The sequence below is a fragment of the Xyrauchen texanus genome, chromosome 25, assembly GCF_025860055.1.
Source record: "Xyrauchen texanus isolate HMW12.3.18 chromosome 25, RBS_HiC_50CHRs, whole genome shotgun sequence".
NCBI classification, from domain to species: Eukaryota; Metazoa; Chordata; class Actinopteri; order Cypriniformes; family Catostomidae; genus Xyrauchen; species Xyrauchen texanus.
The window spans coordinates 20376372-20520550 of record NC_068300.1 but is presented as its reverse complement, the minus strand read 5'-3'; the positions used below and the strand labels follow the sequence as shown (position 1 = coordinate 20520550).

The window sequence follows — 144179 nt, the reverse complement described above, 5'->3', positions numbered from 1 at the left end:
GTCCGGTGCTCGTGCACTGTGAGCGTCACCGCTCGCTGACAAGTGACACGAGAAACATGTGTGTCGAGGCTGTTCTTCACTACAGGCTGTTCAATGCGAACAGATTTCTTAAAGATGCATGCTACGATGCAATCCATATCCCATTGTGTTTTGCTTTTATTATTGTTGTTCTTAATTATTATTCTTTTTTTTATCGTTTATTTGTGCACGAAATACATTTATTTTTAATATTTGTATTATTCATGGCTGGACTGGTAATCTGGCATACCGGGCATTTTCCCGGTGGGCCGACACACTTTGTAGCCGATCAGGGGCGGACTGACCATCGGGAGAACCGAGCGGGCGGATTGGTCAGCAAACGCGGATAAGCTAAAATGAGCGGCGCTTTATCCAGAACGGACCACAAAACGGCACATAAATATGCAGAAAAGGCCTGCAAAACAAAGTTGTAAAATTAAATATAATGTTTTTGTTACAAAACTGTGACCAAGATTTTTGCTTTTTTTTTTTTTTTTAAAGAAAAGGAGGGACGAATTGTTTTTGTGGTAAACAACATTATGCTACTAATGCTGCTTAACTGGAACCCAGAATGTTCCTTTAACATGGTGTGCTCAGTGACTTGTGGTTTACTCATTATGTGTATTCCTCTGCTCTTTTAAAATTAACGTTCTCACCCATTTCCAAACAGTATTATTCAAAGTGCTCATTTGCGGTCTAGATTTTGACATCTGGCTACCATGAGGCTGGCAGGTCAGTGCATTTTCCACCATTATCATGCTTTTATTCCTCTTGAGCGAAGATCCACCTCACAATGGCATCCAACTGCTATTTTCTTCCTATGTATTTCTAAGTGGCCCTGCGTACAGTTGCTTTGGTTCTTTTCCTGGGCTTCACATGGCTTCTAGCCAGTTCTATGCTAGGAGGGGATGGTAACTCGGTAATACGGAAGATCTTTAATGGTAAGGATATTGCAGTGCATATTACACTGAATTTGCATGGAAAGATATAATTTTCATCTCAGTCCCTTAAAGTTCATTCATGATATTTTATCTTTCATAGGTGGACAAGAAGAGCCCACTACAGGTAAAATTATATTGGAAAATATAATTAACTGAAAATCGTATTCCACACATTTCTTGTTTACTCACACTCATGCAGCATGCTGTTCTTAACTTGTGTAACCAGTGCTCAACAATAAGAATGGCCTACTGGCCCGGGAACAATGTGATAGAGTTTTGGTCCACTGGCCCAGGGGCAGGGTGAGAGAGGTTTGGTCCACTGGCCTTAGGGCAGTGTAAGAGAGGGTCAGGCCACTGGCACGGGGGCAGTTTGAGAGAGCTTCGGGCCACTGGCCCGGGGGCAGTTTGAGAGAGTTTCGGGCCACTGGCCCGGGGGCAGTGTGAGAAAGTTTCGGGCCACTGGTCCATGGGCAGTGTAAGAGATTTTCAGGCCACTGGCCCTGGGGCAGTGTGAGAGAGTTTCAGGCAAGTTGAAAGAACAGTCACTTGACCTATCAGACCAATGCTGCACTGTCACTACATTTGTTTACTCTTGAACTTGTGTTTTTATGCCTTAATATCTAAAATTTTAGTTTTGGGTGAATTCTGTTGATTTACGCTATTAAGCTGGTTAACATACTTGAGGTTTTGTCGAAATCATTCTTGCGATCCCATTGTATGGAAAAATATGCAATGAACGTGAATGGGGACTGATGCTTACATTCTGCCTAACATCTTTTATTTTCGGTAGTGAGTAAATTATTTCATAATTTTCATTTTGGTTGAACTATTCCTTTTAATTGAATGCAATAATTCGCTCTCTTGTAGAACCAAGACCACGCAAGTTCAGCTGTGGCCTGTCAGCCCCATGCCCTCCCAAACATCTCGCATTCCGGCTGGTCTCTGGTGCTGCCAATGTCATTGGCCCCAAAATATGTCTGGAGGATAAAATGCAAGTCACCTGAAATTTTCTCTGCTGCACTGAGCTCTGCATGCAACCCCCTATTTCTTGTTCTAACTCCTCTGGGACCATAATATCCTCTCTTTTGTCTCATGGCCATCACTACCAGACTCATTATCTTTTTGGGGGAACATGATGCAAGTAGGCTGTGGTCTCTTTTTTTTTTCATTGCCCGTGTTTTGTTTGTATTCAACATTCCATTTCCTGTTCCTCCCTTCTACAAATACTTTAGCACCCTATCTCAAATGAGTTCTATAATAGCTCTCTTCAAAAATGCTATTTTGTGTTTTTTATTGACTTTTACTTATTTGGTCTTACAGTCTTGTCAGCAGTGCCAAAAACAATGTTGGCAGAGGCCTCAATATTGCTTTAGTAAATGGTAAATAGCTTGAATTATCCAATAATTATATATTTATGCATGTGTTTTAAAAAAAAAAAAAAAACAATTATGCTGATGCCAAGTCTTTATTCAATTGCCATTTCTCAGGGCTTAATGGAGAAGTTTTGGAAATAAAAGCATTTGATATGTGGGCAGGAGGTAAGCTGAACTTTAGAATTATATGATTGTATTATTTTCTCATAAATGGAGGTACCCTTTAGATCTTCATACAAGCACACTGTATCTCCTCCAAAGAGGTTTCAGAGCTGCTGAAGTTTCTTCGGCCTCTCCATGAGGGAACACTGGTATTTGTCGCTTCGTTCGATGACCCAGCCTCCAAGTAAGAGTCTATATATTTCTGCACTTCTCATTTAATTCCAGGCTCTTTTATTTCCTTCAGTCTTTTTGAATGGATTTATTTATTAATTTCCTCAAGGCTAAATGAGAGTGCTAAATCCTACAGGTTGAATGATGAAGCTCGACGGCTGTTTGATGAGCTGGGGAGCACAGCAGCAAAGGAATTGGCTTTCAGGGACAGCTGGGTGTTTGTTGGAGCCAAAGGAATAGAGAATAAGAGCCCATTTGAACAGGTAATAATTATGGAAAGACTAGGCATTATATTGGTGCGCTCAGGATTGAAGACCCTCTAAAAAAGTTTAAGAGTTGTTTTTTGTATTGATAGACCGTTATATCAGTCAAGCCTTTAAATCAGTTGATATTGGAGTGGACTAATTTGATATTCTTGATTGTGTCAGTTCCAATGTTCTGCACCAACAGCCTAATCAATGGATAATGCAAAGTTACTGTTTCCAAATATTTGACTGAATTTCAAGTAAATATTGAGTGAAATTACACTTGCTGTCATTTAATTGTATAAGCCTATATCACATATATATCAGTTTTTTATCAGCCATTTCCCATCCCGCTCTGTGGTTATCGGTATCGGCCATTCAGTTTTGTTTTTTTTGTTTTTAATAAATTTTTATTATCATTAAGATGGTTGTATTTTTATTCAGTAAGTTATACATCTGTATAGTTTAGTCTTAACAAGAGGGTACTAGAAAATACATTGTGCTAATTTCATGATCGATGCTATTGCATTCAAAACCTTTTGAAACAAATGCCTGTGTACAAAACACACTGCAATAAACCACGAGAGGCCATGCTGTATAGTCATTTTACAGTACCATGAGTAAGTTTGTGTTCTTAGGCACAACACAGAAAATAAATTCTACCGCCAAGTAATATACTACTATAAGTAATTTAAAGCGTTTGGGGTTGCCAAATAATGTAGCAACTTGGTGCAATAATATTTACCTTTTTCCTGTGACGTCACTGTATGGCTGTGCTGCCATGTTTGTGACCAAAATTCCATAAACTTCAGTGTGGTTTTGGTTTCTATTTATAAATCTTGAAAAAGGGATACTGCTGTTTACTTACGAGAGCCAAAATGTATTGTTTTGGGTTTCCTTTTTTTAAATTTTTTTTTTATATATAAAATTATATCTTTCAAGTGACACAACTTAATTTTGCCAAAGTCAAGTAGCGATCAGGGGGGAGAGCACGGATTAAAAAAAACTTGTTGGTTTTTGCTCATTTATTCAGACATTTCAGTTATCTGTACGTGTATCAATTATATTTATAACATAATCAAGATTCAGATACAATTAAATTGAAAATGTACATAGGATGATGTTAAATTCATAACACCCAGACTGTATACAGGTAAGTCATTATTGTATTGTCAATATGTCCTATATAGTTAATGTGTATACACTAATGATAGTCAATAAACAACACATCATAAAATTATGAAGCACAGAATGTATTCACACCACCAGGCTACAATGTAAACATATTAGTCATGTACACTAAAATCCCTTGGTTGCTTTCTGTGTATTCTGTGAGTTAAAAGCAGCTCTTACATTCATACAGGTGGGATCATCACAGATGTTTTATGATGGCTTTTATGGATAGAGGCCTATGACTCCCATCTATGGTTCGGGTTAGGGGTGGGCTTTAGGGATAGGAACCAATCAGGTTGCGAGTAGAACTAATCTGGCTTGGAGACCTGTTTAAACTTTTCCTAGGACTAGTCCACAATGAGAATTTAGATATTAATATCATCTTGGATTACTTCATGAATAATATAATTTTTTGAAATAGTTGTGAATCCATAAACAAGTACTCCATGAAGTGATATATACAGTGAGGAAAATAAGTATTTGAACACCCTGCTATTTTGCAAGTTCTCCCACTTGGAAATCATGGAGGGTCTGAAATTGTCATCGTAGGTGCATGTCCACTGTGAGAGACATAATCTAAAAAAAAATCCAGAAATCACAATGTATGATTTTTTAACTATTTATTTGTATGATACAGCTGCAAATAAGTATTTGAACACCTGTCTATCAGCTAGAATTCTGACCCTCAAAGACCTGTTAGTCTGCCTTTAAAATGTCCACCTCCACTCCATTTATTATCCTAAATTAGATGCACCTGTTTGAGGTTGTTAGCTGCATAAAGACACCTGTCCACCCCATACAATCAGTAAGAATCCAACTACTAACATGGCCAAGACCAAAGAGCTGTCCAAAGACACTAGAGACAAAATTGTACACCTCCACAAGGCTGGAAAGGGCTACGGGAAATTGCCAAGCAGCTTGGTGAAAAAAGGTCCACTGTTGGAGCAATCATTAGAAAATGGAAGAAGCTAAACATGACTGTCAATCTCCCTCGGACTGGGGCTCCATGCAAGATCTCACCTCGTGGGGTCTCAATGATCCTAAGAAAGGTGAGAAATCAGCCCAGAACTACACGGGAGGAGCTGGTCAATGACCTGAAAAGAGCTGGGACCACCGTTTCCAAGGTTACTGTTGGTATTACACCAAGACGTCATGGTTTGAAATCATGCATGGCACGGAAAGGTTCCCCTGCTTAAACCAGCACATGTCAAGGCCCGTCTTAAGTTTGCCAATGACCATTTGGATGATCCAGAGGAGTCATGGGAGAAAGTCATGTGGTCAGATGAGACCAAAATAGAACTTTTTGGTCATAATTCCACTAACCGTGTTTGGAGGAAGAAGAATGATGAGTACCATCCCAAGAACACCATCCCTACTGTGAAGCATGGGGGTGGTAGCATCATGCTTTGGGGGTGTTTTTCTGCACATGGGACAGGGCTGACTGCACTGTATTAAGGAGAGGATGACCGGGGCCATGTATTGTGAGATTTTGGGGAACAACCTCCTTCCCTCAGTTAGAGCATTGAAGATGGGTCGAGGCTGGGTCTTCCAACATGACAGTGACCCGAAGCACACAGCCAGGATAACCAAGGAGTGGCTCTGTAAGAAGCATATCAAGGTTCTGGCGTGGCCTAGCCAGTCTCCAGACCTAAACCCAATAGAGAATCTTTGGAGGGAGCTCAAACTCCGTGTTTCTCAGCGACATCCCAGAAACCTGACTGATCTAGAGAAGATCTGTGTGGAGGAGTGGGCCAAAATCCCTCCTGCAGTGTGTGCAAACCTGGTGAAAAACTACAGGAAACGTTTGACCTCTGTAATTGCAATATTAACATTGATTTTCTCAGGTGTTCAAATACTTATTTGCAGCTGTATCATACCAATAAATATTTAAAAAATCATACATTGTGATTTCTGGATTTTCTTTTTTAGATTATGTCTCTCACAGTGGACATGCACCTACGATGACAATTTCAGACCCCTCCATGATTTCTAAGTGGGAGAACTTGCAAAATAGCAGGGTGTTCAAATACTTATTTTCCTCACTGTATACGTAGGTATATGTTTTTGGACTCAAGTGTGAACTTTGCCCCTTGTTTTCTGATAAATTGAGATCTTATCTTCTCTCTCTCTCTCTCTCTCTCTCTCTTAGCGAATGAAGAACAGTAAAAGCAGTAATAAGTATGAAGGCTGGCCTGAGTCTCTGGAGATGGATGGCTGTGTTCCTTTGCGTGCTCCTTTAGAGAATTAAGTTCTCACTAGGACTTTGAACTAGAAATACCTCCAGCACATAGAACAAAGAGCTCTACATTCAAAAATTTGCTTCATTTCAGAAACTGAATAATCATGGATTACTTTGCTACTTAAGAATTTGACTCATTAGAAGGTTCAAGGTGGATTGCTCTGTGAGGTGTTTGTGCAAGGTGAATGAAGAAACCGTAATGACAATATAACTGGTAGAAGTCATCTGGTTCATTTGATTAGAACTGTTGTGATTGATAAAGGAAGAACAGTTTATATAGAAAAAATACTGGCATGTGATATATTTTTAATTGTAACAATATTTAAATAGTATATTTAAGGTATATACAGTTTAAAATATGATACACAGTGTGTACAAAAGATGTATCTAGATGTTGCTAAGTCAAAGTCAGCTTTATTGTCATTTTTCCATTGCAGGGATGAGAGAAATATGAAATATGGTTTCCCAGGAAACCTTGCAGCATACACAGAACATACAAACAGTCACAGTAGCACCATATTACAAGTTGACAATTATACACATGAAGGACAATAGAGACCATAGACCTATAAATACAAGCATTAGACAAGTGCTGCAAAACAGTGCACTATATAAATATGAACAATAGATAAAGTTGAAGAAAAACCATATACATTTACATCAAGAGACACTGGGGATTGTATGGACTCATGATAATATTTGTGTCATACTTTAATTTTTTTAATTGAGACAGTTTTCAAACGGGTGTATTTTTTGTTCTATTTGAAATAAATTTCCTCTTGGATGAAATGTTGATGTATTGATTAAGGGTTTAAAGGTCTTGTTCACCCAAAAATGAAAATTATTTCATTTTCTTCTGCACGCAAATTAAGATGATAAATTCTCCTCCCTGCCTAGTAGGTGGCAATATGCACAAAGAATGTGAATTGTCAAAAACAGAAGAATGTGAAAGTGGAGAGTTGTCATTAAAGAAAAAAGAACTTAAATATTGATCTGTTTCTAACCCACACTTATCATTTCACTTCTGAAGATATTTATTTAACCACTGGAGTCATATGGACCTTCAAGTGCTTGCCACATTTCACATACATTGTGTGGACCTATAGAGCTTAAATATTCTTCTAAAAATCTTCGTTTGTATTCAACAGAAGAAGGAAATTCATACACATCTGGGATGGCATGAGGGTGAGTGAATGATGAGAGAATTTTCATTTTTGAGTGAACTATTACTTTAAGAGCCATTTTGCTTGACTATTAGTTTCGATGCAATGTATTTGGCTAAAATGTTTTCAATGTTCATCACGGTTATTTATTTGATACAGTTTAGGACAGCTTTTGGAGGGATACAAATTTGTCTTAAAATAAACTCAAAGATATTTGTTTTGCCTGTGTTCGATCGCAATAGGCTGTTTGAAATGTGATGCCCTATTTATTTCCAATCACTGAAACACAATGTGGTCGTCTTGCGTGACGTGTCGTTTAGTTTTTGAACATGCTTTGGTCGGTTGCGTTTCACGTGCAGTAACTAAAGTCCCACTCCCATCTGTTAGAGTTAGACTACGAGAGCATGCAAACAAGCACCATGGACAGCGGTGTTACCTGATTTTATACACTAGGGGACAGCAAAGAAGCAAGGATTTGTAATGGCAGTTTGGACCGAATTGTCATAGAATTTGTATAATTTCATTAAAGTCTTCTAACGTATTTTGTAAAGCTAATAGACCATCAGGGCAACGCCATATATTTTTTTTACGGGAATGAAAAGGCTGTGAGGGATAGACTTACAGTCTGTTCAATGGCATAGGTCCCAGATCGCATATGAATTTCACAACTCCTATTTGTTTTATCTAAATGTTTTTGGAAAGAAGTGTTATCAATGTTTTGTCAGCTGAACGATCAACCCCACTTTAACCAACAACCATTGACAATACTATCCCTTGCAGCCTTGTTTTCATTCCTGTCAAAATTAAACTTGTTGCTACTCTGAATAAGGTCCGTAACAGAATGTTAAATCACAAAAAGGAGATAAAGTCAGCATAAAAGTAATCCATAAGACTCCAGTGGTTTAATCCATGTCGTCTGAACTGGTCTACTTGGGTTTGGGTGAAAAAATTATGTAACTTTTTTTTTTCACTTAAAATTTCTTCTAAATCTTCTAAAAATCTATGTGTTTTGCAGAAGAAAGACATACACATCTGTGATGGCATGAGGGTGAGTAACATTTAATTTTTTTGTGAACTAGCCCTTTAAAAAAGCAAATTGTTCACTTTAATGGTCATCCGGGTTTGGATTATAGCTCACATTAATTGTCGGTTATTAAACAATTGCAGGAATCATAAAGCAATACACAATTGCTATTAACCAGTGCACAAAATTAAGTAACAAACACATTCAAATGAATGTTTAGAACAGCTATCAAATCGTTTTATCAGATGTTAATTGGGACAATGCGCGACCTCGCGTGGTCAGAAAGAGGCGGCGGCGCGCATAGTTGGAGCTCACGGAACGAGCGGTTGAGCGCGCGCGTCTCTATCGTCAACCAAAAAAGGATAAATGATTGTACTCAGACTGACCTATCACGAACGCTGCAACGATGGACGTTGCTCTGTAAATTGTGTAAAATAAATCTACTTATATATATATATATCACGCTGTATACCTGTGAATACGTTGCTGTTACATTCACTGGAAGAAGGGTGTGCTGAAAATCTCTCGAAAAGGAAAAGCAATATGTTTAGTTTAACAAATTATGTGTCCAGGAGGATTTGCAGAATTTAACGACGCCGCTCAAACACGGGAATCAACCGCTCGTGTAAGAAAAGGAGTAAATACCAGCCAAAACACACGACTAATCACGTTAATATCATAACGAGATGCCTACGAACGATTGAATCGTTGATAGATTCTTTGGATATAGCGCTGAAGACCTTTCTGCCAGCTGCTTTAGGTAAAATAACGACAGAGGATGCAGCACACCGGTGAGTATCATTAACCATTTTGGTAAATAATCACCACCTTCTGATATTTAGAGGATTTGCATTTACAGATATAAACTACAAAACCAAAATGCATCCTAGCTGTATTGTGTCTTTCAAACACTCAGGAATCCTGAGGACACATAGCTTAGCTGCTAACACAAAGAGGTGGTGCTGAAATTGATATTGGCAATGGACGGAGCGAGCAAAAAATACTGCTTGAACGTTCAAATTAAGGGGTTTGCACGTTTGAATGTAACCAGGTAGCAAACGTTTGTACTGTATATTTATGGCTGCCATGTCTTCTGTTGCTATGTGTGATTCAACACTGCCGGCCACTATCCTGACTAAAAGATGGTGCCAATTGGGTAGTTTTATCACCTTTACTTGATATTTTTTTGTTTATACAGCATCGTAGGATGTAATAACATACATGTAACTTAAGTATCTCAAAAATACTGTTGTATTTCTATACTATTCATATTCTAAGGATAGGCACTGATAGCGTAAACGTGTTGAAATCCCTCAAATTCAGTGGTAATCTGCGCCATATTTAACGGAAGGATAAAAAAAAAGAAGCAAATTTTAAGCATAAACCTCAGATGCACAATAGTAAGCCACTTATTCTATGTGTTATCCACATTCATCATTGCAAGCTTCAATTAAACTGTCTCACCTGGATTATATAATAGATTATGCAAAGGAAGTGGGACTTTACTGAATAAAAAAGGTAGAATTAGGCAGTATCTCTCTTTCTTTTCTGGGTCAGTGTCTACCCTACCCTCTTTGACCATAGTGACACTCATTTTCACATGCTTGACTAGACTAAAGTATTTGTTGTGTTTTTTCTTGTTCTTACTTAATGGGATGAGGACAAACTTTATGCCTTCAAGTGTAATCTACACCATGGAACATTACAAGCACCAATTTTCAAAATGTTTTCAACATTTACCATTCACTGTCTAGGCTGGCTCCACTCATATCAGTGTCTTTTTTGGGTTTGGTTTGAACGTTCAGAACATTAATGGTCACAACCTCAATTTTGCTAAACCAATCTCACTCTCCTAGGAATAGTCTTGGGATAGAATGTGGTCTAGGAATGAGTATAGATGTGATTGGTCAAAAAGCAATCAATTGTGACAGCAAATTATCCAGCCCACTTACCACCAGTGCCTAAAGCAAGCGCACAGATCCACAAACTGAAATTATGGAGTTTGAAAATGTTGTTGTGGTTTGACCTCTGTATCATTCAGAATTAAATGAAAAAGAACATACAGTATGACCACAGTCTGACCTTTCTTGCTCCAGATGATCAGTTTAGGTCCTTGTCTAAGCCAAGAGAATCTACATCCACCAAACTGACCTTTTCACCACAGGACAAACTGGCACCAAACTCAGTTGCGAAGTAAGCTGTAAATTATGTAGATACATCAGTAATCCTAGACAGACACAGCATGTCTAAGGGTCCAGTTTAAAGTGGCTTTGTTTTGTTCTAGTTGTACCAACCAAGAACCTTTCCTATAATCACTCACAGACACTTAGCCATTGAAAACTTTTCTAGAGCCTGTGTATCGTCAACAAAAAGCATTTCATTTACTATGCACAGTTTATTAGCAACTTTAATAAATGTTCTGGGTGAGATCAGCTCATCTGCTGTATTTGTGACATGATGTTGATTATGGTACTTGAAAAAATTATTTCCCTCGTTCATGAAAAAAAAAGTGGTTACAGTAAGCCACTTACACAGTGGAATTTTGTAAAGTGAATGGAGCTAGTCCATATGCTAAAATGCACATGGTTTCAAAAGTGTAGCCATAAGATGTAAGCATTATACATGTTAACATGATTTTATTGTAATAAAATATTTTACTTTATCTGTTTAAAGTTATAGGCTTTCCAATACTGGGATTATGGGGATTCATTGTCATGAAAATTAAGTTGTAGTATTGGATAAAACTATACACGGATGTGGTTAGTAAGGAATTTTATCACACTAAAATCATGTTAACATGTATAATGTTATATCTTGTGGCTATGCTTTGGAAACTACACTTACTGAGCACTTTATAAGGAACATCTATACACCTACTTATTTATGCGATTATCTAATCAGACAATCGTGTGGTTCGGGAGCTTCAGTTAATGTTCACATCAACCATCATAATGGGGATAAAATGTGATCTCAGTGATTTGGACAGTGGCATGATTGTTGGTGCCAGACGGGCTGGTTTGAGTATTTCTCTGCTGATCTCCTGGGATTTTCACACACAGCAGTCAGAGTTCGTACAGATCTTTGAAAGTTTGGAAAATGCTTGATTTTCACAGTTAGGTTTTCAAGGTTGATATTAGAGGTCGACCGATATTGGTTTTTTCAGACCGATGCCGATCTTTTGAAATCCGGGTCGGTCGATGGCCGATTAATGCTGCCTATTTATTTTGGCCGATATGTGCTTGTTTTTAACCTCTTATTTGAACCTTTTATTTGAAAGATAAAATGTAACACAAATAATTACTTAAGATAGACAAAATTTCTCAACAAATACATTTATTGAACACTTGACCAATCTGCACTTGTACACTTAAATTAAAAATGTATAATGTAAAAACATATTGTATAAATAATGCACAACAAATATATTAAATAAACAAAGCAGGTGTTACAAACTGCTCCGAGACACGAAGGTTGAGATCCAAATGCAGTTTTAATTAAGGGGCAATCCAGACACGTAATCCAATATTCAGAGCATCCAAGAGAAGCACAGGCATAACTAGGGATGGGTATCGTTAAGGTTTTAATGGTATTACTATCTTACCGATACTGCTTATCGTTCCGGTACTTTAACTGTGTTCTTAACGGTTCTTTTTGTTTTATTTATTTATATATATATAAACGTTATATAGGCACAGTGATTTAATTTCAGGAAGGTCTACTAACATTACTGTTCAGGTGTGGTCTAAGAAGAAATCTAATGAAGTTATCAATTGTAAAATAACACTGCATAGTTTCTCATAGATAGATTAATGCTTATTAATGCAGAAGTTATTCATTCAAGAGCTGTAAGTGATTTTCTCTTTGCCTTTTGTTGTTTGATTCGCAGTAATGGCTCAATCGTCACATGTTTAATAGACTGCTTCCCCTTTAAGACCGAGTTCAGATCTAATAGGCTCCTGATGCAGCATATTTTCTCCCCAACTATTTCCATAGCACTACGTCCATTTAAGACATAAACTGTGTTTAAGTGAACCTCCAAGCCGGTCGTTTTGACATATTTTTGTGTATATTTGATCGTTTAGACGCGCACATGAAACCCAAAGTAGCCTATACTTTGCTTGTCTCGTTGTGGTCTGTATCGGAGCGCGTGCCGCCTTGGGAACGGTATCTCTTGTGCTCTTTTTATTATTAAACGCGTCCCGCAATTTAGCAACAGTAGCATTTTACAACAATCACCGATCGTGCTGATTCTGACGTTAAGTTTGAGTTTTAGGGAGAAATGTCAGTGCACCGCTGTGAAGGGAAGGAAGTTGTGATGGACAGAATGCGGCTTATGTATAAATATTATTTTTATAATCTTTGGAAGGCGAAATCTAAAATAAAATCAGACTAATATCACAGATCTAAACCAAGCTACGTTTGAATGTTTAGTTCTGTCCTCTGTCGTCACTCATGAATCAGGGCTCATGTTGTGCTCGCTGCGCACGAGATCTCTCGCTCTCTCTCTCTCTCTCTCTCTCTCTCTCTCTCTCTGACTGTGAATAGTTAAATTGCATCACAGACAAATGGTTTCATAGAATTATTATACATAGAAATGGCTGGCGAGATAAAATAACTTTCTCTTTATAGCAATAATAAATGTATTTTCTTAATTTCTCCAGTACCGACAGCAGAACCGGTAACGTCCAAGCTTACCAAAGCCAGTCCTTCACTAGCCTATAGTGCGTTGGTATCTTTTTTTATTACTTATTTCTCTGCATTGAGTGACAACCCTCTCAAATATAAGACACACAAACAGAACAAATAATAGTCTCAGATTCACTGTCTGTAATTGCAAAATTCTTGCTTACTTATTGTGACATGATAGCAACCCTTCTGCTGTGATAATGCAACTTCAACTACGCTATCAATATCCAAAGTAGCCGAACGTCATGTCACGTTTTTTCTCGAAGTTGGCAGTAACATATCAAAAGTCTTTAATTAAATATAAAGGAGTTATACAAATTGAATCCTTACTGTTTTCTCCAAGGAACTTAGCTCCTTCCTTAGGCACTGGATGAGGTCTGTTCACTCTGCTGGAAAATGACTCTAGGGGCAGCGTGCGTCGAACACGTGTTCCACAACAACACTAGGCTGCCCACAGATGCACCTGCCTAATAATCGGCTTGATATACTTGGATATTGGCCGATGCCGATTATGTAAAAAATGCTAAAAATCGGCCGATTAATCGGTCAACCTCTAGTTGATATATGCTTGAATTTTGAATATGTTTCTTGAAAATTCTTGATTTTATTTCCCGAGGTTGTTGACTGTTGTAAACAATCTGAATTAATTTCAAATTTGAAATAGGTATTATAAAGTTATGTTTATGGTGTCTGGTGAGCACGCATGCACCACTCCGCATCTTTGTCTTACTTTGATGTGGCGCGCTGCATGGAGAACTGGACGTCTCCACTGTGGTGGATTGGTGCCATAGAAATTATACCTGCATCTTCTGCTTCCATCAACATGCCGGAGTGTAGTTGCAATGACAGCTGGATGGAAGAGGATAAATAAAATATCTCTTTACGGAGGAGCTATCAACAAAAAGGAAAACATACGGCTAAGTGTGCTACAAAAATAAGACATCAGTGGAAGTTTGCACTTATCAACACTAAGCCAAAGATTTAGTTAAAACCTTAATTTACTTTGGGATAATTTACAATTAATATGTAATATTGCATGAATACTTAAAAGTACAGCAGAAAGTCATTGTATATAAAATGTCAAATGTAGGGCGGAGTTAATAAAAATCAAATTGCGATATATCTCCTTACGATTTATTAAACCCCCAAAAGGCTGCAATTTCATTAAATAAATAACATGGTCCAAGCACGGCCACTGTGTTTTCAACTGTCTCAGCGGCTCGCAAACTGTGAACAGCCCAAACAAACACCATCCGTCTCGGGAGTGTTCTGAGTTTGGTTTGCTATCAGTGCATGGTGACAGTGAAAGCATGACTTGATTATTTGAAAATTGCTGAAACTGGTTTGATAAGCAGTGTTACATGTTCTAAGGTCTTGTTGAATATGTGCCACATCCTGGGTGTATACATTTATTCTTTACATATTTTAGCTGTCAAAACTTTCATTTTTATAGAATGCGTAATGTTTGAAATCACAGAGGATATTTTTTATCATTGCATTTTTGTAAAGTAATATTTAGAATTGTATAATATTTAAAGCTTCGATTTGCTTGAAAAAGATGATTAAGGTACCTTGACAATGCTTGAGAAGTTCTTGAATTTCATTCTTAAAAAGCTATACGAATCCTGAACAGTCTCTAGAGTTTACTCAGAATGGTGCCAAAAACATCCAGTGAGCGGCAGTTCTGTGGACAGAAATGCCTTGATGATGAGCGAGGTCAATGGAGAATGGCCAGGGTTTGAGTTGATAGAAAGTCTATGGTAAATCAGATAACCACTCTGTACAATTTGTAGTGAGAAAAGTAGTATTACAGAATGCACAACATATTAAAACTTGAGGTAGATGGTCTTCAACAACAGAAGACCACATTGGGTTCCAATTCTGTCAGCCAAGAGTAGAAAGCTGAAGCTGTAGTGGGCACAGGCTCACCAAAACTGGACAGTTAAAGAATGGAAAGACATAGCCTGGTCTGATGAATCTCGATTTCTGCTGAGTTACACAGATGGTACGCCGACCGCAGCCTCCGCTTTCTGTTTTTTCTGTTAGTAATAATGATGATGATAATAATTGGAATTAAATATATTTTAGGTTCAAGTTGAACTTGTTTAGGTTGTGTACTGTATATGCTATAATGTGAACCAGCAGAGTTGTGTTCACAATGCAAGTTAAGCACAAATTGCTCCTTGGAAATAAAGCAAACTCAACTGTGAGCACCTCCTGAGTTGGTCTGAGGTAATTTGCCACATTCTTATAAACGACTGTTCTTGCAAACAAATTTGTTCCTCGAGACACGTTCCCGCGGCTCGCCTCTGAACAAACAGCACATCAAAGATGTGCATCGACGGCTTTTCTTTCATCTGTTCTTCAAAATTTTGTAAAGTGTTTCTTCAAGCATGTTTCTTTGTGTCTAACCGCATTTCCTGTCATGTGTCACTCCGAGACGTCCTAACAGTTAGCCCGCCATAGTGTCATGTCAAGTCATTTTCATTTGTATAACGCTTTTCACAACACATTGTTTAAAAGCAGCTTTACAGAAAATCATGCATTAACAGAAAATGAAACTGTAATATCTATAAAGTCTTAGAATCATCATTGTGTTGTTTGATGATTGTAAATTGTGTATAAAATAATAATAGTGACGTGTAGATGAGCAAAATTACCCGCCATGCGCATGATATAAGCTACCCACATTTGGCGGGTGCTAATTTCATCCCCTGGTCTACTATTTAATATATTTGGGGACTTCCCAGCTCCACGGTTTTGTAAGTTCCCGATATTCCCGACTTTTTCAGCTTCACCATTGCTCAACCCCCCAACCCTTCTGTCTGCCCCCTCCCTAAACACACACACACACTACGTTTTCTGGCTCCCTCTTTGTCTGCCTCAGTAAATCAGCAGAGCCTGCTCAGTTCCAGGGGATTAATGTGTGTATGCCAGTGAAGAGCGAAATGAAAAAGTGGGAGAGGCAGAAAGGGTTAGATTTTTTTTTTTATTGCCTGTTGTGTTTCAGAGGTCTGTGGGGATGTACGACATAGTCAGTGTGTGTGAGAGAGAGTGCTTTAACAACACAGTACACTGATTAACTCAGGCATGGCACAATCAAATGATATCATTGGAACTTTTAAGAAGATCCTCTCAAGTGTGAGCTGGAGTTGAAGAACTTGCGTTTTTGCCTACCAGACTTTTAAAACCTTCCTAGAGGAAGTCTCAAAATGAAAAGTGATGCACATTTCAAAAAGGATTAAACCAAGAGTCTAGCATATTCAAATAAGTGATACATCTGGGAGAGGTTGAATACCGCACGCATGTCAAGATTAGTCCCACATGCTCCACTGACAGATGAGAATGTAGAATAACTGAGCTGATATATCTAGCTAAACACCCTCATTGAGATAACTGGGCTTGTCATATCCAGGGGGTTGCAGCACATGAGATAGGATGGTTCTTCTGGTAACTAGTAAGCATAACAACAGTGCCTTTTCTTACAATTTTGGCACCCTATGCCAGATTGTTGTTGTGGACAGAGGGTGTATTAGAGACTTGCGCGGCTATCTTGTTATTGCTGCTCCCGTTTGCCATAGCGATCTCATTATTGGTGGTGGTGTGTGTATTTGTGTGTCCTCCACCTTATAAATGCAAAGATGCTTTCAGTAAGTCTTCCCATTTTATCTTTAACATCTGTAGGCGAAGCTAATTTTCTTTTCCTCTGTACACGTCTGCTATATATGTTCATATTCCCCCCTGCTGACTACAGCTTACTACAAGTAGCCATGCACCAAACTCACACTGATGGTTGTGCTAGAAAGGGATGGGTGGAGCTGAGTGGGCCGCTTAAAATATAAACATCACTGTTTTGCTAGTGCCTGGGAGGCTCAGTGTTTATACATTTGGCAGAGGTTAACCTACGAATGGCTTACTTTATAATTGTCAATGAACAATAAACTGAGATAGTAGAATGTATTTTGACATAAAACAAAATTATACATAAATTATACTTTGCCTTTAAATGTTGGTTCACACTACAATTTTAATTCTCCTATTTTACTTACGCCTTATTTTTGCAAACCAGAATGTTTGGAACACAATAGTAGATGTAATGCAGAATATTAGGGACTGACAGCCACCAACCATTCACTTTCATCGAAAATAAATTTTTGCATTTTGTGTTCTATGGAAGAAAGAAATTGTTGTATTTTAAGACTGTCAAATTACTCATAGTTTCATATTAATGTATTTACTTTAATGCTTGCATTGCAAAGTCATCAAATTATTTGTATTGCTGTAGCCTGCACAGTCCTTCAGAGTCCTGTAATATACTACAGTTCTGTACTATACTATATATTACATTTACATTTTTACTTAATACATTTTAATGTGGAATGGACAATGAAACTGCAAAATTTAAGCTGCATAACTTTAGCTTTGGTTGAAATAATTTAATATTGATCAAATAATAATTGGCAGACCCCCTATATAATAATTGCTGCCTAAAAGCCATACTAAAATATGCCAGCTCTGATCCATCTCAGGTGACTTTGATTTTTCATTCATCAATTCATGTTCATTCATGAATTTGTGCAGCATTAAAACAGCTTCCATGCTGTCTTTGTAGTGTAAAAACGGCACAACTGTGATAATCTGGTGCAGTTTTACATAAAAGTGAATGCCCTCTGGAATGCTTTTGATTACACTTTTAGGGAAATCTGAAGATTTTTTCCCATTTGGTTGCAGTGAAAGAACATCTGACGCTCATGAATCTTGTGTTTCAGAAATAAGTTTGCAGAAGACCATGAGAGAGAGTGATTGATGTGCTTATTGTATGTGTTTGACATTCTGTAATGACACTGAACGGTGTCTGAACTGTTTGTTGTTTTCACAGTAACTCCTTTCCCTGAGGATAAAGGAAAATAAACTTGTTTCAAAGCAGAACTTCCTCCTCTCTTGGTTTGTTGTCTTTGCTTCATGTCCTCTTCCATTCCAACTGTCAGCTCTCATCCTTAATCTGTAATAATTCTGGACTGTTGCTACCCCCCCCCTTTTTTTTTTCTTCTTCTTTTTTTACAAATATCATATACCATCTGCAAATATGCGCATATCTCGTTTAAACAGATGTAATAACCCAACCTCACACAACTTGTGCAGATCCAGCATCCTGTGGAGCGCTTATTTACCTCTAAAGCACGTATTCTATCAGCCTCTCCTGTCAGTTCCCCGTCACCTTTAAATTTCTTTTCTAATGATAAAAGGCAAATATCAATAAAACTTCTATTATATACCATTTGAAAATATGCAGATATCTGTTTTAAAAAGATGTAATTTACGAACCTCACGAAAATCCAGCGTTTTCTTCCTGTCAAGCACTCATCTAATATCTTCCTCTGAAGCGCATGTTCTATCAGCCAGAATCCAAGCTTCAGGATCAAAAGTACCTCTCATACACAAATCATGATGGTCACTCTGTAACAATCCAAGCAGACAATCCAGGCCGTTTAAACTGTGAGGAGATTGAAGCTCGCGCTGGATCCACACAAGCACGTAAATGCAACTTCAATGCTGCGTCCAAAACCAGGAAAATGCTGCCTCTGGAGGTTGTATATGGAGGTACGATGAAAATAAGGTGATTTTCTAACTGTTCGGAGACCAGTTTCCTTAAGAGTTCCATTCAGTCAAAACAGATGTCAGTTAAGCCATTACACTTCACAATCTGAGTGCTGGGTGCTCATGCACTCTTTGGCTGAGCCCGCATCGGTGCAAGCTCCACAGTGGACTTCTACCCAACAGTCCCCACTGCTGATCCTCTCCACCAATCACAGCGGACTGTAGTTTCCTTGACAGAGGAAAAATATGGTGGACGAGGGCTTAGGGTGCCATTTGCGACAGGGCCTTGGTCATTAATAAAGCACGTTTTCCAGTGCTCCGTTATTTTGTGTCATGTCATTACTGTCAAGCTCCATTATGACATTAAAGAAGCATAAAAGCACCATTAGTCCACATGACTTGTGCATTATATTCAAAGTCTTTTGAAGCTATACAAAGGTGTTGTTAAATACAAAGTATGCATATAAAAAGTAAAGATATCATCTGCATGTGCAGTGCGCTTCAGCAAATGAGCGCTACCTTGTTGTTAACGCCTACACATAGCACGCACAGGGCTAATGATGGGCTCATTGAGAATGCGTGGCTTCCTGGAGTGTTCTGCCAAAATAATGCGCTGGCCGTGCACCTTCACACTCCTGCCCCGCCTGAGTCAGACCAGGGCGTTTCCCCACCAGAGACCTACCCCCGTCCCTGGGGGTCTCTGGTGGGGTAACGCTGAATTGCTGGTGGGCCACCCCGCCTCCTGGGAATCTGGAGGAGAGATGAGGGAGAGGGGACAGGGAAAGGGCAAGCAGGAGACACAGTTAAAGAGAGAGAGAAAAACTTGCTCGCCGGTCCCTGCACACACATTCGCCTGGTCTTCAACCACTCCTCCGCCCTCTGACGGACAACAGTCGCTCCTCTCCAGGCAGACAGCAGCCAGTCCTCCGATCCCTGGTGGATGAAACAGCTCCTCCCCTTCCTGGCAGATGACAGCAGTTCCTCCAACTCCCGGCGGCCAGCAGCGACTCTTCTGTCCCCTGGCGGACGGCAGCGGCGAGGACTGCACAACAGCACATCCCTCCCCCTTCCTGGGTTTCGTCATCAATGTAACAGAGTAATGGATGTGCAAGGAGGAGGCAGGAACCAGCAGAACGGTCAACATAAACTTTAATGTCAAAATTTAAGACAACATAAAACATAAGACACACACACACACAGCGACTGCTTGCGTCTCTCTCTCTCGAACTGGCATCTCTGGCACCCCTTTATCTCGATCTCCCACTGATCAGCTGACTTGGTGCCGGCTGTGCACCGTCACGGCCTGGCCACACCCTCCTCCTCATCACAACTCTATTTTATATTGAAATGTGTACAGAAAAAGTGGTCACAGTGCATCCTTAACATTAACAACATTTAGAATTGTAATTATTCCAAACAAAGTTTAATTTTAAATTGATAATTTTCGGTTTTCATTTTCGAACCAGTTTGTCCAGAATTTTCATTTTGGTGCATCACTAATATTCATATATAAATGTTAACTTAAGTATTAATTAAAATAAATGTCAGTGGACATTGTGTGGTTATGTGTCAACTACCCAATGATGTGCTCCAATCAGAAATGGCCTACAATCTTTTGCCTACAGATTGTAAAACAGAAATGTAAACCTAGTTACTAATTAGATGTAATATCCTGCTATGTTACCCTAACTACCATGATACCGGAAATGTTTAATCTTTATTTTCTCATCTGAGAGTGAGCAACATATTTTTTTCACATCTTAATCAGTTAGGCAGTAACATTTTATTATGTTGTTTCACAAACTAACCTGACTGGTATGGGCTGCCAGTAAGGAAGAAGACCAATGGACTTGACGAGGAGAGCTATGTCAACAAAGAGACCTCCTCATTGTTGTGTGTTGGGAGAGCAGCATTAGGGCTGGTGACTTGAACAGACTCAACAAACTGATAAGAAAAGCCAGCTCTGTTTTGGGGATCAGTCTTGACCCCCTAGAGGTGTTGATGGAGAGAAGAATGCTACCTTAGCTCTCAGCCATTATATTCAACACCTCTCATGCATAACACAGCATTGTTGTTGCACAGAAGAGCACATTTAGTAGGAGATTGATTCCTCCTCAATGTAAGAAAGAACACTACTTTATGTCCTTTTATATCTGCAGCAATTAGGATGTAAAACAGTACACTGAAATGAAGAATGCACAGTAGATTATGCACATATTAAGAACACCGTTTTAATTGTGAATATACTGTATAAATTGTGAATTTATGAAAAAAAAATTTTTTTTATATATTGGGTTGTAAGCAGTGATTAGCACTATTATGAGCAGCAAGGTTGGTGGATACATGTGTGAGTGAGTGATTTACAAGCACTGTGATTTTTACAGAAATTAACACTGTCCACCTTGCTTACATAACATATCCGCAAGTAAAATTTTTACATTTCTGTTATTACTACTGCAGTAGTGATGGTTATTGATTATTTACTGTAAATTCTGTACTTTTTTCATATTTTTTATTTGATTATGTTGCATTTACTGTATTGGTATTGTTTTGTATCTATGTCTTTGCTGCTGTAACGCCTCTACTTCCCTCCGGGGATGTATAAAGTAGTATCGTAATGTATCTTAAAATGAGGGAGATTGAGATATGAGACAGAAGAAAGTTTTATGGGTCACAAGTAGCTTTGAATCTTTCAAGTGTTGCAGTATTTAAATACACATGGCAACAGTTAAACCGATAAAACGAAACTAAAATTTCTTAATAATCTCACAATAATAGTAATAGAGTAATTATGAGACTTCTTTGTACTGTAAATCTCAGTAGCATTACAGAAAATTAGGCCGAGGTGCATTGCCACCACTGGCCCCCCGCTGAGCCACCTCAGCGGTTAAGGCTCTGGGTTACTGAACGAAAGGTTGGGGGTTCAAGCCCCAGCTCTGCCACGATACCACTGTTGGGCCCTTGAGCAAGGCGCTTGACCCTATCTGCTCCAGGGGCGCTGTTTCATGGATGACCCTGCGCTCTGACCTCAGCTTAGTTGGGATATGCGAACAACTGCATTTCATTGGCTCTGTACCTGTACTCTGCACAATGACAGTAAAGTTGAATCTTAATCTTAATTTTCCAGTGTGTGCTACAGCAGATTGGGGCGGATTCCAATCACAAGTGACCCTCCCTATGTCCTACTGAAGTGCTGAGCCCATGAAGTGTGTACTCAGAAGGGAACATAGCATTCACTAGTAGTTTTGTGGAAGGGACCATCAAGAAAGGTTAAATTTCTCAACTTCATTTGGAAGGAGCTTTCGAGTCCTTTCTGCAGCAGTTCTCTTAAAATCAGCAGTTTGAAATAAATAGGCCAAGAATAATACTCGATTAGTACCGCATTTCTGACGTCGCTTTCAGTGTACATTGAAATTCTATACATCTTTTGTAGAATACTGTCATAAACTGAAGAAACCTGTCTGATTTTGCAAAAGACGGTTTGTAATAATCTATTAGAATAATCACTTTCAAAAAAGTACCATGGTATTACCATTTTTTTGGACATATACGCTACATTCGTAAACATTCAGATCCATGGTAGACTATCTTGACGCCATCATTGTACCATGGATTTGTCACATTATTGGTGTAAATTCCTAAATATTAATTACAGAATATTGTAAAATAACTTACTATATGAACATAGTTAATATGAAAAAAAGTACTCTAGAAAGTGTTAGTTATATAAAGAGTATGATGAGGTAAGAGTGGAAGCAGCAGAGATGATGGGATGTGTGATGAGAGAAGAAAAACATTAGAGCCCTAAAAAAAGGCACTGTGCTGTTACCAGGGTAACACCATGGTACTGAATGATTATTACAGTACACTAATAATTCATGATATTTTCATGGTACACCAAGGTACTTCAAAAAAATAGTACCATGTTTTTACTATGGCACATGAATTTGTAATATATATAGTATCTCACAAAAGTGAGTACACCCCTCACATTTTTGTAAATATTTGATTATGTCTTTTCATGTGACAACACTGAAGAAATTACACTTTGCTACAATGTAAAGCTGTGAGTGTACAGCATGTATAACAGTGTAAATTTGCTGTCCCCTCAAAATAACTCAACACACAGCCATTAATGTCTAAACCACTGGCAACAAAAGTGAGTACACCCCTAAGTGAAAATGTCCAAATTGGGCCCAATTAGCCATTTTCCCTCCCCGGTGTCATGTGACTCGTTTGTGTTACAAGGTCTCAGGTGTGGATGGGGAGCAGGTGTGTTTAATGTGGTGTCATCGCTCTCACACTCCCTCATACTGGTCACTGGAAGTTCAACATGGCACCTCATGGCAAATCCTCATGAGGATCTGAAAAAAAGAATTGTTGCTCTACATAAAGATGGCCTAGGCTATAAGAAGATTGCTAAGATCCTGACACTGAGCTGCAGCACGGTGGCCAAGACCATACAGCGGTTTAACAGGACAGATTCCACTCAGAACAGGCCTAACCATGGTCGACCAAAGAAGTTGAATGCACGTGCTCAGCGTCATATCCAGAGGTTGTGTTTGGGAAATAGAGGCATGAGTGCTGCCAGCATTGCTGCAGAGGTTAAAGGGGTGGGGCGTCAGCGCTCAGACCATACACCGCACACTGCATCAAATTGGTCTGCATGGCTGTCGTCCCAGAAGGAAGCCTCTTCTAAAGATGATGCGCAAGAAAGCCGCAAACAGTTTGATGAAGACAAGCAGACTAAGGACATGGATTACTGGAACCATGTCCTGTGGTCTGATGAGACCAAGATAAACTTATTTGGTTCAGATGGTGTCAAGCGTGTGTGGCAGAAACCAGGTTAGGAGTACAAAGACAAGTGTGTCTTGCCTACAGTCAAGCATGGTGGTGGGAGTGTCATGGTCTGGGGCTGCATGAGTGTTGCTGGCACTGGGGAGCTATAGTTCATTGAGGGAACCAAGAATGCCAACATGTACTGTGACATACTGAAGCAGAGCATGATCCTCTCCCTTCGGATACTGGGCCGCAGGGCAGTATTCCAGCATGATAACGACCCCAAACACACCTCCAAGACAACCACTGCCTTGCTAAAGAAGCTGAGGGTGAAGGTGATGGACTGGCCAAGCATGTCTCCAGACCTAAACCCTATTGAGCATCTGTGGGGCATCCTCAAACGGAAGATAGAGGAGCACAAGTTATCTAACATCCACCAGTTCCGTGATGTCGTCATGGAGGAGTGGAAGAGGACTCCAGTGGCAACCTGGGAAGCTCTGGTGAACTCCATGCCCAAGAGGGTTAAAGCAGTGCACAAAATATTGACACTTTGGGCCCAATTTGGACATTTTCACTTAGGGGTGTACTCACTTTTGTTGCCAGCGGTTTAGACATTAATGGCTGTGTGTTGAGTTATTTTGAGGGGACAGCAAATTTACACTGTTATACATGCTGTACACTCACTACTTTACATTGAAGCAAAGTGTAATTTCTTCAGTGTTGTTACATGAAAAGATATAATCAAATATTTACAAAAATGTGAGGGGTGTATTCACTTTTGTGAGATACTGTGTGTGTGTGTATATATATATGTGTATATATATATATATATCCGCTCCTGTCCCTGTGCACGCCACTGCCAGGCAACACTCGTTTAGAGAACTCTACTAGAGAAACAATGAAAATCCACTTACTGTAAACATGAGAAGCTCTAATGCTCCCCATCTAGGGGCCAATACTGCTGACTACAATTAATATTCTTATTTTAGTGCATATGTTCCCTTAGCTGTGATTTATCGTGGTCACTCATGTTCAATTCTGCATCCACTCCACCTCTGAATTATTCAGCTCTAAAGGGCCTTTATGCCATCATTCATTATTAATGCACAGTAATTGCAAAAATAAAATAAAAGTTATATCATTATTCAGTCCCTCCAGGATTCTACGATCAGATAATTAAATGCAAAATCAACCAATCATCGCATATTATGCGAGTGCTCGCAATTTTGACCAATATCCGCACTTTTAGCACATAAAAGGTTACAATCAAAACACACGTCAAAAAACGTTTTTCCCCTGGTCTGTCAGCGCATTCATGTACGAAGATGATGACTGATTGATGGTGGCTGACCTGCAATAAAATTAACCGAAATAAATCACATTTGCCAACAAAAGTAACAGCTAAAGACTGTGAGAAACAATTTACAAATGTTTTACATGAAAGTGGGGGGAAATTGTTTTGCAGTCTGTGCAACTGTGTGAGAAAGTCGACAATCGACAGCCACTTCGAATCAGCAAAGTATATGAGAATGTCAGAACCGTTACCACAGCAGTGGCAGATCACCATGACCTTCATGGTAGCAGTGAAGACTATGGTAAGCTTTGAAAGAATTAAGATAAGTGGTGTTTTACTCTAACTTTTGCTCCGCTAACCTTGGCTTTAGTAGGGTGGTCGGCACTCTTTTCAACCCCAGTCTGTATATGGATATGTATATGCTCAAAGCACTGAGTGCAATTTTTCAGCTTTGCAGTTTTAAACTCTCTGTAAAACTTAATACGGATCACGAAAGCACAAACTTGCAGAAATGGAAATACTGTTTTAAAAGTATATATCAACCACAATACTATTTTTATTTCTATATATTTTATCTAATGATCAAATGTTATTTTTAAGATTTGTGAAGATTGGGTACGCACTTACACAGCAGTCAACATGCCCCTTTCCAAAAGTGATCACCCCTCAATGAGGCAGTTTCTGAAGAAGAGAGTCATCAATGGAGGTGCCATCCCTGGATACCACCAGCTACAGGAAAAGTACTTGGGAGATGTCTACCTGAAGTTGAAGGAGGAACTCAAGCAACATCTTGCAGGGAAACCAGTGGCAGTCATCTTTGATGAAACTACAGATGTTGAAGGAAGATTTGCAATAAACATCCTCATCACACCACTTGAAAAGGATACCTCAGGGAGAATTCTTGCCTACCTCGCAGAGACTGTATTTCTGGAGCAGTGCAACCATTCAACAGTTTCCATGGTGGTGGTAAAATGTCTACAAGACTACAATATCTCCAATGATGACGTCATTGTCTTTGACACAGACAATGATGCATACATGAAGAAAGCCTACAAAGCTGCACTTCAGTCATTGTTCTCCAACTCCCTGCACTTAACATGCATGGCTCACATCATGAATCTGATAGGTAGTGCTTTCCGTAAAACTTTTTGATCAGCTGAACGCATTCATGCTAAGTTTTTCGCAGGTGTTTTACCAGGCAGGGGCCCGCAAAAGAAGATACCTCACCTTCCTCACCACCAAACTGGCAGGATGGAAGAGAGCAACTATGGCTCCCAATCCATGTGCAACATGCTTGAATTCATGGTTCTCAGCAGTGCAGTACAACTCAGAGCAGTTTGGAGTTCATAGAGATTGAAATAGAGGTATCATTTAAATCTACATGCATTCTACAATTGTTTAAGTCATTGTCATTTATGTCATTGTAATTATGAAAAAAAAATTGGCCTACATTTTTTGTAAGCCGTGATGGCATTTCACAGTGAGTAGAAGTAATATTTCTTATGTTCCTCTTTTTTTAATTTCTTGTTATTCATAGGTGTGTGGCCAAAGTGCACCACAGTCTATAGAGAAACTCCATGAGATGCTACAAAATCAAGAGCTGGTTCAGTCGCTGCAGATTCAGCTGAACTTCATGGCAGACAAATGCAAAGTCATCCTGCAGCTTCTCAACATCTTCCAGACCAGACGCCCCGTGTCAACAAAGCTCTTTAGAGGACTTGCAGATGAATGTTGAAGCCAACAAAGGGCTACAGTACGAGGCTTATTCACACTAATTTGATGTAGTTGATGACTTGCCTTTTGCTGTGAAAACAAAAATCTTGAGCATTGTTGAAGAGGCATACAGCAATGCAGAGGAAAAACTTACAAAGTACATGTCAGACGGACAGACTGCTATGGAGTTCCTTCAAGAAGTTAGGGTGTTTGATCCATGTCACATTGCATTTATGATTGACAGAATGTCCAGCTACAAGGCTATTCCAGGCTTCAGTAAGGTATCAAGAGATGAAATGGATGCCTAGTTGACTAATGTTGGACCAGCAGCACTGAGAGTCACAGTGAGTGGGGTGGTGGATTTGGATACCTTCTGGGATGGACTTCAAGAGAGACTTCCTGTGCTGAGCACCCTGGCCAAATGCTACAAAGATTCAGTCTCAAACTCAGCTGATGCTGAGTGAAGCAACATTATCTACAAGCTTGTGTTGTCCAGCCGTAGGCTTTCAACCTCTAACAACAACCTACGAGCCTTGATATTCATGTACCACAACCAACGACTCTGCAGTGGATATAGATATGGAGGAGGATGAAATGGCTGATTACACTGAGATATAGGCCTAGATGAGCTAGGCCCTTGGTCACCCCCACCTCTCATTATGTTCAGAAAAAGAGCTGTGTTTGTTAAAAAAGAAAAAGAAACACAAAACCCAAAAGAGCACTTTATCTCTAATTGTTTTCATGCAGATTAACTTGAAATATAATATGTTTTAATTGTAGATTGTACCCCAGGTGTTTATTTTGTCCTAGTTTAATATTTTTTTGTACCTACAGATTATGGGGGCATGGATTTTTTTTTTATTAGAACTCTGAGCTAGCTTCCACCCATTTTTTGTTCAGAAAAAGAGCTGTTTGTTAAAAATAAAATAAACAAAATTGAGCACTTTAAATGTTTCTACTTGGGTTTTTTTATGTATTCTGCTTAAAATCAAATCCTTAAACCCTGCACATATGACTTTTTATTGCTTTATATGAAATTAACGTGAATAAAAAAAAATCGCAAAATGTATTGTGAAATCCTGGAGGGACTGATTATTTACTCACCCTCATGTCATTACAAACCCAAATTGCTTCCTTCAATAGAACTCAATTGAAATAATTAACTGAATGTTCTGTTGAATGAATTTAGTTCATTGGAGTACATAGAGATTTGCTTAATAAAGCTCCTAAAAGTGTCAGAAAAGTCGAACATGTGACTAATTGGATTACTTTACCATAATATACTGTCTTCTGAAGGCATACAATCACTGTGTGATGAACATACCTTAATTTAAGTAGTCCTTCACTCTGTTGGCCTAATTATAAATGAAGACTATAAATTAAATTACGTATAAAAGAATGTTACATTGTTTTGGGGTTGGTTTTAATCAAGATCATCAGCTGTAAGGGAAGTCATGCCGTTTCCTATTTTCTGTTTGTTTTATGAAGCAATAAATGAAAACGTGAGAAACTTGTGTGTTACTTAGGGGCAATCTATTTTGTGTATTACTTCACAAAACATAAACAGAATAAGGAAAATAGCATATCTTTACTTGCAGCAAACGATTGCGATTTAAAACAAGCCCAGACACAACATAACACAGTGAGGATTATTTCAAGATCTATGCACCGAGTGACATGAGATCGCTCAAAAGAATAGTTTGAGAGTGAAACAAATGTGCTTGTATTTAACAAGTTGAGACATTCCTAATTTATGACTGTTTAATCTGTATGATGCTATTATGATTATTGTGATCAAATGTCAGTTTTACAAGTTTTAAAATGGAACTGTAAAATTTTCACAGATGAGCACTGTAGTATAAAGGAGATGCATGCATGACCACTGCTGCACTTGCAGTCTGGCTGCTAGCATAAATATTACACAATGTATACAGAGATTAGGTTTTGTATTGTGTGTTTTGTTGTTTAATGTTCATTAAATGCATTTAATTTATCACCTCATCTTGGTTTAATGGATTATTACTTCTGACTTCTGTCAACTAGTCGGTGTTTAGGATAATAACCTATAATTAATCTCTGTTAATTTCATGTGACCACGTTTAGATACGTTTCAGTGGGATATTTGGGCGCTAAGTGCAGCACTTCATTATGATAACTAACAGATATTCAACAAATAAATAGGCTAAATAATTAGGCCAATCAAAGAATAGTAAAAAATTAGAAGGTTTCCATCACAGAGTGGCACAAAACCACTTTTCGCATCCTGAACGCAGAATGATGCACTTCAATGTACTTGAAGCAAGTACATAAGGGTGATCCTTGCGGGTACTCATCTAGTTTACAACATCAATCAGTCTAAAAAAAAATGTATGCAACCATTTATTTAAGAAGTGTCAGATAGACTTTAATCTCTCAACAGCACTTCACAAATACAGGAACTTAACTCGCAACAGAGGATTTGATGTCTGACAGTGATCACCTTAAAATGTAATGTTTATGCGGCTCTTTGCTGTAACAACAGTGCATAAAAAGACCAAACCTTAAGCATTAAAGTGACTAAACATCTTGAAGAGGGTTTTACTCTTATTCACTGTTATGCACAGCAAGCTTTCTTCACGCAAAAACGCTCTTTCAGAAGTAGCGTCTTTCAATTAATATGAGAATTGCGTCCTCCAATAAAACCACCGCCACTAAAATTATTAACGTTAGTAGTGGACCTCACTAATCGACTAGTCAATTGTTGGATGACTAGTCATTTAGTCGGCCACACTGGCAAATCCCTATTATCGATATTGGCCCAGAAACTCCATATTTGTTCATTCATTCTATAATTGCTGTTACTTGAGCCGAATACTGAATAATGAGGCCCTATGTTTTTCTTCCATAGGGTACACCTGAAAATCCCCCTCGTTCGCTGAAGGAGGTAATTTTCCTCTAAATCTTTCACCTCTGAACAAGCCAGAAGAAACTGTAGGAAGGAAATGGAGATAAGGAAATTACATTGTAAGAACTAATAGAATCAAACTGTAAGGATATACTAAGAGAACAAGCACCCTCTGATACTTCTGTGAACTCAAGACAACGTGGAAGATAAGAGCAAAGGGAAAGACGGTCTAATTTGTGGAGCTGAAAACTGGCAACACTGGATGGACGGCTGAGGAACTTCATAACAGTGTGAGAGGGCGATCACAGAGAAAGAGAGACGGGGACTGACAGAGAGTCAGAGCACAGGAGGGGCAGGCGGCGAAGGAGGAGGAGGAGTGGGAAAGGTCAATCGCCATGGCGACAGACCCAGGAGAGCCCACTGCCACCGAGGAGTCCCCTGGAGAGAAACCTGATGGAGAAAGGGAGGAGGAGAGTGACCAGGGGAACAAGGCCATCTGCAAGAGAGAGGGAATGCACAGCACTCCTTCTGATTTTGCTTCCTCACAGACTCAGGAAAGGAGGGCATGGGGAGCATGTGGAGGTGGAGGAGGAGTGGAGGACAGTAAAGAAACTGAAGTGCCCATTAGACCTCTGACCTTTTTCATGCCCTCCTTCCCGGCAAACCACGAGCCTTGCCGGAGACGCGAGAACAAGCGCTTCTTTAGAAAGAGTGTGGAGATATGCGAAGAAGATGACGAGGTGGAAGAAACCCCCGATACTCCTCACAGTGCCCCTCACCTCAAGTTTTGTTCCTCGGACTCTGTTTTCAACAGCGGAGCCCAGCAGCTACCCCCCAGCACCTCGACCGCCTTGGGTGAAGATGGCACTCATAGTACCCAGGACCCTGATAAGAGCGCACTTTCAGCTTCCACTCTAAAGGGGAAGGAGAGAGATCGGGAGCAAGAGGAGGAGGCCGAGATGAAGGCTGTTGCCACTTCACCTAGTGGACGATTTCTCAAGTTTGACATAGAGCTTGGAAGAGGAGCATTCAAAACAGTTTACAAAGGTCTGGATACAGAAACCTGGGTGGAAGTCGCCTGGTGTGAACTACAGGTGAGCCATGTGTACAAACTAACTTGAGGTTACCTTCTTAATATGCCCAACATACTTTAGTAGCAAATATTTGTATGTATATTTTCTTCGCTGATACACAGGAATTTTAGTTGTATCATGTTTTACAGTCTAAGTGCTTCAGCCCTGCTGGTTTGAATTAGGATGCTGTTACTCGGTGTTTTCTGAGCTTGTCGGTGAAATCTTAGCCTCTTGTGTTTCTCTTGAAACTGTTACAGTTGAGTCCACTGAGAACAAGAGAAAAAAAGTGTTTTCAAAATCTGAGCTCAATAGCTCTATAGATTACACAGAGAGAGTATCCGTGGGAGACAAGGGTCAAGCCTACTCACAGTGCAATGAACTAGAAAAACAACAAGGCTCAAAGAGGCTGTCTTGTTTTGATGTGGAATTTTTTGCCTTTTTCCACTATGCTGAACCTATTGTTGCCCACTGTGGATTGTATTTTCCTGGAAAGCTCGCAAAATGCGACATTGAATTATTGGTTTTGTGTCAGGGACCTAACTGACTCACGATGCCTTTGTCAACACAGGGGTGCACATAAGTAGAAGCTGGCTCTGGGGCTGCACTGACTGCATATCACAACAACATACAATAGCTTAGCCAGCATGCAATCAGAAATGTTTTCGTTCCACATGTCTTTTTAATCCTCTCATGAATCAAAGTCATTCAGAGCATGCAAAATGCCCCACTCAGAGGAAACCCTGCTGTATTTCACCACTAAAATGACACTTTGCACAATAAATAGCCAATAAGATCAATTTGCAGAGGTTAACATCAGCTACATAAAAGGCTTTCTGTCTCAGATTATTGATTAAAAGGTTGAAGTTGCATGCAGTTCATGGCTCTGATCAAGTGAGACTGTTCCAAAAAACAATAGAAAAACAGGTTATAAATATAGCTGCAAGCAGCGATGATGGGCCCAAGCACAACTGGTCCAACCCGGTGGCTTTCGGAAAACAATGCAAGGTGGGCACATGAATTTGACATTATTCTAAACTATTTTGAACCAATGTGGGTCAATATAAGAGGACTACTTTAAAGTCTGTTGTAAGAGCCACATTTCCTGCTGCCAGGTGGTGGTGCTATGACCATGATCCAAAATAGTCAAATCCATGTGATTAGCCCCCAAGACAAAACATGCATCTTAATTTTGATCTAAATCACACATTGCAAACAGAAGATTTGAGACATTTCCTGTTTCCCAATTTTCGCCATTAATTTAATTCTTCACCATGGCAACACCATTCGATCTATCAAAATTTGTTTGCAATTTAGCATCTTCATTGTCTTGGCATAATGTTGTCTAAATGTGGTGACAGTCTCATGAATCACCTAGGAGGAGTTTTTTAAAAGTTCAGAGACTGCAATATTTAAAAAATCAAAAACGGCTGACTTCCTGTTGGGCGGACCTAATGACTATAATTATGAAGGTTGTCTGGCTTGATGAGAACTATATGTACTTTTTGGTGACTGTTGGTGAAAATGGGCGTGCTACAGAGACTTGGAAAATGGGTCTTATATCCCCATTTTAAACCAGTTAACTGTCACTGGCCAACAGGTGGGCTGTTTGAATGTGGCTAAAACAAAATTCAGAAATTTCATTAGTGTTCACTTAGTATCAAATTAAATTTAATAATGTTCTGCAGTCTATTTTGCAATTAGAACATTACAGTGAAAACATATTTTAAATTGTTTCAAGAGTGCATTTTTAAAACATGCAACATGTGAGCGACAGTAGGCTACTTATGTTTCACATTCTCTGCTTATGATCCAATCCAATGATTGAAGAAAAAACAGCATGCATTTCATTAGCCTCATTTGAGATGGGCAAGCTCTGTGCAGAACCGATCACCGGTGATCACCGACAGGAGCATGCCGGTTAGAAATCTGTATGACTTGCTGCAATATCATGACCATGTATGTCAAAAATACTCCTGCGAAAGCGAGGCAGCCGCAGTTGTAGCAGGCAAGTGGCACAGAAATATGATACCGATCACATTTCCCATGCAGAGATTGTCAGTGTTGTGAATATTCACATAGAATTTATACACATAAAAACATGATATTATAGATAAAAAATTTTAACATTTTGGAAGATAACAAAACATCATGGTTGTTTAAGCCAATGAGCATTAAGCTTTGTTGCCAGCCAGTCATTTCCCATCGTGCTTGCAGTTCGTGCAACTCGGAAAAAGCAACTGCGCTGCCTGCCTGCTTAAACTGCGGCCACCTTGCTTTTTTGACATACGTCTTCATGACACCACAGCAAGTCAGACAGATTTTTAACTGGCATGCACCTACCGGTGATCACCGGTGATCGGTTCTGCACAGAACTTGCTTATCTCGAACAAGCCTTTTCACCACATAATACTCAAACACATCTCTCTGTCAGGAAATATCAGATTTGGTGTGGTATTTAAACCAGGGATGCAAACTACTCACCTTTCAGCTAAAGTCACTTTTTCTGAAGCTAATTTGACCAAATTGTTAGGTAAAATTTCTAAATTGTCCTTCATTTTAAATGGTTACTTTAAGCTTTATAATGTAAAATAAATATTGAAACTCAGTTCTACAGCAATAGAAAAACATAGCAAGACACAGTACAAATCAAATAAAAATAGTAAAAGTTAGTAAATAAAATTAATATCAAGAACTTATAAAATATATATAGCCTACACAACCAGTCCAAAGAACACTAACTAAGTTTGTTTCTCTTAAAACCTTTTGATCTAAATAAAGAGCTTATGGTCAAACGCTTGGGATTATTTCTGTACCGTACTCAAAAATAAATTGTGCCTAATTATAGATACAAACCTTTTACTTATTTGTTAAGTTGTTTTTAACAAAAAGTAGCCAACAAGTGTCCAGCTATGAAATCATTCAATACAGTTTAAAAAGCATCCCAGGATGCACCTGAAGTTGATTGAGAAAATGAACTGAATAGCTGGAATAGACAAAAGGCTACACTGAAGAAGTTGAAATAGAAGAATTTTCTGATTTAATTTGTTTTGGTCACTGCATAATTTCCATACTTTTGTGTTACTTCTTAGATTTGATGATGTGCAGTAACAAATAATAAAGAATAGGCAAGTGTGATCAAACGTTTCTAAAGAGTTTTAGGGGGCTTTCACACTAGCACTTTTGGTGCGCACACGGGTTCGAATGACATCAGAGTTCGGTTCGTTTGGATGATGTGAACGCTGTCTTCCGAACTCGGGTGCGCACCCGCGAACCATACTCGGGTCCGCTTAAAAAGGTGGTCTGGGGTACGGTTCATGTGAACTCCAGTACGGTTCGCTGCTGATATGAACGCAATCGAACCAAACCGCGGAAGTGAACCGCTATTGATGACGTATAATCAGTCTCACATGCGTCACTTTCAAAATGAGCGGAAAGGGTTTACTTTGGTCTTCCGATGAAATTGAAACCTTGTTAGCTAGTGAAAACTAAACACAAGTAAACATCAAAACAGTTCCTAAAAAAGTTCCTATCCTAACACTTAACTCTACAAAATATTTGATAAACGTTAGCTCTTTCGTGCGTGTGTGTGTGTGTGTGTGTGTGTGTGTGTGTGTGTGTATACACTTACCTTGACGAAAAGCGGGATTGCCGCACACGCACTGCAAGCAGAGAGATGATTTCTGCTTGCCTTCGCAAAAATTGTCTTCGGCGGACAGCCCGCTGTCTTTTGAACGATTTCAGTATTTTTGCGGCAGACAGACGCAAGTGTGTTTCTGTATCTTGATGTTGAAAACAAAACCAAAGGTTAAAAAAAAGAAGAACAAATGTGAACCGAGCAAGTCTATTCATTTTGACGCCTTTTCATTTTGCGGTTATCAAGCAACACGATTACGCACCAGCTGCAGCTTGATGACGCAAGCGTACCGCGGTTCGGATACAAATATATAATGTGAACACAGTCCATCGGGGGCAGGGGGGAGGGGGGAGCAATCGAACTCGGGTTCGGAACAGGCAATCGAACCAAGTGTGAAAGCCCCCTTAGTCTTACACTGAGGGGCCGTTCACATTGAGTGCATTTTTGTGTCCGTCTGCACTGTTTTATAACTGTTCTAGATAGACGTCTTTGATGGCTTCTTCGTGTTTTATAAATAAATGTATATATATATATATATATACACACACATACATTGTGTTTTTGTACATTGCTTTCTATAATCCAGTGCTTATTATTCAGGGAACGTGCAATAAGTGAGATTATATGTATTATTGCATGGATGTTCTCAAATGTTGACTGGCCGAGTCACATGGGAGTTCTCAGGCTTTACTTTGAATAACCTATTCATGTTAATTGAGGTGTGAGGCCTGGATTGCTTTCACATTTGTTTCTGATTTTGTATCAAATTCTTCCTTGTTTCTTACATTCATTTTATTCAGTAGATTTGAAAGAAAGAATCTAGCCGGTAAAATGCATGTTAGATGGAGTAAATGTCAGAGAATAAAGGAAGGCATGGGTTATTACAAAATTCATAATGCTGTTCTCCACAAAATCACTGTGCCAGTAAAAGTTAGAAGACTCCTTTTGTTATTTCGGTGGTTAAGTTTTCTGTATAAATGGCTTGAATCCTGATAAAAACAGAAAAGAGCATAACCCTGTAATGTGAATTTGGCTATTTTTGCAACTAAATATGCTGAGCAGAGATGGCTAAACACATATTCAGCCACAGCATCCAGGTTGTCTGTTAAATATGGTTCCGCCTGGCCTGCATGCCTTTTAATGACGCCTTTCCTTTAAAAGCTTCAAAATCTGTTACTAACATCAGTGCAGTATGAAATGTGAGCAGTGCTTATATTGCTTAGTTTATATGTTGATTGTTTTACCATTTATGTGCAATTTATTTTCATTAATCTGATATGGATTGATTAGCTATTCAAGGCCTTTAAAATAAACCTTATATGTGTGAGAGAGTGTGTCCATACACACACACACACACACACACACACACATCTACAGTAAGTACATGTACACAAAGGAGAGGGACTGCAGAGATAGGGATTAGCTGTGCTAATACACTTGAAAGAGTGGGAAATAGATGTTCAGCCACTGTCAGTCCCTCCCTTTTTTCTCTTCTGTATGAAGCTCAGAAAGCCTAGCACATAACACACTAACACACAGACCAGGGCTCTTCAATCACTTTTTTGTGGGGGCATTATCCAGAGGCTAAACTTATCGACAACGTCAATAATTAAAAATTGTTGACAGAAATTGTCATTTTTTTTAATAGTTGTTTGATCTCTTTTAACGTTACATGAGATCACATTAAACTCTAATGATGATGCACAAGAGCAGCACTGCAGTTCGTGCCTGATTGAGGAAAGGAAGAAAACACAGCTCACAGTCCAGATGCACTCTAAATTTTCACAGCTTCAGGTGATGTAGATCGCAAAGTATGAGGGAATTATAATGCAGTAAGAGTAAGCAGGAGTAAGTGGAGCTGGAGCAAAACTTGCGTGTCGAGCATCTTTGAAGTAAACACCCCGGCATTATATCTTTAATGCAGTTTAATGCATTTTAGCTTTATTCAAGTTCAGATTCAATATGGAAGCAGATCATGTAAATAACTACAAACTCCGAAACTGACATTTCTCTGTACGGTCAGCACCTCTTCTATGAGTTGCGCGAATGTCCCAATTTAAGAGGGGAAGATTGAAATTGCACCACGGCTAAAGGCACACTCTGTCACGGGGACGCTCATACATTGAGCACACACTTAATGCAGCTAGATTTTAATGTGATGGCTCACGACTTATTGAATCATAATGTATGTGTTTGTTTCTTATCGTGAAGAAAATTGTCAATATGCAGCTTTATTAATCAGAGAGAGGTTGTTTTTGTCAGTTAAAAGAAAGGTGAGAGAGGGTAGTCTTCACCCCATTATTCAACAAAATACGTTTTTGATTTGTTTTGGCTTATTTTCCAATATAAATATCTAAAACTCCTATAAAAACAATGTATATTTTCTTTAGCAGCTATACTGCAGAAGAAAAAAAATATTACCTGAGAATGTTGAATAAAATATAAAAAATTTAAATCCTTTAAAAAAGATGCATTCACCTAAGAGGCAGCTTATAAGATATTTAGACTTGCTTTTAGAGAATAGATCTTGAATATAAGTATATTTTGTATTTACTGCTCTCGCAGAATTATAACCAAGTGAAAAAATACACTTATATACAAAATACACTTATATTTAAGAGACATTCTCTTAAAGCAAATCTAAATACCTTATATGTTGCTTCTCAAGTAAATGTATCTTGTTTTAAGGATTTTTAGACCATTTTAAATGGAAAACAAGACAAAAACATTTAATAACAATAGGATTTTATAGGATCATTTAGAGGTATTTTTAAAAGATTTTTTTCTTTATTGTTAGTAAGCATGTTTAACACAACCTTTTAAGTCAGGGCACAAGCTGAATAATCAGTTAACAGCTAACGATTAATCATTGCAATAATAGCAACATTTTACTAATTGTTAGATTAATCGATTATCTAAATAATCGTAAGTTGCAGCGCTAGAAACACAACAGACACCACGGTCACCCGAACAATTAACAATATCCCATGAATTATTCCATTGGAATACATTTGGAATATCTCCCATCAAATCCACACTTGCTTGCGTCTCCACCCCGTTTTTTAATCACTATATGTTGTACAACACTCACGTGAAACCAGGCTTCCCTTGTGTGTTTCAAATGAGAAGCATATTTAGAACGTGAGACGAATATTATTAAATTAGATTTGGTGATCCGAAATGTAGTTTTGGCAACCGGCAAAAAGTTTTCAAAGGAAAAACCCTAAATGTCAAAATGATGGAAAGCATTTTAATTATCCATCAATGTGTTTAATATTCTCAAAAAAACAGAGAATTTTCAGTTACAGACTTTGACATTTTCAGATTGGATGGGAAACTATAAATAGATCTCTTTCCAATCACAGTGGAGACACATTTGACTGCAAGATGTAAATGCAGTGCAGCAAGTATATTAAGAGACTAGCCGAATACGAAACACACATAATGCAAGGTGTAAAAGGGGCCTAAGATCTGCTAAAATCTGTAACTTTGATAATATCAACTTGCATAAGAAAACATATATTATGTGTGTATATATATTATTAAACTGTCAGTTCTTAAAAATGACAGTTCTTAGCATTTCCTTGTCCTGCAAATATTGTGTATTTGTGGTGTGTTGTGAATAACAAACTGATTTGATGATGTTCGCAATTGTGAATGCTGACACACATCTGTAAATAGAACGAATCGGTTACCTTACGTAACCTCGGTTCTCTCTAGAAGAGGGAACGAGTATTGCATAAGCTAGCTTACGCTACGGGAAAGATTAATCTTTTCTGAGATATTGAAGCCAAAAAATTATCCTTAATTTTGTATCCATTGTCAACGCAGTGCAGCAACTGCATACCTTGAGCGGGCTAGCTAGCGAGCTCATAGGTTGCTCTGCGGCAACTGCTGCAGCCTATAGACGAACTTGAGTGAACTTGCGTCCAATGACAGGCGCCCACGCTGTCACTGCATCAAAGCCCGCCAAAATGGCCGTGGCTAGAGTGCATATAAGCATAAGTTCGTAGGCTGGAACCCTGGTTTTCATTGAATGAAGCAAAAATCGCTCGTGGCGCGAGCACGGCCGGCTACGCAATACTCGTTCCCTCTTCTAGACAGAACCGAGGTTACGTAAGGTAACCGATTCGTTCTCTTACGAGAGGTTCTCTCGTATTGCGTAAGCTAGCTTACGCTACGGGAACCCATTGTCAACGCCGTGCGCGCCAAGCATCCACTGCATGAGCCCCGGGGGTGGGGGGACCCGGGGGAGCCCTTGTGAGTGGGGGAATAATATTTGTCTAGGCTTTAAAATGACCTTGGAGTCACTTGGTCCAAACTCAAGACACGCAGCGCTGACAGACAGCGCGTGAAGGTCTCCCACACGTTTAACTGATGACAGGGCAGTCAGAAAAACGGTTTTGAGTGAAAGGTATTTCAAATCCACGGATTGAAGCAGTTCGAAAGGGGGGGCTTTCATAGCTTCGAGAACTACGGAAAGATCCCAGATAGGAACCGATGGGGGGCGCGGGGGGTTCATCCTTCTAGCTCCCCTGAGGAAGCGGATGACCAGCTCATTTTTTCCCAGTGACTGGCCGTGCAGGGGTTCAGCGAACGCCGCGATGGCCGCCACGTACACTTTGAGCGTGGATGGGGATCTGCCCTTATCCAGCAGCTCTTGTAAAAACACGAGCAGCGACGACACCCCACATGTCCGTGGGTCCAGGTCTCTGTCGGTGCACCATTTTGAAAACACCAGACCATTTGGACGCATAGAGCCTTCTCGTGGAAGGGGCTCTAGCGTGTATGATAGTGTTTATTACTCCTTCTGGCAAAGCGACGGGTAGTCGTTGATCACCCACGCGTGCAGCGCCCAGCGCTCTGGGTGGGGATGCCAGATCGTGCCGCGAGCTTGAGAGAGGAGATCTGCTCTCACTGGAATGGGCCACGGGGCTGTCAGTGACAGCTGCGTAAGCTCCGGGAACCATGTCTGATTCTCCCAGCGCGGGGCTATGAGGAGCACCGAGTGACGTGTTTCCCTGATCCTCTGCATTACCTGTGGCAATAGCAAGACGGGAGGGAAGGCGTAAAGCGGGCGGTTGGGCCAGTCCTGGGCCAGCGCGTCCTCGCTTTTCGAGAAAAATACTGGCCAGTGAGAATTCTCTTCTGACGCAAAGAGGTCTATCTCTGCTCTGCCGAATATACTCCATAACTTCTGGACTGTTTGAGCGTGCAGGGACCATTCCCCTGGGGAAATATTGTTTCTGTGACTATTGACTCGCTCAGAGAAGGTGGCACTCTCTCTATGGCCCTTTTGCACAGAAGGTTTGCTATTTCTGAAGGAAGCATGCAGGCTGCTTCCGTGTTCACAGTAGTTTCAAGCCGCGCTCTGAAGCGGGGAGGGCGGCGATCGAACTGTAGCAAATAGCCCTGTTTTATTGTGCTTAACACCCATTTGGAAATCCCTGGGATAGCTTTCCACGCTTTGAAGCGTAACGCTAGAGGGTGAATGGCCAAGTCGCCCTGATTGCCGCACACAGCGAGCTGAACAGAATGTGTGAGCCGCTTACTCTGCTTATGCATGACTGCTCGCAGACAGCAGGGACAGGCTGTTCTGTGAGTGACTTCCCGATTGAGGTGAATGGGGAAAGAGTCACATCTGTGAAGTGATGCGCGAGCATAGTCACGGGCATGGGACTTATATACAGAGAGGTGTTTGCTGGCCGTGTGACAGAGCGGGCAGAGAAGGGGCGCGCGCACGGATTCGTGGGCGCGTTTATTGACTCTAACACTCGAGCTGGCTGTGCCTGCTTTATGTGAGTGGGCTCTGATAGGGACACGGGAAGTGTAATGCTTGTGTGTAGGGGTGAACACTGGATTGTGGGCACATTTTCTACACATAAGGCATGTTTGCTTTTCCCAAAATTTCTTTTGTTCGCCGTGAAAACGGCATTTGAGTGCAGGCAAGCGGGTAGTATCACCGGCTTGTTGGCTGCTGAATCCACCACTGCAGTAGCCTGAGAGAAGGGGACTGACAGGGGGCGAAGCTTTGACGGTGGTCCGGCCGCGGCGGGACTGAGCCGTCGTTTCCTTAACAAAGCTAGGAGGACTTCGGTTGCTCAGGTTTCAGCGCAATCTTAGGCCGAGGCCCGCAGGGGGGCGGCTGTCTGAGTGCGTTCTAGGGCGGCCGCCCTGTCGCCGCTGAGAAGTCTGGCTTTGCTGAGCTGGGCGCTGAGAAGAGGCTTGTGCAGGAGGCTGGTCACGTGGGCGGCCGGCAGGAAGAGATTCATGGCTTGGGTGGCTTTCTGGACTAATGAAAAACGGTCAACAATGCCACTCACCGTGGAACCGAAGAGACCGGACGGAGAGAGCGGCGCGTTGAGGAACGTGGAGCGCTCAGCTTCTCCCATATCGGCTAGTGTTAGCCATAGGTGTCTCTCGGTCACAGTCAGCGTGGCCATGCACTTCCCTAGGGCTTGAGCTGCAGCTTTGGTAGCGCGAAGGGCGAGATCCGTCGCGCTCCTTAGATCTGAAACAGCCTCTGGGTGCCTGCCTTTCTCATCCCATTCTCGGAGAAGGTCCGTTTGGAGGATCTGTAAAACGGCCATGGAATGCAGAGCAGATGCGGCTTGGCCGGCGGCGGCATAGGCGTGGCCAACACAGGCGGAAGTAGTTCTGCAGGCCTTAGACGGGAGCACAGGCTTAGACCGCCATCTCGCGGAGGGCGGGCAAAGGTGTGCTGCTACCGAATCCTCGACCGGGGGGATGGAAGAGTAGCCCCTCTCGGTGGCGCCATCCACCAGAGCAAGAGAGGTGGAGACGTGGGATCGGTTCCTGGCCGAGAGAGGCGCGTTCCACAATTTAGAGAGGTCGGCATGGAGTTCCGGCAGGAAGGGCGCGGCCCGGGCCGCGGGCGCCGTGCGGCAACGGCTCTGAAGAAAGCAGCCGTCAAGTCTGTTGGGAGCCTGCTCAGAGGGCGGTGACCACTTGAGCCCGAGGCGGTCGACGGCCTGTGTGAGGAGGCGTGTTAGATCTTCCTCGACTCCGGCGCGGGTCCTGCTGGATTCCTGGGCCGAGGAGGAGGCTTGGGTGCCTGACCACTCCTCGCTGTCCGAAGCCATGATGGAACAGCAGCCCTTATCCTCCGCCTCGTCATCTAAGATGGCAACAGTGCGGCCGCTCGGCGGCAACTGCGCGTCCCGGGAGGGCGGGGAGGGTGAAAGCGAGGCTCGAGGGAGAGGCTCCGGCGAGGTAGTCGCTTCTAACACCGGTTCCGGCAGCCTTTGGGAGCGGCGCTTCTTTCTGCGTGGCGAAACGAAAGGCGGCGCGGCGGCTTCGGTTTTGAGTGCTTCCAGTCGAGCCCGCAGGGTCGACATCGGAAGCTCCTCGCAGAGGTCGCATCCGCTGTCAGCGAGGGCGAGCTCTGCATGTTCCAATCCCAGGCAGAGAGCACAGATGAGGTGGCGGTCTCCGGCGCTGAGAGGGGCGCGGCATGAGGCGCAAGTGGTGCAAGGCATCTTAAAAAAGACGCTTGTTGCTCTTTTGTGAAGTTTGCTGAGGAACTTGCTTGCTCTAAAAAGGATACATCGCCGGATGGCGTAGCTCGCAGGATGGCTGAAGGTGGCGAAGACGGCCGGCTTCTTCAAGCGCTGTCCAAGCTTGCTAGATGCCCCTCGAACGGCGGCTACTGAACGCGGCTACTGCAGTTCAGAGATGCGAAGAGCTTCGCTGAATAGATGAAAATCAGGGTTCCAGCCTACGAACTTACGCTTATATGCACTCTAGCCACGCCCATTTTGGCGGGCTTTGATGCATTGACGGTGCGGGCACCTGTCATTGGACGCAAGTTCACTCAAGTTCGTCTATAGGCTGCAGCAGTTGCCGCATAGCAACCTATGAGCTCGCTAGCTAGCCCGCTCAAGGTATGCAGTTGCTGCACTGCGTTGACAATGGATACAAAATTAAGGATAATTTTTTGGCTTCAATATCTCAGAAAAGATTAATCTTTCCCGTAGCGTAAGCTAGCTTACGCAATACGAGAGAACCTCTCGTAAGAGAACCAAATATAGTCAGGATATACTGAATGCATGAAGGTTCAGCGGTGCTTCACGTTATCACTTTTTTTTTACTAGCTCTAGACCCTAAATAGATACAGCTTTTAACACCATTTAACACTTGAAACATAGAAGAGTTTGTGCAAAATACTTTTATCCTCTGTGTATTTTCTTTGAAGATTTGATTTTCATATTCAATTTATCTTTTGTTGAAAAAGGTTGTGCATATGAGCTTTATGTCATTAAAGCACATTTTTTAACCATTCCACAGATTTAATATTAGCAAACTATAGTTTTGGCAAGTCATTTAGGATATGTATGACACAAGTATTTTTTCCAACAATTGTTTAGTGACAGATTGTTTCACATTTAATTCACTATATCACAATTCCAGTGGGTCAGAAGTTTACATACACTAAGTTGACTGTGCCTTTTAACATTTACATTTATGCATTTGGCAGATGCCCTTCTTACAGGGACAATTCCCCCAGAGCAACCTGGAGTTAAGTGTCTTACTCATGGACACAATGGTGGTGGCTGTGGGGCTCGAACCAACAACCTTCTGATTACCAGTTTAACAGTACTGTGGTTTAGACCACTACACCACCACCACTCCAGCTTGGAAAATTACAGATAATTAGACAGTGAATTAGCTTCTGATAGGAGGTGCACTGAATTGGAGGTGTACCTGTTTCAAGGCCTACCTTCAAACTCAGTGCCTCTTTGCTTGACATGGGAAAATCAAAAGAAATCAGCCAAGACCTCAGAAAAAAAAATTGTGGACCTCGCCAAGTCTGGTTCATTCTTTGGAGCAATTTCCAAATGCCTGAAGGTACCATCTGTACAAACAATGTTATGCAAGTATAAACACCATGGGACCACATAGCCATCATACAACTCAGGAAGGAGTCACATTTTGTCTCCTAGAGATGAACATAGTTTGTTGCGAAAAGTGCAAATCAATCCTTGAACAACAACAAAGGACCTTGAGAAGATGCTGGAGGAAACCGGTAGACAAGTATCTATATCCACAGTAAAACGAGTCCTATATCGACATAACCTGAAAGGCTGCTGAGCAAGGAAGTAGCCAATGTTCCAAAAACCACCATATATTTTATGAAACAACTTTCTTTCAGCTAACCAAGCATACCTCCAAAGTTGTGGTAAAATGGCTTAAGGACAACAATGTCAAGCTATTGGAGTGGCCATCACAAATCCCTGACCTCAATCTGATAGAAACTTTGGGGGCAGAACTGAAAAAGCATGTGCGGGCAAAGAGGCCTACAAACCTGACTCAGTTACACCAGTTCTGTCTGGAAGAATGGGCCAAAATTCCAGCAACTTATTGTGAGAAGCTTGTAGAAGGCTACCCAAAAAGTTTGACCCAAGTTAAACAATTTAAATGCAATGCTGCCAAATACTAACTAAGTGTATGTAAACTTCTGACCCACTGGGAATGTGATGAAAGTAATAAAAGCTGAAATAAATCATTCTCTTTACTATTATTCTTACATTTAAAATAAAGTTGTGATCCTAAGTAACCTAATACCAGGAATGCCAGGAAATATTAAAAACTGAGTTTATATGCATTTGGTAAGGTGTATGTAAACTTCTGTCTTCAATTGTATATTTTTAAGTTTGTAGATTTGACTGAACCCAGCAGCTAAACTCACCACTCGGATGTTTCAGAATGCTACGTGATTTTTTCAAAATCAGTCTGTGGGCCGGATTTGTTGCCCTTTACGTAGTGTCTTTCCTAATTTATTACATTGTATGTGTCAAGATTGATTGTGCACCCTATTCCTTGCAGCTCTATTCTGGCAAGTGAACTGCAATGTTGTGTGCCTTTGTGATGCATGTGTATGTATGGGGCGTACAGTATTATGAGGGTGTTCTCCCTGTCCCTGTGATTGAGTAAACAGGGTGATCCAGGGAGTTAATTAAAGAGGGTGCCTGTCAGACTAGAACAAAAAGCCTGCACACACAGCACAACTCGCACAGAAACACAACTGGCTGAATGTAAGCAGCCCAAACCAGACCAGTCTGCCCAGGCTCAGCTCCTGCCACAACAAAACACATGCCAGACAAGGGTTTTCACAATACCTAAATTTCAGTATTGATACCAATACTAGTAAATTTCACAATTCTATATAACCAGTTTCAACACCACAGCAAAACTAATATGCTATTGAACACATTATTGTTTGTTTATCAAGTTAAATATAAAAATAACTATTATCAAATTAAATTAAAACTGCCTTTTAAAGTATTTTTGCTCATTTAAATAAACATTTCTTCAAGTTTTTAAAGCAATTATTCAAGTAATAATGAACAATTAAATTAAGTTCAGTGAGTAGTTTTCTCTTTTTATTGTGAATAGTGTTGATTGATTAGTATTAAGTTAATATTAAGGCATGGCATTCATACTGCCAGGTCTAATGTACAGATTAAATATTTTGACTCGCATTTGTTGTTTGTGTCACCCCATTTCTGTTAATATTCATTTAAGACATAACATGTTTATATGAATACCTTGCCAAGACAGGCTTTTTGACTAAAAGGTGTATTTGATTGTTTAGCACATTACAATGACGTGTGAATGCTCTTCACAAAGGAGCCACAAGCCAACTGTTATAAACAGCACACGGATACTAATATCTTTATTTTTTTATTTTTGGTATCGATTTGATACTTTTGACTAACCTGACTTGAATGTAAAAGACTTGAATATAAAAATCCTTATATTTACCCTCAGAAAAAGTAAAAATAAACTGCCCCTTTGATGCTCTTTTTTTAATAAATAAAGCATCGGCAATAAAAAAGAAAAAACATCATTACTGTACTCTACTGTCACTTTCTCCCACTCTAAACAAATTTAATCCACTGTAATGTGCCATGAGTGCTGCAGAACTTTTCACCCCATCAGTTGTGGCTGGGTTTGTACAGTGATGGTTGCTGTGAGAAATGTAGAGTGACATAATGTGGCTCTGAGTAAAAGAGAAACTGAGGCACTGGCTCAGTGTTAACATCGTCCTCCTCCTGATGGCAGTGCTCTGAGCCCTCTGTTACACACCCCGGGCAATCAGCTAACTTTCTGCCCCAGCTGTAGTGCAAAAGGACACAGCTTTAGTGTCCTTGCCATGCAATAAGATCAAATTCAGGGAATTTTAGACCTAAATTGTGATTTAGGGTAGGGTTTGACCAATAAGGTTTTTAAAGCATATTAATGTGTTTGTTTAATTTTGACAATTTGTGTCAGTATGGATCATTTTCCAAAAAACACATTTCTAGACACTGCTTTTTAATCAAACTTGTTAAAAATCGATGGCTGAAGATGAATATGATGACTAAAAAATTGCATCAAGCATGTTCATTTATTTATTAAATGTTCTTCTTTACAAGTAGGTAAATGTATTTGTTTCTGTTCTAGCTATTAGGCTAATTCTTGTAAAAGTTAATACATTTAGTTGCTCATTAAAAACCATTCATTTATTAGTTTCAGAGTATGACTCAAACAAACTAGCCATCTATATGTGTCTTGTCACTATTAAATGCTACTAAAAGTGGATTGATAAAGTGCAAACAAACAAACTAATCAATCCACAAGTTCAGTTACATTACTTCCAGAAATGTAGGTTAATTTTACCCCATTCAGCTGCAGTATTAGTCAAAGCTCTCGTAGCCTACTGACTACTGTACCATCACAACAGTAGGGTTTGGAAGTAATAATTAATTTCATTTTCTCCATTGAGAAATTTATTTTTAATAGTTACCACACTCTCAAACTACTTGCATAGTTGTATATAATTGAATATTGTGCAGTACAATTTAAATATATTGTTTTTCAACTTCTCACCAATATCTGTAAGTCATCAGTTTTATATTGCACTGTCATTTATTTGATTACATCATCTGCAATGGGATGAGTAGTTAATTCCTTCGTTAAAGTATTTAAAGGAATAGTTCTCTCATAATTTACCCTCATGCCATTCCAGATGTGTATGACTGTCTTTCTTCTGCAGAACACAAACATTTTTTTGAAGAATATCTTAGCTTTGTAGGTCCATACAGTAAAAGTGATTTTAAATTTTAAACTCCAAAAAGCAAATAAAGTCAGCATAAAAGCAATCCAGAAGATACCTGTTGTTTAATCCATGTCTTCTGAATTTATGTAATCGATTTTGGATGAGAACATATAAAAATATACCTGCCTTTTCTCTGTGTACGGTCTCTATGCACAGTCATGATTTCAAGCTTGATTACACTTCCTAGTACTTGAGTGCACGTGTAATTGAGTTTGAAATCATGATCACCAAGATATAAAGTGAAAAATTAGTAACATTTTGGTCTGTTCTCACCCAAAACTGATTGGATTGCTTCAGAAGACATGGATTTAACCACTGGAGTCTTATGAATTACTTTTATGTGTTTTTTGAAGCTTCAACATTTTGGTCACCATTTATTTGCATTTTATGGACCTACAAAGCTGTGATATTCTTCAAAAAATCTTAATTTATGTTCTGCAGAAGAAAGTCATACACATCTGGGATGGCATGAGGTTTAATAAATTATGAGAGAATTATAATTTTTTGGGTGAATTCTTTTAACTGCGCAGTCTTGTCCCTTTTGTGTTTTTCATGATTTTTAATTTCATGATTTTAGTGAAGTATATTTTTGTTTAATATCAATGTTTGTAATGTTGTGATTCATCTCAGAGCTTGTGATTTAGTTCATGGCTTAGAACTCTATATTGAACTATTAATTTTTTAAATCCCTATGGACAAAATGAATAGGAACAAATCTTCCGGAACCAAAGCAGCTGACAATGTGAGTTGTCACTGTTTGGCTCTGTTCCCAGTTGCTTAAATACTTGTTTGTTTTTTCTAACTGTGCACACACACACACACACACACACACACACACACACAGTACAAGCATAGGTGCTGATATACACATACACACATGACAGCAAATCAGTTCATTAGGACTAGTGCATTAAACTAAGGGGTATTATGTTGTTTTTACTATGCCGCTGTATTACAGTGAATGCGTTTGTAATATGAGCTGACCATTCACCCTCCCTTACTTCTTCATTGCAGTTAAAACCCAAAGACATGTAGCTCAATAATAAAAAGACTATAGGCATGATCACTTTACACATCCATAGGGATCAGAGTATTCAGTTAGGTGAAGGAGAATGGCAGAGCTAAACTCAATTTAAAAGCCAAACTATATACGCAACATGGAATAATGTACACTTCTTAAGTTTCATCTGCACTCAAGTAAGCAGTCATGCGGGATGTTTTTGTGGGACCACCTAACTGAATTCTAGACAAGATGACCGATCCTGAAATGTTTCTGTTTGTGGAAAGAGTCTGGCTGGCTTAGGCATTACTTTGTTTATGGTATTACCTGACAATTGAATAAACGCACTGCCAAACTGTGCAGCCAGATCTTTAATATGTTATGTATGCACAACTTGTGTAATGTTTACAGTGATGTTCAAAGGACTGGTGAAATGCAGACAGACAGAGACGCCCACTCAAGACAGTCTCAGACACTAGCAGAGAGTTCAACAGCAGGGCTGTGTGCAGATGCAGAGATGAAATATTCAAACACACACATACACTCAGAAACCCTATGTTAATGTCTCAGCTACAAAACACAGAGCTCAGCATGATATTTCAATGCACCACAAAGCAGGAAGCATCTGTCAACACAGAAAAATTTGTTTTAGTGCCGGAAATAGACGGTCAGAGTTCAAGAAATGTGTTGTTTGTGGATGTTATAAGCTTCATGTTGATATGCCGTTCTTGATAATTTGGGAAAGGGAAACCTCGTTACCACATCCCTACGCCCAAGGCTATAACCACAATAGATATATAGTACTGTGCAAAAGTCTTAGGCACATAAGATGCTTCACAAAAACATTTCTCTTAAGATTGTTATTTATATCTTCAGCTTAAGTGTGTCAATAGGAAATATGCATTTTAGACTCCCAAGCATTCGTTTTGCAAATAGAATAGATAGAAGATCATGTAGACCTGCAACAGATGGCATGGACCCCACAGAGTCCCCCATTGAACATAAAGTCAGTCTGGGACTACATGAAGAGACAGAAGCAATTGAGACAGTCTAAACAGATAAAAGAACTGTGGAAAATTCTCCAAGAAGCTTGGAACATCATATCTGACAACAACCAAGAAAAACTGAATCCAGGTGTACCTAGGATAATTGCTGCTGTTTTGAAGGCAAATGTGGTCACACCAAATATTGATTTAGCTTTTTTATGTTTACTAGATTTAGTATGACATTAATTGATAACTGAAAATTATTTATGCCATTATTTTTGAAGACATCCTCACTATGCAACATAAGTGCCTAAAACCTTTGCACTGTACTGTATATGTCAATGTTCAGATTATCGGTTGATCAGAATGTGTTTTTCAATGGTAGATTCTTAATCTTTGGCATGTGGTCTCTCCCAATCTTGAATATTAGGTTAAAACCTAGACTAGGCCCATACTGAATATTTAAACTTCTTTTAACATTTTCTGCACTAATTGAAGGGGGATATCTGCAAAATTCAGTGGGATTGATTTAAATATGCTAATAATAAGCATATTATCAGAGCTATAAGAAAGTATTTGTAGCAGGAAAACTTTATCAAAAGAATTAAAAAATAACCCATATCTAATTTGACTTTAAGCAATATTTATTCAGAACTCTTTCTATTTGCAATTCTAATGATTTAAGGCAAATTAAAGAAAATGCAAGGGCTGAGGTATGTACAAAAATTTTGAATAACAGATGTTTGAATTCTGCAGTAATCTGCATCACTTTTGTTGGGGTTAATAATAATAATATGTTTAATTTATATAGTGCCTTTCCAGAGCTCAAGGATGCTTTACAATAGTAACATAATAATACACAAAGAAAAAACAGTCACAAAAAAACAGTTCAGATAGTGAATACATAACACATTAAGATAAATAACACTGAGAAAACCAAAAAGTTTTAAGTTGAGGTTTAAATTCTGAGATAGAAGGGATGCTGCGAAGAGTCAGGGGGAGTGAATGCCATATATTGTAATACACTGAATGACCTGCCACTCATAGTAGAGAGGCGAGATCTAGAGACAGAAAGGAGTCCGGACACAGAAGTCTTAAGCGAGCAGATCGGGTTGTAGGGGAGATGCAATTCACTAAGATAGTGAGGTGCCAGACCATTAAGTGATTTAAATAAGCAGAATTAGTTTATATTTGATGCAAAACAAAACTGGTAACTAGCGAAGTTCAAACAGGAATGGAGTAATATGAGCTGAGCACTTTGTATGTGTAAGAATTCTAGCAGCAGAATTTTGAATATATTGCAACCTAGCAATAGAGTTAGCAGGTAAACCAATGAAGAGGGCATTGCAATAGTCAAGATGTGAGGATATAAATGCATGAACCATTGTTTCAGCGTCTTTGAGACTGATAAAGGGATGAAGGCGAGCAATGCGGCGAAGGTGAAACAAGGCAATTTTAGATACAGATTTAATATGAGCTTCAAAAGTGAGGAAGGAATCACATTTTTTACAGTATTGGATGGTTTAATGAAAGTGTTATCAGTATCACAATTAAAGTCAGAAGGATTTTTTTGTGTTGGTGTTCCAATAATAATTATCTCTTGTATCCATGTTCAATTTTAGAAAGTTGGAATTAAGCCTTTTTTTTTATTCATTTACACATGTTGATAGTGGACCGGTCTGGAGAGTGGGAGCAGATCTACAAGCTGTAAATATTTTAATGTCATCAGCATAACAGTGGTAACTGAAACCGTGGCAGCAAATGTGTTGACCCAAAGGAAGTATATATATATATATATATAATGAATATTAGAGGTCCAAGAACCGATCCCTGAGGGACACCTAATTTCAGGGAAACAGTAGGTGACTGATAATTCTGCATTGAAATATAAAACTGTCTATCCGTGAAGTATGAAGAAAGCCAGGAGAGAGCAACACCAGTGACACCAACATCTGAGAGGTGGGAGAGAAGTAATTCATGGCAAATAGTATCAAAAGCAGATCTATGATCAAGTAATAGAAGAATGGATAGAGAACCAGAGTCACCAGTGAGTAGTAGGTTATTGACAACCCTTACAAGGGTGGTTTCAATACAGTGAAGTGGGTGAAAGCCAGACTGAAAGGGGTCAAAAGATAATTTTGAACAAGGAAAGATTGTAACTGGGAGGCAACAACTCTTTCCATTTTGGAAATGAATAGTAAGTTAGAGAGGGCGAAAATGAGAAAGAACAGTAGGGTCCAAGTTAGGTTTTTTTAAGTGCTGGAGTTACTGCCACAGTGGTAAAGGGAGAGTAGCAGAAGCTAGAGATCTGCTTATGAAATGTGAGATAGGTGCAGAAATGACAGAGTTTGAGGAGGGATGTGGGAGCAGGATCATGTCGGCAAGATTAAGAATTGGACATCAGTATTATGTCACTGATAGAGGAGGGGTTTGTAGGAGTAAAACTAGACAAATATTGACAAGAGTGGTCTGGCAAAAAAAATTAATCTGAAGCCTCCTCTATAAAGCACTGGCGGACAGCATTCAACTTTTCCTGGAAATAATTCAGGAAAGAACAACAAAGCTCATCAGATGCATGGACATCATGAGCTGGAGGTTGGGTGAGCTTATTTATTGTGTCAAACAAAACCATGGGCCTATTGTTTGCTTTATTGGTAATTGTAGAGACATAGTTTGACCGTGCAGAGTTCAGAGCAATTTTGTATATGTTGAGGTGTTCAATGAGAGCTAGATGTTGAACAGTAAGACCTGTTTCCTGTAAAGCCTCTCAAGCCGTCTACCAGTGACTTTTAAGGCCCGGATCTCAGGTGTATACCAGGGGGAAATGTGGGAGGAGGGAACAGACCTAGTCTTAATAAGAACATGCTCATGCAAAATTTCAGAAATAACAGAGTGGTACTTAGAAAGTATCAATGAAGGACAGGAGACATCAAAGACATCAGATATTGCAGAGGAAGTGGTTGAAGCAGAAAATAATGTGACATCAACAGATTTAAGGTCACAATAAAATATTATTTTCTGTACGGATTGCGTGTGGGCCTACACATAACTAACTTGCACTGGAGGAGGAAGAGAGAGCAAGAAACCACAGAAGACTCCTCAAAGATACATCTAGTTTGTTGATGGATTAAGGAACAGTGTAGAGAGAGGAGGTCAGAGAAAAAATACATGATTTACACATGGAGGTTTAACAAGAGAGAAACCTCATTACATGGCAAATCAGATTGTACACCACAAAACATCTTTCAGAAACCAGCCCTGTTTGCATAGACAGCAGGCCATTGCTAAGTTGTTGAAGTAAATTAAAGTAAGATCTATAAATCTTATGCAGTGAGTTTGTGAAACACAAAGCACAGTTTCTTTAAGTAAACTGTTTATTTCACTGTTATCATTGCCTTATTTCTTTTGTGTTGGTCATTCAAGCTAACACCGAAAGTCTTCAGATGTTGGAAGGAACAAGGAATCTGAATACTTTATTTTGTATTCAGCTAAATTACATGTGCTAAATTACCTGTGAGAACTTAATATACAGGTGATTTTACCAGTTACAGTGACTAAATGTTTTGTTGAACTTTCAACTTGCAATATATGAAATCAGAGACGATTTTCTCACAGATTTAAGATTACAAGCTTTACAAGCTTGGTATCACTCAAGGCCACTGAAGTCCTCACAAGAAAATGACCGTGATACAAAGAGCCCAAAATTACTTTATTGCTGTGCCTATTAAGGCATTAAACAAAACCTTGATGCATTAAAGGTATTTTATTACAGTAACAGTTTTCTTGAGGTGAGCATATTGCTGAACATCAGTGCTAATCATCACTGTTTTGTATGACAGGATAAGTGTGTCTTGTGTTTGCCAGTAGAGCGACTATGTGCCAGCAAAGGGATTTAATCAGCATCCGCCACACTGGGGCAATCTGGCCATGGTGGCTGCTGTGTCTGAAATGAGATAATAGGCAAAACTGCTGGGTGTTGTCTCCCTGTCAAGAATCTCCTCTGTGTCAGCGCCACCTGGCGGTCATTAATAGGTAATAGTGGTGCTGTTGTGTGAGGAGGAATTATTCTGTGTATGTGTCCATGCTAAACCAAACATTTTGCTGTGATCAGCCATCAGCATACACCTCCAAATATCTCTCCCTCTACCCCACCTGCCAGAGCGATAAATTGAAGCAACCAAAAGATGGCAGATTCGCTGATGTCCAACATATCATTGCATATTTGGGAGGGTTACATTCTTGCAGTAAAACTGAATGGGTACAAAGCTTTGAACATTCCTCTCTCGCAGCACATTTTTTAAAGGGGAACTCATTTGTCTCCCGAGCAAATCTGTGGAAGTGTTCAGTGCTATCATGGAATGCGGAGATTCATAATTAATGAGGCGATACAATGTAATTTATGAGTACTTTGCCGTTATAATTTAAATCACATTTATATGAAATCACAGAATAGTTGGTAATATTTATGAATTGGTCATTACCATGATTAATTGGATGGTTGAGAGCCCTCTTGGAAATAGAAGTCAGAAGCAATAGCAATTCTATTTCTTGTGTTAGGTTGGCTGAAAAGTGCAATAATAACTGTGCAAAAACAATAGCTTTTCATTCAAACTCTGTACATCTATTGTCACTAGTGTTTTTGGTTGCAAAGTGTATGTACATTTATTTCATGGCTGTGTTTTAAAAATGATCTTGTACTACTCGATGTCCTCACCTTCTATGTGCATGTGATGCACAGAAGGCATGCTATATTTACTCAAAATTGTGGTAAACACCCTCACAAGCTCAGGTACTGTTTCACACATTGAAACGTGCTCTAATCTAATGTTGTGTTTTCTTTAAAAATGTACTAGGTTATTGTTCGTCAGTAAAATTCAAATTGACCTACACTACTTCACTTTAAAACAAATTGTTGCATACCCTTTAACGCCATACAATGTACAGATATACAACACATGAATATGTTATTTTACAATTCATTACCATGCAGTATACAGATATACTAGACAGTATTCTACACATGAATATGCTATTCTAATTTCTAATCATGGCTGTGCTAATTCCCTTCGTATTCCAAGTGAAGTCTACAGCAGTGAAATTCAAGAGTTAAACTAATTTTGTTGAGCAATTTTTTCATTCCACTTATTAAAGAAAATTTTCACCCAAAAATTTAAATTCTCTCATCATTTATTCACCCTTATGCCATCCCAGATATGCATGACTTTCGTTCTTCTGCAGAACACAAACATTGAGTTCTAGAAGAATATTTCAGCTCTGCAGGTCCATACAATTAATGGGTACCAACATTTTGAAGCTCCAAAAGCACTTAAAGGCATTATAGAAGTAATCCATATGACTCCAGTGGTTAAATCCATGTCTTCTGAAGCGATTTGACAACTGTGGAATAGAAACAGATCAATATTTAAGTCCTTTTTTACTAGCAAACTACACTTTCACATTCTTTTTTTGTTTTTGGCTATTCAGATTCTTCGTGCATATCCCCACCAACTAGGCAGTATGTAAAAAAATATATACTTAAATATTGATCTGTTTCTCACCCACACCTTTAATATTTCTTCTGAAGATATGGAAACACTGGAGTCTTATGGATTACTTTTATACTTCCTTCATATGCTTTATGGAGCTTCAAAATTTTCACTTGCAATGTGAGGACCTGCAGAGCTGAAATATTCTTCTAAAAATCTTTGTTTTTGTTCAGCAGAAGAAAGAAAGTCAAACAAATCGGGGATGGCATGAGGGTGAGTAAATTATGAGAGAATTTAAATTTTTATGTGAACTATCCCTTAAAGGTTTTTATTAGCATTACATTGTTTATTAGCATTCCAGTCCAACTTTTCAATATTTTTCAATGTTATTTGTTCATCACTTAATATCCTTGTTTGGAGTAGAGCCTTTTACAAATATTTTATGCATTGTTTAATGTTTTGTATGTGTTTGTTGATGTATCAGGATCGAAAGCTAACCAAGGCAGAGCAGCAGCGGTTTAAAGAGGAGGCTGAGATGCTAAAGGGTCTACAGCACCCCAACATTGTGCGTTTCTACGATTCCTGGGAGTCTGTTCTTAGAGGAAAGAAGTGCATTGTCCTAGTGACAGAGCTCATGACCTCTGGAACACTCAAAACGTGCGTATCATTATATTTTAATGTTTGTCTCTTTTTTTACTGAATGCGATCTTATAGAATGGACTTTATAGTTACAATTCCTTTAATATTTACATTAAACTAGTGGTTCTCAACAGTTGGGTCTTGACCTAAAAATGGGATGAAGGTCTGTTATGATACAGTAGGTTTGCAGAGAGTAATATATATATGAAAAGCAAAGTAAATAAGCTTGTCATCTTTTAAAGGGGAAAATTAAATCCTTTCCATACCTTTTGTTGTTGACGTCAAAGGCTGTGCATCCAACTCTGTATTTTGGCACATATTTATTTTTCACTTTGTAGAAGCTTGCGAAATTAGACCGATACCAACATGGAAAGGTTGCCTGAAATGCCATGATCTATGAACTATGCAAGTTAAAAAGAATTACCCAGACTGAATTAAATTAACTTTAAATGTAAATCTTGCATCAAAACCAATGCATTTAACTTTCCAGTTTAAGTCTGTTTAGAGTAATTCACTAATAACATTACTTGCACTGGGATATCTCAATGCTCTGTTCTTCTGCTACAGGTACCTTAAGCGATTTAAAGTGATGAAGCCCAAGGTTCTACGGAGCTGGTGCAGGCAAATCCTTAAGGGTCTACAGTTCCTACACACCCGTACGCCACCAATTATGCATCGTGATCTCAAGTGTGACAATATCTTCATCACGGGCCCCACCGGCTCAGTAAAGATTGGTGACTTGGGTCTTGCCACCCTCATGCGGACATCTTTTGCCAAGAGTGTCATAGGTTTGTGCCTTTCATGCAGTTTCCTATATGTAGTTAAAGGTCAGTTCACCCAAAAATAATTTATTCACCTTTATGTGAAACCCCTATGACTTTTTCTTCCATGGAGCATTAAAGGAGATGTTAGGCAGTATGTCAGTCTCAGTCATCATTCACTTTCATTGCATCTTTTTTCTATACAATAAAAGTGGATGGTGACTGAGGGTTTCATTTTGCCTCAACATCTCCTTTTGTGTTCTCCAGCAAAAAGAAAGTCATACAGGTTGGAATAACATGAGGGTGAGTAAATAATAACTGAATTGTATTTTTTTGGGGTAACTATCCCTTTAAGCTCTCTTAACTCATATTGTCTTTGTTGCCTTGGAACTCAGTAAAGAGCACTGCTTGCAGTTCAACGTTATTGACAGTAGTATGTTCACACATAAAAATGTCAATGCCTATTGATTTTTTTTTTTTCTGTTTAAATATTGGCTGAGAGGAAAGCATGCCAGATATATATTAGTGCAAACATAAAAAGTAGCAGAATTTCCTTTTATAACACTGTTGCTTTTAACAACATAACTCAATTCTCCCAGAAGCAGCATACTTGCTCACAGTGACAGAAATCCTTTATTTGAATCTTAGTAATTCCAAGCTCAAGCCAGAAACAAGGAGCAAAATTGGCTGAAACAATCATGGAAAAAAAACAGCCTTAATGAACACAAAGATGATGTGCCTGTGATTCACAGATGAATCTTAGGGAAATGGCTTGGACTTTTGATCATAATATATTCCCTTGTGTGATACAGTAGGTTAAAAAAAGTGATAACACTAAGTCATCGAACTTGAAGATTGTGATAATTAAGCATTTACATGGTGATAATTGGCTGGAAAAAAGCTGAAATAACCAAGTAGTCTTTCATAGATCAACATATTATGAAAATATATTAGTTTCACCGATTTTTGCTTGTTATCATAGCATAGAAGATAAATATGATAAAGTTGCAGAAAGAGATCATGACATCATCGAATGTTGTATTAATTTCTCAGGGACTCCAGAGTTCATGGCCCCAGAGATGTATGAGGAGCACTATGATGAATCGGTGGATGTTTATGCCTTTGGCATGTGCATGCTGGAGATGGCTACCTCAGAGTACCCATATTCAGAATGCCAAAATGCTGCACAGATCTACCGCAAAGTCACAAGTGTAAGCCTCTATATGACTCATGATTTGCCTTGTGCATTACAATAATTGTTCATTCACCAACATATATGAATCTTGATTATTCTTAATAATTATGTCTTTTATTAGTTTTTAAATGCACACTTTGTGTATGTCCTATTCGGTATGGATATTGCTAGCTGACACATACCATATCTATGGTGCTTATTTTATCAACATGAAAATGTAAGGTTAAATTGTAAATGAATGCTCCTTTTTCCTTCTAGTTATTTTTAAATGGTGCTATGGTGTGGCATAACTTTTTCAGTTTAGTCTCTCAATTAATATGAGGTCAGAGTTATATAGTTATTATATAAAACTGCTTGTATAATTACTCTCAAAGCAAAATACTTTATAAATTATTTTAACTTGAGTATGGAGTGTTGTGTACATGTTGATACATGTCCTTTTTCTCATAAGGAGGATTGCTAACACATTACACACTAATATTTTTCCTATATAGGGTATCAAACCTGCCAGTTTTGAGAAAGTACATGACCCAGAGGTAAAAGAGATCATTGAGGGCTGTATTCGCCAAAACCGATTAGAACGGTAAGCATAACCAGCATAAATGTATTTGAAGTTAAGCAAAATTGAGAAGCACTCTTAATTTCTGTCTTTTCACCCTCAGGCTCTCCGTAAAAGACCTTCTTAATCATGCCTTCTTTGCGGAGGACACTGGTGTGCGTGTGGAGCTTGCAGAGGAAGATACAGGCTGCAAAGACTGCCTCGCCCTGCGCATCTGGGTTGAGGAGCCAAAGAAGCTAAAAGGCAAACACAAAGACAATGAAGCCATAGAGTTCAGCTACGATCTGGAGAATGATAGTGCAGAGGAGGTTGCATTGGAGATGGTGAGAATGGATGAGGACACAGAATGCATGGAGAATGCACTATAAAACTATATATGGAAAGAATGGACTGTGACTTATGTTATTTATCTGCCTTTAAAGGAATAATTTACCCAAAAATGAAAATTCTGTTATAATTTACTCACCCTTATGCCATTCCAAACCTATATGAAATTCTTTCATATGTGGAAAACATTAGGAGAAATTTTATTTAATAGTCTTTTCCCTCCTTTCTATACAATGTGAATTGATATTGACTCACTTTCATGCTTAATAAAGCACCTAAGACCGGATTTAGGGGGGCTGCTGGGGTGGGCTTTGCCCCTCCAAAATATACATATGGCGCTAACCCTAAAACATTAGATGGAACTGAAATTACACATGCAAGAAATACAAGAAGGTCCTACAGTTTGGCAAGACATGAGGGTAAGAAAATGACAACAGAGTTTTTTTGGGTCAACTACTCCTTTAAGACAAACTGTAGGCCTATATTGTTCCTTTCTCTTTTGTTCTGTCCATTTCTCCTTCTCACTTTATATCTCTACCATTTCTGTTTTTGATGTATGCCCTTATTATACTCCTTGTTTTTTAGGTGAAGTCTGGCTTTTTCCATGAAAGTGATGCTAAGGTGGTGGGGAAATCTATCAGAGACAGGGTGACTCTAATTAAGAAGTCCAGAGAAAGGCGGCAACAGCAGGTCCTCCAACAGCAGCAAAGTCTGGATGAGCGTCGTGACTCAACAGTCCTCAACTCCTCCTTTGCCTCTGTTCATCCCTCCTGCCCCTCCTCACTGGGTCCAGTTGCTGCTTTAGGTGATGGGGTTCATGGGGAGACAGAAGAGCTGCCAGAAGTGGACCAACATGTGCAACAGCAAGGCACTGCATTGGGCCACAAAGGTGCACAATTAGTGTACAATCAGAATGTACAGATTTTGACTCTTGTAGATATTAAAAGATGGGAATATACACTACATGACCGAAATATGTGGATACCCAAACACCACACACATGTGCTTGCTGAAAATGTAAATATAAAAACTATGTGTATTAATATGGAGTTGGTCTTTCCTTTGCTGCTATTACATAGCTGCTTCAACTTTTCTGGGAAGGCTTACCACTAGCTGTTGGCACATGGCTACGGGAATTTGCTCACATTTAGACATGATCATCAGTGAGGTCAGGTGCTGATGTTTGACTGATTGGACCTGGCTTTCAGTCAGCATTCCTATTCATACCAAAGGTGTTCAATGGAGCTCAGGTCTGGGATTTGTGCAGGCTAGTGTAGTTCTTCCACACCAGACTCTGTAAACCACTTCTTTATGTACCTTTTTTATGCACAGAGGCATTCTCATGCTGGAAAATAAAAGAGATGCCCCATTCTACTGAAAATGTTTGTCTAAGAAGATTGCATGGCAGTATACTTGATTGTATTCATTTGCTAGTAATGGATGAATCTGAATTAGCCAAACATGTTCATTTGAAGGGGTATCCAAATAATTTTGGCCATGCAATGTATCTTACTATCCACACTGTTTCTAATTAAAAACATTATTCCCAATTAAGTGTATAAATGTTGGCATTTCATTTTTCTATCTTCAAAAGTTGAGAGCCTTCCTGTTGTCAGTGGAGATCCTCTCTCAAGTGAACAAAGCCAAGCTTTCTCTCTACCTGAGTCAGGGAACCCATGTGCTCATGCTCAAACCAGCTACCCCTCTGGCACTTCTGTAAGTACTGCTTTGTCAGAAACAAATGTATACGTTGTATGTTCAACCGTTTATTTCTTTTTAGTGCCGTATTACATATAACTGCTCAGACATCACCATTCTTGCTCAATTAATTCGAAAATCTTTTATTTGAAGTACAAAAAGTAATTGTTGTACGAATGTACACTTTGGTGGGATAAGGATTGTTTCCTTTATTTAGGGAGTGAAATGTGCTGGGGTTGTGTCTCACCCCCAGCTGCTCCCTACTGGTCAGAGTGGAGGGGTTCCAAATATACCTGTTGGCCAGAATGGTGGGATATCTGGCATTTCCATTATTCAAAGTAGTGGTGGGGCTCCTACCATTCCTGTGGCACAGACTTTTATCCAGCCGGTCAATATAGCATCACAGGTCCCATTAAGTGTGCCTCAACAATATTCTCAGGTGATTGTCTCCCTTGTGTCCAGCTTCTCTTAGTACTGTGTTTTTCCATTTTCTCTGTCCACTTTTTCTCTGGACACAGTATTCCATATATATAATAAATCAATCCAGGGGGACTTATTTCACTATATCAGTTAAACTGTCCAAATATAAGTGTCAAATGTTCAATTATTTAAGTTGAATATGTTGAGTCATCACTGGGGTATTTTACCCCTCATGTGCAATGCTGTTCATCTCTTGTCCGTTTTAAAATATAGGCATGGCACGCCGTTACTAAAATTCCCACTCAGATAGCTCTCTAGGCAGACTGTAACTTTGATCTAGGTCATTTGCTGAGTTGCATGATGTTCACTGACCTATATTTTTAATGTTGGGTACAGAGAACAGATTTGTTTTTTTAATTTCACAGTGAAATTATTTGAGGTGATTTCCAAGCCAAACCTTATGAGTTGCTCATTTGAAAGAACAAATTATTACTAATTAGCTGTTTTTACTATAAAAAAAAGCAACTAATATCCAAATGTTTTTTATGGCTATAAACCAAATTTTAAATGTACTGCCATTTATGATATATTTGGAACTTGTTTGAATTTAATCCAGAGTTCTGAGTTTAAAGACATTAAAGCATTGATCATGAATAAATTATACATATATGAGTGGTAGAAGCGTTTAAGCAAACATCCCTTCTCCTTCCCGGGTTTCGGCACCAATGTAAGGAGGTTAATGGGAAAGGAGGAGGCGAGAACCGGCTTGGCAATATAAATAAAAGTTGAATCATAAACTGAATCAAAAACACACCAACATAAACACACCAAGCAGCTGCTTGTATTTCTCTCTCTCTCTCTCTCTCGAACTGTCGTCACCGGCTGCCTTTATCCCTCGCGCGCCCTCATCAGGCTGAATGGGGACTGGGTGTGCGTTGTTCCAGCCCGGCTCCACCCTCCTCCGCTCTACAGCAAGTTATTAAGAATGCATGTTTTAGAGGGTGAACAAAAATAAATCAAACAAATTTAAATTAGGGTTAGGTTACCTTTTTTTTTTTACTACTTTCCTGAAGCAATGATTTAGAAAATGTTCTGAATTAACACCTATTCACACCAAGAAATAACAAAGTGAAGTCAATCAGTGACAATAATATGTGAATATGCCTTGAACTAATAATGATTGATGATGCTGACATCGAAAGACATTCATTCTGGAAATTTAGCTCCTCCTGATCTGATGAGGCATAGAAATAGGCACAGAAGACATCATGGTCTGAACACCATGTAGAAATAACCTAATAACTGCATACACAGTATCTTCATGTCCTATTTCCCTTGGATGATTAATGAACTGCACTAATGCTTACTCTCGTTTCTCTTTTTCTCCCTCCCACCACTTGCCATCATACTCCATGATCTTACCTATCCACCCTTCCCACATAATTTTCAAATATGTTGTTGCCACCAGCCCCTCCCACCATTCTCAACAGATGTTACACCTTCTCAAATCTTACACCCTCGGCCTGATGATTCCACCACTCCCCAGAGTTCTCTTGTGCAGTCACAGTCATACATCCCCCCGATATCACTTCAGGCACCCATGGCCCATGTCCTCACTGCCAATGTTGGAGAGCCCATGGCATTAGCTGGCAACATTATGCCACCCATGCAGACCCAACCTAGTATTGCTCCTGTACAAACCACTGATGTTTTACAACAGCAGGTGTACATACAACAGCCCCAACAACAAGCTGCAATACAGCAGCAAGTGTCAGTACAACAACCCCCAGTGGAACAATATCAACAACACCAGACACAACAACAACAGACACAGCAAGTTTATTTGCCACAAATGGCTAAAACACAAGAGCAGAACATGGTAAAGACAATGGTACAACAGCCACAAGTGCTTCAAACAGTCCAGCAACCATTACAATTGGCAGAGCAACAACAAATACTTCTGATAAGTCAACAAATGGAGCAGCAACAGAAAGCTGTTTTTCAAAATCAGTTGGAGCAACAACGTCAACAGCAGGTTTATATTCAACCACCTCAGCATCAGCCACAAGTTGAGCAACAACAAATTCTTCTGCAGCAACAGCAAAACATGGCAGTGCAGCAGCACATGGAGCAACAGCAGCATGCGGTAAAACAACAGCAACAAATAGAGCAGCAACAACAGACAATTTTACAACAACAGGTGGAGCAACAAAGACAACAGCAACAGGTTCTTTTTCAGCAACAGCAGCTGGAACAGCAGCAGGTAATATTGCAGCAGCAACAACGTGAACAACAACAGGCTCTTTTACAGCAGCAACAGTTAGAACAGCAAGCCTTGCTACAACAGCAGCAACAACTACAGTTAAAACAGCAACAAGCTCTTTTACATCAGCAACAGTTAGAGCAGCAACAGCAGGCATTGTTTAAACGGCATCAACAACAGCAGTTAGAGCAACAGCAATCTCTTTTACAGCAACAGCAGCAAGCACTCCTTCAACAGCTGCAACAGCAGCAACACACTGAACAGCAACAAGCTTTATTACGACAGCAACAGCCTCAGCAGGCTGTACAGCAACAGCCTCAGCAGGCTGTACAGCAACAGCCTCAATTACAGAAGCCTACAGAAGAACTACAGCAGCAAATATTTCAACAACAGCCTGATCATCAACAACAGGCATTATTACAACAGAGAGAGTCGCATTTGCAGCAACAAGTTCTAATGCAACATATAGAGTTACAACAACAGGCACTAAATGCTGAGAAACTACAACAAGTTTTATTGCAGCAGCAGCAACAACCACCACTTTTGGAGCAACAAACAGCTCTTACAGATCCTGGGCAACTGCACACAACTATGAAAACACAGCCTACAGAGGCTGTCCGGCAAATCAATCAGCTACCACACTCTCAGCAAATAATTTCCCCACAACCTCAATCTCATTCAAGGCTTGCTCAACAACAAACAGAGCAGGAACAGGTCTTGATTCAGCATCAACAAGCTATCCTCCCCCAGCCATCACATAGACCTTCCCTGGTGCCAACCATGGTTCAAGCAGTACAACAGATGTTTACCACTCAAATAACTAGTCATGTTCCAGCCCCAATACACATTCAGCAACAGATGTCAGCTCAACCTTCAGCGGAAGTGCAAATCCAAGGGGAGCCAGCATTTTGTGGTCCGATTTCACTGCAGACCCAAAGTCTTTCTACAGCACAGTCAATGGGAGGGAATATTCAAGCAAGCCAGTTGCAAGTTTCACAACCAACCAAACAAATCACATCTCCAACACAGCCACCAGTTCCAACACCACAACCTATAAACTCTTGTGTCCCAACTCAGATGCAAATTGTCTCACAAGGGCATTGCCTTCCTTCACAATCTCAAATGGTACCAACTCAAGCTGCAGATTCTCTCCTCTGTCAGGCTCCAATAGTGGCACCAACACCTGGCCCTCTAGTGCATGCCCAAATACAGGCTGCTGCTACACTTTTGCCCACACAATATGCTCAAGCACCTGTCGCTCAGCAAACCATCCAGTCAGTTCAACTAGATCTCGCACATACTGTAAAACAACAAGAGCCTCCTCTGCAGCAATATCAGCAAGCAGTACTGTCTCCAGCACCACTAACACCTACCATTGACCCAATGGCTTCTTCATCAACACAGTGCTACATGCAACATACAAACCAACCACAAATGCAGGGCCAGGCTCCACCACAGCCAGTCATACCAGCTCAGCAACAACCAGTCAGTGTGGTCTCTATGCAGACAGTCTTACAGCCCATGCCTAAGGCTACCCAACAGTATGAGCAGCAGCAGCAGCAACAACAACCTCTTCACCATCAGCATCAAGCCCAAACTTTGCAACATCAACAACCCCTCCATCTTCAACATCAAGCCCAAACTGTGCAGCAGCTTCTGCCACCAAATGCTGTACTACCCCAAGATCTTCAGCAACAGTCCGGTCAGCCTCAACCTGTGCTCCAACATATTCTTCCTACGCACAATCCACCCAGTCAGGTACCTCAGACCCAAGCAAGGACGGGACCTCTTTATAGTCAGGTAGTCTCGGGTCCACCACCCTCCCCCCAAAACAGGCAGAAACCAACCCTTCTTGATCAAACGTTCACACAAATTTGCATGCAAACACAAGCAAATGCAAACACCCAGGCACATGTTCAAACACATCCCCTGCCACACATGCAGACCCACGTAGAGACTATTGGGAATTTCGAGCAGCCTCCTTACTCCCAAACTGCCTTTATGGGTCCAAAAATCCATCCAAGTCCATCTCATTCTTCACTACAACCCTCTGCCATTCTCCCAACCCAACAGCCAGCTCTCCCAGTTTCAGATGTTCCTATCTCAATGGAGGCAAGGCCAGCTGACATGATTCCTGCCTCCCCTCCTCCTGTCAATCCTTCACAGTTCCATGACTTTCATGGCTCTGTTTTGCCCTCCGCCTCGCTGGCAGACAGTGATGCTGCATTGTTGGGCATTGCTCAGGTACAAAAGCACTTTAATTATATAAATAAAAGCTATTGTACAAAGTAATATTTTTCATCAGCAATTTTGCATGGTTAATATATTTATATGATTCCTCAGAATGGAATTAAGATCCATAAAATCCACTGAATTTAGAAGACATACAAACATCCATCTCTTCTGACTCAATTTACTTGACATGTAAAACCCTTTATGCTTTCATGAGCTCACCTAGCTTCTTAACACCTGCAAACCCAAAGTGAAACTTAACAAAATCAAACTTACAATTTTATCTCATTATTTTAAAGACAGTTATTTTATTTTTGGTTATTTTTTGGTTGTTTAGGGGTATTGGGTAATTCTTTGTCTGTCTTTTTAATTTGGAAGTAATTGTATTATTTGTTTATTGATTTGCAGTCATTATATTACTGATGGTTTGTGTTGTTTTGTTTTTCTGTTGGTATGTGGTGGTTCCTGTGTGTTTGTTTGTTTGTTTGTTTGTCTTATTCTGTGGGTTAACAGGAGAGCCTAAATCAATCTGCCAACAGGAGCTCTTTATTATGGTAGGTTTGATGTGTCTCTGTACTTTATTTGACAATGTGTGTGTACATTTCTTCATGAGCACAAGCAAAACATTTAATATTTTATAAATCCAGTTCTGTTCCTGCCAACGGAGATGAGTCTCAGTTGCTGTGGGCTAGTGGAAAATCAGAAAAGGTGAAATCTCAGAGGAGAACTTCATGTCAGAAGACTGAAAAAACTCATTTTCAACTGAGCATGTTGCAGGTATGTACATAATTCACAATAATATCTGCAAGTCACTGTTAATTTAACATTTAAATAATTAATTGAATTATATTCTAAAGCTTTTTTCCATGTTGAAGGTCTCTTGCACTGGGGACAACATGGTAGAGTGTCAGCTGGAGACTCACAGCAACAAGATGGTCACGTTCAAGTTTGACATTGAGGGAGATGCACCAGAGGACATTGCGGATTACATGGTGAAAAATTCAGCAGCTTTAGTAATGACTTTGTTTTTTGAGAAACGGCATATAAAGAGACTTTGACTTTTGTGTTTGAAGTGTCTTCACTAGTAAATTACTTGTGTATTGTCCAGGTGGAGGAGGATTTTGTCCTTGAGTCTGAAAAAGAGAAATTTGTTGAGGAGCTGAGGGCTATAGTGAAGAAAGCTCAAGTAATTCTAAGCACTCAGTCACAGGTCTGTCATTCCTAATTTTATTAAACTTTACAAACTCACTATTAAGTGGCTGTTAAGCGTTTCTTTAACTAACTAGTATTGTTTTTAAATGAGCGTGTTTGGTTTATTTTTAATTTAATGTCTTTATTCTGTCTCAGACTGGGTCCATGGAGCAGCTACATTTAAGCAACCCATCCAGTGCAACAAGTGAGTGTCTGGTCACAGACTAGTATATTCACAAAAAAGCTGACAAATAAAGTTCACGTTAAAGTTAAAATCTTACTTACTGTCATGGACAAATGTTAGAATTAATTCTAAAATAACTATTCTGTGCTATTGTCTTTATGTGCTAAAGTGGATTCAGCCACTCAGTCTTCCCCAGTGGGTCGCTGGCGATTTTTCATCAATCAGACAATTCGCCATCGTGACTCTCATTCCAACCAGGGAGCTTCCACTCCCCCTCCAGTGGGAGAGGGCAGAGTTCCCAAGTCCACAGAAGCAGAGAAAGGTACTTTTAATTGAATTCACTGTTGAGACAAACTCCATAATGCTTTTTATCTTGAGTTAAATTTGAAATTACCTATCTAAGCAAACTAGTATGTATTAGATGAAAGTGCAGAACTATGTTTCTACTGTTCAGAACTTTCTATTAATAAAGCACTAATGATACAAAATAAGACTATTAATAATGTTTCCATGACCACTGAAGAGTATGTATTTTCTATTATCAGACCATGAAAGCCCTCACCGCTCGGAGTCTTTTGCTGGGATTGCATCATCCTTAAGTTCTTCAGTGTCTGCTGCTTCTCCTCCTGTCTCTACTGTATCTGCCCCTGCATCCATGTCATCCTCGGCCATTGGTGCTCAGAAAGACATCACACCTGCTGCCTTACCAACAGTAAAGCAAGTCTCCTCTGCTACCATGACCACAGGCCCAATCCTTGTCATGGCCTCTAGCCCTTCTGCTCCTCTTTTCCCTGCAAATGTGGCCTTCGTGGGCTCCAACATGGATTCAGGCGATACTGTTGTAAAAGTGCTGAGCATATCTGAGAGTGAACAGCCTCTTTCTACATTGTCATCTTATGGGACCCCTCCAGCATCACTGGTGAGCCACACTGATCCTTCACAGCAGTTGATAGCTCAAACCAAAATAGCAACCTTACAGAAGCCTGAGATACTTCAACAAACCATGGCACCCTTCCAACTCAAAGACACCCAGATGCTACAGTCAACAATAGGCACCACAGAACAGATGCAGGCTCAACAGCAGATTACACCTCCGCTGCAGCAGCAGGTGCTGCAGGCTGGACATCAGGTCGCTCCACTGCAACCACAACTCCAAACAACGCCAACCAAATCGAAAACACTACCACAGACAATGCCAATGGAGACAGTGCCCCAGCCTTTTCAGACAAGTCTTCCAGCAGTCCAGCAGCTACAGTTGCACCATGTTTTGCCATCTGTGCTGCCGCAGGTTCCACAACAACAAGTACCTGTTGAATCTCAAGAACCACCAATGCCGCAGACCACATTCTTGCAGCAACACGGCCTCCAGCAAACAACCAGTCCTGAACAGCACACAATAATACCACAACAGACAGTTCCTATAGACCAGTATGTGTCTCAAGAAACAGTGCAGGCCCCAACAATGCTGTCCATGCAGCCACAGCATGGCTTCCAGACACAAGATCCCCTACAGCTTCGAGCACAGTTTCAGCCTGTGATCCCACAGCAGCTCTCGAGTGAGCAAACACATGTTGTGCAGCCACAGACATTACTTCAGCAGGTACCTCATGATATGCTGCACTCTCAACCAATGGCACAAACCGCAGTGCCTCAAGCTGTGCAGAAGCAAGAATCTCTCCAGCACTCTGAGTCGGAGCTGTCCATGTGTAAGGCCAGCATTGAGGACACCATCAGCCACTCTGCCCTGCCCCATCCCTCTTTAGACACCTCTCTACCACCCCTCCCTCTCACCGAGACAGCGCTGCCACCCCTCTCTTACACATTTACCCCCTCTCCAGCCCAGCCTTCCTCAGTAGCTGAGTCAGACAGTGAAGGCCCCCCAAAAATTGAGTTTGTGGACAACCGTATAAAGACTTTGGATGAGAAGCTTAGAACTTTGCTGTATCAGGAGCACAGTGGGACAACATTGGGAAGTGGCACCACTGGTGCCCCCAATTCCACCTCTGCATCTGTTGCAGCTTTCACCTCAGTGGGAGGCGACGAATCTTCAGAGCCCCACTATACATTCTCCCCACCTCCTGCCACCTCTTCAGACACTTCCCCTAACTCCACTTCTTCTACCACCTCCTCCACCACCCCTCGCTCTTCCTCAACCTCTCCTGATGGAGAGAAGGAGAGAGCAGGTGAGGAGATGGCCCAATCTGCTGCTGTGCAACGCCAGCCTGCCTCATTCTCCTCTACTTCCCCACCCTGCTCTCTCCTCTGTCCCATACAGGAGCCCGGACCTCCGCCTGTGCCTGGTGAACCCTCAGTAAGCGTAAGTGGTGTATGAATATTTCACATATAAATTATATTGCCAAGTTGCTCTACTGCTCATTATCTCGAACAACGACCTTTAAATGTAACTACATTTAAAACTAGGAATATAAATGAATGATTGATGACTGATGCGTTTTTCAATAGATGAACATTATGTTTACTGCATAACCGTGATAGTGTGTTAAAGTACATGACAGCAACCACCGTTGATCCGGACCTTTCTCCCCCACCGTCACCTGAAGTGGAGGAGGGTGAATTGTCTGTGGACACAGGGCCGGAGCCATATCAATTCGAGCCGCTGGCTCAAACTGCGGTTTTAACTCCCTGTTGAGCATCCGAGTACGCATTCACCTTCACTCGCGTGCAGGAAAAACAAACGAAACGCTGTTCAGTGATGTTTATCCTTTTAGCAGGATTTTTATTTAGCAAGCTTCACTTGAACATAACATCATTTAGCTGTTCTCTCAACTTAGAAGAATGTGACGTAAAGCGTAACGTCATCATGTACAAAACCGTATACCTCCAAGTAAAACTATACAGGTAGTCAATACCGTAATACAATGTATAAGGGTGCAATACGTTTAACACTCCCGCATCGCGAACGGGCGTTTGTCGGCCCCAGAGGATTAACTTTAGCCTAACCATAAATTGTGATTCAAATATATATGATCACTCACCTCAAGACGCCGCTGAGGTGGTGGAGTCCATGCAGGAGAAGCAGCGTTTGGCACTGCGTTGCTTTTCAGCGCGAGCTGTTTGGAGAAGCCCATTTCCACCTCCATTGCGTTGGAGAAGCAATCCCGCGTAAAATGCAGTTTGCACACACCTCCAGCTCTAGGCGGGAACTCACGGTCTTCCAGAACAAGGACGTGCAACCCCTGGTGCCTAATTTCCAAGTCTATATGGAAAGCAATACAGTCCAGCAGTGCTGTTGCAACCAGCAACATTACACCTACGTACCATCCTGACCACTGTACTAAATACAGATAATCTACGCTAACTTGAAGCTATCCTAACTGACGCAATACTATGCTACTAACTAACTATGCTTCTAACAATACTACACTAACAAATATGCTAATTAACTACCTAGGCTACACGAAATAATCTAAATAACTATATAAATGCTATGCTAAATAGATGCTAAAATGCTCTATCCTGATCGTTTTCAATACTCGCAATTCCAACTCCTGACTCGCTACAGTGGTTTTGACGAAACGAGATGGTTTTTATACTGCCATGGGCGTGGTAGCTCGTACCAAGGGCGTGGTGAGCTGGAACCTGCTTACGTCAGCTGTCACCGCTTACCTCACGAAGTACCGCAAACAGCCAATAGGAAAATTCAACTGCAGTAGCCACCGTTCAACCTGAAGAGGGCAGCACTCAGACGTTTTTACACCATATATTGTAGAATTAAAACACTTTATACACAAATGTCAAAACAATTACTTAAATCAATGACCAGTACTAATAAAGCCCCATTCTTACAGATCATTAACTAAAAAAAGTTGGTTTAGGGTTTAGTTACCCTTTAAAAAAAGGGTGCAGCATCATAAAAAATTATGCTTTTTACATTTTCCAAACAAAGCCATCCAAAGTATAAAGAAATGCTCTAAAATAATACCAGTTCAATTACATTAAAAATGTTGCTAATTCTAAGCGGGAGTTTGATTAATTGAAAGAACTAGTCAACCCATAGGTTACATATTCATTGCAATGTGCATTAAATCTCTTAAACTCTCATCCTCCACAATATTAATCAGCCTGCAGACTGTGACTATCCGCTTTGCTACAGCAATCATGAAGCTGCATTAACGATTTGCGCCAGGGGATCAGTGCAGGTGTCAAGCGCCGCTTTGAACTCCACATAAAAAGCACTTCCAAACAACGTATCAATTTATATTTTCGTGATAGTTAAGACTAGATGTGCCTCTGTAGTAATTAAATTGTGCATTATAGAAACTGCAAAGTACTCCATTTCTGTCACAAGTCCCATATGGATTTTTTGTACAACAAATAGCGTTAAGAGGTCCTTTTTTCCGATCATTTGACCACTGACACAGCTGTTGTGTGTGTTTGTGGTTTGTGCATCAGTGTAATGACTGGGCGGACAGAGTCATAACACTTTTTTTCCTTAACAGTAAATGCGTTAATCGTGATTATGAAAAATTTTCTAATAGGGCTTGGGTAGCGAATCTGTGTGACTCCAGCCAGGTCTCCTAAGCTACCAAATTGGCCCGGTTGCTAGGGAGGGTAGAGTCACATGGGGTAACCTCCTCATGGTCGCTATAATGTGTGGTTCTCCCTCTCTGTGGTGCATGTGGTGAGCACAGATTGACGGTCTCAGATGCGGAGGCAACTGAGATGTGTCCTTCGCAATCCGCATTGAGGTGAGTCACCGCTCTAAGACCACCACGAGGTCTTAGAGCGCACTAGGAATTGGGCATTCCAAATTCGGGAGATAAGGTGAGAAAATAAAATAAATTTAAAAAATGATTGATTCATTAATCTTTTTTAATTAATCGCATGCATTAATGCGTTAACTTTGACAGCTCTTAAAAAAGATGATGGAAATTTTAATTAAAACATTATTTTATCAAGTTAATTATTTAAAGTGACAGTTCACCTTAAAATGAATGCTGTCATTCTGCCTAACATCTGCTTGTGTTAAAAAAAAGAAGGTTATACAGGTTTGGAACAACATGAGGGTAAGTAAATGACAATTAAAATTTTTTGGGTGAACTATCCCTTTAAGTTTCTATAGAAAATTAAATCCCTGACATAACAGTATGTTACTATATTACAAAAATAACAATCTGCTATGGGTGCTGCTCAGTGATATGATAAACAAGTGTTTTGCTTTATAGCTGTTACAATATTGGGAATTTTATAACAGCAGGAACACTATACTGACCAATCAGCATCCAGGACTGGTACTATCTGTGTAGTAACTACATTTACTGTATTTAAATTTTAAACTCTGTAATGACACTTACGTTATTAGCTTTATTCCTATCTACTGTCTGCTGTTTTTTCAGTGTTTTTCTTATGTTTGTTCCTCTCCTCTTGTTCACATATGGTTTCCAGGCTGCCCCCTCCGTTTCTGAAACCTTCACCTCTGGAGATGTTCAGTTGCCTTCCTCTTCTCAGCAGCCCATCCCTCCATGGCCTGGACAGCAGCAGCACAATGAAGGAGGTGGATATTTTGGCCTAAACCTGACATGTCCTAGTATCAGAAATCCTGTTAGCAAGAAATCCTGGACTCGCAAATTCAAAAGCTGGGCATGCAAACTGCGCCACTCCGCCAGCTTGTTCAAGAAGCCCAAAGTCCAGCAAGGTAGTGTTCGTAGGGAGCGCGCGAGAGAGAAAGAGCGAGTGAGGGGTGTGGTTGGGCACTGTCCTAAAACAAATGTTTAGATTTAAAATAATATAGCCAACTTAACATAGCTAACTCTTACCTTGATAGATAGGTATTTCTTAATGTCTAAAAATACTGTAAGAATTAATAATTAGTTATTAATCCTAATAGTTCTCCTGTGGTGATGTGGTTGTTGCTGTGCTTAGTCTGTACTGATATTGTTGCATCACCTAGCAATACATTTTGCTTGCTTGAATTTGTTTTGTACTGAATTGCTCTGCTGGACATTAACTTTTATTTTGTAGCCTATTTTTCATTTTGTCTGCATGGGTTACCCAGGGGTAAGAACAGAGGAATGTAGAAAAGGGAGAGAATCTAGGAAGAGTGAAGACCTTGGTGTGCCACACCTGGATCTGAGTCTCCAGTCCTACCGTATACAGTGCAGTAATGCAGTGCCCCGGCCCCTCACCTTCCTCACCCAGCCTCACAACCAAACCTCCTGCAATCAGAGAATAGAATGCGTATTTACAAACTACATGGGCCAAGCACACTGAAGTTTGCGTTAGTTTGTTTTTGATTTGTGTAGAAATTATAGAGGCATGAAACTAGATGCATTCACACACATTTTCCATCATACCCACTTTACGTTTTTGTCCATTATAATTATAAAATAATATTTGCAAACTTGTTTTTTAAACAGAGAAATGAATATGGTCCAAATTACACTTTTTAATTTAGATTTTATGCACCATTGATACTGTCTGCATACATAAATTAACTTTCTGAAATCTTTGCAAGTAAGTTATAGCAAAGCAAACAAACTGTCAGCAAAGTTTTTCTCAGAGTTTTAGATAATATCCTGTTCTTTCCTACCTGGGTAGACTTTTGAAAGGTTTAATTTTTATATAATTTCTGCATGTCTAAGGCTATGTTTGGAATTAAATTCTACCATATTAATAATAGTAAGTTAAGTACACAATATGCAATGCTAAACGTTTCAAACATTGTTGTCACATGACATAATTACAGTGCATTTTAATTTTAGTGAGTGGCATCCCGTTACATCCATTACCATGTTCATTTGTCACATTGAAAATTAAGTGCATTGCATTTTGGCATACAGAATTCCACATAGTGTGCTCTGGTTGTATACTGCACATTTTGGCAAATGTACTGGATCATACAGCTATTCCATGAATACTGTTTTCATTACATACTGTGCACAGTATACATAAAGAAATATGGGTAGGATGGTGGTGTGCAATTCCCAGCATAGCATCAATTAAATGTCAAATAACATCAGGCCAAAGTAATAGTTAAATTGTTATTTTAGGTATTTAGATGAACATGCATATGTGTGTATACTCTATATGTTTGTGTATCATAAATCATCTTAGGGCCTCATCATCAGCTAGAAATAGTCACTGGAATGATACATTGCATCTGTATACAAACACTAGACATACAGTAGATCTAGAATTTTAAGAGGCATCACACATGCTGAATGGTATCACTGTCAGTCAACTGGAGATGTCTCCACTCTCCAGGCAGTGATATTAGAGTCAGACTGATGAATGCAATCGTGTGAGTGTGGATGGATGGGGCAAACTACTACTTATATTTATTATTACTCTCAAATGTTTTACAATTTGTACTGCATCAATTGTTCTTCAATGAACTGGTTTTATTTTCTGATAAAGCTGCTCCCTGCCTTCCCTCCCCACACCCATTCCCCATTGCACTCTGCATTCACTCAGCATGACATTTTAGATAATAATCATATCAGTATTCATGTCCACTGACTGCCAGTGATGCTGTAATTTGCCATGCTGACTCTGTAATCTCACTGTCCCCTGTGAACATGCATGAATGCTTGTTAGTCAAAGATATCATGCTAAAAAGGGTGTGCTGTGGTTATTAATGCCATACATCTGTGTCTGTTGTGTCTTTTGTGTGTCTGTGTGCTTATGTGTGTCTTTGTGTCCCGTGTTTTGGTGTTTATACCAATTATATTGTTTGTCCCTTTAATTGTTTGTTCTTGTTTCATTTTATGATTGTCGTTGTGTTCCCTCGTCTTTTGTGTTTCTCTTTTTTTATTCTAATAAGATGGCAACTCCAGCAGTCAGGGGATAAAGGATGAGACAGAGACTACAAATATCCAGCCCTACTCACGCAGAGGACGTTTCCAGGTGCTGCCATTATTCTGTTTTACAAAATGTTCTACAGTTGATCAGCCTTTCCAGAAAGAAGCTTGTCAGACAGGAAGAACAGCAAACATTATGAGACAATACACTACACCAGTGTTAGAAATACTGATAATACGGATTTATTTATCATCGATTTATCTTCTCTTTCCTGATTTATAAATAAAAGTTTGGTTTGCAATAGTGCCCGGTGGAGGATAAAAAAAGGATTTTCTATATTTATGAATTTGCTCTGAAAGTGCTGAAAAGGAACCATTTTATCGACCAAACAGACATTCGAAATGTTTAATGTAAGAATTAAAAAATGGTAAAAATCTAGTTTAAAAAAATTAAGGTGTGTTTTCCAAAGTTTTCACCAAATTAACACAAGGAAGAATTATATTTAATCATTTTCTTTTTATATGCACCGTTTAGACAATAATTACTTTAAATAATAATAATAAATAAACTATTTTTTAATAATACAATTTTACATATATGAGAAGAGAAATGCCACATGGAGATTTCCATGAACATTTTCAAGAGATAAACTAAATAAATAGTCCATTATTAATCTATTCATGGAAACAGTTTGAACTGATTCATGGAAATGAATCTAACTGTCCAACTCTTAATGCCATTTTTGTTAAATCATAGATTTTGCTTGTTCAATACATATACAATACATAACACTCTCAGAGTAAAGTGATAACGAGTAATCATGAAATTAGTCTAATGACATGGAAACTTAGTAGCTTAAAAGCGCATTAAAGTCAACACAATGTATTCACAATGTTGCTTTATTTTATTTTGCCAGCAAAATGAATATTTTATATATCTCCCAGTAATAATGTGCAAATAGAGTACATTAAATTAAAGTACTTTATAATTGGAGTTCACACATGAAGTACCAACTTATTCCCATCCCCTTTGATATTAGGTGATTCCAGTGTCCCATCCCCCTCAAGCACAAGAAGCTGTACCAAGCCAAGGAATCACACACAAAAAAGTTGGCCGTTTTTCAGTCACCCAGGCCAAACAGAGAGAGGAACATCTGACGGACAGCTCCCCAGTTTCACCTGACTTGGAGCGAGAGAGGAGGAAATCGAAAGGGAAGGATGGCGAGAAAGAGGAGAGGAGAACTACCCCATCCAGCCACCCACACAGGATTCACATGCACTCGCCCCTCGGCAGTAGCGATGATGAGAGTGAGGTCGAGGATGAAGATTTGAGGAGAGAGCTCCATAAGCTGAGAGAGAAGTAGGAGAAGGAGCATTTTTTCATATCCCATTGCCAAACATTTGTTTCTTGTTTAAAACATTAACTTCACTGAATTTAGTTAGATTTCTCAGGTAACAAGACTAAATACCTTGTGTAGATTCTCAAGTAATTGTATCTTGTTTTAAGGATGTTTAACTAGAATGCATGACCCAATAAACCTACACGAATGCATAAAGAGGGTCAAAATGACCCTAATTGGTTTCAATGGATTTCTAGCAAGGAAAGATATCCTGTTTATATCTTTATCTTCAAGGATTTAAGAATTAAGTCCATCACAATGGTTTCAATTGTTTATAAATTTGTATTTGTTCAATTTTCATGTTTTCAAGTTAAAAGATAAAATTCAATATTCTTTAAAATAATTGACATTTTTACTGAACTGATTCTTTCTGAGCCTTTATCACAAACACATTCAAAACATCTAATAGTGCAGACAGCTTTCTCCACTGGAATGTTCTAAACCTTATTTGATTCTCATTAAAAAAACAAACTACTACAGAATACCTGGTCTGTAGTCTGGATCATCAGCATCGGAGTACTCTGATTTTAACACCAAAGCCATTATGGGTGTCTCATTGAATATTTCCAAAGCTGCCTCTGCTATATATTCGAGCATATTTTGCTAATAATTAACTTGATAATAGTTTGCTTGCTATCTGATTTAGAATATTTGAATGTCTCTGCTTCAAAATCTGTCATATGTAATTTTTTAAAGTTTAAACAGTATTTCCAGGTAAAACTTACCAACTTGCTAAAATGTGCTAGCTACCTAAGTATTAGCTCCAGTAGTTTGCTAGGTTGATGATTTAAAATATAATTTAAAATTTGTGAATTTCTGTGCTTCAAAATATATCTGTCATAAATTTGAAAAATCTTATTTTTTTCTGAAACTATGACAAAGAAATATGAAAATGACATTGGTGAGGGTCACAAACAGGATTTTTGAGGCTTTCATGGAAGATCAAGGAAATCAATATTTTTATTGATCAAATCTTCCAAACATCAGACCCCTTTGGGTCAATTTGACCCCCTTTTTGCATTCTAGGGTTAAATATTTCTAATAGAAAACAAGACAAAAATACTGAGTTGAAAAATTATTTTTTGCAGTTTTGGGGCAAATTGTCTACAATGCTGCTTTTAAAAAGATATGTTGTCTATGTGTTTTTCATTTTTAAATGGTCCTGCTTTCTTCTAATCCTTTTTTTTCTCTCCAACCTTCCTTGTTTTTGTTTTTTCTTTTGTAGACACATTAAAGAGGTGGTATCCCTTCAGGCAGAGCAGAACAAAGAGCTGCAGAATTTGTACAGGCAGCTTCGCACTCTTAAAGATCACAGACAGCCTCTTCCACCGACCCTGCCTAGGACCCCCCCTTTGCCGTCCTCTCCCTTCGCCTTCTCCCCACGCAGACCCCGACCCAGCAAAGCCAAACTCCGGCCTCGACCCCACTCTCACATGGATAACAACGGAGTCACGCATGAAGGTACTGTTCTCTGTCATATTGAGGAGTTCAACTTCAAGGGAAATATGACAATTCTATCGTCATTTTACTCACTTTTGTGTTGTTTGCAACCTGTATGTTCTTCCATTTAAAGCAATATTCAGGGTTCAATACACGACACTTACAGTTGAAGTGAATGGGGCCAATTTTTGGAGGGTTTTAAGGCAGAAATGTGAAGCTTATAATTTTATAAAATAACTTTATTTTGTAAAAACTCATGTATTATTTGAGCTGTAAAGTTTTTCTTTTACAATTTTTACAGTCATTTTGTTTGTTGACAGTTTTTTTGTTTGTTTACATTACATCGTCATTGCCTCAAAGTTGTAAAATTGGCTATAACTTAGCTAGTAAGTTATTTTATCATACTAAAAGCATGTTAACATGCATATTGTTTATGTGCTGTGGTTATACTTTTGAAACAGTGAGTATTTTAATGTCTACAGTTTGGCCCCATTCGCTTCCATTGTAAGTGCTCTACTTTAAAATAGGGAGAAGTCCAAATACATTTTTGTAGTAATCAATATTATGCCACAAATGCTGCCGATTTGAGTTTAACTGGTATTGAACCTGGAATATTCCTGTAACATAAAATTAGAACATTTTAAGAATATCCAGTCTTCTCTTCTCTTATTATTTAGACTTTCAAGCTCTGAAAATGATTTTTAAAAATTAGTTGTTACGTCCCCCTTTTAGTTGTCTAGAGGATTTAAGAGTATGTAACATATAGTGAAAAGATTAACTTTTTAATTAAATGAAAAGAAAACGGGTTCAGTTACCGAAAACTTGTGTGGTGGAATGAATCAGGCAGAGACAGATATGGGTTACTGCTAAATATAGTTATTTGTAATGAATCATAGCAATACACCCAATCTTATTTACAGAGCAAATAGTGAAACAACAAATATCTATTTACAAAATATGTACAAATGGTAGGACAAAACAAATAACAAACCAGACAAAGGAGTAAAGGACAATGAGCGGTGCTAAAGCAAAGAAATCAGCAAAACAAAACTAATATCTTATATCTATAAATCTCAAGCTAACACAGAAAATAAGAATATGAAAACAATACTTAAACTACTCTAACTAAACAAACATCAAAAATACAGAGGACAGCACCCGCTCCTTACCTGGTGTGTTTAGACAATTCAAATTCTACGTAGCGTAGTGTAGATGACGTGACATACTACCCTATCCCCACACTCAAGGTCCAAAAAGTTAGTTTTTGTATAATTGATCAAAGTGAAGCAATGTCACAACAGATACACCAAGTAACAAAAATGATTGTCTCACTAACACATCACAGTAGCTACTACAAGTCCAAAGACAAAAGAGAGATAAACAAGCCTCCTGCAGTGTTGTCACTTCCAGGTTTTATAGAGAGAAGGAGAGTCCGGATTGGTTCCTTGAGGGGGAAGTTGTCACGTAAACTAATGATGATTGATAGGATGAATAACCAATCACTGAACCTAAGAATAATGACAGTGAAGATGAATGGGAGAAAAGAAAACAATAGAAATACGCTGCAGCACGTAACAAGAGTCCATATGACTTTTGTGCTATATTCCAAGTCTTTAGAGCCATACAGTAGCTTGTGTGAGGAACAAACTGAAATTTTTGTTGGAATCCAGTGAAATTCTTGCCTTCTGTCATAGAACGCAAATTCCATTTATACACATTCCATTTATGCACATTCAAATACATCACAATACAGACTATGGAGCTTTTTAAATCCTTTTTGCATTTTACTTTCATTGTATGGAAAACAGCATTGTGGACATTCCTCAAAATCTCCTTCTGTGTTCCATGTGATAGAAAAAAATCATATAGGTTTTGAACAAAATGAGGATGAGTAAATAGTGACAGGATTTTCGTTTTTGGGTGAATTAGTCCCTTAATTAATGCAGGTTAATTGGCACATAATGATTTCATTTTGACTATAATCTACCCTGACTATTTTCCCCTTGTTTAAACACTAAACAGGGAGTCTTCAGCAGTCCAGCAGTTATTCTGGCGGGGAGCAAAGCAGACTCCATTCGTACTGCAAGCCAGAGAAGACAGCTTCAGTGACTGCTTATAGAGGTAGGCAATATCCCTCTTCCAGAGCTTCAATCAATGCATAAAAATTGATCTGTGGAATGGAATCTTTATTTAATGGTTCCATTTTGTTCTTTTCAGACCAGAGTCCCTCATCCCAGAGTTCTGCCAACAGAAAGAGCACATTCACTGATGAGCTGCACAAACTTGTTGACGAGTGGTCAAAAGAAACTGTTTTCCCTGTTCAAACCAAGCCTTCACTAAATCAAATCAAACAGATCCAACAAGTGCAAGAGTTGGGCGGGTGGGGCCAGACTACTGAGGTACAACTTTCATATAACAAATGCAGACTTTAAAGGTGGTGTCTAATTTCTGCACCAAATGTGAATCAGCTTAAAAACGGCTTACTTGTAGTTTACTTTGCATAGTAAGCTGGTTAACACCAGAAAAATCACACACATCACCTTTAAGATATAAAACATTTAGATGTAGACTAGCCTTTATGGGTTTAATACTTTACTATGATATTTTTAATACTCTTGCAGACCACTGCTTCATCTGGATGGTTTTCAGCGGCTCCTTTGAACCCTCAGAGTGCTCAAAAATCAGTCACCTTGTCTACAATAGCTTCTGCCCCCTATAGCACCATCGGTGGACAAACACAGCCACCTCCAAAGCAGTTCCCTATCGCTCCTCCTCCCCAGCAGAATGCACACGTGCAGCCTGCCCTCCACCATCAGTCCTTGCAGTACAGCCAGTCTCCCCTGCACCTGCAGCAGGTCCAGCTTCTGTCAGGAGCTGTGCCCCAGTCACAAACCCAGCTGCAGCCGCCAGCCTCCGGCACGCCTCCGCAGCTGCCTTCCCTCACTGCCTCCCCCTCTGTGATGACCACAGAAGGGCCTCCACTGCCCCCTGTTAAAAGCATCACAGCTGCCTCTGCCTCTACCGTTACCAATCAAGACACTGTCACCGCTGCAACCTTCTGCTCATGCTCGTCCTCATCATGCTCCTCTTCCTCCTGCTCAAACTCCACTCTGCCTTCCAGTGCCAAGCTTCACGCCAAGCCCTCAACCTCCACCCTTCCCTTAGAACAGCAGTGAGATGGGGCAATTGATTGTTTTGATTGAGCAAGAAGGAGAGATAGAATTTAAGAGAGCATGACCAAGACTAAACAGACCAACAGCGTGTTAGATGGAAAACAGCTCTAATGTATATCTTGTACAGGAAGGAAAATAGTAGCAAGTGATTGTGTGTTGGTGTGCATGAGTTGGGGGTGTAAAAATTACGTTGTGTGTGTTTTTGTGTGTGTGTGTTTGTGTTGCATTTTTCCATACATATCCTCTGTGTGTTTCCGCACTGTCAAGTTTTATATCCAACTAAGTTGGACCTAAATTCTCCCTATATAGAGACATGTTGCAAGAAGAACCTTTTGACAAGTATGATCATCTTTGTTTTTATTTATCAATGCTTCAAATGAAAGGACTATTTGAATTCAAAAGTGCAATTAGAAACTGATATATGAATTCATCTTTTCAGTGTTGTTGTGATGTGAATCTGTATAGCTTAAAATAAATATTATATATATATATATATATATATATATATATATATATATATATATATATATATATATAACAGGATAAGCGGTTGACGATGGATGGATGGATGGATATATATATATACAGAAACAACAACCAGACATTAATGGTGCCATCTTAAAGACAACGAGCACAATGGATTCAAAAGGCAGTGAGATTATAAGCAGTCACAACAACAGCATGTTCCAGTGCAGAGCATGGTAACAGTAACCTTGCAACCATCATCATAGCTACGAAAACAATCAAAACACTGTTGTACAGTGTTGTGCACGGATAAGGCATGCTCCTCATGTATTATATTTTACAATGATAAATAACGGTAACATTTTAGACTAGCAGAGATTTTATAGAATAACAAATAGTCATGGACTAATTTTCTTCATTCTGCAATTGATTATGAGAAAAAAACTCTTCAGTTCTTCATTTGATTTCAAATGAGATTAGCTGATATGATTGCAGTATTTCTCTCTCTGTTTTAGCAGACGTTCATATTTTTTAAGGTTTACAATATTAACATAAATCCCATAGTGAAGAGTGCAAGACTAGATGGCTGTTTTGAAAGCTTATGTGAAGTGAACGCAGCTTGCTCTTGTTCTTGTGAATTTTGCACAGCCCTGAATTAATGTGCTTTTGTGGACACCAAACTGTGATATGTGAACTGTGAGTTTGCTTTTTGTGAACAATGCATCAGCAAAGCATTGGTAAAAAGGTGTATTCCTCATCAAATCCAAGATTTCACCAGATACTATGGAATATACTGGTGGCCAAAAGTTTGGAATAATGTACAGATTTTGCTCTTATGAAAAGAAATTGGTACTTTTATTAACCAAAGTGGCATCCACCTGATCACAATGTATAGTCAGGACGTAAATAACATGCAAACTTACTATTACAATTTGAAAACTTCAAGGAGTTCTCATTAAAATAATCCCCCACATGCAGCAATGAGAGCTTTGCAGATCCTTGGCATTCTAGCTGTCAGTTTGTCCAGATCCTCAGATGACATTTCACCCCACGCTTCCTGTAGCACTCGCCATAGATGTGACTGTCCTGTCGGGCACTTCTCACGCACCTTACAGTCTAGCTGATCCCACAAAAGCTCAGTGGAGTTAAGATCCATAACACTTCATTTTCCAATGATCTGTTGTCCAATGTCTGTTGTTTCGTTGTCCACTCTAACATTTTCTTTTTGTTTTTCTGTTTAAAAGTGGCTTTTTCTTTGCAATTCTTTGTTTTTTACATCAGTAATGTCCCGACTATACTTTGTGATCAGCTGAATGCCACTTTGGTGAATTAAATTACCAATTTCCTTCTGAAACAGCAAAATCTGTACATTATTCCAAACTTTTGTCTGCCATTGTATATAACTGCCATTTATTGGGAGAACATCCAGAAGTAGGTTACCTTTCAGAGAGAAGTGTATTTTTTCTGAAGATTTGTATGTGATTCTGCTGTACCAAGATATCAATGCCCTGCCTTTAAAAATAAGCAACTAACTGTCATGGAGATATGTTTTACTCGTGTACATGAGAGTTAAACCTCTTATTTCAAAAGAATCCCAAAAGGGACGAGTTTAAATACAAAGCAGTTGCTGGACAGCAAGGCACTTCAGACAACTTTGGCCTGCTTTAAACATCTAACTAGACTCTCTGCCTTGGTATCATCCATAAACAAGTAATGTCTATATTCAAAAAGAATTACTGTGCGTGCTCTTTAATGTTTCTTAAGTTAATAAGAAAGTTATGAAGTTAGGTGTGAATCGGGTAACCTGCTATATGGTTGGATAAAGAGTGCTCTGAATTGTTTAACAATGTAGTGTGGCAGATAGACAGGAAGGAATGCATTGTGTTTGTATGGGGAACAAGGAAGGAGTTAGGGGGCAAACAGATTTGTTTTGTGAAGGTTTTTAATTATGATGATGCTTGATTTTGTGGATGTTTAAAAAAAGAAGTCAACATGGCCACTGTGTACAGAGGGTTGTGATCATTCCGTTTCCAGTATTTTGTGTCCTTTTTTAAATGCAAAACCTACATCCTCACAGTAACCAATGGTACATTAGTGGTGAGTAAAAGGCTGTTGTGTCTAAAAAAAAAAAAAAAAAAGCTAAACTAAAACATTACCCATTTGATCTGTACAAATGGAAAATGTATAGATAACCCTCTGCTGGAAGTGTTACCAAAATGTAATCTAAAAGAAAGCATTATTTTTGTATTTTACAAGGGTTGTAAAAATGTAAAATTGTGTACTGATCAGTGTTGAGAAAGTTGTGGTTATTTGATAAGACAGGTCATAATAAAAAGAAGTCAACATGGCCACCATAATATGTTTCTTGAGTTCCTCTGGCCTCCAACTTTACCCTAAACTTTTGGCCTGAGATTACAAGAAGATTTTCAAAGTTTAGATCTTTCATTCGATACAAGTGATTGGGAAAGTTATAAGCCAAAGAAATCATTGCTGCAGTATGGGGGTCGATTGGGTGAAGTTGCATGGTAAAACCAGGGGGACCCCAGAATTACTTGACTAAGCACCAATACTGAAAGTTTATTTAAATAAAAAAAATATCTAGAGGAGTAAACTTATTGCTGGTGATTTAGCCACTGTAAAATTTAACTAATTCAACTGTTGATTCTATTTATGTTTTGTAACTAATCAAAAATAAACATTAAACATCAATGTCACATTTTTCTTTTCTTTTTTTTTTTTCTTATGTGGCGCTCTAATGCATTTTACCCTCACAGATCCATAGAGCCACAGATCCATGCTCGTCCATAGACACTCAGTCGAATTGTTCATGCACCACTTCTGTTGTTTCATAGAATATATCAGCCTCTAGTGGACTAGTAGCTCAATCTAGTTGTCATTAGAAAGCTGAGGTCTTCCCCTTTGTGGTGATGTATATAACATTTTATCATCAACTGTTGATAACATTTCCTATGATTTGTTTAGCATGCTTTTCGTGCTGGACTGCATATTTGGATGTCTAAGATATAGGCTAACATTGGATTATACACACAAGCAATCTCACAGACAAGTAAAAAATGACAAATTTATTTGAAAACTGCTATTTGGTGTTTACAGCAGCAGTGATTGTGCATAAACGAGACGTTTGTATTTTTTGTTAACTCAAATCATATTTCACTTTGTGATTCTTTTCAAATTATTTTGAACCGTGGAATTAGGGCAACAAATTATATTGTACAGTCGCATTTCTGAGAATGAAAGTTTTCATCTGATATACGAGTTGTCTATTTCCATGCTATTTTAAAGACATTTGTATATGAATATTTCTACCACATGAACTCTAGGTGGCGCTGATTTGCTACTCGGATGTTTTCAAGCCTTGTTTTGTTATTTTATGTAACATAAATGCAGAAATTAGCTTTGAAAATCTACCACATATGCCTGATTTATGTATTCGGATACTTTTTCACGACATAGCGCCCCCTTTTGGACCCGCCGTTGGGAACTAATCATTTTAAAGGGTTACTTTAACTTTAAAGCAATAAAAAAAGCTTTAAATACAAAAAAAATAAAATCTGAAACAAAAAAATATAGTGCCTATCTAGTACACATTCTGTGACTTCATCAACTTTTTCACCTCATGAGTTTGCATCCCTATATAAAATTATTTTGAAATCATTTATTTTTTTGTTCATTTATGTTATTTGATGTGTGGAAGACAATCAACCAGAACATATAAAAGAGACCTTCATCACGCTTAAGAAATGTCTGCAATAACACTACCTGTAATGTTCCGTGATACCACTAGAGGTCCCACAATAGTCAACCCACTTAAGTTGAACACTTTTGGCACTGTTAACAAGGGAGGCTTTTCTTTTAATCATAGTATTACAAAGAAACTGGGGTTTATATTTTTGATCCCAGTCTTTAAACAATGGTAATAGCCATCAATGCATGCAGCAACTACAAGAAGCAAATATCCAGCTACAGTTTCAGTTAGAAACATATTAGCCAGGACAAAAACAGACGTTCCCATTACTACAAAGATCATCTGAATTCCTCTGTCAGATTAGAGAGACCGAGCGTGCCATCGGAGCTCAGCATTACAGAACTGCTGTTTTCGTCAATGTCTTTGCCTCCTCTTAAATGTGAATGTTTGCAACTGTACAGTGGACAGACTGTTGAGATCAGACATGTTCTGCTGCGGGTTCAGAAGTCACCAAACCCCTTGACAATGCGTCTATTGTGATAGCTCGGTCAATATGCATAAATGGGGGAATTAAGTAGTTGAATAGCAAGAGTACAATCATTCTCTTCACTGTGAACAAGGAAGCCATGCAAGACCCCCTGCAAACGACGGACGTCCCTCTAATAAAACTGCAGGGCTCTGTTTGACTGGCTGTGTTTTAGACAACCTGTTGCATTATTATTACCTCTTAATCCTTCAATAATTACCATAACTATATGTGCTAAAAGAAAGCTATTTATCGGGGCATGCGAACATAATTTAGTGAGTCACCGACTGTTGCACCCTTCTGAGGGTGGAGAAGCGCAGCGTTCAGTAATTGGTAAACAGCCAGCGCACTTTCGGGCCAATCCAAATCTGCACATCATAAATGTACACTCAGGGAGTGGTGACAAACCTGCGTCATACTTTCATCTTATTTTCCTTCTTACTCTCCAATCTAATCTCAGCCTCGTAAATATTATATGATGATTCGCGCACCGGCACGCGGATAACTTGACTGGGATTATTCTCAAAGGAGTGGAGCCAAAAGAAACAACTAGAGGAATTATATGGATATATTTCGTTTGGCATTTTTTGTTTGCAGATACTTCATCTGAAACCTTTTCGACTGGATTGTTATCTATACATTGTCCGTTCTCCACTAAGGGAGGACTTTGTATCGGGACTTTAAGCAGCTCGCGGTATGTGCTCTCGTGTCACCTCGAGACGATCCTTCACTCGCGAGTCAACATGAGACAGTGGGTGCTCGCACTCAGCGCGCTCATATTTCTCAGTCTACCTCAGCCAGCCACTTTACAAACACAAGAAGGTATAAAAGTGTTTTAGTTCCTTTTTTATGTTAAATTAGATATATTGCTGTTTAACATATTACTGATATGAGACCTGCTGTAAAACCAGCTTAACCAGCATGCAATTAATATGCTGGTCTAGGCTGGTTTGGTCCTGGTCTAGCTGGTGGACTCGCATAGTCATGCTTTTCAGCAGCAAAACCTTTGCTGGTTATCTTTCTGATGAAGCTGGTTATGCTAGTTTCAAAGCCTGGTGGAGACACCAGCACACCAGCATTCAATGATGGACGACCAGCTCCCAAAACAAAACATAAGCTGGTGACCAGCAATACTGGTCTATTCAGCAGGCTTCTCCTTTTTTTTTTTTTTTTTTTTTGCCTGTTTAGGTTTAACAGTTCTTCTGCTCCTGAATTGGTTAATAGATGGGACACACTACTTTTTGGACCTTTTTTTTTTTTTCAACCTCAAGATTTTATTAGGTTAAAATGCACATACTGTACTGTACAAACGTTTTAGGCACCTGGGGAATCAATTAACGTCATACAAAGTCAAGTAAACAAAACAAAAAGCTAAATCAATATTTGGTGTGACCACCTAAGCCTTCAAAACAGCAGCAGTTCTCCTAGGTACACCTGGACACCTACGTTTTTCTTGGTTGTTGGCAGATAGGATGTTCCAAGCTTCTTAGAGAATTTGCCACAGTTCTTCTATCTGTTTTGGCTGTCTCAATTGCTTGAGTCTCTTCTTGTAATCCCAGACTGACTCAATATTCAGTGGGGGCTTTGTGGGGTCCATGCCATTTGTTGCAGGGCTCCCTGTTCTTCTGTTCTAATCTTTTCTATTTGCAAAAGGAATGCTTGGGAGTCTAAAATGCATATTTAATTTTGACACACTTAAACTGAAAATATAAATAACCATCATAAGACAAATGTTTTAGTGAAGCATCTTATGTGCTTTTGCACAGTACTGTATATGTATAAATTATTTTGGTAACACTTTGCCATAAGTTTCCATTTGTTTACAATATTTAATAACATAAGTTAAAGGAATGTTCCTGGTTCAACACAAGTTAAGCTCAATCAACAGCATTTGTTGATTACCACAAAACATTTTTTTTTACTTTTTCTTTAAAATAAGCTGGGTTACAGTGAGGCACTTATGGTGGAAGTGAATGGAGCCAGTCCGTATGTGTTAAAATACTGTTTCAAAAGTATAGCCTCAAGACATAAACAATATGCATCTTAACATGATTGTAATGTGATCAAATTGCTTACTGACCTTTTCTGAGTAAAGTTCTATCGTTTTACAACCTTGTTGCCATGACGTCGTATTGCCGTGAACCCTGATTTAAACAACTTTACAGCACAAATAATGCATGAGTTTTAACAGAAGAATTAATTTAAGTGCTTTTATGAAATTACAAGCTTCACATTTCTGACTTTAAACCCTCCAAAATCAAAAAACATCCAGTGAGCGGCAGTTCTACGAACGGAAAGCCTTGTTGATGAGAGAGGACAGGTCTGGACAGAGAATGACAAGACTTGTTGGATATGAAAGGCTATGGTAACTCAGATAACCACTCTGTACAATTGTAGTGAGCAGAATAGACCTTTTTAGTAAAAGATTGCAGGGTAAACTTCGACAGTGGTGAATGGGAGTAAATGGGAGACCACAGGAAATATTATTTGCACTTACCCATTTGCTCCAAGGGCAAAAAAATTTAATCCACTATTACATTTGAATAACAAACAAAAACAAAAGTAAGCAGTGGATTAAGACTGTCAGATGGGAGAAATGCCAAATATACTGTCAATCTCTCAGCAGCTGTAATAGAAACCCCCTCGCAGCTGTGATAATATTATTATTTTTTAACTAATCCCAGGGTAATATAACACAAAGCATAATGTTATAAACTTACACTAATTATTTAAAAAAATTATCATATAAAACATTTAGCTAAATTTACACTGCTAAATAAGGCAGAAACACTTCATCACAGTCTGTGAAAAAGGTCTATAGCATCTCAGAAAGCACAACACATCGAACCTTGAGGCAGATGTGCTACAACAGCAGAAGAACATGTTGTGCAATTTATTAGGACCACAGTGTTCCTACTAAAGTGCTCAGTTAGTGTATATTGATAATTGTTTGTTCATGATACCTAATGCATTAACTAATGTTGACGACTGTAACCTTATTGTAAAGTGTTACCAATGTTTTTAAAAGTACGAATGTTCCATGCAGTAACACAATTAATATAGAGTCCTTAAACTGCATGTATAATTGTTATTCAATAATTAGAATATGTTGTTAAATATTATTTAAGATGAAGAGGCACTACTTGAGATGTCAACTACCCACTTAGGCTTTCTAGATATGATACACAATTGACACTGACCACAACTGACCCTAAATCAGAACTTAATTTGTCTTTTGACATATGAATGGCAGAAGGACTTATTTGAAAACTGGGGGGTCTATGAAATGTAAATATGATGTCCCTAAAAATGGAATGCTGTGCCCGTGCATGGGGGTTTCTATGAGCAAATCTCAGCAGACAACAAATTAGGTAAATATCACCTTTGTTTTGTTATACAGAACCTAATTGTTTCTTTAAATTACCTTCAAATTCAACCTGTGCCACTGTGGTGAGATATGTTGAGTTGTTGAGATGTATTTACTCTCTATAAATGATTAAACCACCCTCTCCTTAAAGAGCTTTAGGGCACAAATAGCTATTTTTCCCCTAAATAGCTCTTTTCCCACAGAACATTAGCTCTAGGCACTATGGTGGATGTGAATGGCCAACCCTAATCACTTTGATATAACTTATTTTGCCGCCAGTCAAACTACATCACTAAGCTGTACCTGAGCTGTTCAAGAACAAGGTGGGAGACTATATTGCCCTATCATAAACCACTCTTTAAACACTCACTTTACAGTCACAGCTACAAAGTTCAGCCTTTTTTGAACATACAAGGGGTTTGATAGGAAGGAAAGGACTAAGTTAATATTGTGAGAACAAGATATCACCATTGACCTAATAAAAACCTCTCCTGTTGGCGTGATATTAAACAGTAACAGTTCTGAATCAGGATTCAGGGTATGGAATGCAACGCTTCATTGAGCAGATCTCCAAGAAAAGCAAAAAGACAGAAACTATGTGTACTTTCATCTAATGGCCTCTAGTTCGGAGCAGTCTGTACTTGTATACTACATGTGAATAGGCGTGGATTTTGTGTGCTTTGGAAGTTGTTGTTTTGTTTCGCTCTGTATCTCACTGCGGCTCTTATTTCAGTATGACACTAAAAATAGTTTAGTTCTTTCTCCTTGTGTCAACTTATACTGCTGTATGGGAGCCTATATCTTTTCTTTTCTTTCATGGATTCTTTCACTCTTTTGCTCACTCTCTTTTTGTCTCACTATTCTGTCTGTCATACCTGCCCCGTCCCCATCCTGATTCTGAGCTGTTAATGCTCTTTGAACTATAGTCATTGTCCACTGCTGGATTTGTTCTATTGTATGTTCCTTACAGGATTCTACTTCCTGGCTTTTGGTACTGTTGACTCAAGATTACCTGTGTGAATGAACAGGACTGTGAATGGACTGAAATCCATAAATTATAAGTGTCCGGGCATCATGTATGAGTGTGTGAATGAATCTGCATATGCAATCTAGTTAGTAACTTAAGCAACAGCAAATATGTACAAGCCATGTGGCTGTGTACACGTACACCTTTACATGTGCCTGTCTGCATAGCCTGTTGAATAAGGGTGTTTGAATCCATATCACTGAAATACCATTCATTAGTGTGGTAAGGCTCTTGGACACAGAGCACATTGAAACTCGACTGATAAAGGCTTTTGGACACTTAAAGAAATAGTTCACCCAAAAATTATATTTCTCTCATCATTTACTCGCCCCCATGCCATCTCAAACTGGTATGACATTCTTTCTTCTGTGGAACACAAACAAAGATATTTTGAAGGATGTATGTGTTTTTATATTTAAATCCTCCAATGGTTTAATCCATGTCTTCTGAAGGAATTTGATTGTTTGGGTAAGAAACAGATCACAATATTAGTTCTTATTCACTTTAAATCCTGCCCTATCAGAACACAGTGCAGACTTCAAGATAGCTTCAAGTCCTAGATCCTGGGATCGTTATACATCAGAAAGACATTTCTTTTTCATTTTCTATTGTCTATCATTACCCTTTTAGTGACCACAGTACATATTAAAAGTATCCCAACCCGCAACTGTATAATTTTAACTTTAATTTTGCATATGCCTTTTCAAAATAGCCTGAGTGGGCATGAAAACCGCAAACCTGGCAACACTGTTTGTGCACAGCACTTCGCGTCAAACGCATACAAATGTGTGAAAGAGCTACTCTCATGAACGCACCAAAGAGACTGTTGATGTCAAGATTTACAATGAATAAGGACTTAAAATTTGGTCTGTTTCTCACCCAAAACTGATCATATCACTTCAGAAGGCATGGATTAAACCTCTCAAGTCTCATGGATTACTTTTACGCTGCCTTTATTTCCTGTTAGAGCTTGAAAGTTTTGGACCCCTTTTAATTACATTGTATGGACAAAAACACATCATGCATTTATTAAAATATCATTTCTTTGTAAATTTTTGTTCTGCAGAATGAAGAAAAAGTTTGAGACGGCATGAGGGTGAGTAAATGATCTCACCCTCATGCCGTCTCAAACTTTTTCTTTTTAGAGTATTATCATTATTTAGTGGCCTATCACTATTTAAGTGACCTATCACTTGTGTCACACCTTTAAAATGTATGAATTTCAAATCTGAATTGTCACATTTCTAGACAGTGGCATCCACAAACAACTTATTCTATTACTTTTAACCAACTTGTGTCAAGGTGATTTTTAGTTGATGTATAATGTCAGTTTCTCCTAGCAGAGTAACCGCTGGTGTTTTTCATCCTATTAACTATGGACATGTTCCAGTAAGGCTTGATAACCAGGAAGTTGGTAATAAACTTCTTAATGTGAAATGTTTCACTCAAAAAGTGTGTTTGTGCTATGTTTCTGCAGAAGTAAATCCCACTTAGTTTGATATATAAAATGCTTTATTTTGCCAGTGCAAATAAAGAATGCCCCTTTTGGGGCCACTGTATATCCCAGAAACTAGAAATTAAAAGGCCATGTTTATAGATGCCACATCAAGTGCATTCATTTTGCATACTGTCTAAGTGACAATAATTTGCATATAGTGCATTTGTGTAACAGCAACTCATATGACAACAGTTCTTTGTTTATGTATTCTGTGTGTTTATGTAGTCCCCTCCAGCCTCATTACTATATGTTTCAGAATGGCATGTGAGAAAGTGCATTTACTGTAGTTGTAAAGTCTCTCAGTGGTGTGGTTGTATACACAGCAGTAGTGGATCTATTTATGATGCAGATAGAATGGACCAGTGTTGTGGGCAACTATAACAGTATTCACTCATATATGTTCTCCTTATATCTTCCTGCCCCCCACCCCCCTCCTGACTCCTCCTTCTCTTCATAGAGTACTACGCTCACATTCATCCTATTGTTTGGTTGTATGATCTCAGCCCTGCGCGCGCGCACACACACACAGTCACTGTCAATCTCAGATACACATTAACAGAGCCACACATTTATAGCTAAGTGACAATACTGCGCTTTGTTCATGAATAATGCTCCTCTAGATCTCATAGCCAGATACTGCCTTAGGCCGTAGACATGCAGCTGAACATTACACTCTGCCAGTCCCTGGAATATACCATTCAACCCCTACCAAAATACGCCCACTTCGACAGAATTGCACACTGGGTTCTCTTGAATCTCAGACAGTTGCCAGCTCGCCACATTTACAGTAATGCTTTTGTTTTTTGTGAGCATTTAATTAAACCTTTTAAAATGCAATGACGGATGTGTTTATAGGTAAATGTGAATTTAAGTTCTATTTTTATGTTCACTTGCAAGAACTTGCTGAGCCACTTTCTTTGCTAGGTAACTTTCAAATCCACCTGTATAAAAGTAATCCCACCTAAAAAATAAAAGTAAAAAAAAAAAAACAACGTTATAGCTTAAATAGCATTTTACTAAATAATTAATGAACATTTGTGCCTCCATAACCAGTGTATTACTGTAAACACGTGACATTTTTACAAACTTCTTTTAACCTTCTGAGCCCCGAGCGTGACTGCTGTGTGCATTGCCCATTTCCCTTTTTGATTTGTAACTAGTAGCAACTAATAAACAATTTTTTTCTAGAGCAAAAAATGTATGGCCACATATGTAGACAATGGGACTAAGTTATGAAATTTTAAATAATACCAAGCAGAAGAAAGTTATATATATATATGGTTATTCATGTTTTTGAGACGTTACAGTCATTACATCAGAAATAAGCATAATTAATACTGATTTAAAGTAATGGCCAGCATCCTCCAATCACTGCAATCATGTTAAAATAAAATGATACATTATAAATCCTGAATCTATGTACTGATTACCATTGTCCCATGTCTGCCAAACATAGTGAGTGGTCCAAACATCATCTGCAGCCTGAAACTGAACTTTTGGTCTGATTTAAGGGTGAATGCATATAACTGCATAGAGAGCTTTAAGATGCTTCCTTGCTCCCTGTTTAGTGAAAGACTTTATTTTCCTTTATATCTTATTTTCATTATAACTCCATGTAAAGCCTCTGAAAGCACAATTTTTGATTCTCAATGTGAAAATGCAAATGTATTCAAAATAGCTAACGTGTTTTTTAAACTTTTGAGGGAATAATGTCCCAAAATCCACGTATGTGGACATTTATCAGTGTGCTGACGTGCGAGAAATTAATTTAAAGCGTTTTGCATTGTGCATTTTTTAAAGCGGCATATCAAACGAAACTAGAGATGATACTCTTTACATCCAAACAGGTTTCAATGAAAAAACGTAAAGAGGTTTCTTACCTGAGGCACTTTTGTTGGCTTTGTGCCCGTAGAAGAGCTTCAAGGTAATCTACGGCATGCTGTTGTGACACGTGACACGTGACACGTGAGGGTTAGTTTAACCCTTAAATGACAGTCTAGAGTCTTGTGAACAGTATTTATTTGGTTCAAATAAATGTAAAATATGCCTTGCGTTTAGCGAAGCCAAAATACAATGTCCACGCATGTGGACGCGGGATCATACAAGGTTAAATTTCATTTATGTCCATTATCAAAGGAAAAACTCAATGTAGTAATCCAAAATGTACTTTATATTCTGTATAGTGCTGCAACTCTGCAATTCACCCAGTAGCTCTGTTCATCCTTATCACACACATAATATGTGAAACAGGTGATAATCTTTAGATATTTTTTTAATTTATGTTATTTTTAGGGAATTGTACCAAAAAGTACCTAGCCTGGAGTAAGAGCCACAAAATCCCTCTTAACATCTAAGATCAAGTATAGTAATTAATGTGCAAAAACTACAAAAACTGAGTAGTTCAAAAAGAGAGATAGGAGGACTTGTGTATGTCAGTTGTCACGTCACTTTAAGAATTAAGTGACATGACAATGAAATGTGATGACATGCATCCTCAGGCCAGTATTCCTGGATTCCATCTCTGTGTGAAGCTGTTTCCCACAATTTTGCTCGTCTCTTTATAAGTCTGGTTGGGGACTTTTGGTTCTCTTGTACTACAAGCTGACCTGTTGTATCTTGGCAACCTCTGACCTTGCCCTCATTATGTTAATGACCTTGTGTTGTGGCTACAGCATGAAGTCTTTGTGTGAGCTATGATTGGAAGCCTTGTGTGGAGGTGGCCATTTCAAAAGGGCTATATTTGTGTACAGAGGCCTGTGACTGTTCTTTTGCCTTTTAAAAAGAGAAAAAATATATTTTTTTTCTCATGTAATAATCCTACATACAAAAATATGCTCAATTGTGAATGTGTTTTTTTTATATATTTTTAATTAATGTCAATGGGTTAAACTTAATGTCAGATTTGTGTTTTATTTGTTTTTTTTTTACTAATTACTCATTTGTTTACAGTAATACATTTACAATGGAAGCCATGCAGGCTACTATCACCCTCACCCTGTTTTGAACATATAACCATAACACTTCATTAACTGTAATGTATAACCTTTATGCTTCCATTGTTAAATGTTTTTTTTTTCATAATTTTGTACAAACTGAGGTAGTGTCATAAATAGGTGGATTAAATGATCCACAAACGAATTTCTTAGCAAGATAAGATCTCTGAAATCATGTTCTCTGTCCCCAGTTTGCACTGGCACCAAGAATGCACTGAGCTCCACAGGCACTCCTGCACAACACTACAACAACCTGAAGGAGCGCTACGCTGGATGTGAGATCGTCATGGGCAACCTTGAGATCACACAGATGGAGAATAACCTCGATTTCTCCTTTCTTGGAGTAAGAAAATGATTATGTGATTCAACTTTACAAGCTAGTCATGACTTAAGTTGGATCATTTTTAAATGTTAAAAGGAAAGTTCACCTGAAAATGAAAACTGGGTAATGACCCTTGTTTTGGTAAAAAAAAATAAAAAATTATTACAATTAAAGTGATCATATCTTATATATGTTATAATTGTTAGCCACAGTCACCATTCATTTCTATTGTGTGGATAAAAGATGGACTGAAATTAAATGGTGACTGAGGTTGCCATTCTAACTAACATCTCTATTTTATGCGCCACAAAAAAAGAAAGTCACACAGGTTGGGGGCCTGGGTAGCTCAGCGAGTAAAGATGCTGACTATCACCCCTGGAGTCGCGAGTTCGAATCCAGGGCATGCTGAGTGACTCCAGCTAGGTCTCCTAAGCAACTGAATTGGCCCGGTTGCTAGGGTGGGTAGAGTCACATGGGGTAAACTCTTCGTGATTGCTATAAAGTGGTTCTCGCTCTCAATGGGGCACATGGTGAGTTGTGTGTGGATGCTGTGGAGAATAGTGTGAAGCCTCCACACTTGCTATGTCTCAGCTGTAACACGCTTAACAAGGCATGTGATAAGATGTGTTGTTTGACCGTCTCAGACGTGGAGGCAACTGAGATTTGTCCTCCGCCACCCAGATTGAGGCGAGTCACTACGCCACCACGAGGACTTAGAGCACATTGAGAATTGGGCATTTCAAATTGGGGAGGGAAAAAAAGAAAGTCACACAGGTTTGAAACAAATTGATGGTGACTAAATGTAGACAGAATTTACATTTTTGGGTGAACTTTATATACATTCCCGCTATGCTGGACCATTACTGCAACATGATGTTCATTTGCTGCTTCTCTTCCAGAGTATCAGAGAGGTCACAGGCTACATCCTCATAGCTATGAACCAGTTCAGCAGGCTGCCTCTTGACCAGCTCAGAGTGATTCGCGGAAGCAGTCTTTATGAGAAGGAATGGGCCCTTTCAGTCTTCCATAACTTTGAGGGTCACTATGGTCTAGAGGATCTGGGCCTCAACAATCTCACAGGTGAGACAATGTTGTACAAAATGAAGTAAGTGAAATACATTAAAAGCGCAAAAGAACAAAGCAAAATGACAAATTTTGCATTACTGCATAGATGGAAAATACCGCATTAAGACAAATATGCCCTGTCACAGAAAGGAATGCTTTAAGGAAATACATATAAGAGTCATTTTTACTGTCTCTTAATGTGTTTCAAGATTGAATCATTTGACTCAAAGACAGCTGTCAGAATTTGACAATAGTGCTTGTACAATAGACAAATGTGTAGGAGTGTTTAGGAATCTGGTACATTTGCATAGCCAAGAACTGACATACCCATGTCACTCATTTAAGCACAATTCTATACAGACTGACATTCAAAAGAATTTTAGCCTGGGAGAAGAGTGTCTGTGTGTTTTGTAGATCACATCATTCAAACTGCATATTTTATACTGTTTGGCTTGTTCAGACTCATCTGGGACATTGGCAGAGGTGCATTGAGAGGACACATGAATCATTATCTTACTGTTTTTAAGCACCGTGTGTGTCGACCCTCCCAAACATTTCCAAGAATCACATGTAACCCCTCTTTGCTTCTCCCTTGACGGGAATTGAGACTTAAAAGGAAATGCTCAATACAGTCCCACTAGTTTTTACATTTGTTTAGCATTTTTACAAATGTTTTTGTAGTATCACACAATATTTTACCTTTGGCTTAAATACTAGACAATTAGTTTGAGATAAAGCATGGTGTTTGCTTTCCTTCCTACTGGATGTGTCCACTACACTGCTCTTCCAGATGAAGTAAAATTAACCAGAGTTTTATTTGTTGATCCTGCAGAGATCTTGGAGGGGGGGGTACAGATCGTCCAGAACAAGAACCTGAGTTATGCTCCCTGGGTCAACTGGCGGGACATTGTCAGAGACAGTAATGCTCGCATCGAGATCCAAAACAACGGACAAAAAGGTTTGTGCAGTTATGCCCTGATTAGATTGTCTAATTGCGAGTCTATGTTTAAAATAATTATGCATCCAAAAATTTACATTCTGTCATTATTTACAGTACTCATTTCATTCCTACCCCTGTTTCTGTGGAACACAAATTTTTTTTTTAAAGAAACTTAATGTTTAACGAGCACCAATGACGTTTGTAAGTGGCTTTTTTTTTTTCTATCTCTAGTGAACTGTCGTTATATGGAAATGATGCTTGTGAAAATGTATTAAAACATATTTTTCCAGAGAAAAATAAATGCATTCAGCTTTGGAATGGCGTGAGAGTTAGTAAATAATGACAGAATTAAATTTTTGGGTAAAAAAGTAAGTGCGTAGTGGCTAAAGCACAGGGCTGTTAATCAGAAGGTTGCTGGTTCTAACCCCACGGCCACCACATTGTGTCCTTGAGCAAGGCACTTAACTCCAGGTTGTTCCGGGTGGATTGTCCCTGTAATAATTGCAATGTAAGTCGCTTTGGATAAAAGCCTCTGCCAAATGCATTAATGTAAATGTAACTATGATTTTAATTACTGTAAGTGTAGAGCATGTGTTTGTGCCATTAAATTGTGTTTTGATATTAATTCCATTCTTCTTTGTATTTCACTTTCATTTATGCAGTTACTTGTACAATTATTCAAATATTTCATCTTGCGGTGTTTTTCACAGGTTTCTGTTATTCTGCATGTGAAGGATTCTGCTGGGGTCCAAGCAAAAATCAATGCCAGAAATGTAAGTAACTGAGATTTATTTTAGTGCTGTCATGTATCCATAAAAAGTATGTTAACACTTTTATTGCATTACTTCTTAAAGGGATAGTTCACCCAAAAATGAAAATTCTCTGATCATTTACTCACCCATCATGTCATCTCAGATGTGTATGACTTTCTTTCTTCTGAAGAACCTTTAGGATTTTTAGATCCTATCATTGCAAGTGAATAGTGGCCTGAAATCTGTAGGTCCACAATGCAGACAAAAGCAGTATAAAAGTATTCCTTAAGACTCCAGAGGTTGCTTTCAAAAGTGATATGATAAGTGTGGGTGAGAAACAGACCAATATTTAAGTCCTTTTTTATTATATATATATATCTCCACTTTCACTTTCACATCTGAAAGTCACATGAGGTGCCTGTTTATTTTCGCTTTTACATATGAAAGTAAAAGTGATGGTGGAGATTTATAGTAAAAAAGGACTTAATATTTATCTGTTTCTTACCCACACCAATTATATCGCTTTTAAAGATATGGATTTAACCACTGTAGTCTTATTAATTACTTTTATGCTGCTTTTATCTGCTTTTTGGACCTTCAGATTTATAGCCACCATTCACTTACATTGAAGGGACCAACAGGACTGAAATATTCTTCTTAAAATCTTAATTTATGTTCAGCAGAAGAAATAAACTCATACACAGGATGGCATGAGGGTGAGTGAATGATGAGAGAATTTCCATTTTTTGGAGAAATATCCATTTAACTATCCTATAATCATACACAGCAATTCATGCAATTTAAAAACACTAAGGAGCCCAAACAACAATATCAAATGTTGGACACACTTTATATTAGGTGGCCTTAGCTACTATGTACTAACATTAAATACATACAAGACTATGTATTTACTGTGTAACTACATGTAGTTTTGCAAAATTCCCACATTTGCTGCTACTGAGGTTGAGGTGCGTTTGGATTAGGGTTAGGGTTAGCATTAGGGGTTAGAGTTAGGTTTTGGGGCAAGGGTTGGGTTTGGGGTAAATTAACAGTGTAACTAAAAATATAATTAATGCAAGTACTTTAAATGTAGTTACAAAGCAACAACATGCACATAATAAATAGATTGTACAAATGGTTAAGTACATAGTAGTTAAGGGCACCCGATATAAAGTGGGTCCCAAAATTGTATCTGTCTGTGTATGTGTGTTTCTCAGTGACAAAAACAGTGTGTGCACCCCAGTGCCATGGCCACTGTTTTGGGACAAATCCCAATGAGTGCTGCCACACAGAGTGTGCTGGAGGCTGCATTGGACCAAGAGACACTGACTGCTTTGTGAGTGCTACCACTATTACCATTATGCTTTTACTATTTCCATTACTCAGGAACTACCACATCTGTTCAGAGGCAAACCCAATAAAAACAAAATAAACCATTATAAAAAACGTTTCTAAAACTCTCTCCTTTGACACAGGCCTGTCGGCATGTCAATCACTCAGGTGCATGCGTCCCTCACTGCCCTTGGCCTCTTGTGTATAACCAACAGACCTACCAGCTGGAACCCAATTCTGAAGCCATGTATCAGTTTGGGTCCATCTGTGTACCCAAATGTCCGGGTGAGTTACAAGCCTCTACACCTATGCAGTTTACCGAAAACAGGAAAGCACGTGCCAGAAAATAATGTCACATGCTTTGTTGTAATGGACAGACGTTTTTAAATACACTGCATAACAAATAAAATTCATTGCATATGATAATTGTAAGTAAAATAATTTTATTTTAAATGGATAGGGCAAATAAAGTGGCAGAAGTAGCTTTACGCCACTTCAAAAATAGAAACGGAGTCTGTCAACAGAAAGTGCACTGTAACATGCCACAACAGATGCTTCCTGTATAGGCAGCTTAATTCATACAACTGGGTGTGATTTACAGGTACTTTTTTGTTAAAAGGGTGTTACACAGGTAGATGGTTTAAACCCTGGTGGGACTGATGCATAAGCTAGTAAATTATTGTATTTGAACTGTGACTGAACTCCGAGAGAGTTCAATGAAAGCTTTGGATGATATACCTCATTGAGAGTGCATCAGCACTGCACTGACGTATCCATGGAAGACCACAAAGAGCAATGTAAACATGACACAAGCTAAGCAAATGCCAGATTTCAATGAGCTACATTACAGTCCACAGTGTTTTACTTTTAGATTAAATGTGTGGCTCCACAGGCTTCTCACACAATACTCACCAAGCACCAAATGCTTGTAAAAAATGCCTTTGGAGGATAAAAAATTAAAAATCTGTAAAGGCTTGCCTCTGTGTTTTTGTGAGTGAAAGACTACAGCATGTACTGTAGAACAGATTAATTAGTGAACATTTCCTCTATTTTCTCTCTGTAGCACACTTTGTTGTAGATGGCAGTGCATGTGTGAGCAGCTGCCCTCCTAGTAAAATGGAAAAAGAGAAAAATGGCATTAAGCAGTGTGAGCCTTGCATTGGCCTGTGTCCCAAAGGTAAAGTGCCCGTCTAATCATAACATACAAGCAGTATGTGATTTATACAGCTAAAGAAATCCACTCAATGGGCCTGTCTGTGTTTCTGTATAAATCATTTATAAATCCTTTCGTATGTAAATCTTCAAATTATATTGGAAGGGACAATTTACATAAGACTTGTTTTACATATAATTTACACAGAAATTCATTTTGCTCATGTTTCATGAATAGGGCACAATGTGCCTATGAGTCTTGAATTAAGAAAATGAATCATTTCACACCAGAAGGGTCTGTTGGGACTAATTGTTGTAAAACTTGGCAGAGTGTTTCTGATAGTACGTAGCTACTCATACCCCCACCCCCTTCTCTCTCTTTCTCTCTATAGTATGTGAGGGCACTGGTGCCAATCACAGACAGACTGTGGACTCCAGTAACATAGACAGCTTTATCAACTGTACCAAGATACAAGGAAGTCTACATTTTCTAATCTTAGGTATCAAAGGGTAAGACACACACATAAATACATATTGGGGTTATAAACACATAATCTCATGAACATTTCCTGAAACATCAGTTTTATATTTCACCCAAACTTCTAACAGAAAGAATAAGAAATTATATTTTGCATAAAGAACGTTAAGCCTATTTTGGGGACCATTTGTTTTCTTTTTACATTGTGACACTAAGTTCATGACAATTAAACAAGTTCCCCCCTCCAACAGAGTTGTTTGGCACAGTTTTTTAAATATATCTAGTGGAACAAATGTTAAGATATCCCAAGAAGGTGTAAATGAAAGCTTAAGTTTTTAGGTAAAAAACAAACTCATTTAAATATTGACTTTTATTTAATAAATGTTCAAACTCATGTTATGCATTTGTGCCAACCACCCCATATTGAGGTTGGTTGGCACAGGTTGTGGGGTTGGTTTGCACAGTGTTAAAACACTGTAGTTTTAAGAGAGAAGCAACACAAGAATAACAAACAACAGTTTATTTTAAACCAGGACAACAGAACAACACATGTTTGAATTCTTTTATTAATATGAGTTATGATTATGTCATTAATATGATTTTAGTAATATGATTCTGATTGATATATACAGATTTACAGTTTGAAGTTAATATGAAATATTTTAACTGTATAAAGTTGTATAAATATAAAGTATAAATCTTTACTTAAATAGACTTGTTTTATATTAATATAAAACATTTTATATTCACATAAATGAAAGGAACTAATTTTATCATTGGCTTGGCTTGAACTGTGTATGTGTAATAGGCCTAATAATAATCATAATAATAAGTATTAATATTATTAATATATTTAATTATTTCATGCTATATATTTGTGTATTTAGAGGTATTAAGTTGGTAAATAGTGTGTATGAAGGTTATGAATTATTAAATAATCTGAACTGCATTAGTCTATAAGCTCTCACAAACCTGAAGAATATTGTGTCATAATCAGTCTGTCCTATATTCCAATCCAAACCTTTGCCCTGTAATGTCATCTAAGGCTTTAATTACACCTCCACACATGATTCACTGACTCACCTTTCTCATTAAGACAACACCAAACACAGTTATTTTACTGTCTTCCACAGCATTTCACGTGTTATGTATTTAGAAATAAACGTGCAGACTGGTCTTTGCAGTATTCAATTCAATTCAATTCAATTTTATTTGTATAGCGCCTTTCACAACACACATCGTTTCAAAGCAGCTTCACAGAACATCAGCATTAACAGACGACAAAAACTGCAACGTCCATAAAGTCGATTAATCATCATTGTGTAATTTAGACAAAATTTGATTTTAATGGTTTAAAAATAATTAAATGATAATTATATTAACTCTTTCCCTTCCAAACACGGAATTTTCCGGGTTTTATGAAAAAAGCTTCCCGCCAAACACGGAATTTTCCTGGTATCCGTGTTTTAGGTGGAATACGGTAAGAAAGACCCGCACGCATGTTTTGAAAGAGTACGCAACTCTTTGATCAAAGAAACAGACTGCGATCGTCTTAAACGTAAAGTGGAGTTTTGAGAATGTAGCTCAAAATGTAGATAGAAATGCCTTTTTCTCAGCTTTTTGTCCGAAATGTTGTTTTTGACAAAGCCTACCTTTAATGCCTTAATGGCATTAAAAATAACAAATGAAGATAAAATAAAATCGTTTTTTATTTGCCTAAAAGCAGAGGCTCAGATCTTTATTTTGATATATAGCATCTTCATATATTCATGGAATTAAATATTCTGCGGGCCATTAAAGTTTTGCGTAAATCGTCAAAAACCCTGGCGGTGGCTGGCAACTTTTTTTTTTTTTAAAACGCTGGCAGGGAAAGAGTTAATAACCCCAGTGAGTAAGCCGTAGGCGACTGTGGCAAGGAACACAAAACTCCATAAGATGTAGATTAATGGAGAAAAATAACCTTGGGAGAAACCAGACTCACTGTGGGGGCCAGTTCCCCTCTGGCTAACATTATGAATGTAATGTAAATATTAATTATTTATAGGTAAAATCATGTTTTAAAATTATTAAACTAAGTGTTAAGGTGTCAGTGAGTAAAAATCGATTGTGTTTGAACTGTAAGATTAATGACCAAAGTCTTTGAAGTCCATCTAGATTAATTGTAGAGGTTCACATAGATGCAAGTGTCCCTGTCAATTGGCCGACGAAGGCTTTTGTGGGCAATAGTTAGTCTATGCATTCCATTTCACGATCGTAGTCCATCAATCGACCGCATTTAGTCATCATCATTCAGCGACATGTAGCAGTGGAGTCCAACATGAAGCAGGAATGGTGCTGGATCCAGCCGGTTCTGGTGACCTCAGGATAGGAGTCCCGAGGTTGAGACAGGGAAACAAATAAAAAGATGTAAGCGTAGATGCCATTCAATTTATTGCAGAGTTTGAGATCATGCTCAATGTTTCTAGTTCCGGCAGACTCAACTAAAGCAGCCTAAGTGTGGGATAAATTAGGTGTATGCCTGGCTAAATAGATGAGTCTTTAGTCTAGACTTAAACTGAGAGAGTGTGTCTGCATCTCGAACAGTGTTTGGGAGATTATTCCATAGTTTAGGAGCCAAATATGAAAAGGATCTTCCTCCTTTTGTGGATTTTGATATTCTAGGAACTATTAATAGGCCAGAATTTTGCGATCTTAATGAACGTGTTGGAATATAGCGTGTTAGAAGATCACTTAAGTACTGCGGAGCTAGACCATTCAAAGCTTTGTACGTAGATAACAGAATTTTAAAATCAATACGAAATTTAACAGGTAGCCAATGTAGCGATGATAAAATGGGGCTAATATGATCATATTTCTTGGTTCTCGTCAGCACTCTGGCTGCTGCATTTTGAACCAATTGAAGTTTATTTATTGATCTTGCTGGACATCCTCCCAGTAATGCATTACAATAATCTAGTCTTGAGGTCATGAACGGATGAATTAGTTTTTCGGCATCAGCAACCGAGAGCATTTGCCTTAATTTAGCAATATTTCTTAGGTGGAAGAATGCTGTTCTACAAACATTTGTAATTTGATTTTCAAAGGACAGATTTGTATCAAATATAACACCTAAGTTCTTTGCTGTTGAAGATGATGTAACGGTACATCCATCTAGAGTCAAATTATATTTTAGTGGCTTATTTTTAGAGCTTTTTGGTCCAATAATTAGAACCTCTGTTTTGTCAGAATTGAGTAGAAGGAAATTTCTGGCCATCCAATCTTTTATTTCATTGATACACTCTGTTAGTTTTGATAATTGTGAAATCTCATCAGGTTTTGAAGAAATATAAAGTTGTGTATCGTCAGCATAGCAGTGGAAACTTATTCCACAATTCCTGATAATATCTCCCAGGGGAAGCATATACATGGAGAAAAGCAGAGGCCCTAAAACTGATCCCTGTGGCACTCCATATTTTACTTTTGTTTGGTTTGACAATTCCTCATTTACATAGACAAAGTGGTAACGGTCTGCTAAATATGACCTAAACCATGCTAATGCCACTCCACAAATTCCAACATAATTCTCCAGCCTATTCAAGAGAATGTCGTGATCTATCGTGTCGAATGCAGCACTAAGATCTAAAAGCACTAGTAGAGAAATGCTGCCGCGATCAGATGATAAGAGCAAGTCATTTGTAACTCTGATAAGTGCAGTCTCTGTACTGTGATGAGGCCTAAATCCAGATTGAAATTCTTCATATATACTATTTTTCTGTAGAAATGAACATATTTGGGAGGATACTACCCTTTCTAGTATTTTTGACAGTACTGCCATATGAGCTCCCACAGAGTACAGCAGTCCATCATTTTGATTGTTTATGCTAATTCCTGAACTATATTCTATTCTGCAGAGATGTCTATCATAACATACCACCCCTGGAGCCTGAAAAACTCAAGGTGTTTAACACTGTCAGAGAAATTACTGGTATGCTACTTTATTTGTCTTACAAATGTTATTCTGTCATTGAGTTTTTGTTGCTGTAGTTTTTACTTCACTCAGTGTCGAGTCGTTATTCAACAGTGTGTGTGTGTGTGTGTGTGTGTGTGTGTGTGTGTGTGTGTGTGCGTGCGTGTGATTTGTAGGAATTTTGGATATTCAGTCTTGGCCCAATGAGCTCAGCGATCTGTCTGTTTTCTCCAGTCTCACAACCATTCAGGGAAGATCTCTGCACAAGTAAGACAGCGTGTGTGAGAGCATGTGTTGATGTGTGTGTAACACACATCAGTTACTATTTTGTATGTCATATGCCACTGCCAGTCACATCCCTGTTGATCATTTAAAGGGCTAGTTCACCTGAAAATGGAAATTCACTCATCATTTACTCACTCCCAGATGTGTATGACTTTCTTTCTTCTGCAGAACACAAATTAAGATTTTTAGAAGAATATTTCAGCTCTGTAGGTCCTTAAAATGCAATTGAATGGTGGCCAGACATTTGAAGCTCCCAAAAACACATAAAGGCAGCATAAAAGTGATCCGTACGACTTCAGTGGTTAAATCTATTTCTTCAGAAGTGATATGATAGGTGTGGTTAGAAAATCTTTTTTTTTTAACTCTAAATCTCCACTTTCACCCCATGTGACTTTCAGATGTAAAAGTGGAGATTTTCAGTAAAAAATTACATAAATATGGATCTGTTTCTAACCCACACCTATCATATCCCTTCTTGAGACATGGATTAAACCAATGGAGTTTTATGGATTACTTTTGTGGTGCCTTTATGTGATTTTTGGCCACAATTCACTTGCATTTTACAGAACTGAGATATTCTTCTAAAAACCTTTGTTTGTGTTCTGCAGAAGAAAGTCATAAACATCTGGGATGGAATGAGGGTGCGTAAATGATGAGAGAATTTTTATTTTTGGGTGAACTATCCCTTTAATCCCAGTTAATATGTCTTTCCTCTAAGTGTTTTATTGTTTTTTTATTCCTGCAGTGTTTAACTATCCGTGCATGTGTCTCACCATTGTTTTTTATGTTCCCCTGTTTTGTATGTTAACCCTCCCCTCCCAAACCCCTCATTCTCTCACATGTGCTTATGTCTGTCCCCCAGCACAAAGAGGTATGTACTCCCTGTAACCTGCAAAACAGTGCATGACTAACCATCTGAAAACCAGTATCTTTATATTGCCAACAAGCTTTCAATCACATGTACAGACATTGTTTTCTTTTCTGCTGTGAGTGCCAAGTAATGACAATATTCCTGATGAGTGAAAAGTTTCTGTAAAGGATATAAGGGCCTGTTTGAGCATATATTAAAACTGACATTTGATGAGGATCATGAATGGTTTGTCTACTTTAATTTATCATCTGGTGCTCTTTTGAGAATCAAGTGTTAGTAGTGTGTGGGTTGGTGATAGACAAGTCCTTGTGGGAAATCACTGTGGCTCTGTCACTTTAATTCCCTTCTTAATTCATTCTTTCTTTAGATTGATAGGTCACCTAAAATTGAAGATTTTGTCATCATACTCACCTCCATGCTGTTTTTAAATCTGTATATGATGTTAAGCAGAATGTTAGCCTAATTTACCATTCACCTTCATTGTATGGAAAAAAGAGGCAATGAAAGTGAATGGTGAATGAAACTAACATTCTACATAACATCTCCTTTTATGTTCTATGGAAAAGAAAGTCATACGGGTTTGGAATAACAATAAATATTGACAGAATTTTCATTTGTGGAGAACTATCCCTTAAATATGTTCTCTCCACTTTCTTTCATTTTCATTATCTTTCTCAATTAGGCCTTTCTCTTTGTTGGTGATGAAGATTCCCTCCCTTACATCTCTGGGACTGAGTTCCTTACGAGAGATCAGTGATGGCAGTGTATACATCAGTAACAACAAAGACCTGTGTTATCACCACACCGTCGACTGGAGCCAGATCTTCACTGGTGGCCGCAGGCAGCGCAGACGTAACAACAACGACATAAAGGACAACAAACCTCAGAGCCAATGTGGTGTGTTTCATTTTGGAAATTCTCTTGCCCCTAACTGGAGTACTTGTGTAATATTTGTTTCACATGTGCATGTTGGTAATTTGTCTCCCGTCGTTATGTTGTACACAAACAAACGTTTAATTTTTGTGTCTGTGTGTGTGTGTAAACAGAGGAAGAGGGCCACATATGTGACCCATTGTGTTCAGATGCTGGATGCTGGGGGCCTGGGCCAGAGCAGTGTTTGTCATGCAGGAACCACAGTCGACATGGCACATGTGTGTCCCACTGCAACCTCTACTCTGGGTTAGTCTTGGTGCTGTGCTTTAGTGCAGTGTTGGGGTGTAACTAACTACAGTAAAAGTAGTGAAACTACTAATTTAACTTTTTTTCAGTAGCATAGTGGTTCAGATATTTTCAAAATACAGTAGTGTCGATTTTTCCAAGCTACTTTTAGCGGTGTAGCATGACAAACGCTGCATTGCTGTTTTTAATGTCACATTTTAGTGCGCACTTAGCGTAGCATATTAGGTCTTCTTTTTTATCACAAAATATCTAGTTAAATGCTGTTCATTACTATGTTTTCAACCCAGTTATATAAATTAGGTTTTATTGAAGTTGTTTGCAGTGAAAATGTTTTGGTTCAAGAATATTCCTGTCACTTTAAAGGGATAGTTCACCCAAAATAAAAATTCTCATCATTTAATTACCCACATCCCATCCCAAATGTGGATGACTTTCTGTCTTCTGCTGAACACAAACGAAGATTTTTTGAAGAATATTTCACCTATGTAGGTCCTCATAATGCAAGGAAATGGTGACCAACATTTGTAAATTGCAAAAAACACATAAAGGCAGAGTAAATGTAATAAATATGACTCCAGTGGTTAAATCGATGTCTGCGGAAGTGATATGATAGGTGTGGGTGAGAAACAGATCAATATTTAAGTCCTTTTTACTATAAATTTTACTATAAATTCTCCTCCAGTAGGTGGTGATATGCACGAGAAATGTGAATCGGCAAAAACAAAAGACGAAGAAAAGGTGTAAGTGGAGATTGATAGTAAAAAGGACTTAAATATTGATCTGTTTCTAACCCACACTCATCATATTGCTTTTGAAGACATGGATAAAACCACTGGAGTCATATGGATTATTTTATGATGACTTAATGTGCTTTTTAGACCTACAAAATGTTGGTCACCATTCACTTGCATTGTATGGACCAAAAGAGCTGAGATATTTTTCTAAAAACTTTGCTTATGTTCAGCAGAATAAAGAAAGTCATACACATATGGGATAGCACGATGGTGAGTAAATGATGAGAGAATTTTCATTTTTGGGTGAACATCCCTTCAATTGAAAAGTATGGCTCTGATTAAATTATGAATAATGGGGTAGTTATATATTTAATAAGATATTAAATGTTGTCACTGTAGTAAAAGTAGTTACTTATTGTTACTCGCTCAAAAGAGTAGCTTGACTGTAGCTAACCTGCTTTAAATTAGTAGGAGTAGTGGTGACATAGTGGGCTAAAGCACATAACTGTTAATCAGAAGGTCGCTGGTTTGATCCCCACAGCCACCACCATTGTGTCCTTGAGCAAGACACTTAACTCCAGGATGCTCTGGGGGAATTGTCCCTGTAATAAGTGCACTGTAAGTCGCTTTGGATAAAAGTGTCTGCCAAATGCATAAAAAAAAATTATGGGTAGCTTTGCAGGCTTGCTTCTCTAACAGTGCTTTAGTTTGTTTGTGTGTATATTTTGTTGTAAATTGGGTCAGAGGCTGAAGACGTTTGTGTTTGTGTGTGTGTCCATAGTGAGCTACGGGAGTTTGCCGCACAAAACGGAGAGTGCCTTGCTTGTCACCCCGAGTGTCAACTTAAAAATGGGGGACAAACATGCCAAGGAGAAGTATGCAAATTGTATTACTTAGCCTATTTCTTTGTCTTTTTAAACTTTTGGTTTCTCCCTGTTTTAACATAACTGAATGGAATCTTGATTCCATTTATATACAAGTGAAACCATTTTAAGCATGTAGATATGGTGACAAATAATGTACAAGTCCCTATGCTCCAGTCCAGTGGGGATTTCTTTAAGACTGCAAGGGAAGCTCAGCTTCCCCTATAATGTCAAAAAAATAATGGTCAAATATGTACTATTGTGTAAACAATTTATTGACTAAAAATGCGTTAGAACACGTTCATCTCAAAGACGAGTTCGTTCAGAATCAGCTACATTACATATAGCAGTTTGGCTGACTCGATTTACTTCTCATACATTCCCGTAGCGTCAGTGCATTTCCATGTTGAAGCCGAGCGTCCATTGACTTCAATGTGGCTGCTCTGAACAGTTTTTTTCAGTGCTCCGAAAATAGACGGTCATTGGATAAATGCTGCGATTATGTCCCGCCCACGGACGCTCAGCGTCTCTGGGGGTGAATGAGGAGTGGGCTGGCCCGGACTCCGGGCTTCCGCGTGATGATTGGAGGATCTGTCGAAAGACTGCATCTCCTTTTGATTGACAGCGAATCTGTACTATAAGAAGTCACTGAAGCTATTTCGCGCTCAGTCCCATCGCGGATTTCTCAAGTGTAGTCGAAAGACAAACTGCTGCAACCTATTTCTTTATATTTGTTTGGCGAAATTGCTAGTCAATTTGCATAAATATTTCACACAATTATACACCACATTCCTTGTTTCAGTTTTACCAAGTTTAATATATTTTGTTTTAGAGCGTTCGTTCGTTCGTTCATTCATTCATTCATTCATACAGTAGGCTAGGCTAGCTTCGTACGGGTGAAACTGCGCACGATGGCAGACGGTGCTAATATTGTCGACCTGATTTTGGCGAAGCCATTTGAAAGTCTTCCTTACGAGGAAAAAATTAGAATTAAACAGCAGGGCAGATCAACACCTAAGATTGATTTAGTGCAAAAAATAGGGTAAATAAGTTTATAATGTAGGCCGAAAATGAGCTTCCCCTCTTTGAAAGACCAGCAGCTGCCACTGCTCCAGTCATATCCGGGGAGGATATGCAGGTCTTTGTAGACAATGAAATAATGCAGTCTGCAGTGAGCATTGCTCAGATTCCTCACACTCGCATATCAAGGAATATTTCCCTGCTTAGATCTGCTGTCTAATGTGGCATGTTAGTCTTAAACTTTGTGGTGTCTAAGTCTGTTTTTACCAGTGCCTGACTGACACATTTTTAATCTACCCCTCACCTCTTTGTGGATGATAGTGCTAGAGTGTTTTATGAAAATACCGTGAAAAAGAATAATGTTATGGTAAAAAATCCAACCCACTCGTACTCTGTGTAATGTCTGTGGTTGATTAAAGAAACCTGCCAGACAGGCTTTGCAGGCTCTTTGCCTCAGATCTGTTCATTGTGCAATACATCACTATTAACACTGCCTTAATAAAGAGAATTCATTTTAACTGTTTGTTTTAGTGCAGGTGCTTAGTGACAGTTGGAACTGGAATGTTTATTCCATTTATATATAACTTATTACACTGCAGTTAGCTCCGGTCCTCTAATTTTATTGGACAAGAGTGCTGATATTTAGTATAACAGCATATGTGATGATTCACTCTGCTTGAATCAATCTGCTTGTCTGTTTGCTGCATTTAAGACAGGCTGTCATTTTGTGCATTTCCCAGCAACACACAACAGTTGATCATGCTTTGGCATTGTCTGGAACTATTTTCATTATTGGAGCAAAAATGAACTTTCACTCATTCTTTCTTTCTGCTTCAGGGTGCTGATCAGTGTGTGGCATGTTCAAACGTGATGGATGGTCCTCACTGTGTTTCCATATGTCCTAATGGAGTAAATGGAGAAAAGGGTCAAACCATATTCAAATACCCAAATTCAGCAGGTCATTGTGAGCCCTGTCACCACAACTGCACAAGAGGGTAAGCCTAAGCAAACACTGACGTGATCACCAAAGAGGGATCATTTGTAATGCATATTACAATTTTCTCATATAACAACAGTCTCTGTTGTGTACTGGGATGTGAATGCACTGATTTGAGAGTGATATTTTTCTGAGCAGATGCACAGGCCCAGCACTCATGGACTGTGTAGATCCAGACAGACTGGTGAACAGGTTAGTAGTACCCTCTTCTGGTTGCAGTGAGCAACTGCAAGAATTTCAAATACTGTACACACACATCAAATGTGCTTTCCCTCATCAAGAACCGTCCTCTCAGCTCTCACATTGCAGGTATAGCAGTTGCTGTATTTGCTGGTATCTTTGTGCTCCTGGCAGTGTTTGTGCTTGCTATGCTATATCACAGAGGCCTGGCAATCCGACGCAAAAGAGCACTAAGGAGGTACCTGGAGAGTGGTGAGGTAAGCCCATATATCTAAATAATACGATGGCAAGCATTTAAAAAAATTAACTGATCTATCTGTACAATAAATCAGAGCAGAGGCTAAACATGATGCAAATTCATATTGAATTTGAAAATCTGTTCTTATTGTAAGAGCATATACTTCCTGGTTATTAGTATTATCTAAAGTACATTTCCTCCTGTTTTCACACAGAGCATGGAGCCACTGGATCCAGGAGAGAAGGGGACAAAGGTTCACGCTCGCATCCTTAAAGCACAAGAACTGAGAAAGGGCAAACTTCTGGGCAGTGGAGTCTTTGGCACTGTCAATAAGGTTGGAAAAACCCTCACATTTAAAGGCATAGTTCATCTCAAAATTAAAATTCTGTCATTGTTTACTTACCCAAATGACAGAATTGTCCATTTTAGGTGAACTATTCCTTTAAGTCTTCCTTTGGAAAAAACACTTACCTGTTCTCTGGTCCATGATTTAATTGTGATTTATTCCCACAGGGTTTTTGGATACCTGAAGGAGACTCTTTAAAAATCCCAGTGGCTATAAAGACTATAAAAGGCCGTAGTGGTCGGCAGACCTTCACAGAGATTACCGACGTGAGGCACTAGCTTGCACTAAATATACACTTCAGGGTCAGAAATTAACTAGGGCTTAGGCCTAAAATGCCAATGAAATTGACAAAAAATTCAGATATTTTAAATGTGGGGAAAAAATATCTCTGTAGTAAATTCCTGTTTGTATCTGTCATTTACATTTGAAATACAGTATATCATTTTTTTATTTTTTAAAGGGATAATTCACCCAAAAATGAAAATTCTTTTACTCATCCTCATGCCATTCCAGATGTGTATGACTTTCGTTCTTCTGCTGAACACAAAGATTTTTAGAAGAATATTTCAGCTCTGAATGTCTATACGTATGGCAAGTGAATGGGGTCCAAACCTTTGAAGCTCCAAAAAGCACATAAAGGCAGCATAAATGTAATCCATACAACTCCTAATCCGGTTTAATCCGTCTTCTGAAGTGGTTTTGGTGAGAACAGTTCAACATGATACAACATTTTCACTATAAATCTTGACATCAGTCTCCTTGGTGATCATGATTTCAAGCTCGATTACACTTTCTAGCGCCATCTAGCGATTTGCGCATGCATCAAGTACTGTACTAGGAAGTGAAATCGAGCTTGAAGTGATGATCGTGCATAGAGACTGCAATGGCAAGATGGATTAAACAACCAGTCTTATGCTGCCTTTATGTGCTTTTTTGAGCCTCAAAGTTTTGGATCCCATTCACTTGCATTGTATGGACCTACAGAGTTGAGATATTCTTCTAAAAATCTTCAATTGTGTTCTGCAAATGAAAGAAAGTCACACACAACTGGGATGGTGTGTATATGATGAAGGAATTGTCATTTTTGGGTGAACTATCCCTTTAACAAGTATTTGACCTAAATAGACAACACTGTGTGTTATATGTTGAGGCGAATATTACCCCTTCAGATACTTTTCTAATTTCTAACACTGGTACAATTTAACATGCATTGATTTAGCTTGTTTCTTTGGCTTTATTTAACAGTTAATCAACAGTTAATCTTATTGTGATCTCTTCTTACCAAAGTATCCATCTCATAGTTTTTTGCATGTCCACAGCATATGCTTGCAATGGGAAGCCTGGATCACCCGTATATAGTGCGTCTCCTTGGGATCTGTCCAGGGACAAGCCTCCAGCTGGTCACCCAGCTCAGCCCTCACGGATCATTACTGCAACACCTTCGCCAACACAGCCTAGACCCCCAGCGTCTCCTCAACTGGTGTGTGCAGATCGCTAAGGTGAGATAACAGGAGATGAGAAGTAGAATGTCCTTAAGGATGCTGAAAAAAAATCATCTTTACAAACGTAATGGTATCTGTGTGTATTAGGGCATGTATTATCTTGAGGAGCACTGCATAGTCCATAGGAACCTTGCGACACGGAACGTGCTCCTGAAGAGTGACTACATAGTGCAGGTCTCAGACTTTGGGGTTGCAGATCTGCTCTATCCAGATGATAAGAAATATGTGTACAGTGAACACAAGGTAATTTACTGATTTCACATACTTCAGATTCTAAGGGAATTGAACAATTTCTCTTCAAACAAGAGGCCATTTATGGCATACTGGATGACACCAACTAGTAGAGGACAGTCAACAATAATTTATTTGATGATGAGTGCAATAAAGAAGCTGTTACTGTTGTTCAGATGGATTTCAGATGGTCTCTTTTTTCAGACGCCAATAAAATGGATGGCATTAGAGAGTATCCTCTTCAGGAGATACACACATCAGAGTGACGTGTGGAGCTACGGTGAGTCCCAGTGCTGTTGAATCTGATCTCTTGGTTATTGTTGTTTCAGGTTTATAAGAGTTAACTTTTTTATTTTTTATTCCAGGGGTGACAGTATGGGAAATGATGTCATATGGAGCTGAGCCATATGCAGCCATGCATCCTCATGATGTGCCGGGTTTACTGGAGAAAGGAGAGCGATTAGCTCAACCACAGATCTGCACAATAGATGTGTACATGGTCATGGTCAAGTGTAAGTCGAATTCTAGACATGTTTGGGCAACATTTAAAAATGTAATGCACAAACTCTTAGAATACTCATCATTAAGTGAAAGTTTTCATCTTTATAAATTCATTTTAATCCCCTCTGTACCCAGGCTGGATGATTGATGAGAATGTTAGGCCCACATTTAAAGAACTGGCCAGTGAATTTACACGAATGGCACGGGATCCACCTCGGTATCTTGTAGTGATAGTAAGAAATTAAGACTTTCTTTGGAAATTGTTTAAATTTAGACACAAGAAAGCAGATTTATGATTGTTTATCATTGATTTCTATTTGTGAATGTAGCCTTCTCAGAATTGTAGTGGTGCAGATGAAAGCCAACAACGATTCGTTAAAATGCCTCATTTAGAGGCAGGCATGGAGGATGATGACGACGAGGTTTTGGAGGATGGGTTTGCCACTCCTCCCCTCCACCTGTCACCAGCTAGGAGTCATTCTCGCCTCCGAATGGCTTCCTACAAGGTATGATATTTGCAATACATTGAAAAGAACATTAATGTGATGTAATTATGTTTGTTATTCTGTATGGAGTTAAATTTGTGCCATAATTAAACAAACAAATGCAGCATTTTGCAAACAAACTCGATCTGCTTTGCAAAGGAAAACTCGACTCGCAAACAAACAGAAAGCAATGTGCAAATACAAAGGTCAATTTGAGTGAAAATGAGCAGAGGAGTAACAAATATGTATAGTGTTTTACAAATATAAATAAACGAGCCAAGATCATATTTTACAAATAAATACAAACCATCCTACAAATTGCTTGTAACCTTTAAACAAATACCAAACCTATTGCATACAAATGCATACCTGTCTGTTACGACTGTGCAGATGGCTTTTTATGAGATCCCTCGGCTCGATTTTCTCACAAATGCGTCCAGGCAGATTTTCTCACAAATGCAGTAGATCCTTTTCTAAAACAGTAGATGGCGCTAAGCTATGCGATTAATTTACTGTTAGTCTCCGGGTATGGAAGCATATGGGTAGCAATATTCAATTTGACATTTAATGTGCAAAATGACAATGCAATATGTAAAATGGCAACGCATTCTGTATTTAAATTTACATTTTACATTACCATTCTAGCAACGTTTGGTAATGAAATTACATAATTTACATTTGCCATTTCATACACTCGTTTTAATATGCATTATTGAAACGCTTTATAAGTTGCAAAATTAAAATTAAAATGTATTACAGAAATGATTAGATATGTGTAACATGTTCAAGCAAAAACTGTGGCAAAATGATCATTCAAATGTTATTTTTCTTAATTGCATTTACACTCACAGTCAAGACACTTGCGATTGCTTTTTCATTAAATGTCCCGCAATGAATGTAGCAAAATTCAATGTGCACATTGAAAATGCATTCCAAGCCGATCACGCCCCTGCCCCGCCCCCTCCCGCCCTCTCCCACTGTAAGCTCAAAACACGTAACATAGCCATAACATGTTATGTTTACCTGTTGCCGAGCCCCGTCTTGATGCAGTGATTGACAGGGCGGGAGAGGGCGGGGCAGGGCGTGATCGGCTCGGAATGCATTTTCAATGTGCACATTGAATTTTGCTACATTCATTGCGGGACATTTAATGAAAAAGCAATCGCAAGTGTCTTGACTGTGAGTGTAAATGCAATTAAGAAAAATAATGCCACAGTTTTGCTTGAACATGTTACACATATCTAATCATTTCTGTAATACATTTTCATTTTAATTTTGCAACTTATAAAGCGTTTCAATAATGCATATTAAAACGAGTGTATGAAATGGCAAATGTAAATTATGTAATTTCATTTTCATTTTGCACCAAACGTTGCTAGAATGGTAATGTAAAATGTAAATTTAAATACAGAATGCATTGCCATTTTACATATTGCATTGTCATTTTGCATATTAAATGTCAAATTGAATATTGCTACCCATATGCTTCCATACCCGGAGACTAACTCTAAATTAATCGCATAGCTTAGCGCCATCTACTGTTTTGGAAGAGGATCTACTGCATTTGTGAGAAAATCTGCCTGGACGCATTTGTGAGAAAATCTGCCTGGATGCATTTGTGAGAAAATCGAGCCGAGGGATCTCATAAAAAGCCATCTGCACAGTCATAACAGACAGGTATGCATTTGTATGCAATAGGTTTGGTATTTGTTTAAAGGTTACAAGCAATTTGTAGGATGGTTTGTATTTATTTGTAAAATATGATCTTGGATCTTTATTTATATTTTTAAAACACTATACATATTTGTTACTCCTCTGCACATTTTCACTCAAATTGACCTTTGTATTTGCACATTGCTTTCTGTTTGTTTGCGAGTCGAGTTTTCCTTTGCAAAGCAGATCGCGTTTGTTTGCGAGTCGGTTTTTCCTTTGCAAAGCAGATTGAGTTTGTTTGCAAAATGCTGCATTTGCTTGTTTAATTATGGCACAAAATTAACTCCATAATTCTGATCTAAATAACATTAATATTAATTGAGTAATGTGTGTTGAGTGCTCAGTTTGAAACATATACATTAACTCTGGTAATGCTAAAAATGGTAATATAGGCTGAATGTGCTCTTTCTCTTCTCTTTGTCTTCAGGGCACTCAAGATCACATAACTCCCGTAGGCTATCTTCCCATGACCCCCGGCCCAGGGGACGACCCTAGACAGGTCAGCATCCATGTCTGTTCTACATTTTGATTATCTCCCGTTTTGACTTGACTACAGTTAGCAGTGTAGGCTCACTATTCTCAGTCTCAGGCTCATTATTTGTGGTGGGACACATACAATAAATGTATTCTGAAAAGTCTTAGTTGAAACATTGACAGATATTTCCAAATGCTTGCCAAAGAAATTAGAAATTATATATATTTTTTAAAATAAATGTATGATTATGCCACATATTTTACACAACAGTGACACGTCTGTTTGACATAACTTCAAGCTCAAAGGGTTTTTTTTGTTTTAAAAATTTACAAAGAGTGTGAATGTGCATTAGATCACATTAAAAGACAGAATGTGTTTACATTGCTCCCACACAGGTCAGAGCCAAGAGGAGGAAGACTGGCTCAGTGAGGACAGATTCAGAGTGCTCTGACGGCAGGGGGACAATTGTGGACTTTGAAATGGCTGAACTAACTTCTCAAACAGGGAGCCTTCACAGGGGTCGCAGCCATATGGACAGCGCTTATTTATCCACCAGTTTGTCGATGGCCTCAGACCCATTCACACTAAGTGTGGAGGGCATAGACGAGGACCCTAATGGATATGTGCTGCACACTGACACCTCCAACCGAGACAGAGGTAAAACAATATTGCTCTAGCCTTAGGGGCTCTTCAGACTGAGTGCGTTCTTTCTCTAAACATGGGTGGCTGTAGGAGTGGGCAGTGCTGGGTAGTAACGGATTACACGTAATCATGTACTTGTAATTGGATTAAATTACATTTAAAAATACTCATAATCGGACTACGGATACTTTTTTATATATTACATGATTAGATATTAACAAGGCAACGGCAGTAAATTGTTAATAATTGATCATTTTCTCACTAGTCATAGATACTTCAGAAAATTGAGTACACAACAATTTCTGTGCTTAAAAGGTACAAAAACCAAATCAATGCAGAACATTGTATCTCAAAAGGAATACAATGTGGTCCCCTATGCACTACTCAAAGCCCGATGTAGCCCCTTTACCAAAATAGTTGCCCACCCCTGGTCTAAGGTGTATGTACACTTCTGACTTCAACTATACATAGTGTTAAAAGTAAGCTACTTCTGATCTTTGAGCGTATCTTAGATTAAGACAAATGGTTGTCGGACAGCATAGTTTGAGTTTCAGTAGATTTTCTATATAAATGGCACCCCACATATGTAACATTTATCTTTTATTGTTATGCTATTGTTGTTAATGCTATAATTATAAAGTGTATTATATTTACATATTTCATCAAATACATCTCTACAGAGATCTCATCTCCACCACATTTTAATTATTTAAGTTTTTTTTACTTGAAGCAGCTTCTAAAAACGTGGCACTCCTGCACGAGACACTGAAAAACAGAAATGTGGTGCAATGGTCAGAGATGTAGTGTATGTTTATGTTGGAAAACAATTGAAAAACAGCATGGACAGTAAAACACATTCGGTGTGAATGGCCCCCTAAGAAGCCGTTTTTGCAGTGTTGTCATAAAGTTTAAACTGTATATCTTTTCTCTGCCATCTCACTTAGGTTCCAGAAGCACTGTTCTTCATGGTAGGAAATCCAGAGGCTCCAGGAGTGCCCTCGCACCTTTAATACCAAAAAGAGACACCACACAAGAGTATGAGCTAATGAGGAAACAGCCTCTTCGGCTTTCTACTGCACCCACAGAAACCACTGATAGTTCAGCTATACTGAGCAAACAATCTTCCCCTGCCTCACCTTATACTTGTAGTGGCACCATCTTTCCACAGAAGCCAGACTCTGACCCAGCACAAACTGAGCAGTCCAGTAATGATGCTACTACCCCTGATGGGGACAGCCTGAAGTCTGCATCTTGTGAGGACAAGACAGTTGCAACAGCAGCATCTAATGAAGTGAACCAGTCTGAGAGGCATCCATCTGAGAGCATTGCTCTAGAAGGAGAGCCTGCAGAGGAGAGGCAGCCACAAGAGGCAGTAGTGGAGTATGAATACATGGACATACATACAGATTCTTTGCCAGTACGCCACCAGAACACTATAGGGGAGAGTGCAGAGAACTCAGGTGAGAGGGTAAGGAATCCAGAGGAGACAGAGTGTGTCATCAGAGAAGCAGTTTACCAAAATGTAAGTGAGCTGCCTAAGTTGAGAGCAACACTGGGTACGAGACGTCAGGGACATGAGGGTTCTGATGGCATGTTGCGGACCAATGAGTATGTGGACATGGAAGCATCTGGGAGATCTAGCTCTGATGGAGATCAGGCAGAGTATCAGAACATTCAGTTAAAAGGAAGACCATCTATGGGTGAAGAGACACAAAGGACTGGTCTCAGATCCTACATAAAAGTCTGCACTGGAGTGGAGGAGCAAAGCACTTCGTTTGACAACCCAGACTACTGGCACAGTAGACTATTCCACAAGCAGGATGCTGTATGCTCATAATTACAGACATTTACAATGAAAACTGACAGGACTGGCATACCCAGCATGTATCTCAGGAAATATATATATATATTCTAACATGTGTTGGTTCATTGCCAATGAAGTAAAATGCAATAGGCTACTTCATTATAGTATAAAATTACTTGTTTTTTCAAACATTGGCCTACCTCCACTTGTTTGTCTATGAAGTCCAACTCCAGTGGTTTTATAAAGTCTCATATTTGTTTTGGTTTTGTGGATAATTACTTTTTTACTCAATGAGAAACAATTGTATTAAAAAAGTTCTTGTATTTTAATTTTAATCAATAAAGTAATCTTTTCTTGTATTATGGAAGGTTTTTATCTGTTTCATACTTAATTGGTATTATTATGCTAAAATATTTTGCTGTCAAAAATGTTAGGCCTCAGCTTGAAGCAACAGCAAAGCTGCTTTAATGTGTGTAGGTTTCAGTACTGTATATAAAAAAATAAGTTAATAAAATACAATTTTATATATGACAACGCATGATCATTTCAATGACTGCCTAGTGCCTATGTTAAAGGCTGAGAATAAAGAATATTTTTGCTCCTAAGAACAGATAATAGACCCAATAGAACTGGCCATTCTGACATCAGACCAGCAGTTCCAAAACTTTTCAGGACATGCACAATCTTTGACAAATGTCAAGTACTCCCAAGTACATTCCTTACACATTTTCCATTGTAAACTCAAATGGTACAGGGATGAAGTTGTCACTGTGTGTATCAGAAAATATTTAGACAAAATTATAAAGAAGAAAATATATTACTGTTTACATTTTCTGAGATGAGTAGGCCTGCCTGTTTGCACAACGTTCATAAAATTTGGTGTAACGGGGGACAGTTTTTCTCAGTAATTTTCATTTAATTGTCAATTTCCCAAGTGACTACTGCAGGTGAATATACAGTCTTGTTCCGGTCAAATTGATTTTCAATGATAAATTATAAACCTTTAAATACAGACCTGCTGTGAACCTATCCCTACCTATATCTTTAATGGCAATTTGGAGCTCACACCCTTTTTCGGAGCTATGCCTGCAGCTATACACTTCTCGGAAAATAGGAAAAAGGAGGGCATGGAGTACAATCCCATGAAGCACTGAGAATGCTGTCAATAAATAATAAACAATGGGAATATAAAAGACTATTGATTTTCTGTTGTTGATTTTAAGTATAGAAACAATATGTTTTACGTTTATTGCCAAATATTCCGATGTGTAGGCCTACAAATAGACAAGTAGTTTTAGGGTGAAGGGAGACTGACTCGATTATGTCATTCACAGTGCTTCATGGGATTGGGCAGTCACTCTGAGGCACATTTCGTGGGCTTGGTTGGCCTTCAGTTGCTGGACCATAGGTAGTTATTTACCATGAATGACTATTGAACACGATTTTTAAACAATGAAGTTGAAATAACAGACTGGTGGCTTAAACGGAAATATATACCATCGATGAACAATCTCTGAGCTCAAGGTAGGTCTGTCTTTAAGGATTTTTAAGTTATTGCTGAAGACTATTGCACTCTATCCACAGTTTTCCTGAGCAATGATGATTCTATTTGCCTGTTTTGTATTTCTGGTCTCGATAGGCCAAGTAAAAACTGCCAAAATGTGCGATTCAGAGAACAACAACCATTATAGTGTTACTTGGGAGTAAAAATTTATTTCAGGCTCAACTTGTGCAGTTCTTGGATCCGGGTATCGTTCGGGCCGGACCTTGGCTGTCATAACAACTCAGAAAAATTAATGATATCAACTACTAACTAAACTCGGACCATCGTTTCATGTCAGGTGAGGCACTGTCTATAAAAAACAGTTATCTCGACTCTGAATTGCATGTTTTTTTGAAAATTTTTACAAATGTAATACCTTAAACTTTACATCACCCGCTAAAAAGTTACCCCGATGCGAGTGAAAACACTGAAGACCGGAAATTGAAAACAGTCAAATTGTGAAACACTTCCGCGTTCAAGGAAAAAAAAAAAGTGGATAGACCAATACTTTATCCAATATCAACTGGCAGATGATACAGCTATATTTCAAAAAAATTAAAAAGAATTAAAATGGGCGCTTGAGTGTCTCCATGAATTTTCTTTAGTATCTGGGTTAAACATAAATATTAACAAATGTTAATTATTTGTTCTCAAAAGCAGACCTGACCTCCATGGTATGCTATACCAATTAAGGACCAAATTTCTTATTTGTGTATTAAGATTTGTAAAAATCAGAAAGATAGGACAAATTTTATGTACTCTCCATTAATAAACAGTATTCAAAAAAAGTTTAATACCTGGTTAATAAGGGATTTATCCTTAAATGGGAGGGTATTATATCAAAGTCTGAAGGCTTATCAAGACAAATGTATACTGCAATGGCCATAGATGTTAATTAACTAATTCATAAGGTAAATAAAAACTTTAATTTCATTTCATTTGGAGGAATAAGCCTCGCTATTTGAATAAAAAGAACTCTCAGTAATCCTGTTAATCAAGGTAGGTTAAATGTAGGCTACTCGATTTTGAATCATCCAACATTATACTCAGTCAAATGGATTCAAAATTACATTCATTCAAGAGATAGGTTATGGTTTTACATCCCAAATATAATTTTTAAGAAAGTTGGAGGCATTAACTTTTTTTTATTGTAACTTTGATGTTAGTAGACAGGTCTTACTATCATGGATGATTATGCATAAGCACAACTTTTCCTCTCACAAATGTTTCATCTGGAACATTTGAATACATGGAATGTATTAAATGTAATACATTAAGCACAGAAATAAATCTTTTTTTTTACAGTTGGTTTAAAAAATATATTTTACTGGTGTCATTACTATTTAACAGCAAAGGTAATTTACTTTGAATTCTCTGGAAAATATTCCTTCAGTATCCTTTAAGGAATGTATGACTGTGATTGATGCTATACCTTTAGAAATTATTGAATTACTAAATATAAAATTGTTTCAAGACTAAATATTGACTTCAAGTCAGAAGGTTTAAGTGTTACAGATAAAAATAATTAATAACAGCTATCTTATGAAAATCTGTCAAAATTTTGCAGCTCCATCGGCCAAAAGTTTTTGGAATGCACAATTTCAAAATATTAATTGGGAAGAAACCTTTAAAATTATAAGACGATATGTGACCAATAAGATTTGTGAGGTCTCGTTTAAGATTATTCACATTTACCCTGTTAAACAAGTTATTGCAAGATTTAGGAAAGATATTGATTTCAAATATGCTTTTTGTAACATTGAAATTAAAAGCAATGTACACCTTTTTTTTTTTTTTTTTTTTTTTTTTACTGTATATACAAAACAAATCTGGTGTGATTTAGAATATTGTATTAAGATGAATACGGGTATTAATATGCATTTAAGGAAAGAGGATGTTTTGTTTTATTTTGATAGTAAAATTGAACATAAAGAATGGTATATTATAAATGTGTTGTTGATTTATGGAAATGTTTTTATTCATAAATGTAAATGGTCGTCACAGAAACCAAATTTGACAAATTTGATTTTTTAATAGAAGTAAAAAAAAGAAGTATAAATTAATTATTTAATATGTTAACAGGAATAATAAATAGTAACGCGCTAAAGAGTATTAACTTTTATAAAGCCTTCAATATTCCCTTTTGAATCTTAATATTATATGCATTGTATATTGTGTAATTTATAGCCTTATGAATTTTGTATATTGTCGATATACCTTTTTGTACGTATGTTTTATTGTTTTAGTTTATTTCTTATGCTTTCAGTTGGTTTGACTGTCATGTTATATTGATTAAAGCGATAAAAATATAAAAAATGAAAAAGACAGACCGATCCTTTGTCGCGGAAGTAGTGGCCGGAACCGTGTGCAAATAATACACTTTTATCGGATTCTGTTGTTGAAAAATGATTTCGAGGGTTTTCGTAGACGGCTCTGGCTTCAAGCCATCAACTGAGCTGACTAGACTGAGGAGATAATTTTAACTCAAGCCTTTGCAGCAAACATTTATAGCAAAAATTATTACAGGTATCTTAATAACTCATTATATATTATTATACTAACTGTAGCCAAGAATATTTGTGTATGAATGATGGATTTGTGTGGTACTTTCGTGTTATCATCTTATCTGTCAAATCTAAAACAACAGTCTGCCGGTGTTCTGACAATCTGTGCTACCTGCTTGAGATGCACTACCAGCAGTAAAAACAGTGTACATACTACAATAGCATGAAATGTGTTAAAAACCTAGGTGGCACATCTTGTCAGGCAGATAATATCTATCAGGATGTGCTCCCAGCATAACTATCAGATAATGGAATACGGTGTGAGGCTGTACCAAACCCTAACCCTAAAACTATGTGCCACCACTTACTGCGCACGCGCATACATTTTTGTAAACAAAATTGGCTCTCGCCAATTATGTGAACAGACGGAGCTATTTGACAGCGATTTTTTCTTATCACAAGAACATTTGAACGGCTGCTCTTTTCTAATATGAAATTTTGCCATGTACGACCAATATTTCTTTAAACCACAGAGGTCTCTGCGGCGCAACCCAATTTTTGGCCACATCTTATGTGATTTTTTTTTTAGTGTGACTTCTATTTTGAAAAGCGGTAGGCTGCGCAGGCGGTGAGAACCGAAGCGTGCGTTCTCGCTACCCTATCATCCCACCCACAAGCGAAGCGACGGAAAAACTACGAGCTTCTCTCGAATATTATCACTGACAACCATGTCAGGAGACGACGACCATCAAGAGCAGACCATTGCTGATGACTTGGTGGTCACCAAGTACAAGATGGGGGCCGACATAGCAAATCGTAAGGATGATTATCTTTATGCGTGGTAAAGGATTAAACTTGACCGAGAGAAGCTGCAATGCTCCGCCATGTGTCTGTCTAGTGTCAGGAGCTGTAGTGAGAGCTGCTGATCATTTCTTGTTTTTTTAGTTGAATTAAATTGCGGTTGCATGGACAGGTCTTAGAACCAGTTGTTTTGTTATCCAAAGTGCAATGTTTAAGTTTAGAACTGTATCTGATTGCAGGCTAGTTAATTAGCTGTAATTGTGACGCCGTAAAGTGCTGAAGTTCTGTTCAAATTGTTTGTTTTTTTTTATCAGAAATGACATATCTTCATTAGGACCCATATCATGTTTTCCTCAATCGGTCGTTACAAATGTATACGTTTTATATATATATATATATATATATATATATATATATATATATATATATATATATATATATATTCCCGTTTTGTATGTAAATGTAGTGGCAGGTGCTGAGAAAGCTGCTGCCAATGTTAATCTGCTGGTGGTGTATAATTTGTTTTCATAGTGTCGTATATTACTTTAGGGAGACTGTTGTTTTACGAGTTTTACACTCTCTCTCCCTGACAGAGGCTTTGAAGACTGTCGTTGAAGCAGCAAAACCTGGCGTGTCTGTCCTCAGTCTGTGTGAGAAAGGAGATGCATTCATCACGGCTGAAACAGGCAAGGTGTTCAAGAAGGAGAAGGAGATAAAGAAAGGTAAGTGTGCATCTGAAAACTAGATTTTCATTTTACATTTTTCATTTAAATCTTAAGTCTTTTTTTAAACCCTTAAATGCATGGGTATTTCACCAAACACATACGTTTTCTCTAAAGACCCGACACCTATATCTATCTAAAATGGATCTACGAAAATGCCCAGATAGTGTCAAATTTTCAAAATGTTTTCAAGACAATTTTTTTCAAGATAAAATATATTTTGATTATTTATTTTTCATATATCAAAGAGAAAATGCAACATATCAGGACAAAACTAGAACAGTATTCATTACTTTAACACTGAAATTTCCTTAGATGCAACTGGCTGACAACACATATTGAGCAACACATAAGTATTTTCTCAGGCACTTATTGAGTCGAAATAGATGCACAACTTGCATAATTTCAGTAGTACACCCAAATGACAATAATCATATACTGTTGCACTTGCTATAGTTTACTTGTTAAACGTAAACAACAATGCCACCTTGAGTAAGAAATGGCATGTATAATATGTATGTGTACATGCTTGTGGAATACTGATAAATCGCCATTGTTGTTAATTCATTGTTGCACCGATTATCTATCTGCTCATATAGTATTTATTTGTATGAATATAGTACATCATTCTCTTGTAATAAACAAAGAAATGGATATCCTGAGATAGTAAACTTATATAGATATGAAATAATCATAAAAATATACATTTATGGACAGAGGTGGGTAGAGTAGCCAAAATCTCTACTGAAGTAAAAGTAAAATGTATTTTATATAGATATATCAAGAAGTAAAAGTATTAATTTTAAAACACTTGAGTAAGAAAGTATCCAATTAAAAGAATACTCAAGTAGCGAGAACTAGTTACTTCCACATATAACATAATTAACGTTTACCCCCCAATATTCCATTACATAATAATAATACTATTAATAATAATAATCACTATTATTATTATTAATGGAAATTGTCATCATACACCCTCATGTTGTTTCAAACCATATAGCTTCCTTCCATATACCACTATCAAGAAGATATTAGACAGAATGTTAGCCTTAGTCTCCATTTACTTTCACTGCATTTTTGTTTTCCTCCATATTTTAAATGGGAATGGAGACTGTGTAACATCTTTTGGGTTCCACAAAATACAGAAAGTCTCATGGGTTTGGAACAAGGTGAGGGCAGGGAAATGATAACGGAACATTAATTTATGCTATTAATTTAAGGACACTTGTCAGATTTGGACGAATCTGTCAATTGGAAGATACATTTCGAAACCAGTTTCTAGTAATTATTATTGTGAAAAACTTGAACAATGTCCCGCAGGCCCAATAATATATAATGCTGAGTAAAAAGAAGCAAGATCATGCTTTCTTGATGCCTACCGTTGCTTTTTCAAATGTCCTGTCGCTTTTTAAAGTCCTAATTGAATCTTAGTTCAGTGTAGGTACAGTGTTTTCAGTGTCAAAAGAATTTAGATAATTAGTTCTGTACAGTAAGGGTAAACTACACCTCATATCTGTGTTTGAAAGCGCATTAGGCTTAAGTTCAGAGCTTGTTTTCTGTTGTCCATAACAAAAACGTGCCGCATCTGTAAAACGTTGGAATGCTGTGCAGGCGCAGACATACTGTCAGCTCGCTGTCCAGAAATCAAAGATGCAATCGGCAGAACAAAAGACATTTACACTTAATGTGGATGTTTACATTGATTTATACATTAGGAACTGATATATTGCAGCACTGATATAAAATGTATACTTATAAACTGAGGTCATAAGGGTAATAGTAAAAATAAATTGTGTGTGCAATTTTAGCCTTTTTTTGTGTTACACTATTTACAAGAGAGAGAGATTGAGGAATACTAAAGAGGTGTGGGCAGAACTCCAAAGAAAGGATGAATGAGATGGAATGAGGTCCTGGGTCACTAATGACCCATGGTATGTGTTTAAGGGGTTATGTGATGCTTTTGTTTGATAGGGATTGCCTTTCCCACTTGTGTTTCTGTGAACAACTGTGTCTGCCACTTCTCTCCATTGAAGAGTGATCCTGACTACTCGCTTAAAGATGGCGACTTGGTTAAAATGTAAGGCGTTTCTGTGCTGTCTTATATTTGTTTTTTCTTCAGGTTATTGTCAGCATATTGTCTCATTATTACTTTTTATTTTTTGCACAGTGACCTTGGAGTTCATGTGGATGGCTTCATCTCCAACATTGCTCACAGCTTTGTGGTTGGTGCAAGCAAGGTATGGTGCAGTGTTTTGTTGTGGACACTGTGGGAAAAGTTGCATGAAAGGTTTTAGGAATATTTTGGATCTGGTCGCGATCACCAATTCCCCCGGTCCCATCTGTCTATGTTCGTGCCCAGTGAGGTGCAGTCGTGAGTCTGAGTCTCTGTAGAATTTGCGTAGGATATAGAAAGAATGACACACACACACACTCGGTCTGTGTTCAATCTATTCAATGTTTATTAGAGCAAGCATGTCATTTATATTTTCATGAGACAATAAGGATCCAATGGGAAAGCGGTAACAAGGCCTAGGGTCAAGGGGGAGAAAATGGGTGTAGAGGCCATATACAGATGTTCCAGCCTTGATTACGTTACGGATTTTGTGGACGGGTGTGACCATAATCAGATCACAGAAATAAGTATGCGGAACATGATAAAGAGGAAAAGAAAAACGGTCAGCGGTTGCTAAATATATTGACTCACTATCGTGCTCACTGTAGCCTGCATCTGGGGTCAACTGAACACACATGGAAGGCCAGAAACACATACAAAGAGCAGAACAGCATGTACCATTTCATATTTCTCACAAAAGGGGTCATTTAAAGTTTGTGGTCATTACTGCTAAATAAACCCGGACAGAGTGATCAGGACCCTGCCAAAAAAGGGGGGTTATTTTGCATTAATTCCTGTCTGACTGTACTGTTTATTACATTCCCAAATAAATAAATGGACATGAAATATTAGTTTGAGGTTTTTTTAAATTTTATGTTAGAAAAAGGGGACCTCAGAGAGTGATATTAGAGATATGAAACTAGCAGTTATGAAGAAAATCGATTGCTTTAGACAATGGTCATTTATACAGTTTAGCTGTGATTAGATTGAATGCGACGATTTACTAAGTAAAATTTGGTATTCCAGAGAGCTGTGTAGTAATAACCATTTCTTTGTGGTGCTTCAGGAAGCTCCTGTGACAGGACGGAAAGCAGATGTGATCAAAGCTGCCCACTTGTGTGCAGAAGCTGCTCTTCGGCTGGTTAAGCCTGGGAATCAGGTTTGTTAATAGACTCCTATCCTATTAAATGTTAATGCAGCCACATAAACCACAGTGAATTATGATTTGAGCAGTTTTAAACAGTGAAAAATAAATGATCTATTATTAAATGGATATGTTCTGGTCATCTGAAATGCCTGTTTACTTGGCTACTGTGTATATCATTGTGCAGCACTTATAGAGGTTCACTATTAACCTTCGTTTACGTGACTACATGGGACTATATCTTCGAGCAGAAGGATGGCATTTTAAAAAATGTATTTAATATGTATGCAGTATGCAATTTCTGCAGGACTTGCTCCGCCACCGAATGGAATTGGACAAATAAACAATGTTTTCAAATGCCCCTCATCTTCTGTTGTTCAAACCGTAAAATAATCCCGCAAACACATTTTGACAGTTTGAGAAATGTAACCAATTAATGGCTTACTTATAGTTGTCGCTGCATATTAAGCAGAGATAGAAGAATATCTTTTAAAACTAAGTTTTAGACAGTTTTTTGCATTCCAATTCCTCCCATTCATTTTAATAGAAGTGGCCCATCTCTGCTAAATGATCTCTGCTCCTACTTATTTTTATTTATACATATAACTTTTGAATTTTTTTGCATGATTTATTCGGGACCATTTTTAATGCAATGGTCATTTTAAATGTGATTCACAAACTGTTAAAAACTGTCATTTTAGAAGTCAAAACAGATCAACCACCATTGTCTGTCTCTATCTCTCAGAACACTCAGGTCACAGAGGCCTGGAACAAGATTGCCCAGTCATTCAAATGCACAGCCATAGAGGGTGAGCTGATCTAAAACCTAGCTGCTAGTCATACACACTCTCTGTTGCAACATTCCATAGTTATTAAAGTGCTTCTCCTGTCTCTTTGGACAGGCATGCTGTCTCATCAGTTAAAGCAGCATGTCATTGATGGAGAGAAGACCATCATTCAGAACCCCACAGACCAGCAGAGGTGAAGACATTGAAGCATGAGGTTGTCTTTGAAAAATGATCAAGTGCTTCTCTACTATAAACTTTATTTTTTCTTGTCTGCTCTGAGGAAGGACCAAGAGAAGGCAGAATTTGAAGTGCATGAAGTGTACGCTGTGGACGTGCTCATAAGCACTGGAGAGGGGAAGGTGGAATCTTTGAAAATGTCACTGTTTACTCTGTGTGCTACTGAATGGATAGTTCACTCAAAAATTAAAAATTCTGGCACCAATTACAAAGAAATGTCCGTGCTGCTCTCTGTCATACAATGAAAGTAGATGGTGACCAAAAACACCAAAGTATTCTATGACACATGCACTGTATTCCAAATCTTTTAAAGCCATATTTTAGCTTTTTGTGAAAAACAGCCTGAAATGTGTTATTCCCTGAAAATGTTCCTTAAATCCTACTTGAGAGCTGTAGTCACCATACACTTTCATTATATGTTAAAGAGAAGCTTGGTCATTCAATATGTAATGCCTTTTGTGTCATAGAGTTTTCGAAAATGTTGCCTTTTTGGGTGAACTATTCCTTCAACACCTGCTAACTCTTAATGCTGATTACCTCACACTTTCCACAGGCTAGAGACTCTGAGCAGAGGACAACTGTTTACAAGCGAGACCCCAGTAAGCAGTATGGCCTGAAGATGAAAACATCAAGGATGTTCTTTAGTGAGGTGGAACGACGATTCGATGCTATGCCTTTTACTCTAAGGTATATCATTTTAGGTTAAAGTGGTGCTTTGAACTAATAAAGTATATTTGACATTTAGACTTAAAACTTATATAATATCAAGCCAGTCCACATTTACATTATTGCATTTCAAATTAAATCCCTTTATTGTCACTCAACCATATAGACAAGTGCAACAGATGGTGAAAGTCTTGGGTGCGGTTCCAAGCAACATAACAGTATGACAATTACAATAAACATTGTGTGAGTTACACACAACACAATTTACACATCTGTCACACAACACAATATACACCTAATGATATACAGTATATACAAAATAAGAAGACTGTATACAAAAAAAATAAGAAGACCGTTAACATGTAGTCAGTGGAAATAAATATGAAGTGTTGGCGCATGCTTTTATCCAAAGTGACTTGCATTTAGCATTCAGTGTGTATGTTAAGCTATAAGAACAAACTTTTCACTTATGTTGTTCATCACATTTCTTTTTGTCTCTCTTTGTCTTTTTCCTTGCTCTCTCATCTCTGTGTACTGTCTGTCAGGGCATTTGAGGATGAGGGTAAAGCTCGGTTAGGTGTAGTTGAGTGCGCCAAGCATGAGCTGCTTCAGCCCTTCAATGTCCTGCATGAAAAGGAAGGTGAGACATGTACCCCAGTTATAAACATTTGACATGTATATGTAAAATAGTCAAGCAAGCATGAGGTCAAGGCCTCAGAATGAATCACTTGATGAAAATAAAAATAATTTCCTATCACGCCGGTGCACAGAGATGCAAATCCAGCACATTTGCCGCATAACCAGGTCATCTTTTAGACGTTTGGTGCCATCAGCAAGGTTTTATCATCTTCTAAGATGATATCTACCATGGTCCATTGCCTCACATACGAGTCTCTGCTTCTCTTTCAAGGTGAAAATGTTGCACAGTTTAAATTTACGGTGATGCTCATGGCGAATGGCCCTCTGCGTATCACCAGTGGACATTTTGAGCCAGACCTTTACAAGTCTGAGCATGAAGTACAAGACCCAGAGCTTAAGGTAAGGAAATGTTTACCTCTGGTTTCATTTTATGCAGGGAACTGGTGTGAAGGGATACTCAACTTGATTCTCCAACCCAATTTAATATGAGGTTTATTGACTCGTTTTCTTTTTAAAGGCCTTGTTGCAAAGCTCAGCCAGCCGCAAGGCACAGAAGAAGAAGAAAAAGAAGGTTTGTTCTGTCAATTTATACAATTTAAATTTGAAAGCCTTGCCATTCACATTTAAATTGCACTAAAATATGTAGCCATAAATCCAATGTACTTGCACTACTTTGCTTGTCCCCAGGCATCAAAAAATGCAGAGACCGCTACAGGATAACCAATGGAGGCTGAGAGTGAAGCTGCTGCATAGACTCTCACTGCCAACCAAGCTGACTGACAAAGCCTCTGCACAGCCCAAAGAACAGAACTGTTAAATCTTATTATGACCTGCCCCACTGAGAGGCCATACGGCTAAGGCTTCTGTCTTTTTGAATACCTCCTCATTAGTTATATAAGACTGCTAAAGGGTTTGAACAGTTACCCAAGTTCCCAAACTCTTGTTTTGTTGACTTTGAGTTATGCTGCTCGTAGGAAAGGGAGGGTACAGATCAGCAGATAGATACTGACACACTGTGTTTACAGAGGGTGACTGCCAGGGTTCTCTTGACCCTCTCAAGAGTTTCACTGTCATTGTACAAGCCATCATGAAAATGTAGTGTATTGATGGCACTGTTTAAGCATTATTGCTACAAATTGCAATTCATGTCAATGCAGAAGAAATACAAGTTTGAGTTTTTGCCCATTGGGAAATTATTCTAGTTTGTTTTGATGACCCGTAATGGGTCTTTGGAGTGGTAACTGCCTCACTACAACTCAAATATAACAAAATATCTACAACAGAAGTACTTTTAATCAATTAGATAAGATTTGATTTGTGTCACGTTACATTCACCATTGATATTGTTGTATTTCTCAAATTACAAAAGCTTTTCCATATTTTCCATCTTCTTGGTCTGACTCCTGAAACTGTTGTTTATTGAATAAATGGACTGACTGAATTATCCTGCCATTTTATAAGTGTATATCTAATAAATTGAACTTGCCAATTCATGGATCAAATCCTGTCTTTGTGTGCGTGTACATTTTAATCACTACACTCAAAAAACAAAACGTAAATTATAAAGAAGTTAACCTTACCTTGTCTAACCTTTAGACAACTGTGATCTGTGGTTTGAAAAAATCTAAAGCAATAATATTCACACAAAGTGTACAGGTACTTTTTAGGCTTCCTGTGCACCACGGAAGAGCCTTTGCCCAGTCATAGCCTTTATAAACAGAAAGATCTGTCAGAGCAAACTTGTTTCCAAATACTGTGGCAAAATGTCATAAATAAAAGCCAAATTGTTTGTATTTCTATTAATATTTGTAAAGGAGCAGCATACTTCCACGCTCCAAATCATTAAAAAGTGAAGTCTGTAAAAAATGAGACATCCTTAATTTAGTCTTATAAAATGTACCATGGTAACCACAGTTACCATATACAGAATGCCATAGTTACTACTAGGGTGACCAAGTGACTGACAAAATAATTATAGGACCCAAAGAATTAGCAAGTACCAAACCTTTTTTTTTATATTAGGCTACTGCATACCTATGTTTGCTGCAGAAAACAGAATGAAATAGGGGAGACTGGTGAGTGTTGTAACACTATAGTTTAACCTTTGTATTTAAAAAAAATTTATTAAATAAGTGTCTTTTATATAAAATTCTCGTATTTGTATGCTGCAAATTAAATTCGTTTTGAAATCTACAACCTGGATTGGGGAGTAATGGAATACATGTAACAGGATTATGTATTTGAAATATAAGTAACTGTATTCCACTACAGTTACAATTTCAATAATTGATCATTAGAATACAGTTCCATTTAAAAAGTGTTTTGATTACTGAAGAGATTTCTTTGCATTTTATTGTCATTTACTTCAATTTAATATTTAGTCCTTTCAGATGGAAAACATTTATAAATATAAATGATGCGATCCAAAGTGCATTTGAACAGCTTTTCTTATGACGTGTATATTCATACTTGCAGACAGAGAAGTTTGGAGCAGAAGAAATGGAAAGTAAATTGTCAGCTTTACATTAAGCTAAACTGCTTTTTCTAGCCGTTACATACATACGTGCATGTGTTACCAGGCAAGATCTTTTTTTATCAAGAAAATTCATGTTGGATCATAATTTCATTTTTTCTAGTAAGACCTTTGATATTAAGGGAAAAATCATATTCTTGATAATCATTTTTGTATTATTTTCCTGTAAAAATATCTAAAAATCCTGTTTTAGAAACATTGCATAAGATATTTAGGTTTTTCAGAGAATGTATTTTTAACTTGTGTATTATGTCTTACTGTACTGACAGTTTTTATAATCAAAACAAGTGAAAAAAATTTACCAGTGCTGAAGAAGTAATCCAAAGTAATTAGAATATGTTACTGGCTTTGAGTAATCAAGCGAAATATGTTACAAATTACATTTAACAGTACGTATACTGTAATATGTAGTGGAATACTTGTGGAAATCCCTAATCCCTAAACTGTGTAAATGAATGTCAATTACAAACAGTGCTGTTGTCAGTGCTGGGTTGTAACGAATTACATGTCATCTGGATTATGTAATAATATTACAAATATCAAGTACTTGTTGTTAGATTATATTTTTACATTTGTAATCAGATTAGAGTTATATATTATGTATTATATGATTATATACAGCATTTATCAGGCAACAGCAGTAAAAAAAACAATTAAATAAGTTTATTGATCCCCAAATCCCCCGAAGGTTTTTAAAGTAATCTTTTTAAAGGTTATTTTTCATTCTACATCAGCCTAATGCTGACAAACACTCACTGAACACTTTATTAGGAACACATGTACCTACATATACATGTGATTATATGATCAGCCAATCATGTGGCAGCAGTGCAATGCATAAAATCATGCAGAAACGGGTCAGGAGCTTCAGATAAAGTTCACATCGACCATCGGAATGGGGAAAAGATGTGATCTCAGTGATTTTGACCGTGGCATGATTGTTGGTGCCAGATGGGCTGGTTTGAGTATTTCTGTAACTGTTGATCTCCTGGGATTTTCACACACAACAGTTTCTACAGTTTATTGGAGGTGCCAAAAACATCCAGTGAGCGGTAGTTATACAGATGGAAACATCTTGTTGATGAGAGAGGTCAACAGAGAATGGCCAGACTGATTCGAGCTGACAGAATGTCTATGGTAACTCAGATAACCACTCTGTACAATTGTGGTGAGCAGAATAGCATCTCAGAATGAACAACGTGTCGAAACTTGAGGCTACCCAAAGGCATGTGACATCAAATAAACAAGAGTTAGGTCAGTAGTAATCTGAAATTAATCAGATTAGATTACCTAAAACATATAATCCGAGGCATTGCGTTACCAATTACAATTTTAGTCATGTAAATTGTAATCAGTACCAGATTACAATTCTTAAGTAATCTACCAAGCACTGGCTGTTGTTACAATACATCATGTCTATAGGCTACCAGTAAGGGGGGTGGCCAATAGAAAACAAGGACATTTTAAAATGTGTGCATACATTTATTTTGGTAATTAAATTTACTTATTTAAAAATGATTATGACACACTCATATATAAATGCCATCATAAATAGGGTGACCAGATGGCCATGACAAAAAAATGGTATACACAAGGTCTGGTACTGTCCATCCGAAAGAGCATAAAACAATCTAAGCCTCAAAGACTCAAATAACTACCACATCATTTTTTTTTTATTTCTTATTTTCTACATGTCTGTCATGTGAAACTTTTTAGCAAGGTGTGAAATCTGCAGTGGAGCAGAATATTGTTTATTATTGTTCATGCTCCTGTTTTATTTGTTGTCACTTTCAGTTATTTGTCATGTGGCGATTATTAAGAGCTCATACAGTATTATAGCCTACTTAAGTTGTTTTTGGTTGACACAGTATGGTGTTAAATATTGAGGCCAAGCATGTGCATCTCTAAACTAAATAAATGTTAATACAAACTTTAAAAGTGTCCTTCAGATCTTGATGCAGCAAAATGAAGCATGATAATTAATCCTAAACCTCATTGACTATACCTTGCTCACACTCGCATGTACACTTATCTGTGGCGTTAACTACAATGGTTGTCATGGAATTTTGGAATCCCTGTTCCTTTGAGATATAATTGACCTGGCACTTATAGCTATCAAAAAAGATCTACAAAATGCCCAGAGAGTGTAAACATTGCAAAATATTTTCAAGATAATTTATAGAATAAAATATATTTTGATGATTTCTTTTTAATTTATATTTTTTTGCTTTCTTTTATGATTTGGTTTATTCTGATTTGGTTTAGTTCAGCAGTGTTGGTCTGAAACTGGTGTTTGTTACGCCCGTTTCACACATACTCCGTGTGCAGTGCGTATGCGGTGCGTATATGTTACAGGAGCAGCACGCGCTATAGTGCTTTCACATATGCTGCGTTTGCAGTGCGCTACTGATCCGCAGTTTCTGTGTGCCACAAAATCAAAAATGTGTAAGGAATTTTGATTTTAAATCCAAACGTTAACTTTGACATGGTTTAAGACATGGAAACCGTATGGAAACCGCATTTGCGTTCACTGTCTTTTTTTAGGGTAAAAAATAAATAATATATGATGGCATTTTGCAACTTTTGGGACTATAATCATACTTTTTTGTTTTTCTTGACCCTGTAATTTAGTAACTATATGATGCAATTATTACAGTTTCTTGACAATCTATGTCTATTTTAATGTGAACAATGCGCTGCCACTTTAATTCAGTGCGGTGCAGCACAGCAAAAATAGACTGGGTGCGGAAACCATTGCTGCAGTGCTGTATACGCACCGCAATTGCGCATCCGCGTGCAGTGTAAAAGCTCTAACCTGTTAACATGGGTACGGAGAAAAATACGCACCGCACACGCACTGCAAACGGAGTATGTGTAAAACGGGCGTGAAACGGGCGTAGTTGTCTTGCCACAATTGGTCCACAGCTTCACCTGATGGTGCCATTGCGAATTACAGTGTTGATTACAGCAAGGTTATAAATGATGATACCGCACAGAGCAGAAGTGCGCAGCATAAACCACAAAATCATCAATAGGATATATTATAAAATTAAAGGATCTTCTCTTTCCGATTTCTTTTCATATTAAACAGAAACTGGTATTGGGGAGATCATTTGTGAGAACATGCCCCAATAGGAGTACGTTGTCACAATGGAAACTGCTATTAAACCAATTGTAGGCTATAGGTTTGTGCTGGTTAATTGTTATGATTAAAAAAGCAAGAGCGATATCAGTTTAACATTTTCATTGGACTTATTATCGAGATTCGGTTTTATCGGAACGTGTAAAACTAAAAATGTAAATATAATATGTATAAATGTACACTATAATTTAACAGTTGTTTTAATACTGAAAAGTACAGACGGTCCATATATTGTCCAATGAACACTGGTCGTGCTTCACATACATAATAACAAAATTATACAAAGTAAAATGTAGACGCTTAAAAGTCCTGACCAATCAGTAAACTGACGTGAAGATTATTGGCAGTGGAACACGTTTCTCTCGTTGTCGCTAAAGAATGACGCAATGCAGACATATAAAAAGGCCCGTCTCCCTCATGACGTTCTCTTGGAGTCGTTGCTATCTCTTGACGAGGTAAGGAAGTGGTGTCCTCTGACATTGCGCTATTATCCAACACAATCCAAAGCAATCCCTGTCTTCTACTTGCCATCCATCCATATCTCTAACCTTTTTTCTTTATTTACAGAAACATCTTCTCATCATGAGAGCAAAGGTAAGTTAAACTTTTGTCTATGTTACATTTGAGTTTCTCGTTGTTTGGCTAGTCTTGGTAGCAATATGGCGGTTAATAAAACGGTATGGTGATGAGTTTTTATGCTAAAACTGCACGTGTTCTGATAAATCGGTTTTATTTAGTAAAATAAGTTGCGAAGGATCCGTTTTATCCACATTTTATGGATGACAGGCCTTTTTGTGCTGTGAAGACGCAGGGGCATTTCGTGAATCAGTTTAGCATGCTACTGCTGCTACATGTTAATGTTTTGTTGTGGCTTATGTTGTATACTTGGTCTGGTTTTAACGGATTTTTATTATAAACTATATAAATTCCTGTATCGTAGTGCGTTTATTTTTGCAACCATCCCTCACGAACTGCCATGCTACATTGCTAAAATGCTGTCTGTGTCGTCAGGCCCATGTGTGGTTCTGGATTTATGATTTCCAGAATTGTTTCAAAACCATGCAAGTGTAAATAGCCTAATTTATCACAATATTAAATGGTTGTATTTTTATATCCCCCCCCCAGTGGCGAAAGAAGCGTATGCGCAGGTAAGTTCCCGTTAGATACACTATAGTAATTAAACATAATGAATTGATTTCTGACTAATTTTATTTTAATTTGTAGGCTGAAGCGTAAAAGGAGGAAGATGAGGCAGAGGTCAAAGTAAACCGACCCCCATCGCTGTAGCTGAGTGCTCTTTCAAATCTCCTCTGCAAGAGTCTGCTGGAAGACACCCCTGATCCCGGCCAATCTTTTGAAAAAGGAAATGGTTTTCCATCGCTTGGTTCTGCAGCGCATCTCTGGTCTTGATTGACCTTGTGAACTGTTTTGGACATTCCTCAGACTTTATCAGCTCAGCCTTTTTGTTCATGTCTACAATAAATTTTTGGTTTAAAAAAAAAGTGATCGTGTTTGGTCTTAATTGTTACCAAAATGGTAGGTTTACTGTAGTTTCAAATAAGAATTGTATGATTTGTTAAACTCGCTCCCCAATGTTTTGTTTGCTGTTGCAGTTATATTTTTACTTTTTAAGGTAGCAATGTAATGCACTAACCCTTGAGGTCCTATTAGACTTTCACGAAGTATATATATGCATGCCGTCTTCTAGGAGCCTGGATGCACCATGTCATCTGCCACTCCTAAATATTGAATGGAAACTTTTTTTTTTTTTTTTTTTTTAATAATTGGCAAACCTTAATTCAAAAGTCCAATCCAGAAATACTGTAAGTATTTGCACTAGAACATGCAGATTTCTTTAATTGGCAAGCTATACGGGGGCTACTCTGTAATTGAGTTAAAACTGAAGCTCCCGTAATGACGCATGTCGAAGTTAAAACTGATCTGACAGGAAGGTTCAAAATGTTAATGGGTATGTTGAAGTCTGTATCTGCCAAGTGTTAATGGCTTTGCAGCACTTATTTAATGCAGAGAGAATTAAAAACTAATTTAAATGCAGTACTTTTGGGTTACGAGGTACCAATGAAAAGGTTCGCCATTCACTCAGCCACGATTGACTAAATCCAGAAATGAAGGGGTACAAGAACAGCGGTTGCTGAGATTCAAGGTGATTGGTGTTCAGCTGGTCATGTGATAAACATGGCAATCCCCATGAGGAACCCTCTTCATATTTGATGAAACCACTGAAGGTTGCTGATATTGCTGGAGTCGTCATATGTAAGTGCTAAATATTTTATGTAGTAAATAGTATAAACCAAACGTTCAATACAATTAGCTGTGTGCCTTAATTTTTTTAACATTTGTTATAATTTATCTTTACGATTAAGTGCCAGAGTAGTGTTTATGGTTACTAATGTTAATACAACATTTCTGTAGTGTTAACACATTTGATAACATTAAAGGGATGGTTCCCCCAAAAATGAAAATTCTCATTTACTCACACTTCTGACATACCGAATACAGATTTAGAAGAATATCCAAGCTCTGTAGGTCTTCAGATGCTCGTGATTAGTGTCTAGAAAAAGCCCAGAAAGCATATTAAGGCAGCACGAAAGTAATTCATACAACTGTTAAATCCATTTGTTCAGAAGTGACATGACCGGTGTGGGTGAGAAGAAAAGATTTAAGTTTTTTTTTTTTTTTTTTAATTCTCCCTGCCAAGTAGGTATGCACAAAGTATGTGAATTGCCAAAAACAAAGACTGAAAGTGGAGAGACTTGTCTTTTACGAAAAAATATAAATGGCATAATCCTCGTCCATGATCCCAAACTTTGGAAAGTTATTTCTTTGTGCACTGCTTTGTCATTTGTGTTGCGCTGTACCTGCGGTTTTTTTCTTCTTCTCCAGAACCTGTACCATTGTGCGCTTGATAAACAACCTGGCAAGTTCTGCAAAACTCTGCCTTTAACCTTGTTTGGCCCAATGTTAATTGGTGGGTCAAAGGCCATTGGCGCCAAGGAGGCATGAAGAACCTTGGGCAGTGACAGTGGGAACGCAACTGTCCCTGGCATGCACCAGCACGCCCTCGTTTGGCCCGAAAGTGGAAACGCAGCTGTTGATTAAACCACTGGAGTCTTATGGATTACTTTTATACTGTCTTTTTTCTGAGCTTCACTATCAGTTGCATTGTATAGATCTACAGAGATGAGAGATTCTATAAAATCTTTGTGTTAAGCAGAAGAATGTCATACACATCTGGGATGGCATGAGGGTAAATTATGTGTATAATTTTTGGGTGAACTCACATTAATACATTCAATAATTAGGAAAAAGGCAGCAAGAAATAGTTTAGATCGGATATAGCATATTACAACTTTTTTTTTTTTTTTTTAAGTTGATGTGAGGTAACCCTTTCTAAAATATTAAGGCAGCAAATTTTTTTCTGTCTGTGAGAAAAGTAATAACTGGGATTACTAAAGACCAGAGTCTTTTGAAAGCAGAATGAAACAGTAATGTCAAATTTAGTAAATTTGTATATTTAGTGCCCTTTGTACAGAAATGTCCCACGAACCTGCGTGTCTACTGTCTATAAAGGGAATGTATGACTCAAATATGCTGGGAATAAGATTTTCAAATATGTGTAGTCCTACTAGAATAGCAGATAACCTCTAATGTCTCACTTTTGTGTTCTGAAATGGTTGCGCAACAACAACCTTGACTGAGCTTGTTGCTAGGCGATGACGAGTTTGTCTCCAGTGTTTTGAGCACATCTGATTTGGGCCTAATTCAGCCCTGAAAACGAACGGAAATATATTATGCAAGCACAATACATGTTGTTTCTACAATTAGAATAGCTATGTCTGCTGCTTGCGCCGCGCAAACAACAAAATAAGAGATAATCGGTAATGGGACCTGTGGTCTTGGGTGACTTTACAGACTGTATGATACCACACTCCGTTGCATTTACCAAGAAGGGCTGTAACCTAAAAAAAACACGCCCCTACACGCCCTTCTTTTAAGCAAACTAGAAATCCTCAACTTTCCACTGCAAGAGAGTGGACGTCACTGCGCACCGACGCTTTTAGGGAACGAGTTATGAGACGCGGTCTTTTCCATTTTAATGGTAAATGTATCGCACTCGTCCGTTTATAGCAGTGGGTCTGTGGTGTGTAGCGCGGAACCTCTCAGAAAAGAAAGGATTTGATGCAGCAGAAACAGCCGATGCCATCTGATGATGCAGCACGGCCGGGTGCGGTTCCGGAGGCTGCGGACTCGGCCCTGCGTGAAGACGCGCAGCCTCACGATTCCCCTGGAAAACACGCCGTGTCCGTTCTGTGGGCATTTGGGAAATGCATCGGTGCCTTACTGCCGGTGTACCTGGCCGGATATTTTGGATTCAGTATCAGCTTAGTATTGCTCGGTCTTCTGGCATATACTGGATGGAAACACAGTCGCGATGGAAAACAAGCGCGACTTCAAAGCGCGATGTGCTTTTTGGAGAATGAGCAGGATGCCACAACTACACGGGTGTTTAGAAGTAAACGGGACTTACCGGCATGGGTAAGCGTCTTTTTTAATAGCTACCGAAATTGGGCATCATTCTGGATGTCAACTGTCAAACACATTTCACATCTTTGCGCAGACAGAAAGATGAAGACAGGAGTTCTCAAACTTGTATCTCTCACAGCAGTAGGCCTACTTGTGTTTAGTTTGTGTATAAAATAAGAGTCTCAATATCTGCTTAGGTTTCTAACTTGTACGTTTTTATGGAACTACACTTCTATTATCATCAGTAGGGTAATGCATTCAAAAGATTTGTTCATTGGCAACACATGGAACTCACTGAAATGCAAAATGCATGTCAAATGATGCTCATGCCCCTGTACTGCAATACATGATATTTAGAGTGTGAGCAGATACTTTTTTAAGCCAAATTCTATTGATCCCTCTCAGCATCCTGCAGACTCTGACAGAGTTTAACTACTTCTGCCTTCTTTCTTCACTCGTAAATAGCATTACATTCCAAAGACTGTCCAGCCTTTGCTATATTTGGTCATTAAAGTATCCAGTCTCTGGAGTCTGAGTCATTGGCAGCTAAATGCCAAAATGAACCATTTACAAAAAGAATTTGGTAGGAAGAGAATGGAAAACATTAAAAAGTTGAAAGATTGCTTGGAAAAGTATGTCCTATGCCCAAGGATTCAGTATTCAGGCAACTTTCATTTAATGCCTTGTTTTACTGATGTTTTCTGTATAAATTTATCCACATCATGTTACAAATTAGGAATTAACTTATGCCAATAACTTATGGTCTGATGGTTTGTATTCACTGATTATAGAAACACCTAATTTAGTAATGCTTAACACTGGGCTTTTTTCATAATACAAATAATAAAGCTGGCTAAAAATGTCGATCTTCGTTTGAATGATTTCAATATCGATTCTAAAAATCCCTAGATTGATCTTGTACTTTCATTTAAAGTTGACTTCAGTTTTAGTATCTGTTAAAGAAATAGAAATGTAACTGCATAGTTTGGCCCTGTTGTTATTTTTAAAAAGATTTTTTTGTGTGTAATGTTAGAAGGTTCCCAAAGCCTTACAGTAACTGAGAATGTCTTTTATATCTAAACAAATCCTCCTGAGACCCAAGCAAGACAGCTGTGTGCATTTTCTATTTCCGTATTTGATTTGAAACTGGTGGCACCTAATAAACATGCAAACAATTCTAGAGCAAATATTTTACTTAACATGTATGTCAATACATGTGGAAAGCAGAACTAAATTGTGAAATTTTAAATAATACCAACCTATAAAAAGTATTTTTTTTTTTTATCAAATTGTTTATGTTTTCAGTAGTTTGGATTATTCATGTTTTTGAGACATTACAGTCATTACATCAGAAATTAGCATAATTAATACTGATTCAAAGTAATGGCCAACATCATCCAATCACTGCAATCATGTTAAAATAAAATTATACATTATATATTCTGAATCTATGTACTGATTACCATTGTCCCATGTCTGCCAAACATAGTGAGTGGTACAAAGATCATCTACAGCTTAAAAATGAACTTCGTGACTGCACTTCGCAGCTATAGGATGCTTCCTTGCTCCCTAATTAGTGAATGACTTGACTGCCAGTGTGCTGTCTGTCTGCACTGGTCTCAGAACGGTTTTAAATGCACCTTATTTTCATCCTAACTCCATGTAAAGCCTCTGAAAGCACAGTAAATATAGGATTTCTAAGGAAAAAATGTGCTTAAGTACACATTAGTGCACATTGGGTTTAGCAGCGTGGTGTTTCACGATATATCGCTCAAATTTAAAAAATGGCATATCGGATGTAACTAGAGACTGATCTTTTGACTTAAACTGGTTTCAATGTAAAAACGTTATTAGGTTTCTTACCAGATGTAGTTACCATTAAATTTAAATGATGCATTGCACATAGCAAAGCCAAAATACAATATCCATGCACGTGAACGCGGTGTCGCACAAGGTTATAACTGAAATATGCCCAAATTAATCAATCTAATCCAATCATTTTGGAATCAGAATTTAATCAAATCAAAGCAGGAAATCTCCATCGATACCCAGCCCTAAAAATAATATGGTTTCATAATACATATTAAGATTGTAATACATGTGACATTACATACTGCATGACTTCTTTTCTATAGAGAATAGGAAGTTCTTTTATTATTTTATTTACTGTAAAACATTCAGGTTGAAATCAGAACTGACCTTTCATCAAGTTTTCCTCTAGCACGCTGTGTTTGTTTTAAATATAGTTGTAAATGAATTACACGAAGGATTGGCAAAGCTTCGAATATTTCTGTGTATGCACAGCTGAGCATTTCCCTGGAAAACTTTGCTGAAATTTCATCAACTCCTAGTGACCTTCACTTCATTTGCCTAGTGTACATAAGAACTCTGCCTGCATCCAGCATGTTACACTGATGTGCTATGTGTGTTGACATCAGAAGTAAAAGTGTACTGTTCTTTGTCCACAGGTGAGCTTTCCTGACGTGGAAAAGGTTGAGTGGATGAACAAGGTATAAGTCTGTTTGTTTTAGAATACTCAAATGCACACGTGACTGGAGCCACTGTTTTCATTGTTTCTGGTCTGTGTCCCTGAGGCAACAACATGTTATGTTTTCAATTCCAGTCCCTGAAAATAAAACGTCAGCCAGTTTGGCCGTGTTCCATTCTTCCAGAATTTTTTATAAGTTTGTAGTGTGACTTGCCATTGGCGAAATAGACCCTCATTGGCATAACTCAGTCTACATTAAGAATTGTAACCTAATATCTTTTGTAAAAAAGTTAAAGTAATTAGATGGAAGAATGTGACAGACTCTGCAGAATCAATAGAATGTGGAAGTTTCATCAGGAAAGAATCAGCTAGCAAAAGCCTTCAGGCTCCAAATTCATTGCCACATGATTTTTTTGTCCAGTCACTGCCTACATTGATAACAACTCATTACAAAGGCCTTAATTCTTTCTCTTTTGGAGCACAAAAACTTTATACTGACTTTTAGATTTCATAAGTCTGCTCGGATGCTAGAAATTCTCAGATTACCACAGGAAGGATATTTAATGGACTGTTCTTGAGATAGTTCTTGCACACCAGGCTTGTTTTGTTAACATGGTCTTCAGGCTTCAAAGGCTTTTCTCAAACAAGCGAGAAAGGGAAGTGTGGATTGTGGGATGTGTTTTTAAAGCTGACTACATAATCACCCTGAAAAGTTACACCGCCCTTAAAAGTCACACTTAAGAGTTGATGACATTTGCAAAAACTCTCTGAATGAATCAGCCTGTTACACTGAAAAAAACGGTTTCCTAAAAAATTGTTTTTCTTGTGGTAGCATCTCAATTAACTGGTTTTATGCAAGTAAAAAATATAATTTTACTTCACAGAATCAATCTGAATATACACTAGGTTACACCAACAAAGTGTTAGATCAGGTAGAAATGGCTCCTTAAGATAACAATTGCAAGTTATATCCACTTATTCATATTAAGAGTGTTTTGTAACCTCATTAAAATATATATTTGGCATGAAATTGAACACTATAGACTTTGATATTGATTTATAATGTTTGATTTTTTAGCAATGTACATGCTCTAAAAAGGGACATTGGTAGGCTCTTCTGATGACCAAATGGTTGTAGCAAACGATAAGAGATTTTAATTAACATTTTTGGGTCATTCTTTACCCCACTTGTTCATTCGTATATATTTAAAATTGAGTGACTCAAGTGTCAGGTGAAAAAGAAGTGCTCTCTGGTTTTCCTCCTGTTGAGTGTTTATGGTTTCCATTTGTGGTTTGACTAACAAATTAGACTATAATAAGTATGCATTCATTTCAACATTTCAAGTCTGTGTAGGGCCTTAGATGGTCACAGCAGGGGTTGTTAGGTTTCTTTTGTTTATCTCAAGGAAATTATATGCCATCACATATTTAAATATGTATTACTTGATTAGAAGCAGGAATGTATGCGAGTCTCAACCAGATGTATTCTGGCTCACAGATATTGCAGCAGGCCTGGCCGTTCATTGGACAATATCTGGAGAAACTTCTGGTGGAGACCATTGCTCCTTCAATCCGAGCCACCAGTGCTCATCTACAAACTCTCAGCTTCACCAAAGTTGACTTGGGAGACAGGGTACACAAATCTGTTCCTGATAAAGGACTGTCATTTACATGTGTTTCTCATATTTAAATTAGATTCCTAAACTTCTGCTGTCCAGAGATATTGTCTGTAAATAAAAATGTAGGCTACTTACTAAGCTGTTTATTTCCACCTGTGCCAAGAAATGCGAGTAAACTTCTGAAAGTTATTTTATATTTGAACAGGCTATGAAGGTAGTCGGGGTAAAGGTCTACACTGAGCATGATAAGCGTCAAGTGATACTGGATCTTTATATCAGGTAGCACCACTGGCATACGAATATATTTAAAACGTTATATTTCCAAGCTATTCAAATACTGAAATACATAATATGCTAGACTACTCGTATGTCTAGTTCTTTTGAAAAGTGTGAGCTTATCCTTTTGGGTTTTATTGTATGCAGCTATGCTGGAGATGTGGAGATTAACGTTGAAGTGAAGAAGTACTTTTGTAAAGCTGGAGTGAAGGGTATTCAGGTAAGAAAGTGGACAATGGGACCAACCCAATGTTATAAAATGTCCTTCATACTATTTGGCAGAATCACACAACTTTTAGACCAACTAATGACAAGCGCTTCCCTCGTGCCGTTGTAAGCGCAGATATTTTTTTGTTCTGTGTAACAGAATACATATTTTATGGCAAATCTAAACTGAAGAATAAATTGTAACACCTTAGCCACACCCTAAACCTCCAAAAAGCTCTGTTTTGTAGCACAGAAGAAAGAGAAACATCCATCTTTTAAATGTGAGATTGTGAGATACTTCCGGAATTTAAACATGTTATCAGGTTATCGCTATTGAAGGTTTTTATTAATTTTAACCCCTAACCCAAAACCCATTTATACCTAACCATAAAGTTAAACCCTTACCATGTTTTTAATTTTAAAAGTAATTTTTTTTGTACCCCGAAGAAAGGAAAGACAAGAGAAGCAAATATTATTGGTTGGTTTAAAAAAAGCGAAAAAAAAGCACAAGTTGTAGAATATTTTACGATTTCACCATGTCATACTAATTTAGTTTGAATTGTGTTGATGGGACACATAAAAATATCAAGATAACCCATAAAAGAGTCACTGAAACAACCCTGAAACAACCCTATCTTGCTTTCTCTAGCTCCATGGGAAGTTGAGGGTGATCTTGGAACCTCTAATTGGAGATGTTCCTCTTATTGGAGCCGTCACCATGTTCTTCATTCGCAGACCCGTTAGTCCACCTTTTTTCCATCTTAAACTACCATAGTGACCCCATTTTTCCCCCTCCTCTTATTGTCTTTTCATTCTTCTATCTCATTTTTGTACTTGCTTAGAATCTGGACATCAACTGGACCGGCATGACCAATTTATTAGACATACCTGGTTTAAAGTGAGTGGCTTTCTCTTTAATTGGATGCACCATTCTCTTTTCATATACAGTACTTCATTAATTGATAATCGGTTGAGCAGTGGCCTGATTATTCAAAGTCTGCTGAGCTTCCCCCTGTTTCAGCAATGCAGGGAAACCTGCAGACAGCATTCACTATTTCCTTGTCCCATTAGATTCATATTAACCCATTGTTCTCAAACCAAAGCCATTTAATAAGAGCTCTCATGGTGTCCAATAGTTTAGATATATTTTGTTGTGCATGTGTGTTTTCCCATTTTTTCTGTACGAACCACAACCCGTTGCATTCATTTTCAGTGCCATGTCAGACACTATGATAATGGATGCCATCGCCTCTTTCCTGGTTCTCCCCAATCGCCTCACTGTGCCTTTGGTGCCCAACCTGCACGTAGCACAGCTCCGTTCCCCTCTTCCACGGGTAACTGTGCTTTTAAAAGACTATTTAACTATGATGAGTATGCCAAAGCATCTCTTTCAAGTATTGGAGATGCATTAAATATACTTTAATACTCCACAGTTTCATCATGCATCAGTGCAAGGGTGTGCCCTCCTTGTAACTTTTTCATTTTACATATGATGTCTAAATGCGCCTCTTTCACTCTGCTCTAAGTGCTATATTTTTTATTTGTTCCCATAGGGTATTGTACGGATCC

At 38.4% G+C, this 144179-nt stretch overlaps 5 protein-coding genes and 1 long non-coding RNA gene across 7 annotated transcripts in view; all 6 read left to right on the top strand.

Annotated features, from left to right (window-relative positions):
* Nucleotides 1-7364, top strand: part of fam3a (FAM3 metabolism regulating signaling molecule A) — an 8051-nt gene extending 687 nt beyond the window's left edge. The window contains exons 2-10 of one of the 2 annotated variants that reach the window (XM_052090993.1): nucleotides 719-750; nucleotides 852-959; nucleotides 1060-1083; nucleotides 1827-1950; nucleotides 2280-2338; nucleotides 2447-2497; nucleotides 2594-2678; nucleotides 2802-2928; nucleotides 6233-7364. In XM_052090993.1, coding sequence (XP_051946953.1) covers nucleotides 738-750; nucleotides 852-959; nucleotides 1060-1083; nucleotides 1827-1950; nucleotides 2280-2338; nucleotides 2447-2497; nucleotides 2594-2678; nucleotides 2802-2928; nucleotides 6233-6331 — 690 coding nt within the window. In that variant the 5' untranslated portion in view covers nucleotides 719-737 and the 3' untranslated portion in view covers nucleotides 6332-7364. Of the gene's footprint in view, nucleotides 1-688; nucleotides 751-851; nucleotides 960-1059; nucleotides 1084-1826; nucleotides 1951-2279; nucleotides 2339-2446; nucleotides 2498-2593; nucleotides 2679-2801; nucleotides 2929-6232 lie in introns of both variants that reach the window. The other variant, XM_052090992.1, reaches the window with a different exon arrangement.
* Nucleotides 7365-29741: 22377 nt separating this feature from the next.
* LOC127619050 (serine/threonine-protein kinase WNK3-like) lies at nucleotides 29742-79412 on the top strand. Its single transcript, XM_052091771.1, has 22 exons — nucleotides 29742-30557; nucleotides 54248-54420; nucleotides 54970-55190; nucleotides 56217-56374; nucleotides 56853-56941; nucleotides 57021-57240; nucleotides 57830-58133; nucleotides 60853-63869; nucleotides 64371-64411; nucleotides 64505-64634; nucleotides 64733-64849; nucleotides 64966-65067; nucleotides 65205-65253; nucleotides 65402-65554; nucleotides 65778-67549; nucleotides 70639-70888; nucleotides 73016-73098; nucleotides 74033-74352; nucleotides 75618-75853; nucleotides 77855-77953; nucleotides 78050-78231; nucleotides 78454-79412. The coding sequence occupies exons 1-22, from the start codon at nucleotides 29859-29861 to the stop codon at nucleotides 79006-79008; spliced, it is 8970 nt and encodes a 2989-aa protein (XP_051947731.1). The 5' UTR covers nucleotides 29742-29858; the 3' UTR covers nucleotides 79009-79412.
* A 4493-nt stretch (nucleotides 79413-83905) lies between these two features.
* Nucleotides 83906-117141, top strand: LOC127618742 (receptor tyrosine-protein kinase erbB-3-like). Its single transcript, XM_052091363.1, has 28 exons — nucleotides 83906-84524; nucleotides 92779-92930; nucleotides 93809-93989; nucleotides 94807-94932; nucleotides 95625-95687; nucleotides 96884-97002; nucleotides 97142-97283; nucleotides 98062-98175; nucleotides 98543-98660; nucleotides 102519-102592; nucleotides 102751-102841; nucleotides 104413-104627; nucleotides 104777-104909; nucleotides 106425-106518; nucleotides 108364-108521; nucleotides 108662-108715; nucleotides 108819-108960; nucleotides 109156-109275; nucleotides 109455-109553; nucleotides 110607-110786; nucleotides 110877-111032; nucleotides 111225-111300; nucleotides 111386-111532; nucleotides 111657-111754; nucleotides 111851-112027; nucleotides 114147-114218; nucleotides 114590-114851; nucleotides 115781-117141. Exons 1-28 carry the CDS (start codon nucleotides 84446-84448, stop codon nucleotides 116671-116673), a joined length of 4335 nt encoding a protein of 1444 aa, XP_051947323.1. The 5' UTR covers nucleotides 83906-84445; the 3' UTR covers nucleotides 116674-117141.
* Nucleotides 117142-121214: 4073 nt separating this feature from the next.
* On the top strand, nucleotides 121215-129204 carry LOC127618746 (proliferation-associated protein 2G4). The gene is made up of 13 exons (XM_052091368.1): nucleotides 121215-121503; nucleotides 122082-122210; nucleotides 124185-124290; nucleotides 124381-124450; nucleotides 125393-125485; nucleotides 126216-126279; nucleotides 126373-126451; nucleotides 126539-126617; nucleotides 127049-127182; nucleotides 127707-127801; nucleotides 128072-128199; nucleotides 128318-128371; nucleotides 128488-129204. The coding sequence occupies exons 1-13, from the start codon at nucleotides 121416-121418 to the stop codon at nucleotides 128518-128520; spliced, it is 1152 nt and encodes a 383-aa protein (XP_051947328.1). The 5' UTR covers nucleotides 121215-121415; the 3' UTR covers nucleotides 128521-129204.
* Nucleotides 129205-133872: 4668 nt separating this feature from the next.
* LOC127619131 (uncharacterized) lies at nucleotides 133873-134977 on the top strand. The gene is made up of 4 exons (XR_007967528.1): nucleotides 133873-133930; nucleotides 134043-134069; nucleotides 134601-134623; nucleotides 134700-134977. It is a non-coding gene; the product is annotated as an uncharacterized LOC127619131 (long non-coding RNA).
* Nucleotides 134978-137502: 2525 nt separating this feature from the next.
* LOC127618342 (extended synaptotagmin-1-like) overlaps nucleotides 137503-144179 on the top strand; it is a 20436-nt gene continuing 13759 nt past the window's right edge. Inside the window, exons 1-9 of the mRNA XM_052090703.1 lie at nucleotides 137503-138032; nucleotides 140489-140530; nucleotides 142007-142141; nucleotides 142333-142406; nucleotides 142551-142623; nucleotides 143260-143349; nucleotides 143453-143508; nucleotides 143824-143944; nucleotides 144164-144179. The exon at nucleotides 144164-144179 is cut by the window's right edge and continues 161 nt beyond it. Of these exons, the coding sequence (XP_051946663.1) occupies nucleotides 137676-138032; nucleotides 140489-140530; nucleotides 142007-142141; nucleotides 142333-142406; nucleotides 142551-142623; nucleotides 143260-143349; nucleotides 143453-143508; nucleotides 143824-143944; nucleotides 144164-144179 (964 nt within the window). The 5' untranslated portion in view covers nucleotides 137503-137675. The remainder of the gene's footprint in view (nucleotides 138033-140488; nucleotides 140531-142006; nucleotides 142142-142332; nucleotides 142407-142550; nucleotides 142624-143259; nucleotides 143350-143452; nucleotides 143509-143823; nucleotides 143945-144163) is intronic.

What these genes read in the sequence shown, in the direction of transcription:
- LOC127619050 (XM_052091771.1), top strand. Translation starts at nt 29,859, where the DNA reads ATGGCGACAGACCCAGGAGAGCCCACTGCCACCGAGGAGTCCCCTGGA. An exon ending in CACTGCATTGGGCCACAAAG is followed by an intron (nt 58,134 to 60,852) that starts GTGCACAATTAG and finishes CATTCTCAACAG; the next exon opens with ATGTTACACCTTCTCAAATC. An exon ending in TTCAGTGACTGCTTATAGAG is followed by an intron (nt 77,954 to 78,049) that starts GTAGGCAATATC and finishes TGTTCTTTTCAG; the next exon opens with ACCAGAGTCCCTCATCCCAG.
- LOC127618742 (XM_052091363.1), top strand. Translation starts at nt 84,446, where the DNA reads ATGAGACAGTGGGTGCTCGCACTCAGCGCGCTCATATTTCTCAGTCTA. An exon ending in GACAAACATGCCAAGGAGAA is followed by an intron (nt 106,519 to 108,363) that starts GTATGCAAATTG and finishes TTTCTGCTTCAG; the next exon opens with GGTGCTGATCAGTGTGTGGC. An exon ending in TCTTTGGCACTGTCAATAAG is followed by an intron (nt 109,276 to 109,454) that starts GTTGGAAAAACC and finishes TTATTCCCACAG; the next exon opens with GGTTTTTGGATACCTGAAGG.
- LOC127618746 (XM_052091368.1), top strand. Translation starts at nt 121,416, where the DNA reads ATGTCAGGAGACGACGACCATCAAGAGCAGACCATTGCTGATGACTTG. An exon ending in GGGGGCCGACATAGCAAATC is followed by an intron (nt 121,504 to 122,081) that starts GTAAGGATGATT and finishes TCTCCCTGACAG; the next exon opens with AGGCTTTGAAGACTGTCGTT. An exon ending in TGGTTAAGCCTGGGAATCAG is followed by an intron (nt 125,486 to 126,215) that starts GTTTGTTAATAG and finishes TCTATCTCTCAG; the next exon opens with AACACTCAGGTCACAGAGGC.